This window comes from Scyliorhinus canicula, chromosome 4 (genome assembly GCF_902713615.1).
Source record: "Scyliorhinus canicula chromosome 4, sScyCan1.1, whole genome shotgun sequence".
Taxonomy (NCBI): domain Eukaryota; kingdom Metazoa; phylum Chordata; class Chondrichthyes; order Carcharhiniformes; family Scyliorhinidae; genus Scyliorhinus; species Scyliorhinus canicula.
In genome coordinates this window covers 102,127,993-102,272,171 of record NC_052149.1, presented here as the reverse complement: position 1 = coordinate 102,272,171, position 144,179 = coordinate 102,127,993, and positions in this window count along the sequence as shown.

The window sequence follows — 144,179 nt, the reverse complement described above, 5'->3', positions numbered from 1 at the left end:
TGACCTTCTGATGAGAATAATGGAAATGCACCATTGGGGCCAACCTTGAAAGATAAAGGCCCATTGTGACTTCATAGTTCGATGGATGCTTCTTCATTCAAACAGCAAATCATTTTTATTATTACATTGAAATAGCTCAACTAAAAAATGACATTGTTCAAATAAATGTTTTAAAATGTATATGCATGTGAATGTATCTGTCTATTATGACTGACTGAGGAATGCAGAACAGAACAAACAAGACAAATGCTCATAAGTTCAGTCTCTGAGGCTTGCGTCTGATCCTTGTCGACCGTCGGAGAGGTGGTGAAGGGAATGACAGTGTCTTGACAGGCGAGTGGGAGGCATGACTGGTAGCCTCGTGGTTCGAGATGTCTGGAGGTGGCAATTTGACATGTGAAAATGGAGGGGAAAGTGGTTGTGGGCAAGCAACTTTTCGCACTGCCCTTCGATTCTTTCGCACAATGGAGCCATCAGCCACACGCATGACATAGGATCTGGGCGTGGTCTGTCGTACAACGACAGCCAGAGCAGACCACCCACCATCCGGTATCTTGATCCTGACTGTGTCTGCCGGGGATAGCACATCCAGATCAGTGGCATGTGTGTCATAGCCCTGCTTCTGGCTGTCGTAAAGATGCTGCATCTTCTGCAGCACCGGGAGGTGATCAAGGTTGGGCAGGTGTAAGGCTGGAACCATTGTCTGCAGGTCCATGTTCATCAGCAGTTGAGCTGGTGACATGCCAGTGGACAAGGGAGTGGCCCGGTACGCAAGTAGTGCAAGGTGTATGTCGGAAGCGGAGCGAAAAGTAATCGATGATTAAGATACAGTCACGACCATTCGCGTGGAATAGGTCAATGCCAACCTTGGACCACGGCGGGGTCTCTAGGTCATGTGGTTGGAGCGTTTCCTTGCTCTGCGCTGGTTGGAACCTCTGACAGGTTTTGCAGTTCAGGACCATGTCCGTGATGTCCTGGTTGATGCCGGGCCAGTAGACAGCTTGCCGGGCCCTACGTCTGCACTTTTCTACGCCCAGGTGTCCCTCATGAATCTGCCGCAGCACCATGCTCTGGAGATGTAGTGGGATGACTATCCTGTCCACCTTGAGCAGGATGCCGTCGATCAGCGCAGGTCATCCTTGACGTTGTAGAATTGAGGGCATTTCCCTTTCTGCCAGCCATTGCTGAGGTTGTGGATGACTCGCTGCAACAGGGGGTCTTTGGCCGTCTCTTCTTGGATGAGATCGATCTTCTCATCTGTTGCCAGGAGAGTGCTTGCACACAGTTGTACCTGCAATTCAATGTGCTGGATGATCTCCAGTGGTTCACTGGGTGAGTTGACGGAGCGGGACAATGCATCGGCGATGATGAGCTCCTTGCCAGGTGTGTACACCAAATTGAAATCATACCTCCAGTGTTTGAGAGGAATTATCTTCAAACGAGGCATCATGTCATTCAGGTCCTTTTGGATGATGTGGACCAGAGGCCTATGACCTGTCTCAACAGTAAATGTTGGCAAGCCGTAGACATAATCATGAAATTTGAGGATGCCGGTGAGAAGACCTAAACACTCCTTCTCAATCTGCGCATATCTGGTCTCAGTGGGTGTCATTGTCCGTGACGCGTATGCTACTGGTACCCAGGATGACATGTCATCTCTTTGAAGCAACACTGCCCCAATGCCATCCTTTTTTTTTTGGAAATGTTTTTTATTGAGTTTTCATATTTTATATCCAACAAATTATTAGAAAAAAAACGCGCAAAAATTAACATGTATATTTACAGGTAAGCATCTTCACCCCAATGCCATCCTGACTCACATCTGTAGATATCTGGTCTCTCGTTCTGGGTCAAACAATGCAAGGATGGGTGCAGTGGTGAGCTTGGCTTTCAGCTCCAGCCACTCTGTCCGGTGCTCCGCCTTCCACTCAAAGGAGGTTGATTTTTCACCAGGTTGCGTAGGGCCATGGTGGGTGTGGCCAAATTCGGGATGAACTTGCCAAGGAAATTGACCATTCCCAGGAAGCGCAGTACTGCCTTCCTGTCCTTGGGTACTTTCATTGCCTCGATGGCTTTAATTTTGTCTGTGTCCGGGCGCACACCGTGTTGCGAAATCTGATCGCCCAGGAACTTCAGCGTGGATGTCCCAAAACAACACTTGGACATGTTCAGCTTGAGGCCATGTCCATGTATGCGTCAGAATACTTCCTTGAGTCGCGACACATGTTCCTCTGGGGTTGTGGATCAGATTATGATATCGTCAATGTAGACATGAACCCTTCTATTCCCTCCATCATCTGTTCCATGATGCGATGGAAAATCTCTGATGCTGAGATGATGCCAAATGGCATTCGGTTGTAGCAGAATCTGCCAAAAGGCGTGTTGAAGGTGCAGAGCCTTCTGCTGGATTCTTCAAGTTGGATTTGCCAAAATCCTTGGGATGCGTCCAATTTTGTGAAGAAGCGCACGTGTACTATCTCACTCGTGATTTCTTTCCTCTTCGGGATGGGGTAATGTTCCCGCATAATGTTTTTGTTTTAGATCCTTGGGGTCAATGCAGATGCATAGGTCCCCCGAAGGCTTCATTACGCACACCATCGAGCTGACCCAGTCGGATTGTTCAATGACCTTGGAGATGATGCCTTTTTGTTGTAGACTCGTGAGCTCTGCCTTCAGGTGCTCTCTCAGTGCGGCAGGGACACATCGTGGTGCGTGGACCACTGGCTTGGCATCAGGCTGCAGTAGAATCTTGTACTCGTACGGTAGCGTGCCCATCCCACTAAATACATCTGGGTACTGGGTTAGGATGTCGTCGATGCTGGCCTGAAGATCCGAATGGGACAGCGTCGTGGTGTTGACCCTTTGAATGAGGTTCAGTTGCTTGCAGGTGTGTGTGCCTCACAGGGACGCCCTGTCAGGTTTAACAATCTCGAAGCGTAAGCTTCTTGTGTGTGCCGGCTAGACACCTGCAGATGGCAGGACCCCAGTGCCTTGATTGTGTTTCCATTGTCGTCCAGGAATTTGCAGGCAGCTAGAAGGATTGTGGGGGGCTTCTTGATTCTCTTGAAGTCCACCTGCGAAATCAGGTTGGCGGAGGCACCTGTGTTCAGTTTGAACTGGATGGGGCAGTGGTTGACCTTCATCACTGCATGCCATTCGTCCTCAGAATCCACGGGCCAGGATTGACTGGACTTGCGATGTGTCCGGTGTGGCGTATTTGCACATCGTAATAATGCCCACTCGGTAAGTGTTGTCCAAGTATTCATCATCTGGATCAATCGCCTGGATCAGAGTCATGCATTCGATGTTGCTTCTGATGCGCCACTGTCGGAATTGGGAGCACTGGTTCCTGACTGGTGGTACAGATCTGCACAGGGCTGCATAGTGGTTTGGTTTCCCACAGTTTAAACAGCGTTTGCCTCTTGCAGGGCATTTTTTAAAAAAATGGGCAGTGCCGCAGTTTGCAAGTGTCATGACTTCGGCGTCATGACGCTCAGTGCGTTGTTGCGCATGCGCGGTGCGGTTCTCGGACGTCTGGACCTGCGCAGTGCGATTTTCGGCCGCTTCGTTTTCCCAATGGCATTTCCCATGCATCAGGCCCCGGGAAGAGTGCGCAAAATGGCTGCTTTCGTCAATGTGGTGACGCTGCATCCGGGAGATGGCCTGAACACTCTCCACCTCATGGGAGGCTTGTTTTTCACTTTCTGCCGTTTTGTACTATGAATAGCGATTTTTAGAGTGCTCATGCACAGTACACCTTTCAGTCGCGACTGACAGGGTCATGTGCTTGATTTTCAACAATTGCTTTCGTAGAGGATCAGAGTAGACTCCAAAAATGATTTGGTCTCTGATCATGGAGTCATGGAGTCAGTGATATCACCAAAGTTACAGGATTGCGCTAGATGTCTAAGGTTAGTTAGATAGGTGTTGAAGGTTTCGTCTTTACCTTGCATCCTCTGCTTGAAGATGTTGCGCTCAAAGATTTTGTTGGTGCCCACCTCGCAGTGGCTGTCGAATTTGTCCAGGATGGTTTGGTACTTCGTTTTGTCCTGTCCTTTGGAAAAGTGAAAGGAGTTGAAGATCTCTATCGCATGGTCACCCGCAGTGGTGAGTAGAAGAGCTATCTTCCGAGTATCGGTCGCGCCATTGAGGTCGGGTGCTTCCATGTGTAGTTGAAATTTCTGCTTGAATGACCGCCAGTTAGCACTTAGATTGCCGGTGGTCCTGAGCTGATGAGAAGCCTGAATCGTGTCCATTGTGCCTGTATTCAGTAGCTGGTTGTCACGGATCTTGCTGAGTTGAACTAAATAGATTGAACAGTCAATCCTGGTATCATGTTGTGTTATGCTGCTTCAGATAACACAGGCTGCCACTTGATGCAGTCTTAACTAAAGGATGCTCCAGACTCTGAAATGAATTAATTTCATTGAACTATTAACACAGTTCTCAAATGAGTTTGACTCTCTGCCAATCTAACTGCAGTAACTTAGTCTAACTGTATCAGCTTGCTCTGAGCCATGTGCTGGGGTGTGATGCTGCTGATCAACACTGTCTAACTCTCTAGATGCCTGTCTGTGGAAAGAGGCAGGGTGTGAGTGCCTCATCCCTTTTATCGTGTTTATGTCATGCCCCCTTTCGGTGATGCCACCTCTGAGTGTCCTGACTGCCCATTGGTTGTGTCCTATTCTGAGTGTTCATTGGCTGCATGTCTGCATATCATGACAATGAGCACAAAGGCAAACTGGAATTTCTGGGCCATGTTTTCCAAGATAGGATAGCTTTTATTTCCATGCATCCTTCCCAGTTCAGAAAAATGCAATAAACCTAGTCCCTTCATCCCCTTGCACTCATGCAAACCAGAAGTAAATACACTCTATACCCGATTGAAATAGTCTGATAAATACTCTACATTCTAATTTGTTTCTGAATGAAATAATCCAACATGACATTCCTAAAAAAAAACACCTTTAATGATTGAAATTCTGGTTCCAAACTTTGGGGAAATTGGGATGCTTCTTAATGGATTCCATTGCTACATTTTCAAAAAAAAACACATTTCAGTCAATTATCCAGGACATTTTTTTGACAATTTCACAGTCAATAGAAGCAGCTGTTCTCAGGGACGGTCTCAGTTGGTTGGGTCAAAAGCAATTGACCCATGTGTATTATGTTTCTTTAGGATGCAATGTTTACAAAGTGTTCATGACAACTGAAGGGAACGTATGCACTTTGGGACTGCCCATCAACTGAAAAACTCATTAAATCTATAATCTCATGTAACCTTTAACAATGTTCCCAGGACACACTGTAAATTCATCTGGAGTCATCAAATAGATAACATTTGCAGGACACTAAAGGAATTACAACCCAAAATATATTTTAAAATGTTTCATTTACCTCGACAAGTGCAGCTTAAACAACAACCAAGCAGTCCAACAGCATCCAAGGAAAAATAGTCTGTTTGACAGGCACCCCCATCCTCCCACCTTAAACATTTACTGCCTCTACCAATGGCACACTGTGGTTGAATGTACGAGATGCATTGCAGAAAGTTACCAATCTCTTCTTCGACAATAACTCCTAAAGGAAAGACAAGGGGCGGGATTCTCCCGTACCCGGCTGGGCAGGGGGTCCCGGCGGGACGGAGTGGCATGACCACTCTGGCGTCGGGCCGCCCCAAAGGTGCAGAATCCTCCACACTTTCAGGGGCTCGGCCTGCCCCGGAGTGGTTGGCGCCCCGCCGGCCGGCGGGATAGGGGCTTGGCGCCCGGCGCCGAAGGTCCTCCGGTGCGCCAGCGCGTGCTAGCGTTGTCCCCACGCATGTGCACAGGGATTCACTTCCGCATCGGCCATCACGGAGGACCACAACGGCCGATGTGGAAGGAATAGAGTGCCCCATGGCACAGGCCATCCCACGGATTGGTGGGCCCTGACCATGGGCCAGGCCACCGTGGGGGCACCTCCCGGGGCAAGATCGCCTCGCGATCCCCCAGGAACCCCGGAACCCACCCGCGCCGCCAGGTCCTGCCGGTAAGGGACTTACTCTGATTTACGCTGGCGGGACCGGCTACAGGCGGGCGGGACTTCGGCCCATCGCGGGCCGGAGAATTCGGGCGGCCCCGGTGCCCATTGAGTTGCGCAGGACCCCGCCATTCTCCAAGGCGGGTGGCACGACTCACGCCGGGCCGGTTTTTGGGGGGCGGGAGAATTGGGAGGACGGCGGGGGCGGGATTCACGCCGATTACCCGGCGATTCTCTGGTGGGGGGTCGGAGAATCCCTCCCATGGGCAGCAGGCACATGAGAATACCAATTACTCCAAGTTCACCCAAATCACACAGCATCCTGATTTGGAAATATATCAGTGTCCCTTCATTGTCACTAGGCCAATATGCTGGAACATCCTCCCTAACTGCTGTGATTCACAAAAGATTGATCGCCGCCACCTTCTCAAGGGTAATTAGGTATGAGGAATGTATACCTGCCTTGCTAATGATGCCCACATCTCACAAATGAATAAGAAAACATATAAGCTGGAAATTGTTCAGCCAAATTATCTAGTATACCATACAACATTTTTAAATTGTTCAAAATTCCATGTTAATGATTTCAGTCAATATCATTGGGAATTGGGAATGTTTTGACATACTGAAATTGCATGTGGGCACACACATGCAATCCTCCATACTGTAATTTACCAAAGTTACATAACTTGTCAAACTTGCAGCATGGTGGCACAGGGGTTAGCACTGCTGCCTCACAGCGTCAGGGTCCCGGGTTCAATTCTGACCTCGAGTGACAAGTTTGTACATTCTCTGTGTGGGTTTCCTCCGGGTGCTCTGGTTTCCTATCACAGTCCAAAGATGTGCAGGTTAGGAGGTTTAATGTATTGTTGCTTTTGAAGCATACGGCTTGTTACCCAGATGTGGTAGTACAATTATGGACACGTGGTTTTTAAAACAAGACAATGTTTATTCCATGAACTCAACTTAACCTTTTAAAATAAACATTGGATCTCTTAACACCCCTGACTTCAAAGATAACCCCGAAAATAATACAACACAAGATAATCCCTCAAAATGTTCCTTCAAACCTCCAAAAGACTGAACACCTTTAAACAGAAACACCTCAGGTTAAAAACATTACTATTATGAGTTTAAATCACCCAAATGATTCAGAGATAATCTTTCCTGGCAGAGATCACCGCAGATCCCTGCAAAACACAGACACACCCAAGCTCTTTTCCTCAAAATGAAACTAAACACTGCAAAATGGCTGAGCTAAAATCCCAGCTCCACCCACACTCTGACATCAGTTCAGTTAAAAGAGCTGCTCCATTTTTTAAAGGTACATTACTTAAACATCCATTTCTTAAAGGTACTCTCACATGACACTGTATCCATCATCATATCAAGCCGTGCATTCCAAATCCTAGCCAATCTTGTACAAAAAGGGTTTTCTTGATATTGTCACTGTTCTTTTATCAATCATCGTATGCCTGCTTATCAATGTTCTTTCAGCCAGTAGAAACATTTATCTTTATTTATAAACAAACCAAATCTGAGGTATCGCCTTAAAAAACTTGGAGGTTTGTTTGAGGTTTTTAAAATATTAAAAAGGTGCATGCTAATTTATTTATTTATTTGAATTAGATAGATTAGGGAGTACAATGAAAGAGGACTAAAAGTTAAATATGCACAGCAATCAGAGTTACTTATTTTAATAGAAAGTTGCTGGCTCATGCTGTGCACATGCATTCACTGTAAATTTTGGAAAGGAAGATGGTCACAGTTTCCCTGAATTTGATTGATAGCACTTATTGTGTAAGTGCTTATTGAGGAATGTACCTCTTCGTCGCTCTCTTGGATGTTATTGGTTCACCTTTTGTTTCCCAGGTTTTATTTCCTAAATTAGCTTATCTGTCTTTCCCACTTTCAGGTGATCGACTGGTTAGTTGGTAGTGGGAGCTTGTGGACTGAGTTGATGGGAGTCATTGTATGGGGAAGTTACACTGTGACTGTATGAAGGAAAGACTATTTTTCCTTTACCTTCATTTCCATAAGTTTCTTAAGTGGCCTTATTACATATTTTTGGCCACGTATTATGCTGTTAATCCTTTGACCATCATTTCCTTAAATGTTTGCCTGTAAAAGGTGGATTTATCATCTGGCAACAGATTCTTTAGAATCAGGAAGTGCAAATTCCATTAATGTCAGAGATGTTACTTTTCCTTTCTTCTACAACATTTAATAACAATAATATAATCTTTATTATTGCCACAAGTAGGCTTACATTAACACTGCAATGAAGTTATTGTGAAACTTGTAGCTAGCTTGAAAATTATCATAAATTGTTCAGAAACCGTAACAGAAGTTTATGATTGTTGCTTGAGAAGGGTGAAACTTTAATACAATACTGCGAAATACAGAATAATTTCAATCTCTTTTTATAAATGAGCGATATTATGTGGTTAACTAAAAATAAGAATACATTTTGGACCTTGTGATGAAACTCTGCATGGGCAGGTCTTTGCTAAGCTGGAACCCTAGTTTTTTTTTAAAATTTAGAGTACCCAATTAGTTTTTCCAATTAAGGGGCAATTTTAGCATGGCCAATCCACCTACCCTGCACATCTTTTGGGTTGTGGGGGTGAAACCCACGCAAACACGGGGAGAATGTGCAAACTCCACACAGACAGTGACCCAGGGCCGGGATTCGAACCCGGGTCCTCAGCGCTGTAGGCAGCAATGCTAACCACTGTGCCACCGTGCTGCCCTGCTGGAAACTTAGTTAACCAGTGGTACACCGTGGAGCTTCACAAAATCTTGTGTCAGAGATTTCTGCGGAGAAATTGAAATCAGCCTCATCAAACATTCATTTGCTTTCTTTCCCCTCCACGTGTACCCTTCCTCCTCAGCTGCCAAAAGTCTAATTCACATGTTTAAACCTAGAGATTGAACTTCGCAATGTTGTCCTGTTGGTCTCTCTACTTTGATTAGTCAGAGTTTAAGTCATCAGATTGTTATGACTCATGTCAACATCCAAATTTAAGGCTTGCATATCCGTTATCCCTAGTCTCAGCAGGTTTCATGAACTTCCAGTTCGCTGGAGTTCACTGGTTAAGATTCTCAACCTCCCGTTCCAATCACTCTATTGTCATGCTCCTCCTTACTCAGTGTGTAATGCTATAGAACATCTCTGATGAAAGTTCACAGGCTCGAAGTCCTGACTCTTTTGCACTCCAGAGGTGCTGCTAGATCTGTTGAGCAATTCCTGCATTTTTTTGCTTTTCAGATTTCCAGCATCCACAGTATTTTGATTTTGTATCACACTAAAAAGGCCCAAATTGATTAAAAGCACAAAATTAGTTCAACTCGTATCTCAAGTCCCAAGCCTTTAGAGAGCATTGGTGACCATGGATTTTCAGTAGATCGATCCATGATTATGATTGGTAAACTACCGCAATTGTTGCTGTTGCCTTCTGCAGTGTGGCTGGTCAAGAAACAATCTCACTTGTACTGTCTGCCATCAGACATATTGGAAAGATTTGCTGGGCCACATTATGAACAAGGAATAATGCATCTACTGTGGTCTGGAGTAGAACTTGAAACCAGAGCTTCTGGCCCAGATATATGGGTGCCACCATAAGCCCTCTGATATCTCAAAAATCACACTCTTAAAATCAATTGTAACTTCATACACAAAGGTCAATGGTCAACACATATAATAGCACAACACAGAAACATTCAATATGGCGGGCTGAGCAAGAGGTTCTGCCACATTAGATCATGTCACTCTAGGGTTCATGCTAGAATGAGAATCATAATGAACCTGGACATGAATCATTCTGAACCCGGACCTGAATCATTCTGAACCCGGACCTGAATCATTCTGAATGTGAATCATTCTGAACCCAGACCTGAATCATTCTGAATGTGAATCATTCTGAACCCAGACCTGAATCATTCTGAATGTGAATCATTCTGAACCCAGACCTGAATCATTCTGAACCCAGACCTGAATCATTCTGAACCCAGACCTGAATCATTCTGAATGTGAATCATTCTGAACCCGGACCTGAATCATTCAGAACCCAGACCTGAATCATTCTGAACCCGGACCTGAATCATTCTGAACCCAGACCTGAATCATTCTGAACCCAGACCTGAATCATTCTGAACCCGGACCTGAATCATTCTGAACCCGGACCTGAATCATTCTGAACCCAGATCTGAATCATTCTGAACCCGGACCTGAATCAATCTGAATGTGAATCATTCTGAACCCAGACCTGAATCATTCTGAATGTGAATCATTCTGAACCCAGACCTGAATCATTCTGAACCTGGACCTGAATCATTCTGAATGTGAATCATCTGAACCCAGACCTGAATCATTCTGAACCTGGACCTGAATCATTCTGAACCCAGACCTGAATCATTCTGAACCCGGACCTGAATCATTCTGAACCCAGACCTGAATCATTCTGAATGTGAATCATTCTGAACCGGACCTGAATCATTCTGAACCCAGACCTGAATCATTCTGAACCCAGACCTGAATCATTCGGCCCAGACCTGAATCATTCTGAATGTAAATCATTCTGAATCCGGACCTGTATCATTCTGAATGTGAATCATTCTGAATGTGAATCATTCTGAATCCGGACCTGAATCATTCTGAACCCGGACATGAATCATTCTGAACCCAGACCTGAATCATTCTGAATGTGAATCATTCTGAACCCAGACCTGAATCATTCTGAATGTGAATCATTCTGAACCCAGACCTGAATCATTCTGAACCTGGACCTGAATCATTCTGAATGTGAATGATTCTGAACCCAGACCTGAATCATTCCGAATGTGAATCATTCTGGACCCAGACCTGAATCATTCAGAACCCAGACCTGAATCATTCTGAATGTGAATCATTCTGAACCCAGACCTGAATCATTCTGAACCCAGACCTGAATCATTCTGAACCCGGACCTGAATCATTCTGAACCCGGACCTGAATCATTCTGAACCCAGATCTGAATCATTCTGAACCCGGACCTGAATCAATCTGAATGTGAATCATTCTGAACCTGGACCTGAATCATTCTGAACCCGGACCTGAATCATTCTGAATGTGAATCATTCTGAACCCAGACCTGAATCATTCTGAACCTGGACCTGAATCATTCTGAATGTGAATCATCTGAACCCAGACCTGAATCATTCTGAACCTGGACCTGAATCATTCTGAACCCAGACCTGAATCATTCTGAACCCGGACCTGAATCATTCTGAACCCAGACCTGAATCATTCGGCCCAGACCTGAATCATTCTGAATGTAAATCATTCTGAATCCGGACCTGTATCATTCTGAATGTGAATCATTCTGAATGTGAATCATTCTGAATCCGGACCTGAATCATTCTGAACCCGGACATGAATCATTCTGAACCCAGACCTGAATCATTCTGAATGTGAATCATTCTGAACCCAGACCTGAATCATTCTGAACCCAGACCTGAATCATTCTGAATGTGAATCATTCTGAACCCGGACCTGAATCATTCTGAATGTGAATCATTCTGAACCCAGACCTGAATCATTCTGAATGTGAATCATTCTGAACCCGGACCTGAATCATTCTGAATGTGAATCATTCTGAACCCAGACCTGAATCATTCTGAACCCAGACCTGAATCATTCTGAATGTGAATCATTCTGAACCCGGACCTGAATCATTCTGAATGTGAATCATTCTGAACCCAGACCTGAATCATTCTGAACCCAGACCTGAATCATTCTGAATGTGAATCATTCTGAATCCGGACCTGAATCATTCTGAACCCAGACCTGAATCATTCTGAATGTGAATCATTCTGAATCCGGACCTGAATCATTCTGAACCCGGACCTGAATCATTCTGAATGTGAATCATTCTGAATGTGAATCATTCTGAATATGAATCATTCTGAATCCGGAACTGAATCAATCTGAACGTGAATCATTCCGAATGTGAATCATTCTGAATGTGAATCATTCTGAATCCGGACCTGATTCATTTTGAATTTGAATCATTCTGAATGTGAATCATTCTGAATGTTAATCATTCTGAATGTGAATCATTCTGAACCCGGACCTGAATCATTCTGAATTATCTCCTTTTGTCCTTCGTGCTTTTCACTTTCGAACTTGCAATTATAATAATTAGCTGGCTTAGGTTTGCTCTGCTTTTTGTGGACAAGGCATACTATTGGGCAATTTTCCACATTGACAGATAGATGCCTGTGTTACAAGCAGAACTGAAACAGCTTGGCTGGAGGCATAGAAAGTTCTGAAGCACAAGTCTTCAGTATTATTGCCGGTATGTTGTCTGGGCCTCATAGCCTTTGCCATTTTTCTTCAAATCACATAAAGTGAATCGAATTGGCTGAAGATTGGCACCTATGATGTTGGGGCCGTCAAGTGGAGGCTGAGATGAATCATACACTCAGGACTACTCAGAACTTTTGGCTGAAGGTGGTTGCAAATGCTTCAGCATGTCTTTTTCACTGAAGTGCTGCATCATTCTCCTCTTAGTTGTTTAACAATTCACCATCATTCATGACTGGATGGGATAAGACTGCAGTGCTTAGTTCTGCTCCGTTGGTTGTGGGATCATGTTACTGCATCACATCCTGCTCATACTGCTTGGCATTCAAGTAATATTGTGTTGTGGTTTCATCAGGTTGACACCTGATTTTTAGCTATGCCATGTGTAACTCCTCACATAGTCTTCCTGCACTCGTCATTGAACTTTTCCATGGAGCTAAGGTCACATTCTTGGAATGGTGCCTCAGCACCCTCACTGCTGAGTGAGGTAGTTCTTTAGAATCCTCTGTCAACACTAGTTCCAAGATGACAGGCATTTGAGCTTCCATCATTCAGCCAGAGTTGTTAGCAGAGGCTCCATCATGGTGCTCATGGAACTGAATGCTTAGTCTATACTAGATAGATTAATCTCCAAGCTCTGTATAAAATCTTGACGTATGGCACAGTGGTACAGTGGTTAGCACTGCTGCCTCACAGCACCTGGGACCCGGATTTGATTCCGGCCTTGGGTGACTGTGCATGTTCTCCCGGCGTCTGTGTGGGCTGCCTCCGGGTGCTTTGGTTTATCCCTCAGTCCAAGATGTACAGTTTATGTGGATTGGCCATGCTAAATTTCTCCTTAAGTGTCCAAGGATATGCAGGTTAGGTGAATTGGCCATGATTAATATGCAGTGCTACAGGGATAGGGTGGGGGAGTGCTCCTCTGCATTTTACAGCTGCTGCTGACCTGGATTCAATATGCCTTTGCCCTTTCTCCCTGCTCCTCTCACCTTCCCAAGGATCTGTCTACAGAAGCTAATTGCATTGTCAATTGACATTACTTTGGCTAAAAACTAATGAGCTTCCTTGGGACAGGTACCTGTAGCATTAATCGCGCACCGCAACACGAGAGAATGTATCTTGAATGATCCCTATAAAAAGGCAATTTGACAGTTCCTTGACAAAATGGTAAGTTTTCTCCACCCAGTACTTTCATGTGTTACTCATTCTGATTTTCGTTTTCATCTGTATACTTATTGCTGAATTCAAGACAAAGGGGAGGACACAAGAACTTGAATTGAAATCAAACAATGTCAAAGTGTTTTTGTTCTGATGGTATTGGAAATATCAAATTAGAAAGCACCAGTAATTTTATCAGTTTCTAATAGTGAGGTACAATTGTCACCATCATTAATGCACTTTAGCTGGACAGCATGTTCTCAGCTTTGTGCATTACTTTCTTTAGAAATACCCATAAGAATATGATTCAGACATCAGCAACATTGTTTTTAGTGTCAAACATTTAATTAAAGGTTGTTCAGTATTTTACAAGGGTACAGTGAATGTTCTTTTAATATAATTTATCCAGAGTGTTCTGTCAAACAACATTGATGATTGCTCTCTCTTCCCACATCCTTTTATCAGTCAAGCCTTTATTTTTATTGTCACTTGTGCATTTAGGATCTGTCCACCCAAGACAGGATACTGTGCATTCTATTAGAAGTACCAAAATGACGTTGGACTGAGCAATCACTGGAGTGAATCAGAAAACAATTTCCCTGTATTTAACACGATCATAATGTATTCTTTATAACTGCTGCATGGTTACTTGCCACATATCCTCCCACAAGCATGTTCAAAGCATGATGCATCCATGTCCAGATTCTTTCCTTCCCATCCAGTTTTATGGCATTAAATCTCCATCAAATGTATCCAATATTATTAATCCAATATTTATCTCCTTTTGCCCTTTGTTCTTTTCACTTTCAAACTTGCAATTATAATGAAATTACAGGATGCATCAATGGGCTTTGCCATCTGGACATATCTGGTAGTGTTGTCTCGGGTGGCACACAATATTCATGCTATCAGCTCATTTTAGCCACAAAGGCTGTGGCCAGTGGTGATATGCCTGTAAGCAATATCATAGATGGATGCTATGTGGCCTCCAACCAGTAGGTGGCGGTGCAGACACACCATGCAGTCTCAAGACCGTGGTCATGTGACCAGGGCTCCCATATAAGTGGGGACACATCTGGCCATTAGCAGATGGTTGTAAGACATACAGATGAACAGTCATGCTAGGTGTAGTTCCAGAAGATTACAAAGAAACTCCATGATACCTTGCTCTTAACAGATCGCTAGCTTACCACCTGTGATTCAATAAAGATCCTGGTTTGGACAAGTCAAGGTGTTTGGTGGATTCCTTTGCAAGACATAGAAGACCAAACACAACATGGTACCATGAGTGATGAAGATTTGAAGATACCGATGGCAGTGACAACGTTAGGCATTCGACTGACAGACCAATCTGGTGAATTGCAGTCTGAGGCAACTCAAAGTGCTAGAAGATGCTGAAGCTCGAGATGGATGGACTGAGAGATCCCCACCAGCTTCAGATATCCAATAATGTAGTTGAAAACTGGTGGCTATTCAAGCAGCAGTTCAAACTCTATGACCCAGAGGAAGACCTGATGACGATCTCAATATCTAGCTCAACAGATCACTCATACATTCTTGAATTTGACCAAGATAATACAGGCATTGACAGAGCATCATAATCTTGAGTGCCAAAGAGCAAGTGAGCGATGCTCCAGCGAGCCAAGAAAGGGTGACACCTATTTCCCCAGTTTCAACCTCGACCCAGGCAGAAACCGAGGCACTCCAACATTTCGGACTCCAACATTTTGGTGAGGCTGCAGAATTGGGCGTGGTCACAGAACCCAATGATGACGCAACGGTCCCTCCGGGTCCACCTGAAACTTCGCAGACCTCTGAGCACAGGGTAAAAACCAGCACCATACTAGAGGCTGCTAAGCCAAAACACAAAAGTAAGAAATACAAGAAACTATGTCATGAAAGAGGAGAGGACTGGGAGAGCTAGCTCATCCGACAGACAAACCAGAAATGGAAACAAAGAGAAGCAGCAAACGGTGTCATGCCAGGAAGCGCAAAACAAAGAGGCTGGTGATGCAAAGGTGACAATTATGGACACAGACCTTCTAAAGGCACAGAGGAAACAGGAAAAGAAACAAGAGGCCGGCAGGAAAACCAGTCTTCGAAGAGGATGGCAACAGTCTGAATGATCACAGAGGTGATCCGTGAGGGAGGCACAATGATCTGTGCGAAAGAGACAGACGCTGGCCAGACATATCATGTTTATGGACACCCTAATAAAACTCATTCACATTGTTAGACAAATGTCATGACTGTATAAAGTTAAAAGATCAATGTTGGTTTTAAAGGTAGATGTGGTGATATGCCTGGAAGCAATACCATAGATGGCAGGTGTGTGACCTCCAACCAGTAGGTGACGATGCAGACACACCGTGCGGTCTTGATAGTGGCCATGTGACCAGGTACTCCAATATAAGTGGGGACACATTCCAGCCATCAGCAGATGGTAGTAGGAGATGGTAGTAAGACATACAGGTGTACAGTCATGCTAGGTGTAGTTCCAAAGAAGTACAAAGAAACTCCATGATACCTTGCTCTGTAACAGATCACTATCTTACCATGTGTGATTCAATAAAGATCCTGATTTGGATAAGTCAAGGTGTTTGGTGGATTCCTTTGCAAGATATAGAAGACCAAACACAACATAATTTATGTTACTCATTTGCTGCATGTATAATGCAAGAGGTTGTATGTCTGATGGAGCAGACATGTCCTCGCAAAACGTTAGTGCACTCTGGCCGCAGAATGAGGAAAATGTAGCTGAGCACATAAATTAATTTTGATAATGTATTCTGCCATTTGCATACTTTGTGTGTCCACTCCTGCTGCCGGTGACCACAACCAGCTGTCCCAATAACTAGGGATGTAGGGAGGGCCTTAAGCTAAACAAAGGGAGGTGAGGAATAAAGTTTGGGTAGATGTAGTAAATCAAAGGATAGAGACAAGACAGGGAAACACAATAGTAATATGGGAAATGAGGGTAAATGAGGGTCAGAGACTGGTATGAAGGAACAGAGAGATATAACCTAAGAATACACCAACACTCAAGACCAGATGTGACAACGATAACAATATGAAAAAAATAAAGGCTCTGGGGTGATTTTGAGCTTTCGTTTCCATCCATGAGGGACTGAGTGTGGACTCAAAATCTGAGTTGTAAAATGTGCTGCTTTTGAACGTGATTGACATTGGGAAAGAATGTGCAAACTCCACGCGGACAGTGACCCGGGGCCTGGATTGAACCCCGGTTCTCGGCGCTGTGAGGCAGCAGTGCAAACCACTGCGCCACGGTGCTGCCCACCGGCGGCATTTACAACAGGTCTACAAAAGCGTGAACCTTCAACTCCAAGCGAGATATCGGAAGCGAGTACTCAGGCATCCAAGATTCCCCAGGCTGCACCAGAGGGGACATGGGGAACACAGATAAATTAAACTTGGGGCCAGGGCTGAGAGTCGGACACTCATTCTCGGGCGAGGGTCACTAACAGGCCTTACCTTCCATTCACTTCGGAGAGCCCTTTGCTTTAAGGGGATTTGGACTCTTGCTTACAAGCGTCCCTTCCTGTGTCTTCCATGCTGGGCTTGTGGCCAAATCATCTCCAAGGGAGTACCCATCCTTACTGGGAGCTGGAAAGTGGGTGGCAGGGAGTGAGTACTTAGGGTCAATACTGGCTGTAACTATGAGGTAACAGGGTGGGGTCCCATGAGAAACCAGGCTGCAAGGACAGAGTGAGCACCTCAGAAATAGCTTACATCAAAGATAATGTAGACCTATCACTTGGGGAAGCGTAGAACCCCATACTCAGGCACAACCCAAGTACTAGAAGGTTGAGTTCTATTGAATACCAATTGCACTTGTCTAGGATCTTTATCCCTCAGGAATAAGTGTGCAGAGCTGTAAAATGGTAAAAATGAGGGTGCCCTCTAGATATGTGCTTGACATGCTCATTGCAGACTTTACTCCAATCAGCTATGCCTCCACTGTCTCAAGAGGCTTTCAATTGATTGGAATATAATTCCCCCCATCATTGGCAACTCAGTAGTGCCAATGACACATGCAAAACTAAAGAGAATTTCCCTGATTTCAGTCCCATGCATTGAATCCGAATTCTCAATCAAGACTTTGCATCACACAGGATACATTGATGTGACCTGCAAAGCAAGGCTTCATGGTGAAGTCCTAGCATCACTCACTCCATTATATGTTATGATGAGGGGCTTCTTTGGAGTTGCCCAGTGAGGATGCAGATGCAGGTCGTATGACGAGACACATGCTCCGGACATAGCCTCAAACGTGGAGAATCCAGCCCTTAATCTCAGGAACAGAGAATCCCGCCTGTGTGACGGCCCTAGAGAATACCAGGTCGGGCCTGCTAATGGTATGCCAATGGTGCTTCTTGCATGTACGTTCTGGGATGCATTGACAAGGTGATGGAGAATTGCAATTTGGCGTAAAATCAGCGCCTGCTGTGATTTCAGCATCGGAAATGGTTCTCCGTCCAATCGGGCTTCCCGATTCTGGCGTCAGCCATCGGAGAATCCCGCCCAGTGATTCCTCTTGTAGATGAGGGGCGGCACGATAGCACAGTGGTTAGCACAGTTGCTTCACAGCTCAAGAGTCCCAGGTTCAATTCCCGGGTTGAGTCACTGCCTGTGCTGAGTCTGCACGTTCTCCCAATGTCTTCGTGGGTTTCCTCCGACTGTTCCGGTTTCCTCCCACAACCCAAAGATGTGCAGGTTAGGTGGATTGGCCATGCTAAATTGGCCTTAGTGTCCAAAAAGGTTGGGTGGGGTTACTGGGTTGCAGAGATAGGGTGGAGGTGTGGGCTTAGGTAGGGTGTTCTTTCCAGGGGCCGGTGCAGACTCGATGGGCCGAATGGCCTCCTTCTGCACTGTAAATTCTATGAGTCCAGGACTCGGGGGCACTGTTTTACAATTAAGGGTCACCCTTTTAGGCAGAAATTAGGAGAAATGTTTTCTCTCAATGGATTGTGCAACTTTGGAACTCTGCCTCAGAAGGCAATGGACGAGGGTCTTTGAATATTTTTAAGGTGGAGGTAATTATTGGGATAGATGAGAATATGAAAATTGAAACACAAAAAGACCAGTGCTGATCTCATTGAATGCTGGAGAAGGTTCGAGGGGCCAAATGGCCCACTACTGCTCCTGTTTCGTGTGTTTGTATGTAATTGGGTATCAGGGCACATCTAGCTGCAACTATGAGGATAGCTGCAACTTCCTGTGCATCATATCAGAACATCATTTAATGCCTGAAAGGTGGATGCTGTATGGCTGCATTTCTCAGCCTTAAGATAGAAGTTATGCAGCTAAGTTAGGATTTTCAGATGTCAGATTGACTTAGAATTTCTGTTGATTGAGGACTTCGTAAATATAGCACCGAGCCTCACAGATTTGGAAGTTCTGTGCTGAGTCATTGGTGATGCTAAAATGCAGGTAGTGATCTTGGACAAGATTGGTAGATGGGAGGAAAGCTCATTACATATTGATTTATGAAGCAACTCTGAGCATACGGGCATGTGCATTTGAAAATGGTTGCCAAGTGAGAACAAGTTCCAGCTTGGTTCCAATCAATTTGAGAGGCATTACCTAAAATAAAAGATATTCACCAATAAACCAAAGAGGGAAATCAGGAGAAACATCTTTGCTCAGCAAGTGGTTAGAATGTGGAATGCTCTTATCAAAAGGAGTATTTGAGAAGAATATCAGAGATGCAGTAAAGGGAAAGCTAGATACAAGAGGCAGAAAGAATAAGGTACGCTGATAGGGTTGGAGGAAAAAGATGGGAGGAGGCTCGCATACAGCATAAATGCTGGCCCCAGCCAATTGAGAAAAGTGGTCTGTTTCTGTGCTGTAAATACTGTATAAATTATAAGTAAATCTATTTAAAAGTATTTAATATCAAGTGACTGCTCATTAATCTTTGGAGCTGGTTTTTAATTCCAATTCCAGAATGGATGGTAGAACACCAATGATTTAGGCAAAAAAGATCTCATAGCTTTCTTTTTAAAAATAAACCAAAGTAAGATGCTAGAGCTGTGTCTGTTAATTGGAAATAAAGACAGAATAGAAAAATAGAAGAATGAGAATAAGGGGAAAGAGAAAACAAGATAAGTAAATAAAAGTTACCATGTTTTAATACAAGTTAGTATTTTAGATGATTGGGGTTTGTAACATAATTATAAAATTATACATGATCATTTGAATTGCTTCGTTGCTATAACATTAAAGTTTATGTCAGCATCATGGCGTGTGAACTGCCAAGTTCAAAACTGACAGTTCACAACATATGTAAAGCTTAAGGATTATACCACTTGTGGTCTCTCTTACTGCACGTAGTAAACTTTCACATCTGTGCATCATTCTATGACTAAAGTACACATTAAACAGGAACAATTCAATGACCTCTAAACAAAATTATTTTTAAAACACTTAAATAATACACAAATGAACTTCAGACAGAGCATCACGCAACCAGAATGCTTTGCTTTCCAATAAAGAATCTGGGTCAGGGAAAGGGCTTCAGTCAAGACATTCCACTCTCCACAACTTTTCAGTCATTTTTCCTTCCAGAGGTTACTGGCAAACCATTCAAAAAGTATATACATTTTTATAATTACAGTAACACTTCTTTTTTTAAGGGAACCTGCCAGTTTGCATAGCAAAGGCGGAATGTTTCAGCCCTTCCCATTGGTAGTCTGGTCCCACCAAAACAGACCTCCCTGCAGTGCAGAAGGAGGCCATTTGGCCCTTCAAGTCTACACTGACCCTCCGAAGGAGCACCCCATCTAGGCCCACGTCCCCGCCCTATCCTATAAACCCACCTAACCTTTTGGGGACTATGGGGTAATTTAGCATGGCCAATCCACCTAATCCGCACATCTTTGGACTGTGGGAGGAAACCAGAGCACCTGGAGGAAACCCACGGAGACATGGGGAGAACGTAGTCACCCAAGGCCGGAATTGAACCCGAGTCCCTGGCACCTGTGGCAACAGTGCTAACCACTGTGCCATTGTGTCGCCCCATGATGGATGTAACTTCAATGTACTTTCCAAAGTTGTATATTTTAGTAGAGGAGAAATGCAGCAATCCATGTCCAAGAAAATTACTGATACCAGGAAAAACCAGAAACCATTAATTTTTAAGGATAAAAAACTTGTACCATATATCAGTAAAAAAGAATTATGCAATCAATGTAGGTCAGGAATGTATCAAAGATTGTATATGGCCTGTTTGAAGAAGAAGGAAGGATTATTTGCAGAGGCATTACATTATCATAAACTATTCCTGAACTGATGTTATTTACCAGATAATCCCATTTGGCACAATCAGCATTTAAACAAGTTCACGGTCAATATAAAAACTGGACAGAGCCTTTTCATTTACTACTAATCCAAGTAAAACAGCAGGAGCATGAAGCTCATCTCCTGCTTTGAAAAAACAAGCAACATTACATCCTTTCCCACAGAATACATTTTTCCATTTAGTCCTCCTGATGCACAAAGTATAATCTTACATAACCACTACACTCATCTAAATCCAAGTTATTTAAATTGACATAGTTTCTGCAAATTGAGAAAGCTAGCTTTTTAATCTTCGAGGTTCTGCTACAATGGATTAGTTAACCAGTAAGGCAACCCAGGTTGACAATCCTATCAGTTAAGGCTGATATTTTGAGGGTAGCCCTGGATACCAGCCTACTTTGTTACCTCTGTGCTACCAAACACAAACAACAAAATAAATGGCTACAACACTGACAAGAACTGTAAAATAAACTTCCTGCAAACCCGACTACTCCCCTCCTCAAGAGGATCACACTATATATTTTTAATCTTGAAGTTTACTATGCTAACCTGATGTTTCACAATATTAACACATTAATTAAAACGTCTTTTAGGCAAGTGTGACAAAGTGTGCATCAATAGCTCGCCACTGAGTATTCTACTTATATGAGGATGTGTAGATAAAATTAGTAGAGCAAGATGTCATATGTAATCTTTCAATGAAATCCCAAAACATCGGGCGGGATTTTCTGGCTGTTCACATACAGGGCCGGCTCAAGGCACCGGCAACTCGGGCGACTGCCCGGGGCGCCATGTGCTCGGGGGCGCCAGAGACTCGGGTCCCGCGCATGCGCAGTTGGGCCGGTGCCAACCAGCGCATGCGCGGTGGCCGCCCGCCTCCAGGGCGGCCCCCCGGCTCGGTCCGCCCCCCCGCTCAGTCCCCCCCGCCCCGCCCTCGGGTCCGCCCCCCCCGCCCTTGGGTCCGCCCCCCCGCCCCGCCCTCGGGTCCGCCCCCCCGCCCCGCCCTCGGGTCCGCCCCCCCGCGTCCGCCCCCCCGCGTGTCCGCCCCCCTCTCGGGTCTGCCCCCCCGCCCTCGGGTCCGCCCCCCCGCCCCGCCCTCGGGTCCGCCTCCCCTTCGGGTCCGCCCCCCGCGTCCGCCCCCCCCTTCGGGTCCGCCCCCTCCTCGGCCTCGCCCCCCCCGCCCCCCCTCGGCCTCGCCCCCCCCGCCCCTCCTCGGCCTTGCCCCCCCCGCCCCTCCTCGGCCCCCCCCCTCGGCCCCCTTGGCCCGCCCCCCCCGCCCCCGCCTCGCCCCGCCCCTCCGCCCCACCCCCCCCCCCCCGCCCCGGCCCCCCCCCCCCCAAGGGCGCCGAAGCTCAGCTTGCCCGGGGCGCCAGCAACCCTAGAGCCGGCGCTGTTCACATAAGAACCCGGCAAGGGTGCACCCTGCGGTGGTGAGGTGTGCATTCAGCGGGAAACCCCATTGACAATGGCAGGACCAAAAGATCCCGACGTTGGCCAATGGAGAGCCGCCTTCCCTCGCTGTGAAACACGCCATGGTGGGGGGAGGAAACCTCTGTTTTTTTCTCCCTCCAGGTGCTTCTAGACCTGCTCAACCTTTCCATCATTCTCTGTTTTCGTTTTACAACTTTTAAATATTGTTCTCATAGATTATTGTCTCCGCCAAACATATTCAACTAAAAATAAAAACACAAGACAATAGGAAAAAAAAGCAGGTCCCTCAATACATGGAAAGATTTTAGTTTGTTGATAAATCCTTTTCCTCAGAATTGCTTAGTATTGTCAGTATTTTTGGGTTTAAATCCAGATTTTCAACTATCACTGGTTTATATTTTCCCTATCTGCTGCTGCTTTGTAATAATTCCCATTGCTCTGCATAAAATAATTTTCAGTCATCTACTCATTTAAAAATAATACCCTACTGAGGCTAAACAGAATGAAAACATGTCTTAAAATTGACACTGAAAGTATTTGGATTAAGCCATGATTAGTGTGTGTGGTAGTTTTCTGTCTGTTGGTACACGAATTACAAAACATTAGTATGCAGATGGAGCAAGTGATTAGGAAGGCAAGTGGAGTGTTGTTTATTGCATAGGGAATGGAATATAAAAATAGAGATGTTTTGCTCCAGCTGTACAGGGAGGTTGTGAGGTCACATCTGAAATCCTGGGGGGGGGGGGGGGGTGATTTTCCAGCCATTCTCGCAGCAGGACTTTCTGATCCTGCTGACCGCAAACCTCTGCCACTGGTTTCACGGCGGCAGGGGTGGGCGGAGGGTGGCGTTGATTCAATGGGAAATCTCATTGACAGCGGTGGGACTAGAAGATCCCACTGCCGAGAAACACACCGTGGAGTCCACACTGTGTACAGTTTTGTTCTCCATTTTTAAGAAAGGATATAAACAAGTTAGAAGTAGTCAGAGAGGTTCTCTCGACTGATACCTGGGATATGGTGAGGGGTTATCTTATGATGAAAGATAGACAGGCTGGACCTGTATCCATCGGAGTTTAGAAGTATGAGAGCTAATCTTAAGGAAACATGAAAGATTGTTATGAGATCAAAGATGTAGCAGGCAATTTAGGGGTTAAACAGACTGAGGGAACAACTGCTAGCACAGAATCAGAAGAACACTGGCCTGAGTTACATTGTCCATTCAGACTTAAACTTGGTCGTGGGAATACACAAGATGTCCCTGTTCAGCAATGGTGAGTCATCAAGATTCATTATCCTTCAGGACACTCCTGTCTGACTGGCTATTAGCCCATTACAGAGTCTGTTGACCTCTTTGTCCATCAATGGGAGGTTAGTTGCATTTTAATAGCATGGCTCTGTTCTTTTGTACAAACGGGAATGAGAAATCAAATAGCCCAGATGACGCTGATAGGTTCAAGTCTGGGTACCCCAGGAGAGAAACTTTATTTAAAAGTCTGGGTGGAGCTCAGAGAGCAAGAAAAATAATCCTGTTTTGAACAGGTGGAGAGAAGGATTTGAAAAGCCACCGAGAGTAGCCATGGATAAAACAATCCCAGACACAGGCTTCCGAAAAGGATTCTAAAAGGAACTTGGTTATCAGCAGAAAATTGCTTCATAAATACAAGTATCATCATTGCCTGCCTATGTAAGTGGAATGAGAGCTGCTTGGTCAGTTGAGGTGATGTTTAATGGAGACTCATATGTTAAGGTTGAGAAACTACCTGAATCTGTTATTGTTAGTGTTGAAGTTTAAAAGTTCAAATATTGTTTTTCTTTTGTTTTAATAAAGTTTGTTTATAAAATAACCACGCCCGATTTTGTATGATATCACTCCTGGAATTAATCAATCTTTCTGCGCCACCTTTAAAAAGTTTAAAAAATATATATTTTTATTAAAGTATTTGCAAATTTTTTATAACAATAACGAAAACAAAAACATTAACACCCACCCAGCCCAATCTTCACACACCACAACCATCTAACACCTATCCACCCCCTACCGTCCTTTTTGGAATACTGCTTCTGCTGACATTTTATTGTTCCCTGAGAAAATCGACGAACGGCTGCCACCTCCGGGAGAACCCCAACATAGACCCTCTGAGAAACCCAGCCGTGTCACTAACCCAGGTCTCGACACTCGGGGGTTTCGAGTTTCCCCCACATTAAAAGGATCTGTCTCTGGGCTACCCAGGACGTCGGCCTCTTTCACTCTCTGAACCCCCGGATCCTCTGACACTCCAAAGATCGCTATTTCTGGACTCGGCACCACCCGGGTTCCTAGCACCGTGGACATTGCCTTCGCAAACCCCTGCCAGAACCCTCTAAGCTTTGGGCATGCCCAGACACCTTAAAAAAGTTATGATACTGGTCCAGTCTCTTACCCACTGTTGAGAGCTCACCAGGCATCTGTAACAAGATACTGGGGGGATTTGACAGGGTGGATGTTGAAACAATGTTTCCCCTTGTGGGAGAAACTATAACTAGGGGCCACAGTTTAAAAATAAGCGGTAGGATGCTCCGTCCTGCCGTGCCACATTTCTGCCTCACTCCGCTGGTGGGATACTCCGTTAAACTGGTCGCTCAATGGGGTTTCCCATTGTGGGGCAGCCCCAGGCTGCCAGCAAAACGGAGCATCCTGCTGGCGGAGAATACCGCCCAAGGACTTTCCCAGAAAAATATTGTTCTCTGAGGGTCATGAGTATTTCAAACCCACCTTCCCAGAGAGTGGTAGAGACACGGTGATTGAATGTTTTTAAGACAGGTGGATTGAGTCTTCACTAACAAGGGAGTCAAAAAGTATCAGGGAGTAGGGGAAATGTGGAGATGAGGCCACAATCAGATCAGCCATGGTTTTATTGAATGGCGGAGCAGGCTCGAGGGGCCGAATGGCCTACTTTTGTTCCCAATTCATATGTTTGGAGTTACAAATTATTTTGTTATTTTTTTGATTAGAGCCCTCATTATATATGTTACAAATATTATTGATAGGTGGAACAGGCTCGAGGAGTCCTGCTCCTCAGTCGCATGTTCCTAAATATTATCCCTTGTTAGAAACTAAAGGCATTACATACAGAATAACACACCCGAACATGCCCGAACTGTACAGCACTGGGACAGCCCTTCGGCCCTCCAAGCCTGTACTGGTCATGATACTAACCTTGCAAAAACCCTCAGTACGTCCTTGTGCCGGATCCCTCTATACACATCCTATCCATGTGTTTGTCAAGATGCCTTTTGAACGCCGTTAATATATCTGATTCCACGACCTGGCAATACGTTCCAGGCACTCATCACCCTCTGTGTAAAAAATCTGCCTCACACATCTCCTCTAAACTTTGCCCCACGGACCTTAAGCCTATGCCCCCTGGTGACTGACCCCTCCACCCTGGCAAAGAGTGCCTGCCCATCCACTCTATCCATGCCTCTCATAATCTTGTAGACCTCTATCAGGTCACCCCTCAACCTCCGACAGGATAGTAGAACAAAAAGTACAGCACAGGAACAGGCCCTTCGGCCCTCCAAGCCTTTGCTGACCATGCTGTCTGTCTAACTCAAAACCTTCTACACTTCTGGGGTCCGCACCCCTCAATTCCCATCCTATTCATGTATTTGTCAAGACACTCCTTAAACGTCACTATCGTACCTGCTTCCACCACCTCCTCCGGCAATGAGTTCCAGGTATCCACTACCCTTGTGTAAAAAAACTTCCCTCACACATCTCCTCTAAACTTTGCCCCTCGCACCTTAAACCTATGTTCCCTAGTAATTGACTCTTCTACCCTGGGAAAAAGCTTTCTAATGAAAACAGTCCAAGTCTATTCATCCTTTCCACGTAGCCAACACCCTCCAGACTAGGCAACATCCTGGTAAACCTCCTCTGCACCCTCTTCAAAGCCTCCACATCCTTCTGGTAGCGTGGTGACCAGAATTGTGCGCAATATTCCAAGTGCGGCCTTACCAAGGTTCTATACAACTGTAGAATGACTTGCCAGTTTTAATACTAGATGCACCATCCAATGAAGGTAAGCATTCTGTATGCTTTCTTGACCATCTTGACCACTTGTGTTGCCAACTTCAAAAATCTGGGGACCTGCACATCCAGATCTCTCTGACTTTCTGTAATCCTAAGAGTTTTGCCATTTACGGTATATTTCCCCTCTATGTTAGACCGACCAAAATGTATTACCTCACATTTGTTTGGATTGAACACCATTTGCCATTTCTCTGCCCAACTCTCCAACCTATCTATGTCCTGCTGTATTTTCTGACAAATCTCAATGCTATCTGCCACTCCACCAACCTTGGTGTCATCTGCGAACTTACTAATCAGACCAGCTACATTTCCTCCAAACCCTTTAATGTGCACTCCAAACAACAGAGGCCCAAGCATAGATCCCAGTGGAACACCACGAGTCACAACCTCCTACTCAGAAAAACACCCTTCTATTGCTACCTTTTGCCTACTGTGACCGAGCCAGTTCTGTATCCAGCTGACCACCTCACCTCTGATCCCAATTGACTTCACATTTTGTACCAGTCTACTGGTGTTGGTTCATGGCCTAGAAGGGGAAGTCATTCATGCAGATAATGTAGGGGAGCTTTGTTTCACTTTGACACATATCAGTTACCCCTGACATGTATGTAAACTATTCTGTTTATTTTATTTTATCTATCCACATGGTTAAAACCACAATCCATATAGTTATCAATCATTGAAAGGCTGTGTCTGTAAAAGTGTACCAACACAGTGAACCTATTTGAATAAAGTGTATCACAGCGTCGAATTGTGTCATAACTGCCTGAATGTACTGTAAAATATACTTGTGATTATGATAGAAATTAGTATCTGTCTCAAAAATGTCCTCTATGTTTGTTTGATCTTTTGTCAATTCTCTGATTATCAAATAGAGGGGGAAAGCGCTTTCCACATCTACTCAGAAGTATTCCCAGCTCCCGTCTGGTGAGAAATAGAGTGAAGCTTATTCTATACTGTCCTCACAATGTGCTTCAAATTAATCCTCAGAAGAGAACTTCCTGTAGCATTTGTAGGATATCGTCAGCCATTCTTATGGCCTTTCTGGGCGAAAGTGTCAACTTAATGTTAATTTGTACATGGCACAGGAAGTTCTGTACATTTGTATCCTTAACCACTGAAACTTTCATCCCACCAAATGGGGCTCCATCTGAACCGAGGTCCCAGAGATGAAAAATCCAAGCTGGAAAATTGGGATCCAAGGCCCATTTTTAGGATGGGAATTGAGGTATACTATTAGCCTAACACCTGGTTCTGTTGAGGCAGGCAGTGCACTAACTTTGTGCTGTCTCCTTATCTAGATCATTCAGTAGGCAACCCAGTGTGAACAGGGAGCCCAGCACTGTGTGGTTGGCACGATGCAGATTGAGGCAGGCTCTCTAAAAGGCTCCTGCTGCTCAGAGAAGAGAGCAGCATGTGTTTTACTGAAGCTGCTGCAGGCTGTTAAAGACTTGTGATGTGCCATCAACTGTACGAGAGACGAGTTGCTTTACAAAAGTTAGGCTTTAATAAACTAGAACTTAGCCCTGCGGTCGTCTACAATAAAATGGACGACCGCCGGGCGTTTGACTATTTATACCTCGGCAAGGAGGCGCGGTTAACTCAGCCTCTCGACCAATCGGTCGAGAGGCACATGACTGACCAGGGCCAATTGTAAGCCGGTGTTCTGCCCCAATGGCAGACAGGTATGCAAATCATATCACCACATTCACCCCTTGCGGAGAAAGAAGACGGGGGGGGGTATGAACGAGAGCCGGGGTAGGGGGGGGGGGGGGGGGGGGGGGGGGGGGCGGGGGAGAGAACTGGTGATATGAGTAGCAGCCGGGAGGACAAAAATTTTCTCTCCTTTCTTTTATCGAATTTGGGGGGTTTCCCACTGGCCCAGACAATAAGCGATATTGCACAAAAGTCCATGGAGCTGTCGAAATTTAGAACGATTCGATCAGTCTTTTTGTGGCCCGTGACGTTCTGGCAGACCGGGAGGGCCTGGAGAGGCGTGCAGGTCAGACGCCGGGGCCCGGTGGTGGGGGGGGGGAAGATTCGCGCGGCGGTCAGGAAGGGACCGGGAGGGCCCGGAGAGGCGTGCAGGTCGGGCGCCGGGGCCCAGGGGCGGGGGGGGAGATTCGCGCGGCAGTTAGGAGGGCTCCGGGGAGCTGGAGCGGCCCCGGAGGAGAGAGAGAGGCGCACAGGCCGGTCGCAGGGGCCCGGGGGCGGGGGGGGGGAGAGTGTTGCGTGGCGTCCAGAAGAACCGCAGCCACCGTTTTGGCCTGGCAGACCATGGAGAAGTGGCCCGTCTGCCCGCAGCTCTTACAGAGGGCGGAGCCGGCTGGGCTGCGCGGGCGAGGGTGTTTCGCGAATCCGCAAAAGTAGCAGCGGGGCCCCGTGGACTTGTCGGGGCGTCCCGCGGCACAGGCCTGAGGGAGGTCGGGAGCGGCGGATGGCGGTGGGGATGCGTGCCAGGAGGCCTGGCTGGGGACATAGGTGCGGGCGTTTTGATCGGCGACCTCCAGGGAGGAGGAGAGAGTCCGTGCCTCAGTTAAGCTGAGGTCGTCTCTCTCCAGCATCCGCTGGCGGATAGCAGGGGACTGCATCCCAGCCACGTAAGCGTCTCTGATCAGTAGTTCCATGTGCTCCGTAGCTGGGACTGCGAGGCAGGAGCAATTCCTCCCTAGGATAGCGAGGGCCTGGTAAAATTTGTTTAGTGACTCTCCGGGGAGCTGCCGTCTGGTGGCCAGCAGATGTCGGGCGAATACCCTGTTGACTGGTTTAATGAATTGTCCCTTTAGCTTTAGTATTGCTGCATCATAATCCGTTTCTTCTTTGATTATTGCGTAGGCGTCGATACCCACGCTGGAGTGGAGGACGTGCAGCTTCTGTGCCACGGTGGGGGGGGGGGGGGGGGTTGTAGATTCCAGGTATCCTTCGAGGCATGTCAGCCAATGTTGAAAAAGTTCTGCAGAGTTCGGAGTTTGCGGGCTGATGCGGAGGCATTCGGGCTTGAACCGGAACTCCATCTTCAAAATTGTAGTTTATTAAATTGATGAGCCATCAATTGTACGAGAGACGAGTTGCTTTACAAAAGTTAGGCTTTAATAAACTAGAACTTAGCCCTGCGGTCGTCTACAATAAAATGGACGACCGCCGGGCGTTTGACTATTTATACCTCGGCAAGGAGGCGCGGTTAACTCAGCCTCTCGACCAATCGGTCGAGAGGCACATGACCGACCAGGGCCAATGGTAAGCTGGTGTTCTGCCCCAATGGCAGACAGATATGCAAATCATATCACCACAACTTGGCTGGAAGTACAGCAAATAATGCAACAGGCAAAAGGAGAGTTCACATTCCAGGATGGAAATTGTAACCAATTCCATGGCAGCACCAGCCGATCCTGCTGCAATGTCCCTGCTTTCATTGCAGCACAGGCAAAAGCCACCCAACATCTCGGTGCGGAACCTGAAGCTGAAATTCATGCTTGGAGCCATATAGGCCCAGACTGCTGCTTTCAGGTAAAAGTGCCCAGAGACACATGTGGGCTCTTACAGCAATGCAGCAACCTGTTCTCCAGCAGACTACTAGGATTGTTGAGGTGCCACTGCAGGGGAGTGGCCCATGGAGTAAAATCCACTCTCTTTACCCTGCTACTGCCACTTGCTGTTGCCCCTCAGCCAGCCATCCTGGATTGCTGCCGCGAATGCCAAGATGGTGGAGCCTGAAGCCTCAAAGTCAGCAGCCTTCTCCCCTCCACGGTGCAGCCACTGATCTAGCCTTACATAGAGGCACTAGGGCAGGGAAAGGGAAAGGCACCCACTTAAGTTTGGTTGTGTGTGTGTTATTGGAAGTGCTGTTGGATAATGTTATGGGATTTTTTGTTGATTTTTTTTCCAGGGTTTGGCTAAGAGGATGCTGTGATGTACGTAGCAGATGGAATGAATGGTGTGGAATTGTGAAGCAGTGTGATGCTGGAATGACTCTCAGGGGAGCAGGATTTGGAATATCTACTGATGGAAAAATGTTCCCTCTAAGCCAATAACCAGAAAGTTCCTGTTCAGGTTAAGCAGAGGTTGGCCTCTTTAAATTGCCGTGCGAGCGCGGTTGTGCAGAATATTTTAAAAGGGCCCTTGCAGTTAAATTGTACACACAAAATTGGCTGCACACAACGACAAAAAATTGGAAGGAGCCTTGCTCCTCTGGAACAACAAAGTTTTTTATTTAAATTATTTATGTTGGGTCAGCATTTATTAATTGCCCTTCAACTGAATGACTTGCAAGGCCTTTTCAGAATCAACCACATTTCTGTGGATCTGTAGGCCAGACCAGGTAAGGATGGCAGATTTCTTTCGCTAAAGGGCATTAGTGAATCAGATGGTTTTTTATGGCAATCATTTCATGGTTATCATTAGACCTTCAATTTCAGATTTTTATTGGATTCAAATTTCACCATCAGCTGTGGCGGGATTCGAACCCAGGTTGCTGAAGCAATACCTTGGGTTTCTGGATTACCAGTCCAATGACAGCACCAATAGGCCACTGCCTCACTGCCTCTTCCTGTTCTCTCTGCATCTGGTAGCAAAGAATGCAAATATAAAATAGCAGAGAACCCGACAGTCAAGCCTGCCCCACCATTCAATATAGTTTTGACTGATTTTCAACTCAGACCCCACTTTCTCACCCACTCCCCACATCCCTTGATTTTGAAACTGCTCATCTCAACCTTAAATGTTTTCAGTAATGCAGCACCCACAAACCAATAGGGTAGAGAATTCCAAAGATTTGCATCCCTTGGACCGAAAGGATTTCCCCTCACCCAGTCCGAAATGATCAGCCCCATATTTTGAAACTGTGCCTCCATGTTCGAGATTCCTTAAGTCAGGAGAAACAACCTTCTTAGCTGCTACTCTGTCAAGCCTCTTCAGAATTGGGCAGCATGGTAGCATAGTGGTCAGCACAATTGCTTCACAGCTCCAGGGTCCCAGGTTCGATTCCGGCTTGGGTCACTGTCTGTGCGGAGTCTGCACATTCTCCCCATGTGTGCATGGGTTTCCTCCGGGTGCTCCGGTTTCCTCCCACAATCCAAAGATGTGCAGGTTATGTGGATTGGCCATGCAAAATTGCCCTTAGTGTTGGGTGGGGTTACTGGGTTATGGGGATAGGGTGGAGGTGTGGGCTTGAGGAGGGTGCTCTTTCAAAGAGCTGGTGCAGACTAGATGGGCCGAATGGCCTCCTTCTGCACTGTAAATTCTATGTAAACTGTGTACATTTTATTCTTCTAAATTCCAGAAAATAATCGGCCCTATTTAATCAGCATCATATCACAGTACAACCCTCCTATCCCAGGAAGCAATCTGGTAAACCTTCACTGTACTGCCTCCAAATCAAACATATCTGTTGAATCTGCGGTAAGCAGAACGCATAGACGTAGAAATTAAAGAACAAGGTTTATTAAGATACAAATTCAAACTCCTCCACTCCCCTAAGGTTCTCCTTCCTCGATCTGCACCCAGGCCGGGGTTTTTATGTGAGTTGGGGCTCTCCTTGTTAAAGGGAAGCCCACCCCTTTAAAGGAGCAGTTCATATTCAGGGAAGTCATGGAAAACCATATGGTCCTGATCACGGAACCTCCATTGGGGTTATAATACTCCTGCCCCACAAGTCTGCGGCAAGTCCACATCCAAGGGTAAGTGCACCGGGCATTTTGACCGTTTTGCCTGTGGATTCATGAACAGACTGTGCAGCGTCAGGAGGCATATATCGGACTGATGAGCTGTGTTTGCCTGATGAGCATCGGGACGGTGGTGCTGTTGTGGGTGCGGCCACGAGAGGCAGCAGGGGTGCCTCTGGCGGTGGTGAAATGTCCAAATGTCAGAGATAGGTGGTTCCACATCCGGCATGTCGGTACCCTCAAAAACGTCCCCTGGATCCTCAACAGCCAGCAGAGCCGGGAGCGGCGGCAGCAACATGACGGCAGGAAGAGCAGCAAAGACGGCGGTGCTGGGACATCTGAATCAATGGCCGGTACGGCTGGAGTACACGACACGGCACCTTCGGAGGTGATTCACATGGCGATTAGACTCGTGGCCCTGTGTCTGTATTTGGTAGGAAATGGGTCTCATTTTTGCCAACGTGACACCTAGGATCCAAGTGGCACCAGTGCCGAAATTCCGGATGCATTTCCAAGGGCGCGCTCGTGCAATGGCTTGTGGCGGCCAGCGACCTCCTCAGTTTGGTCCTGAGCATGGCAGACTTTCCTGCTAATATCCGGAAAGACAAGACAGAACTGGGTGTGGAGGCGGCGACCCATCAACATCTCGGCTGACGCGATACCTTTCATGGCATGCGGATCGTCTGGTAGAGAATAAGAAGCTGGCAGGCAGCCCGTCTCGTGGCCGTTGAGGTGGCTCAGCGTTGTTGTTTTGGCGAGCGTGCGTGGTCGTGACTGGTCGAGTTGAATGGCCGCGAGCCGTGGAAAAGAACCATCGTCGCAGTCGTCGTCGCCCGAGTAGTAGCTGGCAGGACCTTGCGTGCCAGTCCCGGAAGGTGGTGCCCAGGATCCGTACGTGGAGTCGGGATCCCAAGATGGCGGCGCCCAGGACCCGCACGTGTTGTCGGTGCCCCAAGATGGCGGCGCCCAGGACCCGCACGTGTTGTCGGTGCCCCAAGATGGCGGCGCCCAGGACCCGCACGTGGAGTCGGCGCCCCAAGATGGCGGCGCCCAGGACCCGCACGTGGAGTCGGCGCCCCAAGATGGCGGCACCCGCGGGGCCCTCGTGGTGGTGGGGGGCGGAGTTAGCGGTGCCAGCGGGCCGACCGGAGCGGCTGAGAGCGGGGGCAGAGCGGCGCGCAGGCCAGGCACAGGGGCCCGGGGGCGGCGAGGAGAGAGTTGCGCGGTGCGCTGGGGGGGCCGGAAGGGCCCGGAGGAGAGGGGGAGGCACGCAGGCCGGGCGCAGGGGCCCGGGGGGGGGGGGGAGAGATCAGCGCGGCGTACTGCAGAACCCTCGGATGTGCAGAAGATCCAAGTCCTTTATTCACGGGTGAGCCCTGACATTTTTCCTCTCATCCGGGATGCGCCCATTTACTCTGAAGCGATGGAGCTCCTGAAGGGACATTACGTTCGGCCAGTCAACCAACTATACGCCAGGCTCCTCCTGTCCACGAGAAAACAACACCCCGGTGAGTCCCTGGATGATTTATGGCATGCCCTGCACATCCTGGGGAGGAACTGTGACTTCCAGGCAGTTTCAGCAGTCCAGCACACAGAACTTTTAATCCGAGACGCCTTCGTTACAGGCATGAGGTCTGCATACGTCCACCAGCGCTTAATGGAAGGGAGTATGATTCATCTTGCGGGAACTAGGCAGCTTGCGAACTCGTTAGAAGTGGCCTCCCGTAACATCCAGTCGTACGTCCCAACCCACGTGGACCCAAATGCTATTTTTGCGGGCAGAACAAACACCCCCGGCAGCGCTGCCCAGCGCGGAGCGTGACCTGCAAAGTGATGTGTTGGGCAGTCTGGGTCTATGTGGACTGCGCTTGATGCAGTGTGGCAAGAGACAGACTTCCAACACTTGATGAGATGCAACACAATTTTATTTAACATCTAACTATTTTACATGTTCAACTGTGGGTTGACACTATGCTGACTTGACTGGAGACCTGAGGCTAGCCTGACCAGACTAACTGACTGCCACATGGTGTTTGCACTGGCTATGCTCACGAGCTCTGACTGTCTCAGAGGCTGGGACCCGAGAGAGCGGGAAAACTGGTGCCCTCTGGCTTTATAGTGGCCGTGTCCTGTCTGGTGATTGGCTGCTGTGTTCTGTGTGCTTACTGGTCATCCTGTGTGTCAATCACTGCCTGTCTGCACTCCATTATATACATGGATGTATATTATGACATCTCTACCCCTTTTTTTTGTAGTTTGTGTTCAGATAATAAATATCAAGGTGCATGTGCGTGAGGATGTGTATATGCGCGTGGCTATATATAGAATGTGCTAAAATGGATTTATATACATAGGAAGGTGTCGCTAATGCAGATACAGGGCAGATGAAATGGTAAAAAAAAACGATACACACAGAGGTCAAAACGATGAGGTAACAAAATTGTGCAAACGTTCAGTCTATGTGTTTAGTCTCTGTGGCGGATGATGAATTCTGGTTGACCACCTCAAGGGTGGATCGGGGCCGCCTGCACTTGGATACAACATAAGAACATAAGAACTAGGAGCAGGAGTAGGACATCTGGCCCCTCGAGCCTGCTCCGCCATTCAATGAGATCATGGCTGATCTTTTGTGGACTCAGCTCCACTTTCTGGCCTGAACACCATAACCCTTAATCCCTTTATTCTTCAAAAAACTATCTATCTTTACCTTAAAAACATTTAATGAAGGAGCCTCAACTGCTTCACTGGGCAAGGAATTCCATAGATTCACAACACTTTGGGTGAAGAAGTTCCTCCTAATCTCTGTCCTAAATCTACTTCCCCTTATTTTGAGGCTATGCCCCCTAGTTCTGTTTTCACCCGCCAGTGGAAACAACCTGCCCGCATCTATCCTATCAATTCCCTTCATAATTTTAAATGTTTCGATAAGATCCCCCCTCATCCTTCTAAATTCCAACGAGTACAGTCCCAGTCTACTTAACCTCTCCTCGTAATCCAACCTCTTCAGCTCTGGGATTAACCTAGTGAATCTCCTCTGCACACCCTCCAGTGCCAGTACGTCCTTTCTCAAGTAAGGAGACCAAAACTGAACACAATACTCCAGGTGTGGCCTAACTAACACCTTATACAATTGCAGCATAACCTCCCTAGTCTTAAACTCAATCACTCTAGCAATGAAGGGACTGCCACCAATGCGGTGGTCGCAGAGGTCGGCAGGATGGCTGGTAGATTGGTGGCCTCATGGCAGGGCGCGTCCGGAGGAAGCAGTGTGAGAGGTTGGACGTCACGGTTGGGTGGCGGGTGTGGAACTCTGCGCAGCGCCCTCCTGTTGCAATGTAGGAAGAAGCCATCAGCCATGCGGACGAGGAACAATCTCGGGCCACTTGCTTGACCACCACAGCTGTGGCGGACCAGCCGCCATCAGGCAGCTGCACACAAACACGATCAGGTGGAACCAGCTCGGGGAGATCCGTGGCATAAGCATCGTATGCTGATTTATGTTGGGCACGAGACTGCTGCATCTTTTTATGACCGGGAAGTTGTCAAGGTCTGGAATGTGGATGCTGGAACCGTGGTTCGCAGAGTGCGATTCATGAGCATCTGCGCTGGAGACAACCCAGTGGACAGCGGGGTTGCTCTGTATGCCAATAGCGCCAGGTTGAAGTCGGAACCTGAGTCTGCAGCCTTACATAGTAATCTCTTGACGATATGGACTCCTTTTTCGGCCTTCCCATTGGACTGCGGGTAGTGGGGGCTGGAGGTGATGTGACAAAAATTGTATAGCCGGGCAAAATCAGACCACTTCTGGCTGTAAAAACAGGGGCCGTTGTCACTCATCACCGTGAGCGGTGTCCCATGTCTGGCAAATGTTTCTTTGCATGCCTTAATCACCGCCGCCGACGTGAGGTCGGACAGTCTCACCACTTCGGGGTAATTGGAAAAGTAGTCGACCAGAAGGACATAGTCACGCCCCTTGGCATGGAAATGGTCGACACCGACTTTGGACCATGGGGAGGTCACTATCTCATGTTGCTGCAGTTTCTTTAGGTTGAGCTGGCTGACATTTCTGACATGTAGGGCAGTGAGGACTGTGTTAGCAACGTCCTGGCTGATGCCCGGCCAGCAGACTGCCTCCCAAGCTCTGCGTCGACATTACTCGACCCCCAGGTGACCCTCGTGGAGTTGGCCGAGCACCGTAGCCCGCATGCTCTGCGGAATCACGATTCTGTCAAGCTTCACAAGGATGCCGTCCACCACTGTCAGGTCGTCCTTGACGTTGTAAAATTGGGGACACTGTCCCTTCTGCCAGCCATTCATGAGGTGCTGTATCACCCGCTGGAGCAGAGGATCCTTGGCCGTTTCCTCATGAATTTGGATGACCCTTTCATCAGAGGCCGGAACGTTGGAGGCACAGAATTGTACCTGCGCGTCGATTTGGCAGACAAAGTCAGTTTGCTCACACGGTGTGGTGATAGACCTGGAAAAGGCATCTGCAACAATGAATTCTTTGCCTGGGGTGTAGACAAGTTCAAAATCGTAGCGGTGTAGCTTGAGAAGGATTTGTTGTAACCATGGTGTCATGTCATTTAAGTCCTTCTGAATTATGTGGACTAATGGCCTGTGGTCCATCTCAACCGTGAATTTTGGGAGGCCATACACATAGTCGTGAAACTTGTCGATTCCCGTTAGGAGGCCCAGGCATTCCTTCTCAATCTGAGCGTACCGTTGCTCAGTGGGCGTCATGGCTCTGGAGGCATACGCAACTGGGGCCCAGGAGGAGGAGTCATCCCGTTGGAGGAGCACCACCCCAATACCGTCCTGGCTCACGTCAGTGGATATTTTGGTCTCCTTGGTAGGGTCGAAGAACGCCAGAACCGGGGCTGTGGTGAGTTTTTCCCTCAGCTCACGCCATTCTTTCTCATAAGCGGCAGCCACTGGAATTCTGTGACTTTCTGACGAGATGGCGGAGGGCTGTGGTGTGGGACGCCATGTTGGGAACGAACTTCCCGAAGAAGTTGACCATCCCTAGAAAGCGAAGGACCGCCTTCTTGTCCTCTGGGATCTTCATGGCATTGATCGCCGAAACCTTGTCAGCATCTGGCTGCATGCCTTGCTGCGAGATGTGGTCGCCAAGGAATTTGCTTTCTGATTGACCGAACGAGCACTTGGCCCTGTTGAGTCGGAGGCCATGCTCATAGATTCTGTGGAATACCTCCTTGAGGCGATCAATGTGTTCTTGAGGGGTTGTGGACCAGATTATGACATCGTCAACATACACGCGCACCCCATCGATACCCTCCATCATCTGTTCCATTATGCGGTGAAATACCTCTGAGGCAGAGATGATGCCAAAAGGCATTCAGGAGTAGCAGTAGTGACCAAACGGGGTATTGAATGTGAACAGCTTGCGACTGGATGGGTCCAGCTGTATTTGCCGGAACCCCTTGGAGGCGTCCAGCTTCATAAAGAATTTGGAATGAGCCATCTCGCTGGTCAACTCTTCTCGTTTTGCTATCGGGTAATTGTCCCTCATGATGTTGCGGTTTAGATCCTTGGGGTCGATACAGATTCGAAGCTCCTCTGACGGCTTCTTGATGCAAACCATGGAGCTGACCCAGTCGGTGGGTTCCGTGACCTTTGATGTGATGCCCTGGTCCTGGGGGTCTTGCAACTGCTGCTTGAGGCGATCCTTGAGGGGTGCCGGCACCCGACGCGGTGCGTGAACCACAGGGGTGGCGTTTGGTATCAGCAGGATTTTGTATCGATATGGGAGTGTGCCCATACCGGCGAACACGCTATGGTAATGCGCGATGATGTCATCAATTTGAGCCTGGAAGTTTTCATCAGGTGAGGCCGTTGCCTGTGAGGATGACATGGTATGGACTTGCTGAACCAGGTTCAGGAGTTTGAAGGCCCGAGCACCGAGCAGGGAAGCTCTGTCAGATCCTACAATCTCAAATCGCAGCGTGGCTTTAAATGATTTATTGGAAACTCCGAGTTGGCATGAGCCACTGGCAGCTATGGCATTGCCATTGTAGTCAAGGAGCTGGCAGGCCAGTGGAAGAATACCTGGTTTGACGCGGATGGTGTCAATATTGGATTTCGAGTTGAGGTTCGCCTATGCGCCGGTGCCCAGTTTGAACCGGATGCGAACCTTGTTAACTGTGAGGACAGCACACCACTCGTCGTCAGGATCCACGCTCAGGATTGGGAGGTCCTTCACTATCTTGGAGAAAGGCAGCGCATGCTTTGTAACGATGCCCACCCGGAATGGGGATTTGAGGCACTCGGCATCAGGATCTGTTGGGCTGTCGGGGTCAGAGTCTGGCATGGCCTGCTGTATTGAACGGATGCTTCTGCGTCGTGGCTGGGATCGCTGGATGCTGGGCAGTGGAGCAGATCTGCAAAGGGCTGCGTAGTGGCCAAGCTTGCCACACAGGAGACACCGTTGTGATTTTGCCGGACATTGTCGCTTTAAATGGGCGGAGCCACAATTCGGACACGTCATGACGGCAACGTCAGTGCGTTCTGTGCGCCAACACGAATGTGCAGTACGGTCGAATGACAGACGCACCTGCGCAGGCTGGTCTTCAGCCTCGCCGTCCCCTCAGTTGTGGCGCGGATGCGCTGGAGCCCGGGAAAAGCGCACAAAATGGCCACTCTCATCAAGACTCAGGCCCTGCATTTGTGTGATGGCCTGCACCCATTCTGCCTCGTGGGGGGTTAGCTTTGCCGTTTCTGCTGCCCTGATTTGGGAGTACCGATTGTTAGCATGTTCGTGGAGAACGCACGTTTCGATGGCGATGGTGAGGGTGAGCTGCTTGACTTTCAGGAGCTGCTGGCGAAGGGAATCGGAGTGGACCCCGAAAATGATCTGATCCCGGATCATGGAATCAGTTGTCGAGTCATAGTGACATGACTGTGCTGTCACTATGGCTCTGGCTGTTAATCGCCTGCCGCTACCTCCACCACCACTGACCAGTCCAGGACCTCCCAGCATCTGCCGCAGCTCGCCTCGATCACCCTGGACCAGTCCCAGCCCCGCAACCTCGCGACCGCAAACAACAACGGTGAAATTGATGGGCATGAGACATCCTACCTTTTTGACCCGGGAGCCCAGAGAGCTTCATCCACCCCACGACGGAAAGGCACTGTCCCCTCGCGGTACACCCCGCTACCCAGAAAATCTCCCTGGCCTTCGGATCCCATTCCGTGGAAATCCGGGGGTTCTGCATCGCGACCCTCACCGTCCAAGGAGTAGAGTTTAGCAATTTCCGGCTCTACGTCCTCCCCTACCTCTGCGCTCCCTATTACTCGGCCTGGACTTCCAGTGCCACCTCCAAAGCGTAACCTTAAAATTCGGCAGACCCCTACCTCCCCCCCACCCCCCCCCCCCCCCCCCCCCCCCCCCCCCCCCCCCCCCCCCCCCCCCCCCCCCCCCCCCCCCCCCCCCACCGTATGCGGCCTCACGACCCTTAAGGTCGATCCACCTTCCTTGTTTGCGAAACTCATCCCGGATTGCAAACCCGTCGCCACCAGGAGCAGACGGTACAGTGCCCAGGACAGGACCTTCATCAGGTCGGAGATCCAACGGCTTCTGCAGGAAGGGGTCATTGAGGCCAGCAATAGCCCCTGAAGAGCTCAAGTGGTAGTAGTAAAGACTGGGAGGATGCACAGGATGGTCATTGACTACAGTCAGACCATCAATCGGTACATGCAGCTCGACGTGTACCCTCTCCCACGCATATCTGACATGGTCAATCAGATTGCGCAGTATCACAGTGGACCTGACGTCTGCCTACTACCAGCTCCCCATCCACCCGGAGGACCGCCAATACACTGCGTTCAAAGCAGATGGCCACCTCTACCACTTCCTCAGGGTTCCGTTCGGCGACACTAATGGGGTCTCAGTCTTCCAACATGAGATGGACCGAATGGTTGACTGGTACGGACTGCGGGCTACCTTCCCGAACCTAGATAACGTCACCATCTGCGGCCACGATCAGCAGAACCACGACGCTAACCTCCTAAAATTCCTCCATGCCGCCAAACTCCTTAATCTCACGTACAATGAGGAGAAATGCGTGTTCCGCACCAACCGCTTAGCCATCCTTGGCTAAGTCGTGGGAAACGAAATTCTAGGGCCCAACCCCGACCACATGCGCCCCCTCATGGAACTCCTGCTCCCCCATTGCCCCAAGATCCTGAAACAATGCCTGGGGTTTTTCTCCTACTATGCCCAGTGGGTCCCTAACTATGCGGACAAGGCCCGCCCACTCATACAGTCCACAATTTTTTCCCTGACGGCTGAGGCCTGCCAGACCTTCAACCGCATCAAGGCAGACATCGCCAAGGCCATGATGCGTGCGGGCGACGAGTCCCTCCCGTTCCAGATCGAGAGCGATGCATCGTACATCGCTCTGGCCGTCACCCTCAACCAGGCAGGCAGGCCCATGGCCTTCTTTTCCCGCACCCTCCATGCCTCCGAAATTCGGCACTCCTCTGTCGAACAGGAGGCCTAAGCCATTTTGGAAGCTGTACGGCATCGGAGGCATTACCTGGCCGGCAGGAGATTCACTCTCCTCACTGACCAACGGTCGATTGCCTTCATGTTCAGTAATACACAGCGGGGCAAGATCAAAAACGATAAGATCTTGAGGTGGAGGATCGAGCTCTCCACCTATAATTACGAGATTTTGTATCGCCCGGGAAGCTCAACGAGCCCCCTGGTGCCCTATCCCATGGTACATGTGCCAGCACACAAGTGGACCGACTCCCGGCTCTCCACTATGACCTCTGTCACCCGGGGGTCACCCGGTTCTTCCATTTCATCAAGGCCCTCAACCTGCCCTACTCCATTGAGGAGGTCAGGACTGTCACCAGAGAATGCCAGGTCTGCGCAGAGTGCAAGCCGCACTTCTACCGGCCAGATCGAGCGCACCTGGCGAAGGCCTCCCGCCACTTTGAGCATCTCAGCATGGACTTCAAAGGGACCCTCCCCTCCACCGATGGCAACACGTACTTTCTGGACGTGGTCGATGAGTACTCCTGGTTCCCTTTCGGCATCCCATGCCCCGATATGACTTCTGCCACAGTCATTAAAGCCCTCCATAGCATCTTCACACTGTTCGGTTTCCCCACCTACGTCCAGAGCGATCGAGGATCCTCTTTTATGAGTGATAAGCTGCATCAGTTCCGGCTGAGCAAGGGCATCGCCTCAAGCAGGACGACCAGCTACAACCCCCGGGGAAATGGACAGGTGGAGGGGGAGAACAGAACGGTCTGGAAGGCCATCCTGCTGGCCCTGCAGTCTAAACATCTCCCGGTCTCCCGCTGGCAGGAGATCCTCCACGATGCGCTCCACTCCATCCGATCGCTCCTCTGCACCGCGACAAAACGAGACCCCTCATGAATGTCTCTTTGCCTTCCCCCGGAAGTCCACCTCCGGAGTCTCGCTCCCAACATGGCTGACAGTTCCTGGACCCGTCCTCCTTCGCAAGCATGTGCGGACCCATAAGTCGGACCCTTTGGTCGAAAGAGTCCACCTCCTACATGCGAACCCGCAGTACGCCTACGCGACACACCCCGACGGGCGCCAGGACACTGTCTCCCTTCGGGACCTGGCACCCACTGGATCCTTCAACCCGACTCCCCCCCCTGGTTACCTCATTCACCCCTGCGCCACTCACCCCCCCTCCTCCTCCCAGCAAACCTCACCGCAGCCCCCCAGGAGGATCCGTCCTCCCACTGGCTCCACTCAGGGGTGATGAAGACGAGGACAACACCCAGAGGAACTTCTTCAACCAAAGGGTTGTGAATCTATGGAATTCCTTGCCCAGTGAAGCAGTTGAGGCTCCTTCATTAAATGTTTTTAAGATAGAAATAGATAGTTTTTTGAAGAATAAAGGGATTAAGGTTTATGGTGTTCGGGCCGGAAAGTGGAGCTGAGTCCACAAAAGATCAGCCATGATCTCATTGAATGGCGGAGCAGGCCCGAGGGGCCGGATGGCCTACTCCTGCTCCTAGTTCTTCTGTTCTTCTGTTCTTATGTTAACACGCTCCCGGAGTCATAGGTGACCAAGTTGGTGCCCGCATCACCACCAGGACTGAGGCGATCACAGAGGAGGATCAAGGCCCCCGACAGACTGAACTTATAATTTTTTTCCACCACCCCCGCCGGACTCTCTTTTTAACAGGTGGTGAATGTGGTAGTCACCACTAGCAGTATTATATGTATTACGGTAAGACACGTATACTAGAGGTACATGGGTAAATCCCTGCCTGCTGGCTCCGCCTAGTTGGCGGCGTATAAATGTTTGTGCTTGCCGGTGCTGCAGCCATTCTGGTAGCAGCTACAGGAGGCACAACATCTTTGCTCAATAAAGCTTTGATTATTCCACTACTCTCGACTTTGTGGTAATTGATAGTGCATCATGGAGGCGGGCCAGGAGGTCACTCACTGACTTGGCTTGGGCCTGAGTGGCCATGTGGAACCGGAAGTGGGGTACAATGAGCAGCGGTCTCAGGTTGAAAAGCTCCAACACGAAGGCTACAAGGGTGGCAGACAACCGGGTATCTGGGAGGTCTGGGTGAGTCAGACTTTTTATCATACTGTAGGTAGGCTCTCTGCAAGTTATTTGCAATACCACAGTTTGTCTGATTGCCAGTAATCGCATTAATCTTAAAAGAAATATTGCATGCGTTCGATGTATTGTCCCCAATCGTCTGTATTTGTATTGAATGGCTCTAGCTTCTCTCTATTCCACATTTCAGAGGTCAGTAGAGGAGCCTCCTGAGACCTAGATGGGATGGACCAGGCGCGTAACAACTGGTGTCGGCGGCAGCTCACTGAATCCTCGCAGGGTGCAAAGACGATAGGTAGAAATTAACGAACAAGGTTTATTGCGATACAAATCCAAACTCCTCCACTCCCTAAAGAGTTTCCTTCCTCGACCTGCACCCAGGCCACGGTTTTTGTGTGAGTTGGGGCTCTCCTTGATAAGGGGAAGCCCCTCCCCCTTAAAGTGACAGTTCTTATTCCGGAAAGGTCATGGGAAACCATATGGTCCTGATCCTGGGACCTCCATTATCCTTCCTTAAATATGGAGACCAAAACAGTGCACAGTACTCCAGGTGTGGTCTCACTAAAACCCTATACTACTGTGGCAGGACTTTCTTCTGAGACAGCACTCTACTTGCAAGAAAGGCCAGCATGTAATTTGTCTTCCTAATTACTTGCTGTGTCTGTGTGCTAACGTTCTGTTTTCCTTGTATAGGTACACCCAAGTCACTCTGAACAGCGACATTTACAGCTTTCGTGCCTTTTAAAAATGATTCCCATTTTTTATTCTGACTGCCAAATTGAATGACCTCATGCTTCCCTCATGATTACAAGGCCGTGGAGGATGCAACAAATCATCAGAAGTTGTACCAGTGATTACTGGATGTCTGCCCCAAGAATTCCAGACAACAAAATAATGTCTTCAGCACTGCAATGGTTTGCCCCACAATGTTCCAGTGGCTGCATGAAACAGATTATAGGTGCACTTTCCATGCTAGGCCAGGGATGAGTCTTGAGACAGGTGTATCGTTGATATCTTTTATCACCTAACATCCAGTGTCTGGTTCTTCATGGTGGGTCAAAGGTGGAAGGTACGGTTGGCTGGAGCAGGATGAATGCACTGCAGGTGCTGTTAGGATCGTGGGTATTTACCAAGAGGATCTTATTCGCAAGGTTACATGTCAACTAGAAGTTAAGGCGTCTTAGTGCTTACGATTGCGGGCCACTCTACACTAAGGCCCACAGAGCCACAGTTAATGCATCCTGTACCTGTAGGAAGCTGGGCAGCCTGACAAAAGCACATGCTTTATCCTCCTTCTTCCCCTCTGCTTCCATGCAGGGCCTCTGTCACTCACTGAGGCAGCGATGGAGAGAAAACGGGGAGGTGTTGCTAGTGTTGTTGGCTCCCACATTGAAGGATTCATTGACTTAGAAGTAATGGTGATGGTGATATTGAGGGTCACTGGCAGTGCCATCCATGCCAATTCAGGTTGCAGGAGATGGTACACTTTAGATGTGACTTCCTCGGTGAAACACTTCAGAGATTGCTTTTGTTTGTGGTGACAGTACGAGGAGAAAAAACCCATGGTGAGAATGGGAACCTCCTCCCTCTGTTTCCTGTGCACTAATATCAACTCATGCTGCAGCCCAAGGAGGACTGAAACTGTAGCCCCATCACTGAGCAGATTTTCTCCTGACAAGCCAAGTAATTCAGATAACCCCCATGTCAAGATCCAGCATCACTCCATTCCAAATCCAAAAGGTTAGCAATACTCCTCCAATAAATCTGAACACAGTACTTACACTAGCTCTCCATTAATGAAAGAAGTTAAAAGCATCTCACCTGGAAGTTGGATGTTAAAAAACACTGGGCGCGATTCTCCGCACCCGCGAAAAATCGCGAAATTGTCGTAAAAAACGGGCGCGTTTTACGACGGTCGTGAAGGGTCCATTTCCCGACGTATTCACTTCCGGGAAATGGGCTAGTAACGCGGCTGCGTCAATTACGTGCGTGATGACGACGGAACGTGGCGACGACACGATCACGCCCACGTGACGCCGCCCGACGCCGTAAAAAGGCGCGGGCGAGCACAGAATCTGTCGGCCATGATGTCGGAGCCCAGGAGAGCTGCACCTCGTTTTGTGGGGGCCGATGTCGAGACGCTGCTCGATGCTGTCACGGGGGGGTGGAGGGGGATTGGGGCAGAGTTATTTGAGGATGGTTCACAAAGTTGTCACAGACCCAGCGCTCTGGCCTCGTGGAGAGATGCAATCGTCTTATGACAACTTGACCCCCAGACTGTGCCAGTATCTGAACGGACTGCTGATACCTGCCGTATTGTAATGATCTACCTATGTACCCTCCCCCAACAGGCCAAGTCCGCTCACAACAACCGTGAGCGGCACAAGACTGGAGGGGGTTCGCCCAACCTGCACCCCCTCATCACCTTTGAGCAGAGGGCACTGGACCTTGTTGGGGGGTCTGCCACCCGGGATGTCACGCTATGCGAGGTTGGCGGATCTGCAGCAAGTGAGACAACCCTCCTTGACAAACACCCACCCCTCCCCCATCCTCTGTCCCTTCACACACCCTGCCCACTTGGACACCTCCCCCATCCCCTGTCCCTTCACACACCCTGCCCACTGGGATACCTCCCCCATCCTTTGTCCCTTCACACGCTGCCCACTGGGACCGTCCAGCGGCCTGCCGAGCAAATCTAAATAACCCGTCTCACTCTCTTCCCTAGGACGTGATGCGGAATGACCAGGGCCGTCTGGCTGCAGACGGACACAGGCATCTGCCGCCACCTCACCCGGGGCCGCACGACAGAGGGTGCCCGATCAGCGGGGAGTCCCATCCTCCCCAACCCAATCTGCGGATCAGGACGCCCAGAGGGTGGCGAGAACACAACCCACGGAAATGGCCAGGGATAACCCTCCGGACTCTGAGCGGCCCCACACCATTGAGGAGGGGCTAAATTGCGAAAACATCGGGCTTGCGGCACTGCTATCTCCCACAACATCCATCATCCCAGAGACACTCACCCCGGCGGGCCTATTTAGTGATGAGTCTCCTGGGTCACAGTCTGGTTTGCACATCACAGCTGAGCAGGTACAGCAGGTGGAGGTCGGAGCAACCGAGGGCCCGGACTCGCGGAGTCCAGACCAGGCCCAGGATGCAGCTGGCTCCCAGACGTTTTCGGAGTTCCTGGAGTTTCTCAACCCACCCGCACAGCCGATGCCTCAAGAAACCCAGGGAAACAACGACGGGATGAGGGCTTCCTTCCAGACTCTGCAGATGCTGTTAGAGGAGTCGAACCACATCCACGAGCAGGGAGTGGTGCCGCTCATGGCAGCAACCCAGGCCGACACCGCACGGGTGGCATCCGCGGTGGAGGCAATGGGTCAGGTGATGCAAGGCATTGGGGTTCATATGCACGCGTCATCCTCGGCCCTGGACAGGGTTGCCCTCTCACAGGCAGCAATGTGCCAGAGGCAAAACAATATTGCCGGCGCCCTGCAGGCCTTGGCCCAGTCTCACCATGTCATTGGCCAGTCGCAGCAGTCAGTCGCCGAGAGCATCAACCGCCTGACACATACTGGCGTCTTGCACACACAGGTTGAGATCGCACAGTCCCTGGCGGGAATGTCTAACTCCCTGGACTCCGTGTCTGCAAACCTTCGGATCCTGGTGGATACCGTTGCAGGCCTCCAGGACTGGCAGTGCCAGGTGTCGGTGGTGCGACGGGGCACCTCCCCGCTCGCACCTCTGTCCCAAAGTGAGGCCCGGGGGCCACCGGGCTCCCCGAGGGAGGAGGAGGTTTCGGGGCCCGTCCCATTAAGTCCATCACGGGATGTCCCGGAATTCTCGGCCTCCCCCCATCCCATCCCTGGTGCATCGGGTGGGCAGCAGGCAGAACAGGGTGGCACAATGTCACCCTAGACGCCCGCAGAGCAGCCTGGCCCATCAAGGCCGGGTCGCCCCAGGAAACGCTTGGCCAAGGAGAAACGAGTCGAGGGGGGCGATTTGCAGCAATCCTCCTCCACTCCTGCTGTATCATCTGGGGAGTCACGTAGACGTAGTGTTAGGGCCCGTAAGGCAACTAAGATAGACACTGAGTAAGTTGGCACGGGTGAAGGGCACAGTTTAGTTGTAGGGGCTAGGGCACCTGTAAATAATTGTTAACATTAAACGCACTGTTCCACCTTACTTTTAATACCGTGTGATTGTTCCACAGCCACAGGATTTGTGATGGTGACCGAGTGTCGCTGGGGTTGACGAGTGGTGAAACTTCGGTGCCGGGTGTGCAGTCCCTGCCCCCCCCCCCCCCCCCCAACCCCTCCCACAGCTAGCCCACGCGGGCACGTGATGGAGTGTCAGTGACGATCTCAGCGGCCACCAAGGTGGATGGTTCAGCTATTGCCATGGGTCAGACTCTCTCTAACGATTCTGAGCTCACAGCTCATTGCAGAGCGGGCTGTCATCATTCCACATGGCACTGATCACACCCGCTGACACAGCCATCAATGTTGTGCCATACCGTCTGGACCCAGTGGTAAGGGTGATGTCGAAGTGGAGCAGTGTACACTGAGAGGGGGTTGGGGGGTTTGTGGTGGTGGAAGTTGTGTGTTGACCCTCTGCATGACTAGCGATGCAGGTGGTGGTTTGGTGTTCAGCGGGGACGTCACATGCGATGCGTGAACCGTGCTGCCACCAAGGCGTCGCGTGCCCGCCGTCCTCGCCGGGTCTGTTGTGCCGCCTCCTGGACATCACTAGCACCTGGGTCGTGTCTGCGTTCTGCGCCCGCCACTCCACCAGCCTCCTCCTCCTCCCTCTCCTCCTCCTCCTCCTCCTCCTCCTCCACCCCCTCCTCCTCCTCCTCCTCCTCTGTGCTGGCACCACTGCCACTTGCTTCTCCCTCCGCCTCCTGCAGCAGGTCACCTCCCCTCTGCATCGCGATGTTGTGCAGCGCACAGCAGACCACTACAATGCGAGCGACCCTGTCGGCCTGGTACTGCAGGGCCCCTCCGGAGCGGTCCAGGCACCTGAATCTCATCTTCAGGAGGCCAAGGCAGCGCTCCACCACACCCCTGGTTGCTGCATGGGCCTCGTTGTATTGTGTTTCTGCATTGGTCTGAGGCCTCCGTATAGGCGTCATCAGCCAAGACCTCAGCGGATAACCCCTGTCGCCTCGCAACCAGCCCCTCAGCCGGGGGGGACGTCCCTCAAACATCGCAGGGATGAACGACTGCGCTAGTATGTAGGAGTCATGCACACTCCCTGGGAACCTTGCAGAGACATTCATGATCCTCATGTGGGGGTCGCATACCACCTGGATATTCATGGAGTATGTCCCCTTTCTGTTTGTGAACACGTCCCTGTCTCCTGCAGGCGGGCGCATGGGGACGTGAACACAATCGATTGCCCCCTGCACCCTCGGTATCCCGGCCACACTGGCAAATCCACGAGCTTGTGAGTCTTGACTTGCTTGGTCCTCGGGAAAGGTGATGTAGCGGTCCGCGATGGCATAGATGGCGTCGGTCACATCCCAGATGCACCTGTGCACCGATGACTGGGAGATCCCGGAGACGTCCCCGCTCGGAGACTGGAACAAGCCGGTAGCATAGAAGTTAAGAGCGACCGTCACCTTGATGGCAACCGGGATCGCGTGTCCTCCCCCCGTTCCACGTGGGGCGAGGTGCGACAGGAGTTGGCAGATATGTATCACTGTCTGCCTACTCAGCCGGAGTCTCCTCCTGCAGACAGTGGCGTGCAGAGGGGGGGGCCGACGGTGCATTGGCCCCGGGCATCCATTGGATGGGGGCATCCAATCAGAGAAGGAAAAAAAAAAAAAATTTTCTTTTTTTTTTTTTAAATTTTTTTTTTAAATTTAGATTACCCAATTATTTTTTTCAATTAAGGGGCAATTTAGCGTGGCCAATCCACCTACTCTGCACATTTTTTGGGTTGTGGGGGCGAAACCAACGCAGACACGGGGAGAATGTGCAAACTCCACACGGACATTGACCCAGAGCCGGGATCGAACCTGGGACCTCAGTTCCGTGAGGCGGTTGTGCTAACCACTAGGCCACCGTGCTGCCCCAGAGAAGGAAATAAGATAGTAATTTTTAAATTTCAGCGGTGATAAATCAATTTTTGGAGGCTCACCACACTGCAGAGGCAGTTGTTAGCCCTTTATTCCTTTAACATGGTGTACCCTTTCTGTCTAGAGAAAATGGTGCTTCTCCCCATCCCCCACGCGCATGCGCATGATGTACGTGGTCCAACCATCAAAAGCAACAAGCAGACGTGGCTGTTCATTCCTGCGTTTCCTCGAGTCATAACTCGTCTTTTCTTCAGCTTTTTGTGCATCTAGATTAGTTCTTTTACCTACTCAGGTCAGTGAATAGCTCTAGAACAGGTGCAACTACGGTTTTTAGGCGATATTTAATGAAATATTTACGTGGGATGTAGTAAGAGTGAAGCCTGGATGATCAGAGGACTGCTATGGCATTTAATCTCAGAATAGGAGACATTTATTCCTTAACATGCTAATATTCGAATACAGATACCACTAATTTGCAAGTCTATGATATAAATTGCACAAAATTATCAGTGGAGAATCAGTGTGAAATAATTTGATACGAAGGAACAAAGAAATGAAATATGGTTTATCCGTCTGCAACTGACCGATTGTTTACCATTTTCTTCCCATTTTCTCATGCGTCTTACGGTTTTTGAGATAGAAAATGAAATGTTACGAGTATTTCGTGTACAACCGAGTGGAGCACAGAACAGGAAAAAAAAGAGGGCCAGAGTCGAAGAAGAGTCCCATCAAAGAGGGGCATTAGATGCATGGATAAAAAGAAGTAAAGAAGAAGTAGGAGGAGCTGGAGAAGTAAAAGATGATGTGGGTGCAGAGAAGGAATTTTCTGATACGGATTCAGCTCGGTCAGAACATAATACTCTCTCTCCTCAGTCTCGTTGTCAGGATGATGATCCATGTGAAGAAAATAAAGAAGATATTTGCATATTTTTGCAAAGAAGCGATTTTGGCTGTTTGAAGAAACCGATTCCAGATCATTTGAAGATGACAATATTACAACATGGCCCTGAAAGATATCAGAATAAAAGTGGTCCATTTGCTGAGAAGGATGGGAGATCATTTTCCAAACAGTGGTTTGATAAAGTTTCCACAAACTGAGAAATTGTGGAGAGAAAATGGTTGTTATACTCTCCATATTGGAAAGCATGCTACTGTTTTGTTTGCTTTTTGTTTTCAAAGGAGCATTTGTCGTCTGTGTCAAACTTTGGAAAGGAAGACGGTTTCTCCACTTGGAGAAAATTAAATCCAACAATACCTGTCCATGAGAAAAGCCCTTCTCATAGACCTCACATGAGGGAATACCTGAACCTTGTAGTTCGACTCCATCATTCAACTACGATAGATGCTGAACTTCAACAGCAAATGTCTGCTGAAAAGAAAAGATGGAAAGCTATAACTGAACGGATTGTCGAGGTTATATCCTTTCTGGCAAAACAGAATCTGGCCTATCGTGGACATCGAGGAGAAGGAATATCTGGGTTATCAGAGCCAGGGGAGACAGTCAGTGAAAATACAGGAAACTTTCTAGCAACAATCAGACTTTTGGCCAAATATGATGACATCTTAGCAAAACACTTGCAGAGAGGGAAAGAGAAACCAAAAAGTGTCACCTACTTGTCCAACAGAATTCAAAACGAAATAATCAATCTTCTTGGTGAAATTGTCAAGAAAAATATAATTTCCGAAATTAAGGACGCAAAATATTTTAGCATAATGCTGGATTCAACTCCAGATATTGCCCATGAAGATCAGGTTTCTGAAATTCTGCGTTACGTTCATATTGATGAAAACAGAAAAGTAGAAATAAAGGAGACATTTCTGGGATTTTTTCAAGTCAACAAGAAAGATGCAGTCAGCCTGGTAAATAAAATTCAGGAAAAATTGGAAGAAGACAAAATTTCCATGAATGACTGTCGTAGTCAAGCATATGATAACGCAGCAGTTATGGCTGGAGTGAGAGGAGGTGTTCAACAAAAAATTCTTGAAGTTAACCCAAAAGCTGTGTTTGTGAACTGCGAGAACCACAGCCTCAATTTGTCCTGTGTCCATGCAAGTGAGGTGCAACCTGTTGTTGTTACATTTTTTGGCATTCTAGAAAAACTCTACTTTTTTTTCTTCATCTACTTCTTGTTGGGAAGTGTTAAAATCATTTGTCACTCGGACTGTGAAAAGACAGTGTGACACAAGATGGAGTTCCAGCCATGATGCTGTGCAAGTAATCCACGAAGAGTGTGACAACGTTATTGCAAGCCTTCAACACCTGCTGGAAGGAGAATTTTCAAGGGGAACTAAATCTGATGCAGGATCGCTACTGAACTCTATTCAACAGTTCCCGTTTATAGCTTTATTAAATTTTTGGTACTCAGTTTTATCATCAGTGGATAAAGTCTCAAAACGTTTGCAGGATCCGAAAATGGGGTTCCATGAAGCTTCTTGTGATCTGAGCGGCCTTATTCATATCTTGAATTTGAAGAATGACGAAATTATCCACAATGCAATAGATTTAGCCAATGAATATTGTCAAAATTGGGGAATACCAATTGCACGAACAAGGAGAAGAATAATGCCTGGAGAGTCAGCAAGAGATAGTGGACTGATGGCACAAGAAGAAATGAATAGAGTAATGGTAGAGATTGTGAACAGATTAAAAACTGAAATTGAAGACCGCAGTGTCCGTCTTCAAAGACTCAGTGACCGATTTTCTTTTCTTCTGAACTTGAATTCAGGAGTGATTGAAGATGAACAAGAAAGAGAGAAATTAAAAAAGGAATGTTCAGACTTTGCAAATTATTATGACAATGATGTGGTTGCAATTCAGTTATATGACAAAATTATTGATTTTGTGATGCTCCTTTGAGCTGGAGGGAATAGAGTTCCCCCTGATCCTAAAGATGCTCTGGAGTCTTTACTGCAGTATGGGAGGGATGTCTTTCCGACGCTGTGTGTTTCATACAGATTACTGCTTACAATCGCATTTTCAGTCGCAAGCTGTGAAAGGTCATTTTCAAAACTGAAATTAATAAAAACATATCTCAGGTCTTCTATGTCACAGGAGCGACTGACCAACCTGGCTTTAATAAGCATTGAAAAAGAATTTCTCACAGCTGATGTAAAAAGTGAAGTAGTTCAGGTATTTTGTGACAGGAGGTATCATTTGGGGAAAAGAACTTAATAAATTTGATTGATTTATATTAAAATCGAATAAAGTGTTTATTTCATGTTTCATCTGTGTTTATATCTTCAAAATGTTTTCCTTTCTCATAATATTTCTCAGTATATTAGGCCTTATACTTAAGTCTTTGGGGCATACAATCAAGATTTGCCCCGGGCATCACCAGACCTCTGCACGCCACTGCCTGCAGATGATTGTTAGGAACGAGACCCGGACACGGTACACCCTCGGCTTTGGTCGTCGCCTCTGGCGCCGTGGCTGCACCCTCACTCTCTCCTCTTCCTCTTCCTCCTCCTCCTCCTCCCCATGCTGCTCGACGACTGGCAACTCCTCGGCCCTTCCCTCTGCTGCTGCAGCTGGCCCTGCATCCACTGCGGGTTGTGGGTGTGGATGCTGCTGCATCGCCAAATGCAGTACAGCGGCCCCAACCACTGCGCAGAACATAGGCGTTCTGTTCGCAGACATTGTGCTGACCTACAGAAGGGTGGTGGGGGCAGAGAAACGGGACATGTTAGACAGAGGTTAGTCGACACCTCGGCAGCCGCCAGCCATGGGATACCAGTGTGTCCCGGTGGCCTGGACGCGCTGCTGACACGCGGGCAGCCTAACCCCTGGTCATTTTCTGCATCCAACGGCCAGTAAACTATGTCCTCCTCACGGGTGCGTCAGTGGCCTGTGGCCGTAAGCCACAGGGCAACCAGCGGCCGTGTCCTTGTGACCGGCACGCCATGGCATGGTGGCAGACATTTTGTTACGGCGTTGGACGGCTCACTCGCTCACTCTCTACCTAATCCCCCCCACTCCCACTCACCCCCCCGTCTCCCCCACTCCCCCCCTCGTCTCCCGTCTCCCCCACTCCCCCCGTCTCCCCCACTCCCCCCGTCTCCCCCACTCCCCCCCGTCTCCCCCCCCATCTCCCCCAGTCTCCCCCACTCCCCCCGTCTCCCCCACTCCCCCCCGTCTCCCCCCCCATCTCCCCCACTCCCCCCTCCGTCTCCCCCACTGCCCCCTCCATCTCCCCCACTCCCCCCCGTCTCCCCCACTCCCCCCCCTGTCTCCCCCACTCCCCCCCTCCGTCTCCCCCACTGCCCCCTCCGTCTCCCCCACTGCCCCCTCCGTCTCCCTCACTCCCCCCGCTCTGGACCCCCCCTCCCGTTCTCAGGGATGCCTTCCCCGTTGTGGCCAGACTCGAGCGGTGCGCTGAGCGGTGCGCTGAGCGGTGCGCTGAGCGGTGCGCTGAGCGGTGCGCTAACCTCCTCCAAGCTGTCGTCAGCCAGCACGACTGGTTGACGAACTTAAAAAGCAGGTGTGTTTCACGCCGTGCAAACAGGGCGTGATGATGTCGGGACTTCGGCCCATCTGGGCCGGTGAATAGCGGGGGGGGGGGGCTATTAGTAGCGATTCTGGTCGTGTCGGGGGCGTGAAGGAGGCGTTTGTCGGGAATGGCGACTCCGAGATTTTGCGGGGTTCGGAGAATAGCGGGAGGGCGTCGGACCAGCGTCGCCGTAAAAATTTGCGACGCCCGCTATTCTCCGACCCGGAGAATTCTCACAACATTCTCGTGAGTGCGGAGAATCTCGCCCACTAAGTGGGTGAAGGAGGTGAGGAGCCCCTTGTTCCTCTGCACTCATGTTCAGCTGGGAATGTTTAAGAGAGAGCGTGTTATCTGGGCCTGCATGGTTCAAAATGGCAGGTAATATGCCAAATCAGCATTAGAGGCTGATTGATATCATGGCCTGCCCACTTGCAGTGGTCCTGGCACATACACAGCATGTCCACGCTGGTTCTGTGCAAGTCTGAATCATTCCAGTCACCACTCTCAAAGTTTGCGGTTTCTCTGGTGTCAGCGCCAGCAGCAATGCAGAGCCCTATTCCATGGCCATTAGAACCATAGCTTTGCTACAATGCAGAAGGAGGCCATTCGGCCCATCAAGCCTGCACTGATCCTCTGAAAGAGCACCCTACCTGGACCCACTCCCCAATCCTATCCACATAACCCTACCCAACCTGGACATAGAGATAGGGTGGAGGCATGGGCTTAAGTAGTGTGCTGTTTCCAAGGGCCGATGCAGACTCGATGGGCTGAGTGGCTTCCTATACTGTAAAGTCTATGATTCTATAATCTTTGGACACTAAGGGACAAATTAGCATGGCCAATCCACCTAACCTGCACATCTTTGGACTGCTGGAGGAAACCGGAGCACCCAGAGGAAACCTATGCTGTCCCTGGGAGAATGTGCAAACTCCACACACAGTCACCCAAGGTCGGAAATCCCTGGCAATGTGAGACAGCGGCGCAAACCATTGTGACACCGTGCCGCCCCACTGTTCTAATCTATTCCATTACCCAATTGTTTTAGTCTCTCGTCTTTATGATTCTTCCGAATTATAGTTAAGGCTTGAATAAAAATCAAATTCATTTTCAAATAGAGAATTTAAAAAAATTAAATAAAATGGTTTATTTATTATTTTAAATATCAACAAAAAGAGCTACCATTAGTAATATTAGTAGAATTTATGATCAAACTTCTGGACTTTTGTGAAAATGCACGGACATATTTTCACCAGATTGTTCCAGCTGACAATCAGTAAGTGAATAATGTAATTGTAATACATTACAAATGTACAAAAAGCATATGTTCAAACCTTCAAATTCCCTTCATTTATGAATTGTAAAAGTTAAAGATCCCTTAAGACAATTTTAACATTTTAACATTTAAAATAAATCATTTAATTTACTTTTATGTTTTTTATACTTGCGCCATTCCAAATGTGGCAATAAATCAGTCTCACGACACAACAATTGTCAGATGATACCTTCCTGTGTGCCAGAGGGACCTTTCTCTATAATTTTTGCTGGTATAAAAATCTGCAAAACAATGTTTTTCAATGCCATCATACTGTACTTAGCAAAATAACCTTTAAACAATAATCTGAAAATGATAATCGCTTATTGTCACAAGTAGGCTTCAAATGAAGTTACTGTGAAAAGCCCCTAGTCGCCACATTCCGGCGCCTGTTCGGGGAGGCTAGTACGGTATCTGCAACTCTCTCCATGCGACATCTTGTTATAGTTCTTTCTTGTGATGTGGAGACAGTTGGTCATACATGAACAATCTATAGAAAGGATATTTTCAGGACATTGTTATAATTTGCTGATTGGACTACAGCCAATGTGAGACCAGAGAAGGCTGCAGTGTATCAAGGCTTACGGTACGTGTAGCAGGAAATAGCAGACTTCAAAACAACATGAAAGCAATTAAGGATCACTTTTAAAATCTTGATTACCCAAACAAAATTCAAGTTTTAGTCACGTTTAAGCAATCACAACAAGCTATAATTTCCCCTAGGTTTGAAGATAAGGTCCTAGATTTGGTGCATGTTGTGCTGTGTGTTTTGTCAGATTCAATTAGACAAGAATAACTTGCATTTATCTGGTGCTTCTCGTGCAAAATTACATTTGACAAGACTGCACAAGATAGAAAGAGGGCACAGAGCAGGAAAGGAGGAATTTGGGAGGGATGAGATCAAAAGAATGGTCGAAGACATTGGTACTGAGGGCAGCACGGTGACGCAGTAGTTAGCACGGCTGCCTCACTGCGCCGAGGTCCCAGGTTCGATCCCGGCTCTGGGTCACTGCCCGTGTGGAGTTTGCATATTCTCCCCCTGTTTGCGTTGGTTTCGACCCCACAACTCAAAGATGTGCAGAGTAGGTGGATTGGCCATGCTAAATTGCCCCTTAATTGGAAAACATTAATTGGGCACCCTAAATTTATATAAAAAAAGAAGACATTGGTACTGATAAAACCTTTGAAGGCTGGGAAAGAGATCAGAACGCCTATTGGTTTAGGGGGGGTGGGGAAAAACTTTAGACAGCTCATGCTTAGTGACTGGAAGATGGTGCAGGAAAATCAGAACATACACAGTTGGAACTGTGATTTATGTCACAAAATGATCAGTTCGGGATGGTGGTTTTAGAAACACTTAGCTGAGACCTTAGCTTGGATGAAAGGAACCAGCAGCGATTGGGAAAATGTTAGAGATTACGAGTTTGTGAATTTTGTGCATGCAAAGATTTGCACAGCAGAGTTCTGAAGTTTATGTTGTGAAAGTTGGTAATCATTGAGGAGAAAATTTGGCAAGATCAATCATTTAACTGATGTATTAACTTTTCCAGTGTCCTGTGAGATCCAGCCCTATGGTGCACAATCCAGCATGAAGACTCCGGTAAATCACACTACACAACTCCAATATGATTACATGACTCTTTATTATTGAGCTCACAATTACATCACATCCACAACCCACTGTGACTACATATGCTGTGGTTCACTCAAAACTCATTTCAATTCTACCTTTGATCTCTACATTTATGCAGAGTACACAAAGTTACAATCCACAAAAAGACACACATTGAAGTAACAACATGGGATCAAGTTGATGCATTTAATCCATCTTTACCTCTCCTAATCATCCTGTTGCCGTAGTTATATGGTCCATTTCAGCATTTTAATCACTTTATTTACGTAAACACACTGATCAGAACGACATCGGCCCAGACCCCCATGTCATGAAAGAATAACATTCATACATTCCTTAGGGCAGCACGGTGGCCAAGTGGGTTAGCCTTGCTGCCTCACGGCGCCGAGGTCCCAGGTTCAATCCCGGCCCTGGGTCACTGTCCGGGTGGAGTTTGCACATTCTTCCTGTGTTTGCGTGGGTTTTGCCCCCACAACCCAAAGATGTGCAGGGTAGGTGGATTGGCTATGCTAAATTGCCCCTTAATTGGAAAAAATGAATTGGGTACGCTAAATTTATAAGAAAAAAATTCATACATTCCTTCAACTCCTTCATCTTGCTTCAGACTTGTTTCACAAAGTGTTCCTGTTCAGGCGGGGGGGGGGGGGGGGGGGGGGGAGGAGGAGGGTTTGGGGGCTATTTTAACTCATGTACTGATCCCACAAACAAGGCCCGCAGGTAGTGTGAACCCATATTCCCACATGTCGCACTGTGCAACTGGAAGATCACGAGCAATGAGCGAGAGAGAAATATGCATCTAAGTGGCGACAATTCCTCTGATGGTCTTGGAGCCCACAAATAGGCTGCCTTAAGAAAGTAAATGAGTTGTATGTGTTGGCATCTTAAAGAAGAGGGGGGACAATAAAAATTGCACAAAAGATGAACACACCAGTAGAAGATAAGGAGTAGTGGAGAATGTTAGCAAGGATGGAGACAAAACAGAGTTGGGTAGCTGGGAACTGGATCAGAAGGGAGGTCAAGAGAGCAGGATTAGAGATAGGTCACCAACAAGGTCACTGCTGGATAAAAAGTTAGTAGATCACAGCACAATGATTCTTTTGAAGTTATATTTTCATTTTTAAAACATTTTGAACTCCCACTGGGTGGGGGTGAAGAAAGCATGAGAACAGCTTCAAACAGATTCAATAATCACTACTGAAACTACAATAGTAACAACTTGCTGGTAGAGTTGTGTATAACTTTGTGCATCAGGCTAAACAAAGACAGATCCCCTCGGATACAACATGATCTGCCTCACATCCCTTTTCTTCTTCTTCCAATTTACACAATAAGAGAAAACTCACCACCGGGATTCACTTTTTGGAGTTATAACTGTGGCAATTGGAAAATCTGGGAGTGATGCAAAAGATTCAAGCACATTGATCTTGGTCCAGTTTTTCCACCCAGTCCCCCCACAGGACCTGATCTGTTCCAGAATCAACAATAATATAGCGCAACGGAATTTTTTCAAAAGATATGAACCTGTTAACTTTCTATTTTCCTATGTTAGAGTCGTATGAAGGCTCACACAGTATATAAAAAAAGACAATGGGGCGGGGTTCTCCATCCTGCCAGCCCTGTTTTCCGGAGCGGTGCGCCCCCGCTGGCAGTGGGATCCTCCATTCCGGCAGCTGGCCAATGGGGTTTCCCATGGTGGCCATCCTACACCGACGGGAAACCCGTGGGCGTGAGTCCTCTGCCGGCGAAGCAGAGGATTACGCCAATGGAGAATCCCGCTTTGTGGGTGTGATCTAATGGAAAGGTTTCTGCAGCCAGGATTTACCGGCTGTTCACGCCGGCGGGATATTCTGGTCCCAGCGACGGCGTACGGGTTTTTCAGCGATAAGAGGTGCAGTCAACAGGAAATCTCATTGACAACAGCGGGACCAGAATATCCTGCGTGCGGGCCGCCTCCTCCACTGAATAACACACAGTGGGTTGCGTGGTAAATCCTGCCCCAAGTGTCATTTAAGGCAGGTTTTGGCAGGGAATTTCTCTCCAGCTATGTATTTGAGTTTCCCACCGCTATCTAACTACACTAAGTCAACTTTGTGAGCCCTGGGGAGTTCCTCTCAGGGCTAACCCACATTTAGAATTATTTTCATCACTGGGGAACTGAACCCGCTGGCCAGACCGGCTCCTCAGAGATCGGCCCACCATTTTGAAAGGGTTTCCGATATCTAAGTAAGCTTGTGGCTCCCCACCCACAGGCAATGTCTCCCCTGCACTCCTCACCCATGGGCAATGTCACCCCCACAAATAAGGGCTTTCAGTGGGGTGTCCTCACTTGGGGGGTGTTGGGTAATGCCCATATTGTCTGACCTTCCCATGCCCCCTTTTAGCCCCCCCACCCCCAATTCAGGACCTCCACCATTTCAGAGGCTATTTCACACCCGTCCTTGACCCCCCCACCACCCTTCATTGCCTCCTCATCCCTCCTTTCATGAGCATGGCTCCTCTCAGGCCCCAGCCCATGGCACACTGGCACCCCACTCCTATTAGCTTTCAGTACCACTGAGGGCAGTTGTGCCAAGGTGCCAACTTGCAGTGCCAAGGTGCCTGGGTGCCGGGGGAAGAGTCAGGGTGCCACCCTGCCCAGTCCCTGACCACCCAGTGGTCTGCAATGGCCTGGGATACTCCCCAGGTGCTGTGTTCCCTGGTCCAAGTTTCTCTCAACCAGTACTAATTGGCGCCTATGTGACCTCTCACTGGGGAGCCGGTTAGATCATAGGCAGTAGATAGATTGGGCTTCAACCTCGCTAATGAGATCGAGACAGCCCTTAATTGACCTCAATTAGCTTTGCACCACATCTAGTTGGGATCCGGATTCCGCCAACGGGAGTGGGCCGGTTAGATCACAGGCGCGGTTCCTGATTTAGCCACAATCTTACTGGCCCACATGGATCCTCGCCGGGTGCAACACAGCTATTAAATCACACCAAATAGATGGTATTAGTTTGTATCCAATGGGAACATCATATAACACAATATTCTCCAACCCCCTCCGATGATGCAATCAGGTGGGCGAAAGCCTGATAAGCATACATTATAAAATATTTAAATGTTTTTAGGGGGATGAACGCTGTTACTTCTGCTGTCAATTTATTGTCTCACCCAGCTGGGATGAGGTCACATTGGTGCGAATTACTGCTGGCATTCAAATATAAAAAACAATCCTGATGACCACATTGGAACACACAGGTAAGTATAGCCCCTGATGGTAAGGGATATGCTGGCACCGGGACAATGCCAATATGGCGGTGCCAAGATGGTACTGCTGGGGCGGAGCCCCTGGGGTGACTCATGTGGCGGGGGAGCATGACCTGATGCCTTTGAGGATGTGGGATGCCTGAGGGGGTGGGGGATGGTGGTGTGCCATGGTGCTTGTGAGGGTGGGGTAGTTTATTTCTAATGCAGATCAGGGTGTCCGTTAATGATGGCACCCCAATCTCAGTGGAGCCGGCATTTCCGCCTCTAATCAGGCCCGCCCCGCCTGTGCGAAGGTATAAGCCACGTCCCAGATTCTCTGTGCCCAGAGCACAAGAACATCTGGAGTGAAAACTCAGCCGTGCATCTGGAGAGATATATGTTGGTTTTCAGTCTGAACCTGACACTCTTGAAAATTCCGGAGAATATTTTCATCACCAATAAAAAAATACAATGTAAAGATTAATTTATATTTTCAGATGGCCTTGATCTTATGCTAGTGCAATACTCTTCCTTAACCCTGATTACATTCCTTCTGACTCTGTCATTCTGTTCAAAATGATTTATAGCCTCCCCTCCTCCCATTGAACACCTGATACAAAATTATTTCCCAGTACATTATCGGAAAAATAATAATAAGCACTCAATATAGTGAGTACTCATTTTTAGTTAATAACAAAAAACAAATGATCTACATCTTGTTTCTGTAAAAATCATGGGAAAGTTCAATATTTCAAGGAAGTCCACTTGGAAATGTTTATATACAGAGAGTTGTTGCGACACATAATGCTTTGCCATTGGGGAATGTTTGATGCAGAGATGATCCCATCTGTTATTGGGCAATTGAAATAAATATTTGAAGCAGACGAAGATGCAAAGCATGCAGTGGAGCTAATTTGCTCTGGCAAAGAGTTGGAAGAGGGCCGAATGAGCTTTTCTCACAATATCTAGCATACTTGTCAACACTCATTCACCACCACTGTCTTCCCCATGAGGTTACTGTTCTGTAGTCTTACTGATTCTTTGTAAGAATTGACCAATGACAAGAACTTGGAGCTTCTCGATGTTGAAAACATAGAATATAGGGATAGGAGTAGGCCATTCAGTCCATCGAGCTTACTCTGCCATTCAACATGATCATGGCTGATCCTGTATCGCAACACTATAATCACAGCACTCTCCCCATACCCCTTGACACCTTTAGAGTCTAAAAATCTATCCACTTCCTTCTTAAATATAGTAAGAAGTCTTACAACACCAGGTTAAAGTCCAACAGGTTTGTTTCAAACACGAGCTTTCGGAGCACGGCTCCTTCTTCAGGTGAATGGAAAGGCTTGTTCCAGAAATGTTTATATAGACACAGTCAGAGATGCCCCGGAATGCGAGCACCTGCAGGCAATCAAATCATCAAAGATGCAGAGAGAGAGGTAACTCCAGGTTAAAGAGGTGTGAATTGTCCCAAGCCAGTTCAGTCGGTAGGCCTCTGCAAGTCCAGGCTTGTTGGTGGGGGCCGAATGTAATGCGACATGAATCCCAGATCCCGGTTGAGTCCGCATTCATGCGTGCGGAACTTAGCTATAAGTTTTTGCTCAGCAATTTTGCGTTGTCGCGTCTCCTGAAGGCCTCCTTGTAGAATGCTGACCCGGAGATCAGAGGCTGAATGTCCTTGACTGCTGAAGTGTTCCCCAACTGGAAGGGAACAGTCCTGCCTGTTGATAGTCGCACGATGCCCGTTTATTCGTTGTCGCAGTGTCTGCATGGTCTCGCCAATATACCACGCTTCGGGACATCCTTTCCTGCAGCGTATGAGGTAGACTACATTGGTCAAGTCGCACGAGTATGCGCCGCGTACCTGGTGGGTGGTGTTTCCACGTGTAATGGTGGTGTCCATGTCGATGATCTGGCATGTCTTGCAGAGATTACCCTGGCAGGGTTTTGTGGTGTTGTGGTTGCTGTTCTGAAGGCTGGGTAATTTGCTGCAAACAATGGTTTGTTTGAGGTTGCGCGGTTGTTTGAAGGCCAGTAGTGGGGGTGTGGGGATGACCTTGGCAAGATGTCCATCCTCGCTGATGATGTGTTGGAGGCTGCGAAGAAGATGTCGTAGTTTCTCCGCCCCAGGAAAGTACTGGACGACGAAGGGTACTCTGTCAGTGGTGTCCCGTGTTTGTCTTCTGAGGAGGTCGGTGCGGTTTTTTGCTGTGGCGCGGTGGAACTGTCGATCAATGAGTCGAGCGCCATATCCCGTTCGTACGAGGGCATCTTTCAGCATCTGTAGGTGTCTGTTGCGCTCCTCCTTGTCTGAGCAGATCCTGTGTATACGGAGGGCTTGTCCATAGGGGATGGCTTCTTTAATGTGTTTCGGGTGAAAGCTGGAGAAGTGGAGCATCGTGAGATTATCTGTGGGCTTGCGGTAAAGCGAGGTGCTGAGGTGACCGTCCTTGATGGAGACGAGTGTGTCCAAGAATGGAACTGAATTTGGAGAATAGTCCATGGTGAGTTTGATGGTGGGATGGAACTTATTGATGTCATCGTGTAGTCGTTTCAGTGATGTCTCGCCGTGGGTCCAAAGGAAAAAAATGTCATCGATGTATCTGGTGTATACAGTAGTCCCCCGTTATACCGCGCTCCGCAATACCGCGGTTCGCGATATACCGCGGGGGGGCTGATGGACCCCAACTGTCAGTTGTGTCAATTTCCCTCCAATCCAACTTTTAAGTTTTAATGTTTCTGATTAGAGGGAGAGAGCAGCCGGCAGTGTCAATTTCAGCGGCCAGCTGATTGTTTCAGTGGGAGAACAGTTTCCCTCTCCGGATCAAAGTGAGCCGTCCGCTGAAATTGACACTGCCGGCTGCTCTCCCCTCCAATCAGAAACATTAAAACTTAAAAGTTGGATTGGAGGGAGAGAGCAGCGGGCAGTGTCAATTTCAGCGGCCGGCTCACGTTGATCCAGAGAGGGAAGCTGCTCTCACTGAAACAATCAGCTGGCCGCTGAAATTGACACTGCGGGGGGGGGGCGTGGGGGTGTTGGGGGGGGGGAGAAGGGAGGGGGCGGGTGTTGGGGGGGGGGGAGAAGGGGGGGGGGAGAAGGGAGGGGGCGGGTGTTTGGGGGGGGGGGAGGGGAGAAGGGAGGGGGCGGGTGTTGGGGGGGAGAAGGGAGGGGGCGGGTGTGGGGGGGGGGAGAAGGGAGGGGGTGGGTGTTGGGGGGGGGGAGAAGGGAGGGGGCGGGTGTTGGGGGGGGGAGAAGGGAGGGGGCGGGTGTTGGGGGGGGGAGAAGGGAGGGGGCGGGTGTTTGGGGGGGGGAGAAGGGAGGGGGCGGGTGTTGGGGGGGGAGAAGGGAGGGGGCGGGTGTTGGGGGGAGAAGAGAAGAGGGGGGGCGGGTGTTGGGGGGGAGAAGAGGGGGGGAGAAGAGGGGGAGGGGAGAAGGGGAGGGGGGAGAAGGGGAGGGGGGGAGAAGGGGAGGGGGGGAGGGGGGGAGAAGGGGAGGGGGGGGAGAAGTGGGGGGAGAAGGGGAGGGGGGGAGAAGGGGGGGGAGGGGGAGAAGGGGGGAGGGGGGAAGGGGGGAGGGGGGAGAAGGGGGGGAGGGGGGAAGGAGGGGGGGAAGGAGGGGGGGGGGAAGGGGGGGAGATGAGGGGGAGGGGGGAGAGGAGGGGGGTGTTGGGGGGCGGGTGTTGGGGGGGAGAAGAGGGGGGGCGGGTGTTGGGGGGGGAGAAGAGGGGGGCGGGTGTTGGGGGGGAGAAGAGGGGGGCGGGTGTTGGGGGGGAGAAGAGGGGGAGGGGAGAAGAGGGGGGGAGGAGGGGGGGGGAGAAGGGGAGGGGGGGGAGAAGGGGAGGGGGGGGAGATGGGGAGGGGGGGGAGAAGGGGAGGGGGGGGAGAAGGGGAGGGGGGGAGAAGGGGAGGGGGGGAGAAGGGGAGGGGGGGGAGAAGGGGAGGGGGGGGGAGAAGGGGAGGGGGGGGAGGGGGGGAGAAGGGGGGGGAGAAGGGGGGGAGAAGGGGGGAAGGGGGGGAAGGGGGGGGAGAAGAGGGGAGGGGGGAGAAGAGAGGGGGGGAGAGGAGGGGGGGGGAGAGGGGGGGGAGAGGAGGGGGGGAGAGGAGGGGGGTGTTGGGGGGCGGGTGTTGGGGGGGGAGAAGAGTGGGGGGCGGGTGTTGGGGGGGAGAAGAGGGGGGGCGGGTGTTGGGGGGGAGAAGAGGGGGGCGGGTGTTGGGGGGAAGAAGAGGGGGGGCGGGTGTTGGGGGGGGAGAAGAGGGGGGCGGGTGTTGGGGGGGAGAAGAGGGGGGCGGGTGTTGGGGGGGAGAAGAGGGGGGGCGGGTGTTGGAGGGGGGTGTTGGAGGGGGGTCGGGGGGGTCGGGTGTTGGGGGGGGTGTTGGGGGGGCGGGTGTTGGGGGGAGAGGAGGGGGGGGCGGGTGTTGGGGGGGAGAGGAGGGGGGGCGGGTGTTGGGGGGGAGAGGAGGGGGGGGCGGGTGTTGGGGGGGAGAGGAGGGGGGGCGGGTGTTGGGGGGGAGAGGAGGGGGGGGGGGTGTTGGGGGGGAGAGGAGGGGGGGCGGGTGTTGGGGGGGAGAGGAGGGGGGGGGGGGTGTTGGGGGGGAGAGGAGGGGGGGCGGGTGTTGGGGGGGAGAGGAGGGGGGGCGGGTGTTGGGGGGGAGAGGAGGGGCTGCGGGTGTTGGGGGGGAGAGGAGGGGCGGCGGGTGTTGGGGGGGAAGAGGAGGGGAGGCGGGTGTTGGGGGGGGAGAGGAGGGGAGGCGGGTGTTGGGGGGAGGGGGGTGTTGGGGGGGAGAGGAGGGGAGGCGGGTGTTGGGGGGGAGAGGAGGGCGGCGGGTGTTGGGGGGGAGAGGAGGGGGGGCGGGTGTTGGGGGGGGGGAGAGGAGGGGGGGCGGGTGTTGGGGGGGAGAGGAGGGGGGGCGGGTGTTGGGGGGGGAGAGGAGGGGGGGCGGGTGTGGGGGGACCCCCCTGCGGGTGTGGGGGGGGGGACCCCCCCTGCGGGTGTGGGGGGGGGCCCCCCCTGCGGGTGTGGGGGAGACCCCCCTGCGGGTGTGGGGAGACCCCCCTGCGGGGGCGAGCCGGAGGGTGTTGGGGGGGTAGAGGGGGCGAGCCGGAGGGTGTGGGGGGAGAGGGGTCTAGTTGGAGGATGTGGGGGGAGAGGGGGCAAGCCGGAGGAAAAAAAAAGAAATTGACACTGCCGGCTGCTCTCTCCCTCCAATCAGAAACATTAAAACTTAAAAGTTGGATTGGAGGGAGAGAGCAGCCGGCAGTGTCAATTTCAGCGGCCGGCTGATTATTTCACTGAGGAGGGGGGGCGGGTGTTGGGGGGGAGAGGAGGGGGGGCGGGTGTTGGGGGGGAGAGGAGGGGGGGCGGGTGTTGGGGGGGAGAGGAGGAGGGGGGAGAGGAGGAGGGGGGAGAGGAGGGGGGGGGGAGAGGAGGGGGGGGGGAGAGGAGGGGGGGGGGAGAGGAGGGGGGGGGGAGAGGGGGGGGGGGGAGAGGGGGGGGGGAGAGGAGGGGGGGGGGGAGAGGAGGGGGGGGGGAGAGGAGGGGGGGGGGGAGAGGAGGGGGGGGGGGGAGAGGAGGGGGGGGGGGGAGAGGAGGGGGGGGGGGAGAGGAGGGGGGGGGGGGGAGAGGAGGGGGGGGGGGTGGGGGTGGGGGGGGGAGGGGGTGGGGGTGGGGGGGGGGAGGGGGTGGGGGAGAGGAGGGGGGTGGGGGAGAGGAGGGGGGTGGGGGAGGGGAGGGGGTGGGGGAGAGGAGGGGGTGGGGGAGAGGAGGGGGTGGGGGAGAGGAGGGGGGGAGTGGAGGGGGGCGGGTGTTGGGGGGGAGAAGAGGGGGGGCGGGTGTTGGGGGGGGAGAGGAGGGGGGGCGGGTGTTGGGGGGGAGAGGAGGGGGGGCGGGTGTTGGGGGGGAGAGGAGGGGGGGCGGGTGTTGGGGGGGAGAGGGGTTGGGGCGGGTGTTGGGGGGGAGAGGAGGGGAGGCGGGTGTTGGGGGGGAGGGGAGGCGGGTGTTGGGGGGGAGAGGAGGGGGGGCGGGTGTTGGGGGGGGAGAGGAGGGGGGGCGGGTGTTGGGGGGGGAGAGGAGGGGGGGCGGGTGTTGGGGGGGGAGAGGAGGGGGGGCGGGTGTGGGGGGACCCCCCTGCGGGTGTGGGGGGGACCCCCCCCTGCGGGTGTGGGGGGGGACCCCCCCTGCGGGTGTGGGGGGGACCCCCCCTGCGGGTGTGGGGGGGACCCCCCCTGCGGGTGTGGTGGAGACCCCCCTGCGGGTGTGGGGAGACCCCCCTGCGGGGGCGAGCCGGAGGGTGTTGGGGGGTAGAGGGGGCGAGCCGGAGGGTGTGGGGGGAGAGGGGTCTAGTTGGAGGATGTGGGGGGAGAGGGGGCAAGCCGGAGGAAAAAAAAAGAAATTGACACTGCCGGCTGCTCTCTCCCTCCAATCAGAAACATTAAAACTTAAAAGTTGGATTGGAGGGAGAGAGCAGCCGGCAGTGTCAATTTCAGCGGCCGGCTGATTATTTCACTGAGAGCAGCTTCTCTCCGGATCAAAGTGAGCCGGCCGCTGAAATTTTAATTGGATCCACGATGGGGGTTTTAAATTTATTTAAAAATCTATGCTAGCGCTTCCCATTGTGAGTCTACGGGGGTCTGACCTCTCCCCCCCCCCCCCCCCCCCCCCCCCCCCCCCCCCCCCTAGACACTCAATGGGAAGCGCTAGCATAGATTTTTAAATAAATTTAAAACCCCCATCATGGATATCCGCGGCTCGGTTACAACGCGGGTGGGGGTCTTGGACCCCAACACCCGCGTTATAAAGGGGGACTACTGTAGCATCGGTTGATGCTATACCGTAGAAGTATACCGACAACTCGACAACCAGGAACACTACAGGCAGTTACCCGCAGATCCAACCAAGGAACACATCCGCCAACTCAGCAGACTGATCAAGACCTTAGATCCAGACCTTCAGAACACCCTACGTGCTCTCATCCCACGTAATCCCCGCATTGGAGATCTCTACTGCCTCCCGAAAATACACAAGGCCAACACACCAGGCCGTCCTATCGTTTCAGGCAATGGGACCCTGTGTGAGAACCTCTCTGGCCACATCGAGGGCATCTTGAAACCCATCGTACAAGGTACACCCAGCTTCTGTCGCGACACGACGGACTTCCTACAGAAACTCAGCACCCATGGACCAGTTGAACCAGGAACATTCCTCGTCACAATGGATGTCTCGGCACTCTACACCAGCATCCCCCATGACGACGGCATTGCTGCAACAGCCTCAGTCCTCAACACCGACAACTGCCAATCTCCAGACGCAATTCTGCAACTCATCCGTTTCATTCTAGACCACAACGTCTTCACCTTCGACAACAAATTCTTCATCCAGACGCACGGAACAGCCATGGGGACCAAATTTGCACCTCAATATGCCAACATCTTCATGCACAAGTTTGAACAGGACTTCCTCACCACACAGGACTTTCAACCGATGCTATACACCAGATACATTGATGACATTTTTTTCCTTTGGACCCACGGCGAGACATCACTGAAACGACTACACGATGACATCAATAAGTTCCATCCCACCATCAAACTCACCATGGACTATTCTCCAAATTCAGTTCCATTCTTGGACACACTCGTCTCCATCAAGGACGGTCACCTCAGCACCTCGCTTTACCGCAAGCCCACAGATAATCTCACGATGCTCCACTTCTCCAGCTTTCACCCGAAACACATTAAAGAAGCCATCCCCTATGGACAAGCCCTCCGTATACACAGGATCTGCTCAGACAAGGAGGAGCGCAACAGACACCTACAGATGCTGAAAGATGCCCTCGTACGAACGGGATATGGCGCTCGACTCATTGATCGACAGTTCCACCGCGCCACAGCAAAAAACCGCACCGACCTCCTCAGAAGACAAACACGGGACACCACTGACAGAGTACCCTTCGTCGTCCAGTACTTTCCTGGGGCGGAGAAACTACGACATCTTCTTCGCAGCCTCCAACACATCATCAGCGAGGATGGACATCTTGCCAAGGTCATCCCCACACCCCCACTACTGGCCTTCAAACAACCGCGCAACCTCAAACAAACCATTGTTTGCAGCAAATTACCCAGCCTTCAGAACAGCAACCACAACACCACAAAACCCTGCCAGGGTAATCTCTGCAAGACATGCCAGATCATCGACATGGACACCACCATTACACGTGGAAACACCACCCACCAGGTACGCGGCGCATACTCGTGCGACTCGACCAATGTAGTCTACCTCATACGCTGCAGGAAAGGATGTCCCGAAGCGTGGTACATTGGCGAGACCATGCAGACACTGCGACAACGAATAAACGGGCATCGTGCGACTATCAACAGGCAGGACTGTTCCCTTCCAGTTGGGGAACACTTCAGCAGTCAAGGACATTCAGCCTCTGATCTCCGGGTCAGCATTCTACAAGGAGGCCTTCAGGAGACGCGACAACGCAAAATTGCTGAGCAAAAACTTATAGCTAAGTTCCGCACTCATGAATGCGGACTCAACCGGGATCTGGGATTCCTGTCGCATTACATTCGGCCCCCACCAACAAGCCTGGACTTGCAGAGGCCTACCGACTGAACTGGCTTGGGACAATTCACACCTCTTTAACCTGGAGTTACCTCTCTCTCTGCATCTTTGATGATTTGATTGCCTGCAGGTGCTCGCATTCCGGGGCATCTCTGACTGTGTCTATATAAACATTTCTGGAACAAGCCTTTCCATTCACCTGAAGAAGGAGCCGTGCTCCGAAAGCTCGTGTTTGAAACAAACCTGTTGGACTTTAACCTGGTGTTGTAAGACTTCTTACTGTGCTCACCCCAGTCCAACGCCGGCATCTCCACATCATTCTTAAATATAATCAGCGACTAGGCCTCCACAGCCTTCTGTGGTAGACGTTCCATAGGTTCACCCTCTGAGTGAAGAAATGTTTCCTCATCTCAGTCCTAAATGGCCTACTCCATATCCCAAAACTGTGACTCCTTGTTCTACAATCCCCAGCCAGAGAAAAAAACATCCCTGTATACAGTCTGTCCAGCCCTGTGTACGTTTCAATTAGATCTCCTCTCGTTCCTCTAAATTCCAGTGAATACAGGCCCCTGTCAACCCATTTCTCCTCATACGACAAACCTGCCGTGACAGGAATCAGTCTGGTGAATCTTTGCTACACTCCATTTATGACAAGTATATCCTTTCTAAGATAAGAAGACCAAAGCTGACCTCAATATTCTAAGTCTGGTCTCACCAATGCTCTGAACAGTTGCAGTAAAACATCCTTTCCCCTACACTTGAGTCCTCTTGCAATAAAGGCCAACATACCATTTGCCTCCATAACTGCTTGCTGTACAAACATGCTCGCTTTCAGTGACTGCTACCTGATGCCATCTGTTAACAAAGACAAAATGTACGAAAGCCAGCAAAACTGGAGCTTTATGAACATCAGAAGAGGAAAGAGTTTTGTTCAACTTTATAGCCAGTTGGATTAGATATTGTTGAGCATCCAATTACCTCATTAATGGCTTACCAAGAAGTTTTCTAAGGGAGTTTCGCCTGAGCTTTGATAGTGTTGCCAATCTCAAAAAGCGTTCTATGTTTTTGCAATTGTTTGACTTTCACTAGATTTGGCTATTTTCTCTGAAAATGGATACGGTGCCGAGTGTGACCTATAACAGTCATCTCATCTTTTCAGAACAGTAAAATGTCAGTATCACATGAATAAAACATTTTGAATTCTTCAGATGATGGGAAAATGAGCAGGAAAATAAGACGGTCAAATTTGATAAGAAATTGTTTTTTAAAAACTGTTGGTTAAAAGATCTGAAAACAAGGTTATGATTTTCAGTTACAAAAAGTATTACATATAATGTATATTTGTATCACCTAATTTCAATGTCTAAACTAGGAATCTAAGTGGAAGTGGATTATATTTACAAACTGTGTAATTAGTACATGTATACGGGAAAATGGATGGATTGTAAATTACTGGTGTTCTATTTATGGGAATATACACATTGCTCATAAAATGGAGACATTTCCCAAAAGGAAATCAGCACCATAAAACAGAATTGGTCATTCTGAAATGATTAGTTTTATTGAGCCACTTGATCAGTGGCAGCCACTCCTAGTATGCCAGTGCAATCTAGTCTGATGTGAAAGTAAATAACTGTGTGGCTGGAAGCTTGATGTTGTCAATAATAGTAAACTGAGCTTTACTGGAAATTAGGAACAAAAATAATAATTGTAGTTTTCCAATGTACCAACACGCCAGTCATAATCACTTTAACAACAACTAAATAAGTGGTATTTTATTAAAGTACAGCTTATCTGAAACATATGGTTACTAAGTGCTTTAAAAGTTTTATAGGGGCAATTACCCATTCTTAACAGTGCTGATGCATTCCACCGTTCCTTTAGTGATTAATTCTTTTTGAAGTAAGCGCACATGGTTTCCAAGAGTTTTACATAAACCTTAAATAGCTTTGGATCTTGACACATAAATTACTTTAATCTTGTATTTATTTTTCAAATAGAAGGCAAATCCAAGTAGGTAAATACACTGTAGATATCCATCTATGTAAATTGGTAGCGATAAAGTACAAAAAAAGAGAAATTAATGAAAAGTAAATTGAAAACAAATGCTAGAAAGAGCCTGAACCCAATGTATGATAAATATTTGGAATGGCATACAAAAAAGGCAATCGAAGCAACAAAATAATAAAATTGTTCAAAGTACAGTTGGATACTTGACTAGAAGAGTTAGGGTACCAGACAGATGAACTTTGTTGTCTTTTGCCCTTTGACATTACATATGTTCCATACAAATCCCTCTCTTTGCTTCCTGTTTACCAGTGTTATGTGACTAACCTGTCATTGCAGTACTTTGGCCTTGTCTGATATATAAATAATTTTACTTTGCTTCTCCATCCCAGATTCTCTCTTTGCCTTTTCCTAGAGATCCTGATTCTGGAGGTGCTGGGGCAGCATGGTAGCATAGTGGTTAGCACAATTGCTTCACAGCTCCAGGGTCCAGGGTTCGATTCCTGGCTTGACACTGTGCGGAGTCTGACGTTCTCCCCGTGTGTGCGTGGGTTTCCTCCGGGTGCTCCGGTTTCCTCCCACAGTCCAAAGATGTGCAGGTTAGGTGGATTGGCCATGCTAAATTGCCCTTAGTGTCCAAAATTGCCCTTAGTGTTGGGTGGGGTTACTGGGTTATGGGGATAGGTTGGGGTTGTGGGCTTGGGTAGGGTGCTCTTTCCAAGAGCTGGTGCAGACTCGATGGGCCAAATGGCCTCCTTGTGCACTGTAAATTCTATTAGCACTGTTGCTTCACACTCCATGGACCCGGGTTCGATTCCCAGCTTGGGTCACTGTCTGTGCGGGTCTGCATATTCTCCATGTATCTGCGTGGGTTTCCTCCAGGTGCTCCGGTTTCTTCCACAAGTCCCGAAAGACATGCTTGGTGGGTGAATTGGACATTCTGAATTCTCCCTCAGTGTACCCGAACAGGCACCTTAGTGTGGTGACTAGGGGATTTTCACAGTAACTCCAATGCTGTGTTAATGTAAGCCTACTTGTGACATTAATAAAGATTATTATTAATACAGTTGGATCTGCATCATCAACGTTTCTGTATCTCACCCTTAGTGGACATGCTCCCAGACTTACATATCAACACTGAGTGTGAACAGGCCATTCAATTGTGAAATATATAGTATGTGATGAAAAACCTGACCGTATCCACACATATCCAATCCCTAGTGCAAGCCCCTAAATATATAACCGTCATTGATTAGTTTTTTTTACCTTTTAAAACTTGGGGACTGTGGCTAATTAAGCAATGCTACCAATGACCTAACTGATAAGAACTAGCCCAGAAGAAACCAGGGATTGAACCTGAGACTTCTGCAGTGAAACATTAGGCAACACACTTAAACACTAAGCTATCACAGACACAGACATTCTGATATAACAATTACATTAGGATTAAAAGAATTCAAAGCTATATTCCCTTTAATTTCAATTCAAAGTGTTACTCTGAAAGTTTTACAAATGACATAAACATATGTGACGGTATTTGTTGCAAGCATTGGTGCAAAGGCATGCTTGTCATTAAAACAACACATTGTTCTATTGTGAAAAGCATTGTATATATTTTTGCTATGGTGAGAGGCAAATTCTAATCACACTATTCTGCTACCACAACTTGGTGGCATAGTGGCGCAGCGGTTAGTACTGCTGCCTCACAGCGCTGAGGACTCGGGTTCGATCCCGGCCCTGGGTCACTGTCTGGTTGTAGTTTACACATTCTCCCCGTGTCTGCGTGGGTCTCAGCCCCACAACCCAAAGAAGTGCAGGGTAGGTGGATTGGACACACTAAATTGCCCCTTAATTGGGAAAAAAAATGAATTTGTACTTTAAATTTATAAAAAGAAAAAAAAAATCCTGCTTCTGTCAGCAGAAGATGTTGAGGAGCAAAGGGTGCTAGATGATTTGTAATTTCACTTGCTTTGCTTCCTTTGCTGAAGTAATTTTATTACTAAGTTTTAAAATTCATAGCAGAGTGAAATTTGACCTCCACTCAAAAAGGGTGTGAATTTAGTCCCACTGTGCTTCCTTACACCTGTCACAAATATCTGGGACTAGATTCTCAGCTGGCGGGATTCTCTGTTGAGCCGGCAGCGCACCCACGCCTGGGCATTTCCCGACGTGTGGGGCTACCCGCATTAGGAAACCCATTGGCCAGCTGGTGGGTCGGACAATCCCGCTGCTCGCAGGGACGAACTGCACCAGAAAACTGGTGTGGCGAGACGGAGGATCCCACCCCTGACTTTTTTCTTTTGTATCTTTTGGAAGTATAACTTTCAGTTTGCAAATTGAATGTTTCAAAGCAGGATAAATGGAAGAAACCTGGGTTTGTGAAACTGGTAAACACCTCCCGGGTAATTACAATTCAAAGGACGGTCCATGTTTACTTAAAAGGGGTTAGTTAGAGGTGTGAAAACGATAAACACCAGGGGTGGGAGTCTCCCAACCCGGCGGGGTGGGCGTCCCGGAGCTGAGGAGTGGCGTGAAGGTGTGAAATCTTCGGCACTTTCAGGGGCTAGGCCGGCGCCGGAGTGGTTTGCGCCGCGCCGGCCGGTGGGGAAGGGGCTTGGCGCCACGCCAACTGGCGCTGAAGGGCCTCCGCCGGCCGGCATGAGTTGGCGCATGCGCAGCAGCGCCAGCCTGTGCTGGCGTCATCCCAGCGCATGCACAGGGGATCATCTCTGCATCGGCCATGGCGGAGGACCACAGCTGCCGACGTGGAGGAATAGAGTGTCCGCACGGCACAGGCCCGCCCACGGATCGGTGAGCCCTAATCGCGGGCCAGGCCAGCGTGGGCAGGTGCCAGGTCCCCCCACGTCCCCCCCGAGGACCCCGGAGGCCACCTGCGCAGCCAGGTCCCGCCGGTAAGTACCTACTCTAATTTATGCCGGCAGGACCGGCCGAAAACGGGCGGCCACTCGGCCCATCGCGGGCCGGAGAATCGCCGGGGGGTTCGCTGCTAGTGGCCTCCAACCGGCATGGCCAATTCCCACCCCCACCAAATCCCCGGCGCCTGAGCATTCAGCAGCCGGCGGCGGTGCGATTCATGCCGCCCCTGGTGATTCTCCGACCCGGCCGGGGGGGGGGGGGGGGGTCGGAGAATCCCGCCCCAGACTTATTAGATTCATAATAGATCAAGTCTGATAAGATTGCAGTTACCTCCATTTAAGGTGTAAATTATTTGGTGGTTTCCCAGAACAAAAGGAGAAGTTTGAGAATTAGATTTAATTAGTACAGCTACAGTAATCTATGTATAACACTCAATGAATTCTCCCTTAACTGTTCCAATTCAAAAACAAAATCCCATAAACCAAAAACCCCAGCACTGGTTTTTCCTGAGATTCTGACCCCGTCTCACCAGCAGGTTCAAACCCTTCCGGAGAGCAAATTATGGGCTGGATTATCCACAGCCCCACGCCAAAATTGCATTTGGCGTGGGGCAGTGAATCCATTTTCACGCCGGTATCTGGCCCGGCGCCGGTCCGGCGATTCTCCAGGACCCGAGAATTAGCGATTTTGCGAATTACTTGGCGCGGCTGGGGGTGGGGGGGCCATTGCAGAGGCCTGCTGAGCATCCTCCGTTCTCAGACGGCCGAGTTCCCAACAACTGTTGCCATTCGGGAATCCCATATGGCAGCTGCGGACTCAGTCCGCGGCTGCCCTGGTGGGGGGCAGAGGAATCGGGCACGGGGGGGGGGGAGGCCATAAGGGTGGCTGGGGCATAGATTGGGCAGGTCTGATGTAAGGGAGTGTGGCCGATCGGGGGGGGGCGTACATTTTGGAGCTTCTTCCTCGGTCTGAGTCCGCCATGGTGCTCAGCACGGCCGCTGGAGGCCGCCGCCACCTGCATGTGCGGAATCAAAACTGGAAATGCGGGGGCCCTTATTCGCAGTTGAAGTTCCGTGAATTACTCCGGGTCCCTGCCAGCCCCCTGAAGATGAGTGAATTGGTTTATTATTTTTTTGGAAACTCCGGAGTGCAACACCAGCGTTTTTTCGCCAGCTTGAAGACATAGCCCAATTTTGGGAGAATCCAGCCCTATATCTTTTAAGTTACCAAAGCAGGTAGCTATAATCAATGTTTCTTTTTACTGGAGCAAGTATTTAAAATGAAAATAGAGAGAGAGACATGTCAAAACACTTATTTTCTCTGTCTATAGTTCACAGCAGTCAAAACAGAAAATGAATCACGGCCACAGCTCAGCTCCACCCACACAATGACATCACTGAAGCCATGTGATAAGACAAAAATCTTTCTGAAAGGGACACTCCCATGGCACTATGGAAAAAGGAAATGCTGGGAAATACCCTTTTGTTTGGGATTTTCTCTCTCTGATTTAACACAGCAGAAGTTAGTAGGATTTGAAATGTGAAAAAAAGGTGAAGAGTTAGAGGGTTGCCTAGCCGAATGCTAGTAGTAGGATCCCAGGAAATCTCATACTTTGGAGAATAGCTGGAACACGAAGGAAAATCAAACTGAATTCCACAGAGCTGTGGCATATCTTAGTTTGGTCTCAGAAGTAGTGAATGAACATTCAAGATCCTGTAATGTATTGGGGAACTATTGAGTGGAAGCAAAAATAGAACAGAGTTTAAAGTTTAAGTCTTTGAAAATCTCGTGTTAAGTTGGTGGTGCTTGTTTTATTCAATGTTTGTACAATAAACCTGTGTATATATCTTGTGGTGTAGTTTTTCCAGTTCATAATTGGGAATTTGACTTCCTTTTGAAACAGTCATTGGTAACCTTGGAGATCTTACCACCTCCCAATCTGGGGGTGGGAAGCCAGAATGATATTTAGGTTCAGGCCTGATTTAAGTGCTGCCAGTGAACTGCAGGCACAAAACAGATGATGTTCAGTCATCTGGGACGGTGGGAAATCACTCAGTTCTCATGTTGAGTCAGCCGCAAGTTGGGCTCAGGATTGGGAAAGGTGACCTAGGGTAAGCGTAGGTGCTGGTGGTGGGACCTTGTATGGAGTGTTCATTTCGTAAACCTATAAATCATTAACTGTACAGTGCCGTGGACAGATACGGTCTGAAAAATCAAGACCTATCTAAATCTCGGTTTAACCATAGCCAGCAGAGTCATATAGTACAACAGTTCACACAGTCTATGTAGCACATATCTTAGTCAGCATAAAAGGTTAATATTTCACAGTATTATTTTAGAGAATCTCTACAGTGCCAAAGGAGACCATTCGGCCCATCAAGTCTGCACCGGTCTTTGGAAAGAGCATCCTACTTATGTCCACGCCTTCACCTGTGCTCATAATCCAACCTAACCTTTTGGACACTAAGGGCAATTTAGCATGGCCAATCCACCTAACCTGTACATCTTTGGACTGTGGGAAGAAACGAGCACTCGGAGGAAACCCACGCAGACAGGCGAGAAAGTGCAAACTCCGCACAGTCACCCGAGGCTGGAATTGAACCTGGGTCCCTGGAGCTGAGAGGCAGCAGTGCTAACCACTGTACCACCGTGCTGCCAATATGCTCGTGAGGTAGGATTAAATTTTAATATCGACAAAACTAATTTACTCTTGCACCAGGAACATGCAGATTTTGAACTGCAAGAAGCTCTGAGTAAACCTGATATGAACTGGAAAATACAGACTGATTTCTAAATCAACATTAAACTACATTAAAGAAATGGCAGGTGCTAAGAAGTAATCAACATAAAAATTTGGCTCTGGGCCTTGTATAAAATCGAAAGGTGAAATGCATTGGGAGGAATTCTTCGTAACCCGACGGTACAATCGGGATCGGTGATCAGGCGGAGAATGTCTTCCCACGCTGGATCTGGGACAGGCGCTGGTTTGATTTTTTAAAAAATAATTTTTATTCAAATATTCAACAAGTTTTAACCAACAAAAACAGAAGAAAAGGAGAAATAACAGTAACCCCCCCCAATACAGAAACAATAAATTAACAAAAATGATTAACATGAGGAACAAATACATATACCCAATAAAGGAAAAAAAAAACAAACCCGTCCATTGCTGCTGAAACTGGCCATCCTCTAATGCTCTGCCAGAAAGTCTAGAAACGGTTGCCACCGCTGGAAGAACACTTGCATCGACCCCCTTAGGGCAAACCTGACCCTCTCCAGTTTGATAGACCCAGCCATATCATTGATCCAGGATTCCACGCCCGGGGGCCAGAATACCGGCCACTTTCGCCTCCTGCACTCCCGGCTCCACTGCCACCCCAAATATTGCAAGCCCCCAGCCCGGCTCAACCCTGGAGCCAATCACCCTTGACAGCATCTCCGTGACGCCCCTCCAAAAGCCCTCCAACCCTGGGCATGCCCCAAACATGTGGGTGTGGTTTGCTGGGCTCCCAGAATACCTGACACATCTGTCCTCTCTTTCAAAGAACCGGCTCAGCCTTGCCCCAGTCATGTGCGCCCTATGCAGCACCTTTAATTGAATTAAACTAAGTCTCGCGCAGGAGGAGGAGGAATTCACCCTCCCCAGGGCACCGCCCACGTCCCCTCGTCGATATCCTCTCCCAGCTCCTCCTCCCACTTACCTTTCAGCTCTTCCAATGAGGCCTCCTCACCCTCCTGCATCACTTGGTAGATTGCCGAAATCCTCCCCTCACCAACCCACGTCCCCGTGAGCACCCTGTCCTGAACCCCCCTTGGCGGCAACAGTGGAAACTCCGCCACCTGCCGCCTGACAAATGCCCTTACCTGCGTGTATCTGAAGGTGTTCCCTGGGGGAAGGCCCAACCTTCCCTCCAACTCCTCTACGGTCGCAAACTTCCCATCGGGAAAAAGGTCCCCCATCCGCCTGATACCTGCTCTGTGCCAGCTCAGAAACCCTCCATCCATTCTCCCTGGTACAAACCGATGGTTCCCCCGTATCGGGGACCAGACTGAAGTCTTCACCTCCCCCCTGTGCCGCCTCCACTGCCCCCAAATCTTGAGGGTAGCCGCCACTACCGGACTCGTAGTATATCTTGTTGGGGGGAACGGCAACGGCGCCGTCACCAGCGCCTCCAGGCTCCTGCCCACACAGGACGCCACCTCCAGCCTCTTCCATGCCGGCCCCTCCCTCTCCATCACCCATCTACGTATCATTGCCACGTTGGCGGCCCAGTAGTACCCACGTAGGTTGGGCAACGTCAACCCCCCTACATCCCTACCCCGCTCCAAGAACACCCTCCTCACCCTCGGGGTCTTCTGCGCCCACACAAACCCCATAACACTCCTATTGACCCGCCTGAAGAAAGCCTTAGGAATCATGATAGGGAGGCACTGGAAGAGCAACAAAAACCTTGGGAGCACCATCATTTTGGCAGGCTGGACCCTGCCCGCTAGGGAGAGTGGCAACACATCCCACCTCCTAAACTCCTCTTCCACCTGCTCCATCACCTTCGTAAAGTTGAGCCTGTGCAGGGCCCCAGAGCTCCTGGCTATCTGGACCCCCAGGTACCTAAAACTCCTCTCCGCCCTTTTCAGCAGGAGCTCCCCAATCCCTCTCTAATGGCCCCCAGATGTACTACAAACAGCTCATTCTTCCCCACGTTGAGCTTATATCTGGAGAAGTCCCCGAACTCCCTAAGAATCCTCATCACCTCCGGCATCTCCCCCACCGGGTCCGCCACGTACAACAATAGATCATCCGCGTATAACGACAGCCGATGCTCCTCCTCCCCCCTCCCGCACTATCCCCCTCCAGTCCCTCGACTCCCTCAGCGCCATGGCCAGGGGTTCGATCGCCTGCGCAAACAGCAGGGGAGACAGGGGCCACCCCTTCCTCGTCCCCCGGTACAGTCGAAAATTCTCCAACCTCCTCCCATTCATAGCCACACTCTCCACCGGGGCTTCACACAGCAGCCTCACCCACCTAATAAATCCCTCTCCAAACCCAAACCTTTTCAACACCTCCCAAAGGTATCCCCACTCCACCCTATCAAACGCCTTCTCCGCATCCATCACGCCACTATCTCCGCCTTCCAATCCGCTGCCGGCATCATTAAGACATTCAGACGCCTCCGTACGTTAACATTCAACTGCCTCCCCTTCACAAAACCCGTTTGATCCTCGTGTATGACCTGCGGCACGACGTCCTCCACCCTCCTGGCCAATATCTTTGCTAGCAGTTTCGCATCCACATTCAGGAGCAAAATCTGTCTATATGAAGGGGATCCTTATCCCGCTTCAGGATCAGTGAGATCAGCGCACTAGACATCGTCGGGGGCAAAGACCCCCCCGTCCCCCACTTGCCTCATTCAAGGTCCTCACTAGCAGCAGGCCCAGCAGGTCCGAAAACTTCTTACAGAATGGTGCCTTCCCTGTCTGCATGCTCCCCATCGCGTTAACCAGCTCCTCCAGTCCAACTGGTGCCCCCAACCCCCCCACCTGCTCCTCCTCCACTCTCGGAAACCTTAGCTTGCCCAGAAAGCGATCCATCCCTTCCTCCTCCACTGGGTGCACTGACCGGTATAGTTCCTCATAAAAGGCCCTGAACACTCCGTTAATGCCCCTCGCACTCCGCACCAGACTTCCTCCTCCAACCCTTATTCCCCCTCTCTCCCTAGCCACCTCCCGCTTCCGGAGCTGGTGCGCCAGCATCCGACTCGCCTTTTCCCCGTATTCGTATACAGCCCCCTGTGTCCTCCTCCACTGCGCCTCCGCCTTCTTGGTGGTCAATATATCAAACTCCGCTTGGAGGCTACGACGCTTCCTCAACAGCCCTTCCTCTGGGACCTCCGCGTACCTCCTGTCCACCCTCACCATTTCTTCCACCAGCCTCTCCCTCTCTCTCTTCTCCCCCCTCTCCCTTTGTGCCCTAATGGAGATCAGCTCCCCCCTAACCACCGCCTTCAGCGCCTCCCAGACCACCCCCACCTGCACCTCCCCGTTATAGTTAATTTCTAGGTACCCCTCTATATGCCTCCGGACCCGCCCGCACTCCTCCTCGTTCGACAGCAGCCCCACTTCTAACTGCCACATCGGACGTTGGTCCCTCCCCTCCCCCAACTCAAGGTCTACCCAATGCGGGGCGTGGTCTGAAATGGCTATTGCCGAGTATTCCGCACCTTCTACCCTCGGAATCAACGCCCTGCTCAAAACAAAAAAGTCAATCCGGGAGTAAGCCTTGTGGATAAGGGAGAAGAACGAGAATTCCCTAATCCCTGGCCTCATAAATCTCCAAGGATCCACCCCACCCATCTGGTCCATGAACCCCCTCAGCACTACGGCCGCTGCCGGCCTCCTACCCGTCCTGGACCTAGAGCGGTCGAGTGCTAGGTCCAGCACTGTGTTAAAATCCCGTCCCATTATTAAACCCCCCGTCTCGAGGTTTGGAATCCGGCCCAACATACACCACATGAAGCCCGCATTGTCCCAGTTCGGGGCGTACACATTGACCAGCACCACCCGCTTCCCCTGGAGTTTACCATCACATATCTGCCACAGCTATCCGCCACCACACTCGACGCCACAAACGATACTCTCTTCCCCACCAAAATCGCCACGCCCCGGTTCTTCGCATCTAAACCCGAATGGAACACTTGCCCAACCCACCCCTTTCTCAACCTCACCTGATCCACCACCCTAAGGTGCGTCTCCTGGAGCATGGCCACATCCGCCCTCAGCCCCTTCAGATGCACGACCACCCGGGCCCGTTTGACCAGTCCATTCAGTCCCCTTACATTCCAGGTAACCAGCCGATCAGCCGATCAGCCATAACTCTTCCTAGGCCAGCCACGTGCCCGCGTTCGCCGCTCGGCCCGTTCCCCACAGTGGCAAATCCTCATCCCTGCCCCTCCTAAAAGCCTCAGTTCCCAAAGGGCCCTTCCTGCAGCAACCCGGTACCCCCCCCACAACTCCCCCCCCCTCCCCCCTAGCTAGGGCCCCTCCTAGCTGCGTTGCTCCCCTCATTGTGCTCCCATGAGTCAGCTGACTCCTGCTGACCCCGGCCGCTCCCGCCACCCCAACAACCCCCCCCCCCCCCCACCCCCGTGTAACACTGCTCCTCCCCTCCCTGCCCACCAACAGGCACAGTCCCCTCCCGTTCTGGCCCCAGCGCGGCCTCAGCATGACGGCTCTGGCACTTCCTTCCACAATGAGGGCCATGCACCAATCCCATGTCCCATCTTCCTGTTCATGGGGGTCCTGGGCTCCTCCCCAGCGCTCTGCTCTCTTTCATCACCCCCCTGTCCTCGACCGTGACCCGCTAACAGTGCCGACACATCTGCCCATCGAGGTGTGTGTCTCTGAGGTGGTGGAGGGTGGGGATGACAGCTGTGCCGTGACTATTATGGTGACATCCTTGGCGCTCTCCTCCGAGCAATTGTCTTGGGAATTGTCTTACTCGTGACAATAAGCGATTTTCATTTCATGGTGACAACTTGGTGCCCTCCTCCAAGGGGTTGTCTTGAGAGTCTGGGGGGCAACCACAGATAGGCTTGTGCCATTATCTGCAAGTCCTGCGGGAGATTGGACATGTGGTCAGTCGGACGGATGAGTCAGTCTGTATGGCAGTCTGTATGGCATTAACAACTCACGTTTGACAGGTCATCGAGGTGGGGGCCAGTAGATCCTCACCTCTGCGCCATGTGGCAACCTCCACAGTGTTGACCGCTCTGTCCTCAGCCACCCCCACAACCTACAAGGCCCGATCCTCATAGGGGTGAGGATTCTGATATCCAGCACCCCGCCATAGTCTGGGCCCTCTCCTATCGGTTAGCAGCCAACTTCTCCCACAGGCACACAGAGGTGGCATCGTTAGCCGCACGCTTGGTTACCCACAGTGGGGGGAGCTTGGAGGCTGTGGGAAGGGTCTTGGGGAGATGGACCGTATGAGGTGGAGAGTTATGGGAGCTAGAAAGAGAATGTGGAGGGGGGATCGGGTGGTCGTGTGCCAACTCACCCGAGTGGCCCGATGGAGGTCATTGATCTTATGTCGCTGGGTGCCGGTCCTCCTGGTGATGCTCCCCGAGCTGACTCCCACTGCCACTTCCTCCCAGGTGGCTGCCCTATGGCTGATCCTCCATGACCCTTGGGAGAACAGGGCATCCCGTCTTGCCTGTACCACTTCCAGTAGTCTGCCCAGGTTGGCATCACCAAAACGCAGGGCTGGTTGTCTTGGCGGCATGGCTGTGAGTTGATTGGGGCTGACTGTGCAGGATTGGTTGAAGTGCAGCTCTCCCTTGTGTGGGGGGGGGGGGGGGGGGCTGGTGAGCATGGTCCCAGTGAATCAGCCGGCGGCACCATGATTTGCCGTGAGAAGCCTGTGGGGCTTTGGGAAATGGACTAATTAATTTTTTATAACGGTGACGGCCTCACCAGTCCGAGAGTCAGGAAGCTCGCAGCAGTTCCCTCTCACTATCACACTTAGAAACGTTTTGGTTAAGTCGCATCCTTTGCCTTTTGTCTCTCTCTTCATATCACCTTTATTTCTCTGTGTATGGGATTTTTTATGGAATTAAATATTCGGACTACTCTTCCTGGTTTAGACTCTGCATGACCCAGTATGGAGTTTTCAACCTGAATGTAAAGCTGATGCATACCCTGTTCACATATATCACAGATACCCTGCAGAGCAGTGTTTTTCAAACTTTTTTCTGAGCGACCCACGCTTACAGAATAACGACTATCGCGAACCACCCCTCATTCACAAAAGATTCTCCATCAGTACTTTTAAAAACGTCATGCTCATTGTTGGCCCTTCTGTATTATTGAATGTAAAAATTGTAAATTGTGTGCTGTTTCTCTTTAAAGTACTGCTCCACCCTGACAACTTGCCAAAGGGTGTAACTCAGGATTATTTGATTATTTTATTTCTTCACAATCATTGTTAGCATTTGGAAAATTGCATGCTAGCGCTGGAAAGATTAACAGGCTCAATATTTCACAGTTTTAACAATGTCATTGTGGTATTCTTTGTGATTCAGATCCTAGGATGTTTGGCATGATGTTCACAAAGACCTAAAGTATTTTTTGGATTAAACAAAGCCAAAGATTTATTTACAATACTTAATTGAATTTGACCTCTTACTTCTATAGAATAAACATTGACAATAAATATATAATCTACATTTGTCTACCACTAATCTCTACACTAATACAATAACTATGATCTGTTCTCACTCACACTAGCTTTCCTATAGTCTTCTAGCCTTCTCTTCACACTCTCCCAGAAGGCTTAGAGTTGATGCTTTATATACTTCTGCATCTCACTCCCTCTAGTGGTTGATTCGGACATAACATTAACCCCTACAGTTCTGTATATTTCTCATAATGTCACAGTCATGTTCACGCGTTCAAAACCTAACACAACTTTGAATAGGAAATTAAACTCAAAACTTCAACTTCAGAAACAGGAGCCCTAACTGTTGAACTAAAAACATAGTCAGCCAGAATGTCTCTGGATGTCTGTCAGTACCGTTTCCCAGGTAATTATGTAACAGACTGAAACATGCTAAACAAAAACAATGCTGGGCACAGCTCAGCTGACCAATATGCAAAACGTGCAGACACAATCCATTCCATACACCTGCAACCTTTTACCGGCTCCTGTATACATGAGTGTATATTAGTCACCAGTTAATAGCATTTTTGGCGAACAATTCAAGCCCCGATAAAGGTAGATGCAAAAATCCTTGCTGTTGAGGAACCGATTTAGCTGATGGTGTCCATGTCGCCACTCGGCAGAAACGGATGCTTGGGAACCAGTACCTGGGTAGAGGGGGTGGATAGCAAAGGGGAAGGTAATGGAAAAAGAAGTGTCCTTGAAGGACAAGAGCCCCGGTGTGGAGAGACAATTTGGAACTGGAAGAAGTGGATATAGGACCTTGTAGGGCTGGAGGAGACTGTCTGTCCAGGTTAACTGAGAGAATAATAAACGATGCACGTGATTTGTTAGTGACACACTGAACTCAAAGAAATAATACCACACTGAACTCAAGAAATAATACAGATCCTGACGCTGAACACAGTAGCAGGATATGCCTCCCAGAGGGAATTTTACAGGTCCCTGACTGCAAACCACCCAACTACACTCTGGCCCATAGAAGCAAGGAAGCACCGACTTCTACATCAGCCTCGTGAGGTCATACACTGTACTGCAGTGAGAATTTACCTTGAGAGAAAATGGTAAATATCGTCAGGCGATATTTGGGGATCATTTTGGTGACCTTTTGTCGACCCATTCTACACTATCCTGCGACCCATCCGCGGGTTACAACCCCCCACTTTGAATATCACTGCTGTAGAGAATGCTACGCTGAAGGTTCTCATACTAAAAGTCTGTGGGTTTCTGTATGTTGTGACTGTTGTTCCTTCATTACTGACAGTCAAATTTGGGCCAATTTGTTTTTTTAGTCATAGAATTTACAGTGCAGAAGGAGGCCACTCGGCCCATCGAGTCTGCACCGGCTCTTGGAAAGAGCACCCCACCCGAGGTCAACACCTCCACCCTATCCCCATAACCCAGTAACCCCACCCAACACTAAGGGCAATTTTTGGACACTAAGGGCAATTTATCATGGCCAATCCACCTAACCTGCACATCTTTGGACTGTGGGAGGAAACCAGAGCACCCGGAGGAAACCCGCGCACACACGGGGAGAACGTGCAGACTCCGCACAGACAGTGACCCAAGCCGGGAATCGAACCTGGGACCCTGGAGCTGTGAAGCAATTGCGCTATCCACAATGCTACCGTGCTGGCAGGTTTTATTGGTGCAAAGGGATTATAGTTTTTATTTTTGAAATTGTCTATATCTCTACTTTGAAATCAATGCTGAAATTTAACGATCAGATGTGCTGGCAGTGATGGGGCAGGATGGGAGAGGGCCCCAGAGTATGTGGGAAATCTGGAGGTTTGTGAAGCATATCTGTTAGTGGCTTTTTAACATAACCGCTGCTTTAACATATGATTTCCAGGTTTCCTGACTAACTAGCATTTGCCAACATGATGATAGCCCACATGGCACAACTTCAATCACTCTATTTAGAGAGGCACTCCAAACAAGCAGATTGAAGCAGCTGGAGGTGCGAAGGAGAGCAAAAGATGCTTTGTTATGGAAGATAGATGATCAAGGGTTGTGCTCCACTTCAGTAACAATTCCTGGATGTGATAGTGAGAGCTGAGGGGATCTGGAGAGATATATTGTTCCCTAACAACAAGGGGAAGAAGTCAGATTGGGATATCAAGGCGGCATGCTTGGTAGTGGAACAAGAGATTAGTAGCAGGAGTGCAATCCCAGATTCCTGGGCACAATGCAGGAAATAACTTAAGCAGGGCAGGGAAGGTGAGAGTAATAACATATTGATCTACATCCTGATGCATGTATCAGCCCTGTCCCCTAACTCTGTCACTGCGAACCTACTCTGGAACATCATTCCACAGATCAACTTAACTGCCAGGAATACGCATCTCTCGCTTTGTCTATACCCTTCCTTATATCCTTATCAGTACATCCATCACAAACACTAATTCTGACTCACATTAGGTCTTCTTGCTGCCATGCCATTTTACCAGCATGGGAAAGCTGCCAGAAGGCCTACCTGCTTTGAGCCCAATTGAGCCACTTAAGTTAAAGGCATCTTCCTCTCTCAGCTGAATTTTTCAACCTTCATTCATGGGAAATGAGCATCACTCGCTGGCTGGAGATGTTCGCTGATGACTGCACAATGTTCAGCACCATTCGTGACTCCTCAGACACTGGAACAGTCCATGTGCAAATGCAACAATACCTGCACAATATCCAGGCTTGAGCTGACAAATTGTGTAACGATCACACCACAAAAGTGCCAAGCAATGACCATCTCCAATAAGAGAGGATCTAACCATGGCCCCTTGCCATTCAATGACATGGCCATCCCTGAATCCTCCACCATCAAAATCCTGGGGGTCACCATTGACCCAAAACTGAACTGGACTAGCCATATTTATACTGTGGGTACAACAGTAGGTCAGTGATGGAACCATCAATTCACCAGACACGTGCTTTCTGATATGAACAGTGGTTTAAATCTACTTACTACAGAGCCAGCCTGTTACCCGTTGATGAACTCTCGATGAACTGCAGGCTGACTCTGGACAAGGGTATTTATACAGCAGCCCAGGGAGGAGGAGTCATGGGTGGAGCCAAGGGTGGAGCCCTGTACAAACTCCTGAGCATTCCCAGAGCTGCTCCCCCTAGTGGTAGGATAACGCTACTGCACTTACAAAGGTATTGGTAAATACAATGTGAATTACCAAGTTACATTCACCACAGTCAGAGACTAAGAATCCTACGGTGAGTAACTCACCTCCTGACTCCAAGACCTGTCCGCCATCTAAAAGGCACAAGTCGGTATGTGGTGGAATACTCTCCACTTCCCTGGATGAGTGCAGCTCCAACAGCACTCAAGCTTGATTGGCAACCCTTCCACAAACATTCACTCCCTCCGCCACTGTATTGCAGTAGTAGCAGCCGTGTGTACCATTTATAAGATGCACTGCAGGAACTCACCAAGGTTCCTTAGCCAGCACCTTCCAAACCCACAATCACTACCATTTTGAATGACAAGGGCAGCAGATATCTAGGAACCCCACCACCCGGAGGTTCCCCTCCAAGTCACTCACCACCCCAACTTGGAAATATATCGCCATTCCTTCACTGTCTCTGGAACTCCCTCCCTAACAGCACAGCGGGTGTAGCTACACCACATGGACTGCAGTGGTTCAAGAAGTCAGCTCATCACCACCTTCTCAAGGGCATTTGGGGATGGACAACAAATGCTGTCATGGCCAGTGAAGCCCATATCCCACAAAAATGAATTAAAAAAAATACAAAAACCAAGACTCGTGTTGGGATCTTTTTTAAATTAAATTTTCCAATAAAGGGGTAATTTAGTATGGCTGATCCCCCTAACCTGCACATCTTTGGGTTTTGTGGGCTGAGACCCACACAGACACGGGGAGAATGTGCAAACTCCACACAGACAGTGACCCGGGGCCGGGATCGAACCTGGGTCCTCAGTGCCATGAGGCAGCCACTGTGTCACCGTGTCACCCTCTGTTGGGCCCTTTTTAATGCCCCATGAACTGACATTGACACCATGGATGCCATCTTCTGCTGCAATCTCTGCCCAGTCTGTAGAATCCAATGGAAGAAACGCAGGAACGCATGGTAGGATAGGAATGAGCAAAGATTTATTCTGGTTCAAACAAAATCACAAAGTTACAACTCCTCTCCCTGAAGGGCCTCCCTCCCAGACCTGCACCCAGGTCAGTGTTTTCCAAATGAGAGGTTCCGCCTTATTAAGGGAAAACCCCACCTCCAATTACCAGGGGAGTTCATACTCTGAGGTGAAAGGCGGGAATCGTATACAGCACAGTCCCCTCCCAAGGGGGTGGTAACACCTCTCACCCGCCAAGTCCAGAGAAACGCCCATGTCCTCTGCCCAAGGTCCTCTTATTCACTTGGGGAGTGGACAGCGGTCTGGCATCGACGAGACGGGCCCGGGAGGTGTGTGATGCACCGGGCATCGTTGTTTTCGAGCCGAGCGTGGAGGCGGGACTGGTGCGGCTGGTAAAGGTGCCAGCATCGGAAGCAGCTGAACGACTACGTCGGGTGGGCCTGAGTCCATGTTGGACTTGATATTAGAGTTTCCTGAGGAGACATTGGGCATCTCAGCCTCCTGGTCTTGTCAGGCGGAGGCGACGGCGACGGTGACGGTGACCAGTGTGCCGCTCCAGCTGGTACTCTGGGGAGCGATCTAGTCGAAGACGGAGGCCGTGGGTGGTTCCGGAATGGCGCACCCTAAGCCTGTTCTGGAGGCTCCTGCATACGGCAGTGAATGTGGGCCAGGTGGCGGCAGTTTTCATGTCCCTGTGTCTGGGCCAAATAGGAACCTGGACCAGTTGCCCGCACCACGCCTGGGATCCATGTGGCGTTGGTGCTGAAATTACAAACGTACTGGAGTTGGCACATTCTCCCCAAGTCTGCATAGGTCTCGCCCCCACAAACCAAAGATGTGCAGGCTAGGTGGATTGGCCACGCTAAATTGCCTCTTATTTGGAACAAAAAAAATTGGGTATTCTAAATTTAAAAACAAAGAAATTACAAATGTGCACAGCATCTCCTGGCTTGAAGTTATGTAGCTGTGTGTGCTGACCAGTGTCTGTCAAGGAGTGGTCCTGTCGCTGGTGGAGCCAATCAGCTATGTCTGGAATGACAAGGCTGAGGCCAGTCCTGAGCCGACGTCCCATAAGTAACTCTGCCAGTGCCACTCCTGTGGTGGCACGAGGGGTCATCCAGTAACTGAAAAGAAAATGGGCCAACTGCATCTCTGAAGATCTGGTGGTCAGTTTTTTCATGTCCCTTTTGAACTTTTGGACTGCCTGTTCAATGAACCCGCTTGAGGCCGGATGATGCGGGGCAGTTCTCACGTGTCGAATTCCGTTTGAGGCCACGAACGACTTGATCTTCCTGCTGGTGAACGTGGCACCGTTATCGGACACCAACACTTTGGGTATTCCATGGGTACTGAACGTGTGTCGCAGTCTGTCCACGGTCGCGACCCTGGGGGCTGCAACACAATGCAACTGCTGGAATGTGTCCTCCTGATCTTCGACATAATGTGTTTGGCCTCCAGGGGGTGGTAATGCCTGCGGCTTTGGCGGGGAACTGCATCTTTACGGGCTTGTCTGGTGTCCCGGCCCTGGATAAGATGCCCAGCTCACAGCTGCCATTTGGTGCTCCAGTTCAGGGGAGTTGTCTTGGTTGCGCACGGGTGCATCCTAGTGACAGCCTTGAGTCCCATGGTTGGTCCTGCTTCGCGGACGCTTGTGTCCTATGGATCTGGGTACGGCCGATCAGTGGTCGCTTCGGCAACTGAGGTTGAGGACCGCCAATCCCTGCAGCTCTTGGACTCTGCACTCTCCAGGAAATGGCGATGTCTACTGCCCATTGGAGGGTGAAGTAAAATCTCTGTGGTATGATTAATGCCATCATAAAATTAGCATGTTAATGGTTATTTGCCTGTAGTGGACACAGTCTGGCTGCTCTTGAAAAGCCAAGAGTGAAAAGTCACATTCGCCCACCATTTTCACACAACAGCTGTACCATTCGCACTGAAGGATCAAAACTAGTACAATATTTTTAAAGCTTGACCCATTCAATTGTCACGTGAGAGTACCCTTTAAGAAATGGGTGTTTAAGAAATGTACCTTTAAGAAATGGAGCTGCACATGTTACTGGAGTGATGTCAGAGTGTGGGTGGAGCTGAGCTCAACTTCTGCTTTTTTTAGTTTCAGTTTGAGAAGAGCTTGGGTCTGTCTGTGAGCTGCACTGCTGTTGATCTCTGCCACGAAGGACTATCTCTTAATCATTTGGTGAATTCAGAAGAATTATAAATGTTTTCAGTCTTGAATGTAAACCCTAATGTTCTCCTGTTTGAAGGTTTGTTGAGTCTTTTGGATGGTAAAAGGACAGCATACAGGTTATTTAGTGTTATATTCTTTGGGGGGGAGTGTATTTGATTTACTGGTTGCTAAGATATTCACTGTTTGTTTTAAAAGGGTTAACTTGAGTTCATAGAATAAACATTGTTTTGTTTTAAAAAGCAACTGGTCTATTTTCTGCTGTACCACACCTGTGGAGTGAGCCATGTGCTTCCCGTACCACAATCTATTAAAAGTTGTGGGTCAGGTGAACTCCATGATACAATTTGGAATTCTCTAAACCCTGGCCCATAACAACTGGGGGCTCGTCCGGGATAAAAGTCTATCTATTGGATTGGCTTAGTGAACTTAAAGACAGTGAGGGGTGAGCATATTGTGGTTGCTTTTCAGGTGTGGTTTAGTTTAGTTTAAGTGGGAGTGTGTTGTGTGTTGTGGACAATGGCTCTTTCAGAGGCTCAGAAGTTTTTGGGGTGGAGACGGTCACATGCAGTACCTTACGGACAGAGACTAAAAGCTGACTGTTAGATTTGGCGAAAACATTGCAGTTAACATTACCTGACAAAATGCGAAAAGAGGAGGTAATTATGGCAGTGGCTAAGCATTTAAAGTTGCCTGAGATACAGTTTGACTCATTGAAAATGGCAAAAATTCTGTTGCAAATTAAACAAATGGAACATGAGAAAGAATTAAAGCAGCTTGAATACGAAAGAGAGAGAGCGGAAAGAGAAAGAGAGAAAGAGGAAAAAGAAAAGGAGAGAGAAGAAAGGAGAAAAGAAAGAATAGCCCCAGCAGAACAAAAAGAAAGAGAAAGGGAGGTACAGATCAGGGAAAAAGATAAAGAGAGAGAGTTTGAACTTCAGAAAATGGCCATGAAACATGACAGTGAGTTAAAATTGGCAGACGTAAAGGGGAGCGTACAGTTGGTGGATAGTGATGAGGATAGTGAGAAAGAGCGCCAAAGTCGAAGACTTGGTGGGAATCTATTTAAATATGTCCAAGCATTGCCAAGGTTTGACAAGAAGGAAGTGGAAGCCTTTTTCATTTCATTTGAGAAGGTACTAAACAAATGAAATCGCCACAGGACATGTGGGTATTACTGATTCAAACAAAGCTGATAGGTAGAGCTAGTGAAGTGTTTGCATCACTACCGGAGGAGGTATCTGAGATGTATGAGGAGGTGAAAAAATCCATCTTAGGTGCATATGAACTAGTGCCTGAAACCTACAGACAAAGGTTTAGAAATTTAAGGAATGAATTTGGTCAAACATACATGGAGTTTGAAAGGCTCAAACAGAGTAATTTTGATAGGTGGACAAGGGATTTGAAAATAGATCAAAAGTATGAAGCTCTCAGAGAAATTATACTTTTGGAGGAGTTTAAAAATTCAATTCCTGATATAGTGAGAACTCATGTGGCAGAGCAGACGGTTAAAACTGCGAGGTTAGCAGCAGATATTGCAGATGATTATGAATCAGTTCATAAATCAAAGCTTGGTTTCCGACATCAGTTTCAGCCTACGTGGGATAGAAACTGATGACATGAGAATTACTCAAGTGGTAAAGGTAAAGGTGATCTGATGGGAGATAATAAAGAGAGTGTACCTCAGATTAAAAAAGAAATCCAGGAGGGAGGAAGAGAAATGAAAAGTTTCAAATATTTTCACTGTAATAAACTAGGCATGTAAAGTCACAGTGTTGGTGGTTGAAGAAAAGCACTGGGAAGGCTGAGGTGGTAAAACAGGATAAGACATGGGGTTTGTTAGAGTGGTAAAGGAAAGCCCAAGGGAAGCGAAGTAGGTGCAAAAGATTGTACAGACTGTTCAAGAGGTGATTGATAAGAAGGTGCCAGATGTCTTTAAAGAATTTACTTGTGTGGGTAAAGTTTACTCATGTGTATCAGGAGAAGCAGGTAAAAAAGTCACAATTTTAAGAGATACGGGAGCTAGTCAATCTTTAATGGTAAGAGATGAGGAGTTATGTAGCTTGGGAAGAATGTTACCAGAAAAGGTGGTAATATGTGGAATTCAGGGTGAGAGGAGTAGCGTTCCATTCTATAAGGTAAGCTTGGAAAGTCCAGTGAAGAGTGGTGAAGTGGTAGCAGGAGTAATAGAGAAACTATCTTGTCCAGGAATACAGTTTATCTTAGGTAATGATATAGGTGGATCGCAGGTGGGAGTGATGCCTACTGTGGTGAATAGGCAACAGGTTTAGATAAAGGATCTGGATCGGTGCAGGCTGGGAGGGCCGAAGGGCCTGTTCCTGTGCTGTAATTTTCTTTGTTCTTTGTTTGTGGTTGATAAGCCAGTGGAAAATCAGACAACTGAAGTGTTGAAGGACAAATATCCTGGTATTTTTCCGGATTGTGTAGTAACAAGGTCGCAAAGTCACAGGCTAAGACAAGAGGAGAAATCAAAGAGTGAAGGTGAAGTTGAAGTGCAATTATCAGAAACAATTTTTGATCAGATGGTTGAAAAAGAACAAGAACAGGTGGAGGATGAGGCGGATATTTTTAGTTCAGGAGAATTGGTGGAGTTATCAAAAGATATCAAAATAAAACAGAGGACCGCTTCCTAAAATAAAAAGTGGGAATCAATATATTTCAACTATAATGGATGTGTCTACTAGGTTTCCAGAGGCCATTCCAGTCCGTAATATTACAGCTAAAAAGATTATGGAGGAGTTACTCTAAATTCTTTACTAGATATGGACTACCCACAGAAATACAATCGGATCAAGGATCAAATTTTACCTCCAGGTTATTCAAAGAAGTAATGGATAGCTTAGGAATAAAACAATTTAAATCAACTGCGTACCACCCAGAATCACAGGGAGCATTAGAAAGGTGGCATCAGACATTAAAGACAATGTTGAGGGCTTAATGTCACGATTATCCAGAGGATTGGGATAAAGGAATTCCATTCGTACTGTTTCCAATTAGGGATGCTCCTAATGAGTCAACCAAATTTAGTCCTTTTGAACTAATTTTTAGTCATGAGGCAAGAGGACCACTTAAATTGATTAAGGAAAAATTGGTGAGTGAGAAATCGGAAATTACGTTATTGGATTACGTGTCAAATTTTAGGGAACGATTAAATAGAGCAGGTGAATTGGCTAGACAACATTTGAAAGTTGCACAAAATGTAATGAAACGGGTAGCAGACAAGAAATCAAAAGTTCGTAGTTTTGCTTGGAGATAAAGTTTTAGTATTGTTACCAGTCGTAGGTGAACCTTTAAAAGCTAGGTTTTGTGGACCTTATCAGATTGAAAGGAAATTAAGTGAGGGGAATTATGTGGTAAAAACACCAGATAGAAGGAAGAATCACCAAGTGTGTCATGTGAATATGCTTAAAAGGTACTTTGAAAGGGAAGGAGAGAAGAAGGAGGAGGTTTTAATGATTCTAACTCAAAGTGATGAACCAAATCCAGATGACTGTGAATTTGATATACCTCAAATTAAATTGGAAAATGAGGATGTTCTTAAAAATTGGGATAAATTGTTGAGTTACCTTCCAGAGGAAAAACAAACTAAGAGTTATTGATATCACATGGGCAGGTTTGTGGAGATAAATTGGGAAGTACTAAAATGGTTATACATGATGTAGATGTGGGAAATGCTGTTCCGATCAAACACCATCCATACAGACATAACCCTTTAAAATTGGCACAGGTTAACAAAGAGATTGAGACTATGCTTAAAAATGGCATAATTGAAGTGGGTTGCAGCCAATGGAGTTTACCCATAGTGGGTGTGTAAGAAATGTACCTTTAAGAAATGGAGCTGCTCATGTTACTGGAGTGATGTCAGAGTGTGGGTGGAGCTGAGCTCTACTTCTGCTCTTTTTTAGTTTCAGTTTGAGAAGAGCTTGGGTGTGTCTGTGAACTGCACTGCTGTTGATCTCTGCCATGAAGGACTATCTCTTAATCATTTGGTGAATTCAGAAGAATTATAAATGTTTTCAGTCTTGAACGTACACCCTAATGTGCTCCTGTTTGAAGGTTTGTTGAGTCTTTTGGATGGTAAAAGGATAGCATACAGGTTATTTAGTGTTATATTCTTTGGGGGGTGTATTTGATTTACTGGTTGCTAAGATGTTCACTGTTTGTTTTAAAAAGTTTAACTTGAGTTCATAGAATAAACATTGTTTTGATTTAAAAAACCACTGGTCCATTTTCTGCTGTACCACACCTGTAGAGTGAGTTGTGTGCTCCCCATACCACAGTCTATTCAAAGTTGTGGGTCAGGTGAACTCCATGAAACAGTTTGGGATTCTCTAAACCCTGGCCTATAACATAATTCAGTACAGACTTGCTGAATATGTCTTAAACATCAAAAATTTGATGTAGTTCAAAGAATGTGTTAATTGATTATTTCATTAAAATTTCATTTTGTGATATTTAGAACATAGAACAGTACAGCACAGAACAGGCCCTTCGGCCCTCGATGTTGTGCCGAGCAATGATCACCCTACTTAAACCCACGTAACCCGTATACCCGTAACCCAACAATCCCCCCATTAACCTTACACTACGGGCAATTTAGCATGGCCAATCCACCTAACCCGCACATCTTTGGACTGTGGGAGGAAACCGGAGCACCCGGAGGAAACCCACGCACACACGGGGAGGACGTGCAGACTCCACACAGACAGTGACCCAGCCGGGAATCGAACCTGGGACCCTGGAGCTGTGAAGCATTGATGCTAACCACCATGCTACCGTGAGGCCCATAGAAAGAGATTTTTTTTGTTCCCTCATATATCACATTAGAGTATTTTGTCATGGATAAATAACATCTTTTGGACATTTTTCTTTTTGGGTATCACTTGGGTGTTTATTTTCTCTTACATGGAAAGGGTACATCGCAGGATGTAAATAGTTAGGCAATGCTTGGCTGCAGTACTGCTGTCTCTCCAATCTGTTTGTTATAGAGAACAAGACTAGTTTGCTGGGTAAATATTTAAATCCTTAAATCTGCTGATTGACTTCAGTAAAAGTAAGATGCTGATGCGATCTGCATCCAAGAAGAGAACGAGGAAAAGATTCAGCCCTCCAAGGAAGGCAAACTATTGAAGATTCTTGAAGATCTATCAGTACTGTGAAAAATAAAGGACTCACATATATTGTGTGGTTTTTTTTCTTCCCACTTTCTCCTCTTTGCACTCTTCTTGGGTATCATTTTAAACTTTCCAGATGACATACAACTCAGAAAAGTAATAAACAGTAGGAAAGGAGAGCAGCAGATTTCAAAGGAAAGACTAGTTAAATGTGCTGATACCCAGAGGATCGGGCAGAAGATACAAAAGTCTGAGAACACGCACTAACAGATTCAAAAACAGCTTCTTCCCCGCTGTTGCCAGACTCCTGCAGCGGGATTCACCAAAATCGGCACAATGGCCCGACGCCGGCGTCAAAAATGGCGCAAAACTCTCCGCCGTTGGGCCGACCGGAAGTAGCAGAATTCTCCTCCCCGGAGGGGTTGGCGCCACGCCAGCCGGCGCGAAGGGACTGCGCGAATCTGTACATGCGCCAAAGGGCCGGCATGATCCTGTGCATGCGCGGAACCACCGGCGTATTCTGGCACATGCGCAGGGGTGAGTCTTCATCACGCCTGGCATAGCAGAGCCCTACAGGGGCCAGTGTGGAAGAAAGAGGTGACTCCATGGCACAGGCCTGCCTGCAGATCGGTGGGCCTTGATCGCGCGCCAGGCCACCGTGCGGGCCCTCCCAGGGTCGGATCCCCCCCACCCCCGAGGACCGCCCCAGCTGACTTACCTGCCAGATCCCGCCGTGTGGGACCATGTCTAATCCACGCCAGCGGGACTGGCCAAAAACCGACGGCTGCTTGGCGCATCGGGGCCCAGAAAAATTGCCGGGGGGGTCTGCTGCCAACGTACCCGACCAGCCTGGCGTGAACCCCGCACCCGCCTGAAAACTGGCGCCGGAGAATACGGCAGCCGGTGGCGGGTGGCGGGGTGGGATTCATGCCACCCCCCGGGGATTCTCCGACTCGGCGGGAGGTCGGAGAATCCCGCCCCAATGACCTTCTTATGGATTGAACTGATCTCTCCATGCATCTTTTCTACTTTTGTTAGCACTTTATTCTACTGTTGTTAACACTTTATTTAAAATCAAAATCTTTAAAAATCTGTATGCAGCCGTGGACTGGTTCATTATCTCAGGAGATGTGAATGGATGGAAGACTGTGCAATCAGCAGCAATCAACCCCAATCTGACTCTATGATAGCGGCAAAATCGTTGATGAAGCAGCTGAAGATGGTTGAATCAAGGATGGTGTCCTGAGGAATTTCTACAGTGATGTCTTGGGACAGAGATGATTGGCGTCTGAGAAACACATGCATCTTCTTTTGTACTAGCTCGGACTCCAGCCAGTGGGGCGTTTTCTCCACGATTCCCATTGACTTGAATTTAGCTAGGGTTCTTTCTGGCCACATTTTCTGAAATGCTGCTATGATATCAAGAGCAGTCACTTTCAATTCAACTCTGGAATAAACTTTTGTCCACGTTTATTCTAAGGCTGTAATGAGGTCTGGAGCTGAGTACCCTGGCTGAACACAAATTGAGTATCGATGAGCAGGTTATTGGTGAGTATGTGCTGCTTGTTAGCACTGTCAACAACACCTTCCATTACTTTGCTGACAAATAAAAATATGCTGATTGGCAGGTAATTGGCCAGGTTGGACACATACCTGCTCAATTTTCATTTTATCAGCCAAGGGCCTGAAGTCATGCACAGACCCAGACATTTATCTCCCCCAAAAGGTAATCGACGGATTTTTATGACAATCATAAAAATTCACCATCATCATTACTGATAGTAGCTCTAGCTTTTAAATACAGATTTATCTAGTATAGATTCTCAAGCTACTGTGATGGGATTTGTGCTCGTGCCTCAGGATCATTACCCCAGGCCTTTAGAATACTAATCACAATGCTACCATTACCAAATGTGTATTTATATACTTTCACATTGGACTTATAAATCTGTCAGTGTAAAAAGTAATGAAAATAAATTTATAGTTAGAAATAATTCAGAGTTATTAAACGTGCCAAACCGCAGTTGGCTGTTTTACTTTATTACTCCTACTCAGAGTGCCTGATGTCACGAACCTCCTTCCCTGGGATGTCATACCCGGGTGGCATGACCCAGCTACATGGGGATGGTCCTCCACTTATTACCCTCCTCCACTGGGAATGATTTAAATTGAAGACTTTGGATGGTCCTGACTCCCTTACTAAACTAGGTACCCAGGAAAGGCTGAAAGGATTAAAACCAATTCTAACTCCTGGTACTGATAACCCTTCTGGTCACCCCCCCCCCCCTCCCCCCCCCCCTCCCCCCCCCTCCCCCAGGCCTACTCTCCTCCTCCCCCACTGAAACTCTCAACTATGTTACTGCCCCTCCTAAACCCCCCTACCTGACCCCCTCAATCCCCCCCCCGACCAACCCTGACCCCGACTACCATCTGAATATCCATCTCCACCTACCACCCAATACCTGTCTTGACTACCCTCATCGCCAACTAAACGCCTGAATCCCTCTCAACCTTTCCTCGCTCTGCACACCCCTCCCACACAAAGGAAATGAGCAAAAGACCCCGAGTATTGTAGAAAATCCTTCATTTTCTAAAATAGCAAACATAATTAAGCAAGCTTAATGGTGAAACTATATTTTACTGACTATTATTTGTCAAGTTCTTAATAAGATTGGAATTATAAAAAAACAACTTGCATGTATGCATCATTCATATAACCAATCTTTCAAAATCTTGCAACCACCCAGACAGAACTCATGCCCCAGGGAAGAGGTGGTGAATGTTGGGAAGTAAGAGAAAATCACTCCTCGGTAGAAAATCAAATGGGGAAATCTTGGATTTGTGCAACGACAATATATAGTGCTATATAGTTTACTGGTTGATTAGCTGAGAGTATAATTGGTGATAAGTGGAAATGCTTTGAGCTGAGCCCTCAATTCTATTTCCCCTTTCACCATTATCTCTTTCGTGCTCAGTCATATGCCCCCCTAGCAATGAGGGGGGGATCTTGCTGCAGATTAATGTGGAGATAAACAGCCAAAATAGATTTTCATTCATCCTATTTAGATTGGCGTTCATAGTGTTTAAGTTATTGGTGAAGGCTTGTATGTGTTGGTTTTATTGCCATGTTTGATAGACCATGCAAGCCACAACTCTTTCCATGGATGGGTATATCATTGTAAATGCCCGTGACATCATGCCATCTTTGCCTGAGGCAGGCTGAAAGAACAAAGAAAAGAAAAGCACAGGAAGCGGCCCTTTCGGCCCTCCAAGCCTGCACCCACCATGTTGCCCGTCTAACCTAAAACATTCTACACTTTCGGGGTCCATATCCCTGTATTCCCATCCTATTCATGTATTTGTCAAGGCGCCCCTTAAACGCCACTATCATATCTGCTTCCACCATCTCCTCCGGTAGTGGATGTCAGTCACCCACAACTCTCTGTGTAAAAAACCTCCCTTGCACATCTCCTCGAAACTTTGCCCCTCACCTTAAACCATGTCCCCTAATAATTGACTCTTCCACCCTGGGAAAAAGCTTTTGACTATCTACTCTGTCCATGCCTCTCATAATTTTGTAAACTTCTATCCGGTTGCCCCTCAACTGCCGTCGTTCCAGTGAGAACAAACCAAGTTTATCCAACCTCCCTTCATAGCTAATGCCCTCCACACCAGGAAACATCCTGGTAAACCTCTTTGGTACTCTCTCCAAATCCTCCATATCCTTCTGGTAGTGTGGCGACCAGAATTGAACACTATATTTCACTATGGCCTAACTAAGGTTCTATACAGCTGCAGCATGACTGGCCAATTTTCATACTCAATGCCCCGGCCAATGAAGGCAAGAATGCCATATGCCATCTTGACTACCTTATCCACCTGTGTTGCCACTTTCAGTGACCTGTGGACCTGTACACCCAGGTCCCTCTGCCTGTCAATACTCTTAAGGGGACTGTCATTTACTGTATACTTCCCACCTGGATTAAACCGTCCAAAATGCATGACAACACATTTGTCTGGGTTAAACTGTTTCTGCCATCTCTCTGCCCAAGTCTCCAAACGATATAAATCCTGCTGTATCCTCTGACAGTCCTCATTTCAATCCCCAATTTCACCAACCTTTGTCTCGATCACAAACTTACTCATCAGAAGTTACATTTTCCTCCAAATCAGGGCAGCAGGGTAGCATGGTGGTTAGCATAAATGCTTCACAGCTCCAGGGTCCCAGGTTCGATTCCCGGCTGGGTCACTGTCTGTGTGGAGTCTGCACGTCCTCCCCCTGTGTGCGTGGGTTTCCTCCGAGTGCTCCGGTTTCCTCCCACAGTCCAAAGATGTGCGGGTTAGGTGGATTGGCCATGCTAAATTGCCCGTAGTGTCCTAATAAAAGTAAGGTTAAGGGGGGGGTTGTTGGGTTACGGGTATAGGGTGGATACGTGGGTTTGAGTAGGGTGATCATGGCTCGGCACAACATTGAGGGCCGAAGGGCCTGTTCTGTGCTGTACTGTTCTATGTTCTATTCTATTCTATGTACTGCAAACTGCAAAGGCCCCGGCACTGATCCCTGCGGAACACCACTAGTCACAGCCCTCCATTCAGAAAAGCACCCTTCAACTGCTACCCTCAGTCTTCTATGACCGAGTCAGTTCTGTATCCATTTTGCCAGGTCACCTCTGATCCCATGTAACTTCACCTTCTGTACCAGTCTGTTGATCACATTAAAGCTGAAACACATTCCAGTTCCTTGCACATTCTTTGCTGCTGTTCCAGAAATATCATCTACATTGATGGTCCCCAAAGTACAACATCTGCATCCAGCTGAGCTGAACTTGGAGCAACCTGTGACCTCCAATTTAGACTCTTCACAGCTGCACTTGGCTCCGTAATGTACTCTTGCTTATCATTGACAAGAGACTTACCAGGTAAAAACAAAAATATCTGCCTTACTGGTCCCACCAAAGTGGATGTATCTGAGCTGACGTGTCATCTGCATGATGGTACACCCTCAGCGGGGGTGACCTTCTCTGAGGAGTTGTTTGGTGTCCTCCAGGACGACCTTCAGGGAGATGCCTGAAGGTCCTGTGGGAGAGTAACGATACAAATGAAAATGATCATGAATATTTAATTTCACCTTTATGACTCTCTTTGTATCTCTAGAAGTCCCTCAAAGTGAGGTGGACTCATGCCATGGAGTCAGTGACAAGGACTTGTGCGCAGAGTCATTGAACGTGCAGAGGCTGTTGCACTATCTATCACACCAGTGATGGGCAACCTAGGCTAATGAGTGGGCCTCATTGGTCCGCAAGATTGAAATCAGGCTTGTTCATTAACCACGGCCTCATTAAGATTCAATTCATGCCTAATATTTCATAGCAAGTTATAAAAAATGCTTTCATCCATATATTAATGGAACTATTAACTTCAAATGGTGAAAGCAAAATAAATATTTACGCTTTGAGCGCAGAGGGAGCACATGGCTCTCATAATCAATGCTGTGAGCGATCAGGAGGCACCTCACTTCACTTGCTCTTGTTTTACATGTGTATCACTTCAGTAAGAAATAAAACTACCCGGATGGAAATCAGTGGAATGTGCCAACCCTGCATGTGGACAATGGTCAACAAAATGTCTCGTGGGCTGCACTCAGATCCCAGATGGCCACATGAGGCCCCCAGGCCGCAGGTTACTCACCACTGTACCACATGATTCTGATTGAATAGGCTACTCCCCCACTCTGAACACCTGCCATGGGCATATTAGAAGGGTTTACAGTTCGAGAACCCACTTGGCCATGCCATGAATGCAATTTCAGTTATCATCAAGTCCTGGGGTGGGAATTGAACCTGGTGAGGTTCAGGGTGAGAGGTAGAGACACTATTCACTGTTCCACAAGACGTTTTCTTCATGATTATGTACAATTAATATTGCATTTGTGATTGTCTGGTATTTAACTCTATCACTTGGTAGCTGAAAGACTTCCATCTGCCCTTTTTCATTGGCTAGACACAAGAGGCCACAGATGACCAGCATCACCTCCCTTGTTGGTTGAGATATGGTTGCAAGAACATCTCCATCTATTTCTCCATCATGACCTGTGCTTTTACTCTCCTTCAAGGAAGGAATTCCACAATATCTTTGTCAATCTCCACCTATCGCTGGCCCTCTATCTGGCACCACTGCTCAACGCGCATTCCCTCCCCCCCCCCCCCCCCCCCCGCCACTGATGCCCCTCCCCTCACCTCACACAACAGTATAAATCTCATCCTATTCCAGTTCTCTCTAACTTTGGCAGAGCCACCCAGACTCAAAACGTTAGCTCCGTTCTCTCTCCACAGATGCCGACAGACCTGCTGAGATTGTGCGGAATTTTCTGTTTTTGTTTCAGACTCCTATATCTGCAGTAATTTGCTTTCATCTAAGGAAAGAATGGACCTTGAATTGAAAGTGGTGGCAGATGCTGAACCGATTGATGGAGATCATTTGTTGGGGGTGACCTTGAGAGAGACATGACAGTGCATAAAGATGATGATGAATGAATAGACATATGGGGACTGAGAAAGAGAGGAGTGTGTGTGTTTGTGTGCGTGGAGGTGGGGGGGGGGGGGGGATGGGGATGGGTTTGTCTGCAAGGTAGGTTGCTGTGAGAAGTGATGTACTGGAATAAATAGCAGAGTGAGGAGATTGAGGTGATGTGCCTTTGCCCAATATCCTTTATTCCCTTTGGACAACACAAATCTATCAAACTCAGATTTAAAATTAATATTTGGCCATTTTGGGAAGAAAGTTCCAGACATCTACCAGCCATTGTGTATAGAAGTATTACCTAACTTCAATTTTCACTCTGGTTTTTAGGTTTAAGCTATGTCCTGAGCCCGAGATCCCCCCCACTAGCAAACATGGTTTTGCTCTATCAAGCCAATCATTTCCCCTTAATATCTTGAAAGCATCAACCAAATCACCCCTGAACCTTCTAAATTCCAGGTTTGCATAAACTCGCCTCGTAATTTAACTTGCATTTCTGATAACATTCCAGTAAATCTATGCTGTATTCCCTCTCAGGCCAATCTATTCTTGCTCAAGTTCACTGCCAGAAGTGAACACAGTATTCCAGATGTGGCTAAACAAGGTCTTTGTACAGCTGAAACGTGACTTCATTGGATTCTGATCCACTTGATATAAAAGGTCAGCATTCCATTAGCCTTTTTTGATCATCTTGCTGATTTCTTCATGACAGGATAATAACCTTTGCAAATAAAACTTAAAAACCTTTTGGACCTCCGCTCTTTCCAGCTTTTCATCACTTTGGAAATATTCTGATCTGACCCTTTTTAAGTTCTGAAGAGTCTGACCTCATACTTGTCTATGTTGAAATTCATTTGTCACAGTTTTGCCCATCAACTTAATCTATTAAAATGCTTTCATCTACACTGCTCACAATGCTGCCTATGTTTGTGTTTGTGCTTTGTATTTATGTCTTTTCATCCCTTCTTCCAAGTTGTTAATAATTGCGGGGAATGGTTGAAGCTTAAACACAGATCCCATTGGATCCTGCCCATTATTCCCACACTCTGGGTGGAATTCTTCGGCTGCACCCGCCTGGCGACTGGAAATTCCTGCCTGAGATCAATGGACCTTTACGTGGTCTGGTTCCTGCCCGTGGTGATCCTGCGGAGGCGGGGTGGAAGAATCCAGCCCTCAATCTCAGACCTCTTGGCTAATCTAGGAAAGCAGAACTGAGCAAATTGATGGAACTGCAGGATGACATGTCTCTGGGCCCTGATAGACTTCGGAAGTGATTTGACCACCACATCATGCCCCGCATGGTACTGGGTGCCTCCTTAATAGTGGGAGAGACCAAAATCGGGATCCATGCTGGGCACGAATTGGTTCACTATCTAACTGGCCCTTGTACATTGAGTCAGTCAGTTTAGTTTTTGGCTATGAACAGAACAGGAGTTTCTGGAAACATTTGTCAAGTTATTCAGTGGATTGACACAGACAAGATCCTACAGGCTGTTTCCTGAAAGATCCCTCTCTCTTCAAGATATCTCTATACCGCAAGTATTCCCGTGTTTGATAATTTTGCTGTGCCCATGCCAACTTAACTGGTTTCTACATTTTTGGCCTTACGGGCCCTAGAACTACATCTAGATGGATCCCCAGGAGGTATATTAGGAGTAGAGGTAGTCTGCTATGAATCCGGCCCTGTAACACGGGTCCCCTTTGGTGGCTGTCCTCTAGAATGACGTGGTGCCACCCTATTCTGCCTGCTGCCCATCGGATGTGCCAGGACAGGGGGAGGAGTTGGGAGTCTGAGGCACTGTGGTGTTCCTGCACCTCCCCTGCAGGGAGTCTCAGCATGGGCCCTTTCACCTCATCCTCCCTTGGGATACCCGGTGGCCCCTGAGCGATTCCTTTGGATAGGGGTGCAACTGGAGTGAACCCGTGAGGCCCCCAGTCACCTGGAACTGCCAGTCCTGGAGGCCCACTCCCGTCATGACCAGGGTCTCAATGCTTGTGGCCATGGACTTAGTGACTGTGGTACCTCCCGCTGGGACTGGGCTCAGGTCAGCCAGTGCCCAGGCAATGCCCTCAGCCATAACCCGTTGTGACTCAGCCAAGCCCTGGAGCGCCGCTTCAATATCCAGGTGGACTTGGTACATAGCTGCCTCTGACAGGGCAGCCCTGTCATGTGCCTTGGCCACCACCCGCATAGAGTGCCCCAGGCCTTGGACATCCTACCCCATGGCCGATACCTTCACCACAAGGCTTCGACTACGGAAGCCACCCATGCAGTGTTGACCTGGGTGGAAAGCATGGTTGGCACAGCCTCCTGCCCCTGGTTCCTAGGTTACATGAGGCTTCATGATTTGGGCCTTTTTGGGGTTTGCTTTCAATTCTAGGCATTCTTTTTTTAAATTCAGTTTTACGGGATGTGGGCTTCGCTGGCTAGATCTGCATTTGTTGTCCATCACTAATTCCTATTGAGAAGGTGGTGGTGAACTGTCTTCTTGAACTGCTGCAGTCCATGTGGTGCAGGTACACCCACAGTGCTGTTAGGAAGGGAGTTTCAAGATTGTGACCCAGCTACAGTGAAGGAATATTGATATATTTCCAGGTCAGGATGATGGGAAACCTCCAGGTGGTGGTATTCCCAGGTATCTGCTGTCCTTGTCCTAAATTACAATGCCGGTGGGTTTGGAAGGTGCTGCCCAAGGGGTCTTGGTGAGTTACCAAGTGCAGTTTGTAGATGGTACTTACTCCTGCTACTGTGCGCCAGTGGTGGAGGGAGCAAATATTTGTGGAAGGGGTGCCAATCAAGTGGGCTGCTTTGTCCTGGATGGTGTCGAGCTTCTTGAGGCGGGATCAGAAAATGTACCCCCAAGATTTTATCACTTCTGGACAGCTGTAAAACGGCGAGTCACTCCTCAAGGACGGTGGCCCACTACGATGGCAAGGAGTTAAGTCACAATGATGGAGCCTCCAATTCAAACGCAGAAGTTATTAAGTAAAGGCTGTGATTCCATCATGGAGGCAATGATTTATCCCTAATGTACAATTCTATGGAAAATGTATATAGTACTGCCAAATACATTTAGCATGTCAAAAATCAACTTTTCATACAACTTTAATGCTGCAGCTTGCTAGTATTTCTAGTTGCTCATTATATAAGCAGCAAAATATCTGGCTGGAGCTGCATGAATAATTTAATTCTGAAATCTTGGGAGGGGCAGCAATGTTCCCTGAACGATTTATAACCACAAAGGATCTGTTTACTCTAAACTAGGAATTCCAGCACAGTCACAATATTTCCACAGCAAATGCCAGCACAAGGAATTATCATCACACTCCACTGAGACCACTGAACGAGAGTCCACTCATTATTCCGATGATGTTGGGTTCTGACTCATGTACTTATACAGAAGTGATTCTTCATCCTATTTTATGCTTCCCAATCAATAATTCCGATCCTGACTTCCGGTGAGCGGGATATGCTGAGCCCACTCATGAAAGGGGCTCTCTTCCTCGAAACTTGAAATTAGGCACTTTTAACCCAAAATAGCCCACTAAACGAGGGATAAAATACCCACCCTCCTCCAACACCACCACAACGAGCGATACATGCCAGCAACAACAACCTGAGGAGCCAAAGAGACGACAGAGGCAGTAAAAGCCTTGAGAGAAAGACTGAGGTGATGGCGAACACGCGGGGTGACAAGGTTCCGGCCACACCCGAGTGGGATGGATTACCAGAACATATGACAGACTATTTCCCGATGAACAACTGGAGGGAATTCCTAACACAGGAACTCCAAGACTCAAGGACGCCATCAAACTTGAAACGGTGATGAAAGTGGTGGTAGCGGAGGCGCTGGTCACACTGCAGGCAGCACTGGAAAAGACGGCGTCTAGAGATGCAGAAGGCAATGATCACAGAGCTGGAGAAGGCCACGACTGACCAGAGCAATCAGATCATCTCACTGAAGACGGAGATGGGAAGGTTGGTGGCGATGCAAGGGACACGAAGGAGGAAGATCGAGGACCTAGAAAATCGATTGCGCCGCCAGAATCTCCCCACTATACGCCCACCGGAGGTCATTGAGGGCAGGAACCCTACGGAGTACGTGGCCCAGATGCTGGAAAAACTGGTTGAAGGGGGAAACTTCCCCGAACTCCCAGAAGTGGATAGAGCCCACAGGTAACTCCAGCCAAAGCCCAAGGCAGGGGAGCAGCCACGGGCCATCGATGCGAAACTCCAACCGTATCAAGACCGGGAAAAGATCCTGAACTGGGAAAGGCACACTTGGTCCTGTAAGTGGGAGGGACACTCGATCCGAGTGTACCATTGAAGCAGACCTGGCCAAGTGTCGGGCAGAATGTAACAAAGACCTTTTATAAGAACAATGTGCGGTTCGGAATGCTGTACCCTGCCAAGCTCTGGGTGACTTTCCAGTGCAGGGAGTACTATTTCACCACACCAGCAGAAGCAGATCAGTTCGTGCACAAACATGGGCTGGGAATGCAACAAAACCAGCAGTGAACTATGTGACAATATGTGTATTGTACGAATAATGAAGGGTTAACAATTTACTGTAACTACATCCAACCACTAGATGGCGATCGAGCGCATACATGTGGATCATGTGACACTCTTGATTCGGGGAGCAGGTTGTTATGCGAGATAGTGAATAGTCGTGTTATCAGGAACTCTGTAGTTAGAATCATAGTTTTAGTTAATCTGTTATTTTTTTATATCTGAGCAAGCAAGTTGAATCTATTTAGTTGTAGTGTAAATAAATTAGCTTTGTTCAAAACATAGCTTGATGTTCTTTGTGGGACATTACACTTCAAAGCCATACTCATTCAGAAATCAAAGAACGTCACAAACCAGACTTTTAATCGTATTGTTCAACAACAAATGTAGAGACTTGCATGGGACTGAACCACCTCGTCCTCAAATCTGACGTTAAGACCCAGAAAGGAGGGGATCACAGTAGGATGCAGGAGAGGGTGAGGAGGGGAGAAGAGTATTGCATAGGTCAGAGGGAAGTACAGATTGACCCCTGGGGGGTGGCACCACACTAGCAGGTGAGCTAACACAAGGAAGTACGAGCGAGGGGAGGGCCACGACACATCCCCTGGCAACAGGGGGAGAAAATACTCTAGATGAGGGGGCAATGGAGGGTGGGGGGGCAAACAGAAGGGGAAAGGTTTGGAGGGGGAAACTGATAGGGACAAGAGGGGAGGGAAGGGGACGGGGGAGACAGACCCAGGCAGACGTCGAAGTACAAGGTGGGGGGAAGGGTACTAGGTACAAGTTTGGCCACGATGGATCACACATGAAGGCAAGGAAAATGAAGGCACCGCAAACAGCCACTTTGGAGAGCCCTCAAACAGAGGAAACCCAAGAGTGCAGGGGCTCACCCACATGGCGTATACAATAATGGCGGACATCTTAGGTGGTCGCTGGGCAAAGACAAACTTCAGAGCACAGGATCACAGTCATATGAGGAATACAGTGATCATGGCCACCTTGGATGGCCCCCTATCAAAGGGACACCCCAGAGTGCAGGGATGCATCCACAGGATATGTATAGTTGATCCCGCAGGAGGTGGGAGGGGGGGCCTGAGGGAGAAGGATCGGACTATAGGTAAGAAAAAGCTGGGTGGGACAGATGTACCATTCGTGCTACAGGACGAGGGCTGGGGGAGGGGGGGAGGGGGTGGCCACACTGCTCAATAAGACTGCAGCATTCACAGTGACGAGGATGGTGAGGAACCAAAGGGATGGTACATCAAGGTTAGTGGTGTCCTGGAAGGGGCACCAGTAGTCCTTATAAATGTGTACATTCATAACTGGGACGTCGTGGAAATCATGATGAAAACCATGACAGAAATCTCCAACATCGACACCCACCGACTCATCCTGGGGGAATTTAACTGCGTACAGAACCCACCGACAAACAGCTCAAACACTAATCGGGGAAAAAGTAAAACCTTGCGAAGGAGCTGGACGTTTTCAAAGAACAGATGGGCAGTTCACACACCCAGGGAAGAAAGAGTTCTCCTTCTCAGGTACACAGGGTATATACTAGGATTGACATCTTCATAGTGGGGAAAGCAGTGCTTTCAGGTTTAGTAGGAGCAAGTCATCTTCGATCATTCTCCACACTACGTGGCACATTGCTCCCCATGGAGGCTGGGCATAGCCCTCTTGGCCGATAAGACATTCTGCGAACGGATATCACATGCCATAGGTGGGTATATTACTAACAACCAGAATGGGGAGGTCTCACCCTCCATGTTCTGGGAGGCATTGAAGACGGTGATAAGAGGGAAATTGTGTCGAAGGTGCATAATGATAGGAAGGAGAGCGAAACACTGAACAGGGCAAACTCCACCTCCACGTGCTCAAGACTAGGCTAAAGGTGGTACATAGAGACCACTTAACCAGAACCCTAATGAGTGAGTTCTTCCAGGAGATGGAGGACAAATTTGAATGGTGCCAGGGAGGCCCGGCCATCTACACGCCCATGTTCTGGGCCTGCCCCAGACTTGAAGGGTTCTGGACAGCCTTCTTTGAGGCAATGTCCAAGGTGGAGGGGGTGAGGGTGGAGCCATCCCAAAACTGGCAGTTTTCCGGGTCTCAGAACAGCCGGATCTCTTTATGGGGAGGAGGGCCGATGCCCTTGCCTCTGCCTCCCTAATCGCCAGCTGAAGAATCCTGCTCGGCTGGTGATCAGCAGCACCACCCAAAGCTGCAGACTGGCTGGCAGATCTGTTGGAATATCTACAATAGGTGAAGGTGTACCTGTGCAAGAGACCCGAGGTGTTCAAGTGAAGGAAAGCATCCAGCAGAGGGCAGCAGAGCGGAGTTACTGATTGGCTGTTCCGGGGAGATTTGCATACGTGCAGTGCAGTATGCGTAATTTGAAGGTGTACCTGTGCAAGAGACCCGAGGTGTTCAAGTGAAAGCAAGCATTCAGCAGAGGGCAGCAGAGCGGAGCTACTGATTGGCTGTTCTGGGGAGATTTGCATACGTGCAGTGCGGTCAGCGTAATTTGAAGGTGGTTTATGAAGGGGCTGTTGTCAAGTGACAGTTATTAGTAAGTAAAATCTTTATTCCTTTCACTTATTAATTATTTGATATTATATTTGTAGTCAGTTAAGGTAAAGGGAAAAAATGGCAGGAGATCCCAGACCCGTGTTATGCTCCTCGTGCTCAATGTGGGAGTTCAGGGACACGGCCGATGCCCCTGACTCCTTCATGTGCGGGAAGTGTGTCCAGCTGCAGCTCCTGTTAGACCGCATGATGGCTCTGGAGCTGCGGATGGACTCACTTTGGAGCATCCGCGATGCTGAGGAGGTCGTGGATAGCACGTTCAGTAAATTGGTCACACGGCAGATTAGGATTGGTGAGGGAGACAGGGAATGGGTGACCAAAAGGCAGAGAAAGCGCAGGAAGGCAGTGCAGGTGTCCCCTGCGGTCATCTCCCTCCAAAACAGGTATACCGTTTTGGATACTGGTGGGGGAGATGACTCACCAGGGGAAGGCAGCAGTAGCCAGGCTCATGGCACCGTGGCTGGCTCTGCTGCACAGAAGGGCGGGAAAAAGACTGGCAGGGCTATAGTCATAGGGGATTCAATTGTAAGGGGAGTAGACAGGCATTTCTGTGGTCAAAAACGAGACTCCTGAATGGTATGTTGCCTCTCGGGTGCATGGGTCAGGGATGTCTCAGATCGGCTGCAGGATATACTGAAGGGGGAGGGTGAACAGCCAGTTGTCGTGGTGCATATAGGCACCAACGATATAGGTAAAAAATGGGATGAGGTCCTACAATCAGAATTTAGGGAGTTAGGAGATAACTTAAAAAGTAGGACCTCAAAGGTAGTAATCTCAGGACTGCTACCAGTGCCATGAAACAGTCAGAGTAGAAATTTAAGAATAGTCAGGATGAATACGTGGCTTGAGAGATGGTGCAGGAGGGAGGGGTTCAGATTTTTGCGACATTGGAAGCGGTTCTGGGGGTGGTGGGACCATTACAAATCGGATGGTCTACGTTTGGGCAGGACTGGAACCAATGTCCTCGGGGTGCTTTTGCTAACACTGTTGGGGATGTTTTAAACTAATGTGGCAGGGGGATGGGAACCAGATTAGGAAGTTAGAAGTCAGTAAAGAAGCAGCAACTAAAGCCAGTAAGGTACTGGATAATAAACTCAATGTGACTAAGGGGAAGAGTAGACAGGGAAGAGATGATGATCGCAAAGGGACAGGTGGTCTGAGGTGCATTTGTTTTAATGCGAGAAGTGTAGCAGGTAAGGCAGATGAGGCTTGGATTAGTACCTGGGAATATGATGTTATTGGTATTACTGAGACTTGGTTGAGGGATGGGCAAGACTGGCAACTAAATATCCCAGGGTATAGGTGCTTCAGGAGGGATAGAGATGGAGGTAAAAGGGGTGGAGGAGTTGCATTACTGGTCACAGATGATATCACAGCTGTGATTAAGGAGGGCACGATGGAGGATTCGAGCACTGAGGCAATATGGATAGAGCCAAGAAATAGGAAGGGTGCAGTAACATTGTTGGGACTTTACTATGGGCCTCCCAAAAGCGAGAGTGAAGTAGAGGTACAATTATGTAGACAGATTATAGAACACTGTAGGACCAATAGGGTGGTTGTGATGGGAGATTTTAACTTCCCCAACATTGAATGGGACTCATGTAGTGTTGGAGGCGTAGATGGAGCAGAATTTGTAAGGAGCATCCAGGAGAGTTTTTTAGAGCAGTATGTAAATAGTCCAACTAGGCAAGGGGCCATACTGGACCTGGTATTGGGGAATGATCCCGGCCAGATGGTTGACGTTTCAGTCGGCGATTACTTTGGGAATAGCAATCACAATTCCATAAGTTTTAGAATACTCATGGACAAAGACGAGAGTGGTCCTAAAGGAAGAGTGCTAAATTGGGGAAAGGCCAACTATAACAAAATTCGACAGGAGCTCGGGAATGTGGATTGGGAGCAGCTGTTTAATGGCAAATCCACATTTGAAATGTGGGAGTCTTTTAAGGAAAGGTTGATTAGAGTGCAGGACAGACATGTTCCTGTGAAAATGAGAGATAGAAATGGCAAGATTAGGGAACCATGGATGACAGGTGGAATTGTGAGACTAGCTAAGATGAAAAAGGAAGCATACATAAGATCGAGGCGACTCAAAACTGATGAAGCTTTGGAGGAATATCGGGAAAGTAGGACAAATCTCAAACGCGCAATAAAGAGGGCTAAAAGGGGTCATGAAATCTCTTTGGCTAACAGGGTTAAGGAAAATCCCAAAGCCTTTTATTCGTATATAAGGAGCAAGAGGGTAACTCGAGAAAGGATTGGCCCACTCAAAGACAAAAGAGGGAATTTATGCGTGGAGTCAGAGGAAATGAGTGAGCTTCTTAATGAGTACTTTCCATCGGTATTCACAAAGGAGAGGGACATGATGGATGTTGAGGCTAGGGATGGATCTTTAAATACTCTAGGTCATGTCGGCATAAGGAAGGGGGAGGTTTTGGGTATTCTAAAAGGCATTAAGGTGGACAAGTCCCCAGGTCCGGATGGGATCTATCCCAGGTTACTGAGGGAAGCGAGGGATGAAATAGCTGGGGCCTTAACAGATATCTTTGCAGCATCCTTGAGCACGGGTGAGGTCCCGGAGGACTGGTGAATTGCTAATGTTGTCCCTTTGTTTAAGAAGGGTAGCAGGGATAATGCAGGGAATTATAGACCTGTAAGCTTGACGTCAGTGGTAGGCAAACTGTTGGAGAAAATACTGAGGGATAGGATCTATTCACATCTGGAAGAAAATAGACTTGTCAGTGATAGGTAGCATGGTTTTGTGCATGGAAGATCATGTCTTACAAACCTAATAGAATTCTTTGAGGAAGTGACAAAGTTAGTTGATGAGGGGAGGGCTGTAGATGTTATATACATGGACTTCAGTAAAGCATTTGATACATTTTCCCATGGCAGGTTGATAGAAAAAGTGAAGTCGTATTGGGTTCAGGGTGCACTAGCTAGATGGATAAAGAACTGGCTGGGCAACAGGAGACATGGAGTTGTGGTGGAAGGGAGTGTCTCAAAATGGAGAAATGTGACTAGTGGTGTTCCACAGGGATCCGTGCTCGGACCACTGTTGTTTGTGATATACATAAATGATCTGGACAAAGGTATAAGTGGTCTGATGAGCAAGTTTGCAGATGATACTAAGATTGGTGGAGTTGCAGATAGCGAGGCGGACTGCCAGAGAATACAGCAAAATATAGATAGATTGGAGAGTTGGGCAGAGAAATGGCAGATGGAGTTCAATCCAGGCAAATGCGAGGTGATGCATTTTGGAAGATCTAACTCCTTACAAATTCTGCTCCATCTACGCCTCCAACACTACATGAGTCCCATTCAATGTTGGGGAAGTTAAAATCTCCCATCACAACCACCCTATTGCTCCTACATTGTTCTATAATCTGTGTACATATTTGTACCTCTACCTCACGCTTGCTTTTGGGAGGCCTATAGTAAAGTCCCAACAATGTTACTGCAATATGGTCAATGGAAGAGTCCTGGGGAAAATTGATGTACAGAGAGATCTGGGAGTTCAGGTCCATTGTAGGTGGCAATGCAGGTCGATAGAGTGGTCAAGAAGGCATACAGCATGCTTGCCTTCATCGGACGGGGTATTGAGTACAAGAGTCGTCAGGTCATGTTACAGTTGTATCGGACTTTGGTTAGGCCACACTTGGAATACTGCGTGCAGTTCTGGTCGCCACATTACCAGAAGGATGTGGATGCTTTAGAGAGGGTGCAGAGGAGGTTCACCAGGATGTTGCCTGGTATGGAGGGTACTAGCTATGAAGAAAGGTTAAGTAGATTAGGATTGTTTTCATTGGAAAGACGGAGGTTGAGGGGAGACCTGCTTGAGGTCTACAAAATTATGAGAGGTATGAACAGGGTGGATAGCAACAAGCTTTTTCCAAGAGTGGGGGTGTCAATTACAAGGGGTCACGATTTCAAGGTGAGAGGGGGAAAGTTTAAGGGAGATGTGCGTGGAAAGTTTTTTACGCAGAGGGTGGTGGGTGCCTGGAATGCTTTGCCAGCGGAGGTGGTAGAGGCGGGTATGATAGCATAATTTAAGATGCATCTGGACAGATATATGAACGGGTGGGGAACAAAGAGAAGTAGACCTTGGAAAATAGGCAACAGGTTTAGATAAAGGATCTGGATCGGCGCAGGCTGGGAGGGCCAACGGGCCTGTTCCTGTGCTGTAATTTTCTTTGTTCTTTGTTTGTTCTTTGTTCAATTGGAGAAAATCAAATGCACCACCCAAGGAATGGAAGAGGGCTTCCACAGGACATGGAGGCCATTCACCAAAACTGTTCCAGGATCTTTTGTAGTCAACAGAGCAAGGGGGTAGGGGGATCCATAGATGGGCCACAAAGTACAAAGAAAAGGGAAGAAGGAAAGGGGGGGGAGAGGTGGGGAGTCGGAAGGGGGTAGAAACCACCAAGGCAGACATCCAAAGGTTGAATCCACAGCTGCATACGAAAATCCCAAAAGCAGGGTCAAAAGATTCCAGGGCAGAACAAAGGTATATACACACCAACCACACCCTGTATGGGGGTGGATTGGGGGGGGGGGTGGTGATTGTGGCGCGGGCTCCCCCTCCCCCCCCCCCTGTCCCAACCACCCTTGCCCCCACCCCCCCATCCCCCCATTCCCCCCATCCAGATGGAAACTTGTAAATATGATCGGTAGATTAGGGTTGGATACTGTTATAAGAACATAAGAACATAAGAACTAGGAGCAGGAGTAGGCCATCTGGCCCCTCGAGCCTGCTCCGCCATTCAATGAGATCATGGCTGATCTTTTGTGGACTCAGCTCCACTTTCCGGCCCGAACACCATAACCCTTAATCCCTTTATTCTTCAAAAAACTATCTATCTTTACCTTAAAAACATGTAATGAAGGAGCCTCAACTGCTTCACTGGGCAAGGAATTCCATAGATTCACAACCCTTTGGGTGAAGAAGTTCCTCCTAAACTCAGTTCTAAATCTACTTCCCCTTATTTTGAGGCTATGCCCCCTAGTTCTGCTGTCACCCGCCAGTGGAAACAACCTGCCCGCATCTATCCTATCTATTCCCTTCATAATTTTAAATGTTTCTATAAGATCCCCCCTCATCCTTCTAAATTCCAACGAGTACAGTCCCAGTCTACTCAACCTCTCCTCATAATCCAACCCCTTCAGCTCTGGGATTAACCTAGTGAATCTCCTCTGCACACCCTCCAGCGCCAGTACGTCCTTTCTCAAGTAAGGAGACCAAAACTGAACACAATACTCCAGGTGTGGCCGCACTAACACCTTATACAATTGCAACATAACCTCCCTAGTCTTAAACTCCATCCCTCTAGCAATGAAGGACAAAATTCCATTTGCCTTCTTAATCACCTGTTGCACTTGTAAACCAACCTTCTGTGACTCATGCACTAGCACACCCAAGTCTCTCTGAACAGCGGCATGCTTTAATATTTTATCGTTTAAATAATAATCCCGTTTGCTGTTATTCCTACCAAAATGGATAACCTCACATTTGTCAACATTGTATTCCATCTGCCAGACCCGAGCCCATTCACTTAACCTATCCAAATCCCTCTGCAGACTTCCAGTATCCTCTGCACTTTTCGCTTTACCACTCATCTTAGTGTCATCTGCAAACTTGGACACATTGCCCTTGGTCCCCAACTCCAAATCATCAATGTAAATTGTGAACAATTGTGGGCCCAACACGGATCCCTGAGGGACACCACTAGCTACTGATTGCCAACCAGAGAAACACCCATTTATCCCAACTCTTTGCTTTCTATTAATTAACCAATCCTCTATCCATGCTACTACTTTGCCCTTAATGCCATGCATCTTTATCTTATGCAGCAACCTTTTGTGTGGCACCTTGTCAAAGGCTTTCTGGAAATCCAGATATACCACATCCATCGGCTCCCCGTTATCTACTGCACTGGTAATGTCCTCAAAAAATTCCACTAAATTAGTTAGGCACGACCTGCCTTTTACGAACCCATGCTGCGTCTGCCCAATGGGACAATTTCTATCCAGATGCCTCGCAATTTCTTCCTTGATGATAGATTCCAGCATCTTCCCTATTACCGAAGTTAAACTCACTGGCCTATAATTTCCTGCTTTCTGCCTACCTCCTTTTTTAAACAGTGGCGTCACGTTTGCTAATTTCCAATCCACCGGGACCACCCCAGAGTCTAGTGAATTTCGGTAAATTATCACTAGTGCATCTGCAATTTCCCTAGCCATCTCTTTTAGCACTCTGGGATGCATTCCATCAGGGCCAGGAGACTTGTCTACCTTTAGCCCCATTAGCTTGCCCATCACTCCCTCCTTAGTGATAACAATCCTCTCAAGGTCCTCACCTGTCATAGCCTCATTTCTATCAGTCACTGGCATGTTATTTGTGTCTTCCACTGTGAAGACCGACCCAAAAAACCTGTTCAGTTCCTCAGCCATTTCCTCATTTCCCATTATTAAAACTCCCTTCTCATCCTCTAAAGGACCAATATTTACCTTAGCCACTCTTTTTTTTTTTTTTTTTTTGTCTTGTATCTGGTAGCGTTTGATCATTCTCTTAACAGTGTGCTCCATACAAACCAATATAAAATATCAAAAAGCCAATAAAAACATTAAATAAAAAGTAAAGGGAGCACGTGATTCACTTAAAATTTGTTTCACTTAAAGCCATAATTTTCTGGAATGTATCTGCAACTTCGAGAGAGGGAGGAACTATTGCACAGGTTTATTACAGCTTCACTGCATCTGTACCTAATTTATTAAGCCCAAGATTCAAAAGGCTTTATTATTCACTTTCTTAATCTGCACTGCCATCTTTTTAAAATCCATTTAGAGTACCTAATTCATTTTTTCCAATTAAGGGGCAATTTAGCGTGGCTATTCCACTTACCCTGCACATCTTTGGGTTGTGGGGGCGAAACACATGCAAACACGAGGAGAATGTGCAAACTCCACATGGACAGTGATCGAACCTGGGACCTCGGCGCTTTGAGGCAGCAGTGCTAACCACTGTGCCACCATGCTGCCCTAGCACTGCCATCTTTAATGATTTGTGCCTCTGCCCAACATCCCCATTAGAATTGGACCCTTTACTTCATATAGTCTCCCCCCCCCCCCGGTTAATTTTTGCGACCAAAATGATTCACTTTGCACATTATACTTCAGCTATTATATGTCTGCCCATTCACCCAGCCTTGCATTGAAGTTGATCAGTATCCTCCTATTTCACAACACTTCCATGATTTGTATCATCCACAAATTTTGAAATGTACCCTGTGCTGTGTACTGCCAAGTCTGGATCTTTAATGTTGAACCTTTAAAAGGAAGAATGTGCAGGACCATGGGGAAAATTGAACTATTTGGCTTGGTTTGGAAGAGCCAGCATGGGCATGCCGGCCCAAATGACCTTCCACTGTGCTGTAAGATTCTATGAATAAATGAAGTCAAACTAACCGTTACATCATGAAGTGTGAGTTTTGTAAAATTACTTATCAACAAATATTTCCAGGAATTGAGTCCTGTTGTGCAATGCAATGTTTGTTCATTGCCTTATTGAGCACTTCAATAACTGCTCAGCGTGCATTTCTGTCTTGCCTGATTTCTGCAATTATGTTCTTTCATTTTAAATGGAAATACATTACCTGTAATTACATTCAGTTCTCCGATGCACCCTTCATCCTCGTTCTCTGAAACCAATTGCCAAATGATGTTCTTTGTTCAAGAGACATGTTTTTCTATCTTCCTGATTTGTGTCTCATAGCAACAAAGCATCTATTTACTTCCCTTCGAAGGACCCCAGTCATAGAGATAGACCCTCAGGAACATCCTAGTAACTACAAAGAGATCAATTTGCTATATATTGAAGTTGAAGCTCATGTTTTGCCTGTGAATCCGAAAATAACATAAATGCAAATCACAACATGTTCCTGCGTGAAATAAACAGATTGTAAAAGCCACTCAAATTATTTATATGTACTCTTCTTTTCAGACTCAGAAGTAACCCGATAGAGGCCTTTAAAATTATGAATGGGACAGACAAAACCCACCCATTTGGAGAGACTTCTAATTCAATGTTCCAACATGTTGGACAATCCAAGATTATGGCCATATAGACAAAGTAGTAATAGGTAAATTCCAATAGGGAAAGAAGGACAAATTTCTTCACTCAGAGTGTAACTGCCTAACATTGAAAGTGACTCAGCCTTTGATAATTTCAAAAGGGATCTAGATGTGTACATTAGAGAAAAGGGGATAGAAAGATACACCGAAAGGCTGAGAGGAGATAGAATGGAAGCAGATTTGTATGAACAGCAGCACAGCAGAATAATCTGTTTTTGTGCTGTAAACTCTATGTCAAAAGAAAATGTCCTCATAGCTTGGCCACATAGCTGGAGAACCCAATGCGTTCATCAATATCAGAGAAAGTTACAATTTGAGGAGAAGCGGGTGCCTGGAAGACAGGGGAGATTGTGGATGGATTATGCAAAGCTGTTCTACTACAATATTAGAGATCTGACACACATATTTTTGTCACTGTTGGTTTTCACACAGACCTAAAACTTGGATGGTGCTGAATAAATGTGACCATTATGTAGTCACAGGACTGCATAATATTGATGCATCTATCTAACCAAAACAGTCAAGAAACCAGCAGTAATCGGTGCTGCTCATTGACTGTGTACCTGCCTGAGGGTGTAAGAAATCAAGGGCTGGATTCCTCGTTCAGGAGATTGTGTTTTGCCCCCAGAGCTGAATTGCAACTGGCTTATGGTCCCCCTGGGAGCACAAGCCAGTAAGCAATTCAGTATTCCACGCCATGCAAATTTATACATGGCGTGGAATATGGGGGATTCCCACTATATGGCTGCCATCTTGAGCGGGCAGCCAGATAATGAGGTCCTGCAGCTGGTCACCCACCCTACAAACTGGAAATTGGCCCCAAACCCACCCCCTGCCACACCGCAAATCAGCCCTGAACCGGCCCACAGCACAGCAGCAAACCCCCACCCTCCCACCCCTGGTTTGCCTGGGTGCCCCCTACCCCCGACCTGCACCCCGGGACCCTTGTAAACGTAACACCCCCGCAAAGGGACCCACTGCTTAGTCCAGTGAAATCATGAAATGCACATAGTGCTTGGAATGCACATACCTCCTTGCTGTGGTCAATGTTTACAAACATTGGGGTTTCACCATTTCGGCCATTGGACCATGAATGGAGATGGATGAATCAAAGCTTCAGATGGTTTATGGAAGCTGTCAATCAACAATCACCACTAGAAAGCTACGAATGGCTTGCAGCTAATGGATCTGTGGGAATCAGGCACAGGCCATAGCTGTTCTCCTTTATGGAACGAACACATGGAGCTTCAAGGTAAGTGTAATTTCTCTCACTGATTCTGTCTGGACTGCTCTCGAGCTGCCAGAAAAGGGTCTCTTGTCTGTGTGGGCAGGGGCTCCCCCTCTTATAGGGGTCCTGGAGGGGGTCTCCCTATTATAGGGGTCCTGGGGGGGTCCTCAGAGGGAATCGGATGGTCTTTACCAGTGTGGCCCTGGCATGGTAGATCTCATGGTGGCCAAGGGGGCAACCATTTCCCCTTGGCCTCCCACAAGGTCCAGCATGCCAGGGCCACACTGGTAGAGATCACAAGTGACCCGCACCCATGTGATTCCTGGCCATAGGGACTGGAGAATTACAGAAGGCCAGAGCAGAGGGCACCGGGTCTGCTGAATTGCTGCAAATGGGTGATTAAGACCAATTTGCATGTATTTACATCCCCCCACAGACGCGCATCATGGACATCGTTCACACCGTCAGCGGGGGTTTGGAGCATCATGTGGGTGCCGACCCTGATTTTCCTCCGATTCTGTGTCCTATCGGGGATGCGATCCAGATATCCCTGGATGGAGAATCCTGCCCCAAGTGTCCAAGATGTCATTTAAAAGCAGTCTGTACTTTTTCTTTCAATATATTTAATGGCATTTTCCAACTTTAACAGTAAAACAGTATAACATATAAAGCACATGATATCTACAGAGTAGCAGCTCAAGCGTGTCTATTATTTACAAGTAAGTTTGTGTCTATGTACACTGGTTTTTACAGCCTGTCTCTGCCCCTCTCCCCCCCCCCCCCCCCCCCCCCCCCCCCGCCTTCCTAGTCGCTGTTGGCCTCTAACAGGGCTTGGAGCAGGCTGATGAATGGTCCCCACGCTTTGTGGAAGCCCTCATGCAACCCTCAGATGGTGTACTTCATCTTCTCCAGGTGGAGAAATTCTGCCAGGTCTGCCAGCCAGTCTGCAGCTGTGGGTGATGCTGCCGATCACCAGCCATGTGGGATTCTCTGGCGGGCGATTAGGGAAGCGAAAGCCAGGACGTTGGCCCTCTTCCTCATATGAAGATTTGACTGGTCCGAGACACCAAAGACAGCCATCTCGGGCACGGCTCCAACCTCACCCCCACAACCCGCGACATCCCCTCGAAGAAGGCTGCCCAGAACCCGACAAGTCTGGGGCAGGCCCAGAACATGTGGCCGTGGTTGGCTGAGCCACCCTGGCACCGTTATCGTTGGTCCTCCACCTTGGGGAAGTTTCTGCTCATTTGGGTTCTAGTCAAGTGGGCTCTGTGCACCACTTTAACTGCATAAAGCCTTGCGCAGGAGGAGGTGGAGTTGGCCCTGCTCAGTGCTTCGCTCCAGAGTCCCCAGCCCACTTCCGGCCCAAATTCGTCCTCCAATTTCATCCAATGGTAGTCTTACTCTGTCTAGCAACCGTCCATATATGTTCCCACAGTTCCTCTCCTCCTTATTGTCCGTGTTGATTAGCTCCTCTAGGAGAGTGTCTCTTGGAACCCTGGAGCACTTTGCTACTAGCATCTCCCTGTCCTGTCTCCACTTTTTAAAGGTGGCGCAAGCTTGGCTGGTTGGAATTTGTGGTTGCCGCAGATGGGGGCCATGGGGGACATCTCAATTAAACCAAAATGTTGTCTCATTTAGTTCCATGTCTTCAATGTGGCTACCACCACTGGGCAGGATTGATAAGGGGAATGGGAGTGCTGCCGTGGCAAGTGCTCAGAGGGAAAGCCCCCCCCCCCCCCCGTGGCAAGTGCTCAGAGGGAAAGCCCCCCCCCCCAACCACACACACACACACAAATGCCATAATCATTTTGTCTAATTTGTGGAAATAGGCCTTGAGGATGAAGATCGGGATGGACGTCAACAGAAGAGAAACCTCAGCAGTTCATTCATTTTGATCATCTGTACTCTCCCTGTCAGGTAAAACGGGGAGTCCTTTTTAACTTCCAGACTGGTCAGAGTCTACTTGTGGATCTGTTTTCAGTCATCAGCTCTCTGGATCCACAGATAGCAAAATGTATCTTGGGCTAGTTTGAATGGTAATCCCTCCTGCTCTGTCCTTCCCCTGTTTGGGTTACCGGGAATGCCTCGTTCTTGCCCAGGTTGAGTTTATAGCCTGAGAATGTTCTGAACACTTCCAGGAGCTGCATGATTGCTTTCAGACCATTCTGTGGGTCCGAGACGCAGAGGAGCAGGTCAGCCACATAGAGCAACACTGTGCTCTCTGCACCCTCTTTGTATACCCTTCCAGTTTTTCATATCTTGCAGAGCGATCGCCAGCGGTTCAATTGCCAGGGCGAACAAGAGTGGTGAAAAACGGCATCCCTGCCTTGAGCCTCTGTGCAGCTGGAAGTATTCAGAGCTGGTGGTCTTATCCGAAGGAGGGGGTTGAATGGGAGTTTCACCCATGAGGTGAATCCTGTCTCCAGCCCAAACCACTCCATTACCTCAAAGAGATACTTCCATTCGACTCGGTTGAAGGCCTTTTCTGAATCCAGAGAGACGATCACATCTGCTATTTGATGAGACCATCAATTCACGCAACACGTGGTTAGAAGTGAACAGTGGTTTTAATCGTCTTACAACAGAGCCTGCCTGTGACGAGATGAACTCCAGATGAGCTGGCAGGCAGGCTCACAACATCAACCTTTATACTTCCGGTTAAGGGGAGGAGCCATGGGTAGAGCCATGGGCGGAGCCAAGGATGGAGCCCAGTACAAGTCCTCATCTCCCCCTATGGGTAGAACCGCGCAACTACACGTGATCTAATACGAGGTACAGGCTCAACACATGTTGTACAATACAGTGTGGATTATTAGTATTTATAATTCACCACATTCACCCCCTGTGAAAAAAATCAAGTCCGGCGGAGGTGATGGTTTACAAATTGAGTCTGTCCGGTCGTCGAGTTGTCCATTGTGATCGGCGGAGCACCGGGGTTGCAGCCCCTTCTGGTGGCTGGATGACCACGGTCGGTTGGGATATGATGACGGACTCTGGGGGTGGTTCTGTCCGAGCTTAGTACCCGTCTGGTTCAACTGGGGAATGGGGGCACTGGAAGCTTGTGGGTGCGGGCATACGGGACATGTGTAGCGAACTGGTAGGTGTGGGGGCGTGGTGAGTTGTGTGGGGTGTAGCGTGAGGGGTACCTCGGCGGTGGTAGTGGTGGGGTTAGATCCTGCAGGCGCTAGGTCCCAGAGGGATACGGTGTCCTGACGGCCGTCAGGGTACTCTATGAAGGCGTATTGGGGGTTTGAGTGTAGTAGAAGCACTTTTTCCACGAGTGGGTCAGTTTTGTGTGCCTTGACGTGCTTCCGGAGGAGTACTGGGCCCGGTGTCTTCAACCATGCTGGGAGCGAAGCCCCCGTGATAGTGCCCCTGGAAAAAACAAAGAGCCGCTCGTGAGGGGTCTGGTTGGTGGTGGTACATAAGTGGGACCTGATAGCGTGGAGCGCGTCTGGGAGGACTTCCTGCCAATGGGAGGTCGGGAGATTCCTCGACCGGAGGGTCAGTAGAACGGTCTTCCAGACCATCGCATTCTCCCTCTCCACCTGCCCGTTCCCCCTGGGGTTGTAGCTGGTAGTCCTGCTCGAGGCGATGCCCTTGTCGAGCAGGTACTGACGCAGCTCGTCGCTCATAAAGGACGAACCCCGGTCGCTGTGTACGTAGCTGGGGAAACCAAACAGGGTGAAGATACTATGTAGGGCCCTAATGACTGTGTGGGAGGTCATATCGGGGCACGGGATAGCAAAAGGGAAGTGGGAGAACTCGTCGATGACGTTCAGGAAGTACACATTCCAGTTAGTCGAGGGGAGTGGCCCTTTGAAATCGATAGCGAGGCGTTCAAAGGGCCGGGAAGCCTTTACCAGGTGGGCCCTGTCTGGTCTATAGAAGTGCGGTTTGCACTCCGCGCAGATCGGGCAATCCCTGGTGATTGCTTTTACCTCCTCAGTGGAGAAAGGTAGATTTCGGGCTTTAATGTAGTGGGCAAGCCGGGTGACCCCCGGGTGGCAGAGGTCATTGTGGATGGCTTTCAGGCGGTCGCTCTGCATTCTGGCACATGTGCCGCGGGACAGGGCATCTGGGGGCTCGTTGAGCTTCCCCGGTCGATACATAATGTCGTGTTTGTAGGTAGAGAGCTCGATCCTCCACCTCAGGATTTTATCATTTTTAATTTTGCCCCTTTGCGAGTTGTCAAACATGAAGGCAACCGATCTTTGGTCGGTGGTGAGGGTGAACCTTTTACCTGCGAGGTAGTGCCTCCAGTGACGTATAGCCTCCACAATGGCTTGTGCTTCCTTTTCGACCGAGGAGTGTCGAAGTTCCGAAGCGGAGAGGGTTCGGGAGAAAAATGTGACTGGTCTCCCTGCCTGATTTAATGTGGCTGCAAGAGCTACCTCTGAGGCATCGCTCTCAACCTGAAAGGGGACGGATTCATCCACCACCTGCATAGCTGCTTTGGCGATGTCCTCGTTGATGCAGTTGAAGGCCTGGCGAGCCTCAGCTGACAGAGGATTAAGTGTGGCATTAAATAATGGGCGGGCTTTGTCCGCACATTGAGGGACCCACTGGGCATAGTATGAAAAGAATCCCAGGCACCGTTTGAGGGCCCTGGGACTATGAGGGAGGGGGTCTGGGCCCAGACCTCCGTTTTCCACGACATAGCCGAGTATGGCTAGCCTGGTTGTGCGGAAAATGCATTTCTCCTTGTTGTAAGTGAGGTTGAGTTTCTGGGCCGTCTGGAGAAAACGATGGAGGTTGGCATTGTGGTCCTGCTGGTCATAGCCGCAGATGGTGACGTTATCCAAGTACGGAAACGTGGCCCGCAGTCCATACTGGTCCACCATTCGGTCCATTGCTCGTTGGAACACCGAGACCCCGTTCGTGATGCCAAAGGGGACCCGGAGGAAGTGGAAGAGGCGGCCATCGGCCTCGAACGCCGTGTAGTGGCGGTCCTCCGGGCGGATTGGGAGCTGGTGGTATGCAGACTTCAGATCCACCGTGGAGAAAATACGATACTGGGCGATTTGATTCACCATGTCTGCAATCCTGGGGAGGGTGTACGCGTTGGAGAGCGTTAACCGATTAATGGTCTGACTGTAATCTACGACCATGCGGAATTTTTCCCCGGTCTTGACGACCACCATCTGAGCTCTCCAGGGACTGTTACTGGCCTCTATGATCCCCTCACGTAGGAGCCTCCGGACCTCGGTTCTGATAAACACCCTGTCCTGCAGGCTGCACCGCCTGCTGCGAGTGGCTACAGGTTTGCAGTCCGGCGTGAGATTGGCAAAGAGTGGCAGGGGGGGGGGGAGATTCACAGCGTGGCTAGGCTGCAGATGGTGAGTGGGTGTAGGGGTCCACCGAAGCTGAGGGTGAGACTCTTGAGGTTGCACTGGAAATCGAGTCCCAGTAAGAGTGGGGCGCAGAGTTCGGGCAGGACGTATAATTGAAAATACTAGCGCCTTGGAGCGTCAGGGTTGCGACAGTGCGCCCTTGGAGGTGAACAGAGTGGGAGCCCGAAGTGAGGGAGATAGTTTGCCGTGCAGGAAAAACAGGGAGCGAACAGCGTCTTACCAGATCTGGGTGTACGAAGCTCTCGGTGCTCCCGGAGTCGAAGAGGCACGGTGTACTGTACCCGTTGACTTGAACGGTCATCATTGAGCTGCGGAGGTGTTTCAGACGCGACTGGTCCAACGTGACTGCGCCGAGTTTCGGGTAGACGGCGGCTCGGTCAGCTGTGCTGGGGTGGCCCCGTGGTGAATGCCCGCTGAGGTCGCAGTCTTCGATCAGAGTTTCTGAGTTTGGAGAGGATGGAGCCCAAGATGGCCGCCCCCGTGGATCGCACGTGGCGGGTGGCGAGGAAGATGGCATCCAAGATGGAGGCCCCCATGAGTCGCACGTGGTTGGCTGCGTGGTGGGGGTCCGCCAAGATGGCGGCCCCCATGGGTCGCACGTGGTGGGTGGGGGCGGAGTCGAGGTATAGGCCGCAGCGTTACGAGGCCTGAGGGCCTGCGAATTCAGGGAACGAGTGCTCTGAGCTGCGGGAGGGTTAGAGGCTGGGGCTTTCTTCGTCAGACATACTCCAGCATAGTGTCCTTTACGACCGCAGCTGCTGCAGGTCGCGTTGCGGGCCGGGCAGTGCTGCCGCGGGTTTTGGGGCTGGCCACAAAAGTGGTAGGCTGGAACAGCATAGTGGCTGGCTGGCCGCGCGGTGCAGGCCTAGGGCAGTCGCTGGTCGGGGGCCCATGACGGGGTCGCGAAGTCCGTGGAGAACAAGGTGAGGCTGCAAAACGAGACCTCCATAGTAGTAGCGAGTTCAACAGTATATTCTAAATTTTGGGCCCCCTTCTCAAGCAGTCGCTGGCGCAGGTAATTGGACCTGAGGCCTGCAACAAAGACATCGTGGACAGCAAGTTCTCTATGTTCTGCAGCATTTACAACTTGATAATTACAGTCCCGGGATAAGGCTTGTAAGTCTCTTAGAAATTCTTCTAGCGATTCTGTGGGGCGCTGGCGGCGAGTAGTAAAACCGTGGCGCGTGTAGACCTCATTGACGGGCCTCACGTACATTCTGTCGAGTAGGGTCAGGACCTCTGTATATGAGCCGGTACAATTAAGCTGAGTATATATACGATGGCTCACCCTTGCGTGCAGTAGGCTGAGTTTCTGCTCCTCCGTAGTTTCCGTGGTGCTTGCTTCAGCCAGGTAGGCCTTAAAACATCGGAGCCAATGTGAAAAGATTTATTTCGCCTCTGCATCCTGTAGGTCGAGTTCCAGACGATCAGGTTTGAGGGCTGATGCCATAGTCGTTCCTTACTGTTTCTTAAGACGATTAAATTGATGAGACCATCAATTCACGCGACACGTGGTTAGAAGTGAACAGTGGTTTTAATCGTCTTACAACAGAGCCTGCCTGTGACGAGATGAACTCCAGATGAACTGGCAGGCAGGCTCACAACATCAACCTTTATACTTCCGGTTAAAGGGAGGAGCCATGGGTGGAGCCATGGGCGGAGCCAAGGGTGGAGCCCAGTACAAGCTCCTCATCTCCCCCTATGGGTAGAGCCGCGCAACTACACGTGATCTAATACGAGGTACAGGCTCAACACATGTTGTACAATACAGTGTGGATTATTAGTATTTATAATTCACCACCCTATTCTCTCCTCAGAAGGGGTTATTATTACATTCAGCACCCGCCTGATGTTCTCAGTTAGCTGCCTACCCTTGACAAAGGCCGTCAGGGCCTCTGCGATCACCTCTGCTACGTAGTTCTCCAGTCTTTTGGCCAGGACGTTTGTGAGTATCTTCGTGTCTACATTCAGCAGTGAAACCACATTCCATCGGGTCCTTGTCTTTTTTGTGTCTCAGCGATATCATGGCCTGTGTTAGCGAAGGAGGCAGGGATCCCCTCGTTAGTGAGTCTGCGAACATGTCCCGTCGGTGTGGGGCCAGGGCCATCATTGGATCCCGGCGCCTGCACCCCCGCATGGAGCTGATACCATGGTCTTTCCCAGTCCTATTCGTGCTTCCAGCTTCCCCCTGCCTATCGTCCCCCGTGACTGACATCTCCAGTCCATCAAGGAACCATTTCATCTCCGCATCTCCGTTGGGGGATTGAGGGTGCACAGCCCTCGGTAAAAGGTCTCAAACGTTCGGTTGACCTCTTTTTGCTTGATTACCAGTCTGCCTCTGTTATCCTTCACCTGCGCTAACTCCCTGGTGGCTGCCTGCTTTCTCAGCTGGTGAGCAGTTGGCGGCCAGCCTTTTCCCCATGCTCGCAAAAGGTTCCCTGTGTCTGGTGGAGTTGGTGCACTGTTTTCCTGGTGGATAAAGACCATTTGTAGCTTTTCCCTCTCTGCCAGAAGCTTTACGGTCAGGGCCTTGAAGTATTTTCTGTTGACTTCCAGATCAGGTGTTGCCTGGCCATCCTCTCTCCTCTATCTCATCATGCCTTGTAGGCTATAATCTCTCCCCTAATCACAGTGTGTCCAAGAACGTGGAAGAAGAGACTTACCCGTTCTGGTTATTAGTAATGTACCCACCTACCACGTCCACTCTTCCCCACTCACCCCACTCCCCCCGCTCCCCCCTCACCCCCAACCACGTCCACCCTTCCCCACTCCCCCTGCTCCCCCCTCCCCCAACCACATCCACCATTCCCCACTCCCTCGCTCTCCCCTCACCCCCAACCACGTCCACCCTTCCCCACACCCCCTGCTCCCCGCTCCCCCTCCCCCAACCACATCCACCATTCCCCACTCCCCCGCTCCCCCCTCACCCCCAACCACGTCCACCCTTCCCCCCTCCCCCCGCTCCCCCCTCCCCCCTCCCCCAACCACATCCACCATTCCCCACTCCCCCCGCTCTCCCCTCACCCCCAGCCACGTCCACCCTTCCCCACACCCCCCGCTCCCCGCTCCCTCCTCCCCCCAACCACATCCACCATTCCCCACTCCCCCTCCACCCTCCCCCCAACCACATCCACCATTCCCCACTCCTCCCCGCTCCATCCTCCTCCACACCACCCTCCCCCAACCACGTCCACCCTTCCCCACTCCCCCGCTCCCCCCACAACCCTCCCCCCCCAACCACGTCCACCCTTCCCCACTCCACCCGCTCCCCCATCCCCCCTCCCCCAACCACATCCACCCTTCCCCACTCCACCCGTCCCCCTCCCCCACCCCCATCCCCCCCAACCACATCCACCCTTCCCCACTCCCCCGCCCCCCCAACCACATCCACCCTTCCCCACTCCACCCGTCCCCCTCCCCCACCCCATCCCCCCCAACCACATCCACCCTTCCCCACTCCCCCCGCCCCCCCCCAACCACTTCCACCCTTCCCCCCCCCCATGCACCCCCAACCCCCTTTCCACCCCCAAGCCCCCCCAGCCCACTCCCCCCCATGGGGGATCGCGGAAAACGCTTCATACAACCCTCCCCCACCGCGCCCCCCCCCCACCCGCTAACAGCGGCAGTGGATGCTACTTCCTGGTTCCTGGGATGGGCCCGCCTACGCACCTCCCTCATCCACTTCATGCTGGCTGACAAATTTATTTAGCAGAGGTGAACGCAACGGCGTGACCTGGGGTCAGCCGTTGGGACTTCGGCCCATCTGGGCCGGAGAATAGCGGCTTTCTGGGAGAATTGGCTCTACTGCCTCTTCGGCGGATTCTCCGGCATGCATGGCGCCGACCCGGTGAAGCCGTTCTCGCCAGTTGGGAGAATGGCGGAACGGCGTTGGACCGGCGTCGTGCGAAAAACTGGCATGAACAGCGATTCTCCCAGACGACGTGGCATGGGAGAATCACCCCCCCCCCCCCCCCCCCCCCCCCCCCATCTCTTATAACTCAAAAGGCAGATCAACTTCCATTAGGCCATCCTTCTTTGAGGCATTTGTTCATCCTCTGGAGCACAAATCCTTCACAGTTTCGGCTTTGATAATGTGTGGTTTTAGGTCAGACATGGGTAGTATCTTGGTAAAGAAAGAGGCTGGTGATTCCACTATTTGGACTATCTCTGTATCTGATATGTCAGCATCAGTGGTAGCTTTGAATAGGTTATCCACAACAACTAAGTCTTCAGCTGACTCTTTGTGTTGGTCATGCAAAGTTTTAGATGAGTGAACCCTTTCAACTAGCTGCAATTGTTCGCAAGCATCCACCCCAATTAGCCATGACTTATCTCCTTCCACTATCCCGAAGTCACTGGGTATCTCGATGTCACCATTTCTAACAACGAAACGGCAGGTTCCTCTTGTGACTAAAGTGTTACCATTGTAATCGGTCAGCCGACAAGTAGGTTTCTTTATCACTGGTGTCCTATAAGCTTGTTGTAAACTTTTTTTCTGTGATAATATTTGAGCGTGCTCCTGTATCTATTACAAATAGTATATCTTTGCCATTAATTTCTAATGATACAGTCCACTCCTTAATTATCTTGGAGCGCTCCTGTGCCGGTCTGTCCTTGCGATCCAGCATATTAATCCTAGTGACTGCCTCTATTCTGAAGCATATGCGGTGAGCAATCCTTTCTATCAGTCAAGATATTGGAGTCTTTCTCTTCACTCTTAACACTTTGGAACCTTCTTAAATCATTGTCGGACTTGTTAAATTTGGTTACTGGAAAAGCTGCAGAAAAACGACATTGTGGTGCAAGGTGGTTCCACTTAGAATCATATCATCATAGAATTTACAGTGCAGAACAATTGCAACAATTGGAAAATTGCTTGCCTTTTGCCGGACAATTCTTTTTACTGTGGGCGTGTCCACAGCGTGTGCACGTCATCACGCTCGTGATGTCACTCTCAAAATGGCCACCGGCCGTTATAAATAGTTTTCTTTGCTGCGACATAGCATTCATGGCATCAGCCACATTTCCCGATTTTGCGCTCTTTTCTTTTTCCACAAACTCTGTATATTCACTCGATGCCTGTTCGCTAGCTTTGTAAAAATTCATCGCGTCTTCTAGCGGTAAAATTGGACATTTTTCACGCAAATGTTTGTCATTTATCCCCGAAACAACTTGATCACGCAGCATTGAATCGGATGCTGAGGCAAAGTTACAGGACTGCGCTCTTAGTTTATAATCTGTTATAAAAGAATCTGCCAACTCCCCTCTTAACTGCAGACATTTTGAACATATAGAGCTCATAGGTCTCATTCACCTGCTTCTTACAGTGTGTTTCGAACTTTTGTAGCACCATGTTATATTTTGTTTTGTCCTCATCAGCAGTGAATACAAATGAATTATGCAGTTCTAATGTTTGCGGTCCTGCAAACTTTAGTAAGAGTGCTATCTTTCTTTGATCCAAGGCACTTTCCAGAGCGGATGCAAAAAGGAAAACTTCAAACTGCTATTTAAAGAATATCCAGCTTTGGTATAGTTTACCGTTTGTCCTCAAGTGGTCAGACTTCTTGAGTCCCTCTATCTTCAAATTCGTCTTCGATGTAGATTTTCAGAGTTTTGTAGCGTTTTGGTTGTTTCTTCAATGTTCCTATGCTAACTTTTACTAATCTAACTGTTGTTTACTTTCAGAAATAAACTGCTGGTCCCATCTGGTGTTCTTTGTGTTGCTTAATTCAGGATGGTTGGCGTAGTGTTCACAAAGACCACAAAATAGCTTGAACATAAACAAAGCTATAAATTTATTAACACTGCTAATTTGGATTTGACACACACTTCTAAATAATACACAGTTGATTGTTAACATATAAAGTACACTCATCTGCAACTAATCTTTATACTTTAGGGGCCTCACGGTAGCATGGTGGTTAGCATCAATGCTTCACAGCTCCAGGGTCCCAGGTTCGATTCCCGGCTGGGTCACTGTCTGTGTGGAGTCTGCACGTCCTCCCCGTGTGTGCGTGGGTTTCCTCCGGGTGCTCCGGTTTCCTCCCACAGTCCAAAGATGTGCGGGTTAGGTGGATTGGCCATGCTAAATTGCCCGCAGTGTAAGGTTAATGGGGGGATTGTTGGGTTACGGGTATACGGGTTACGTGGGTTTAAGTAGGGTGATCATTGCTCGGCACAACATCGAGGGCCTGTTCTGTGCTGTATTGTTCTATGTTCTATGTTCTATGTTCTATGGTATAAACTATGATCTGTTCTAACTCACACTAATAGTACTTCTGACTGACTCTAGCGAACACCTGGGCTACTCTCACCCCCAAGGCTTAGCATCAATGCCTTATATACTTCTATCTGTAGCTCCCTATAGTGGCTACTCTAGACATTTCATTGACCCTTGCAGTTCTTCCAATTATGATAATGCCATAGATGCACGTGTGTGTTAACCAAAAACAATAATCATCTGACTTTCTGGCAGCCATTTTCAGAGAGCTGGCTCGATTATTCCAAAGAATCTATTTGACAAAGAGTCATTCAGACTCGAAACATGAGTTCCATTTTCTCTCCACGGATACTGTCAGACCTGATGAGGTTGTCCAGCATCTTTTTTTTTTGTTTTTGATTCCAGCATTTGTTGTCATTCGCTTTCATCCATTATTCCATTTGTTTACTCATTTTCTTTTGACATTAGAGTCCACGGAGTATAGAGTTCCCAGCTTAAAAGTTATGATTGTGCCTTCACTGTGCATGGCACCACTCGTTGCATTGAAATAAAGAATCTTGATTACTCTTTGTATATTGTTTACATGATAATGCAAGAGAAACATGAACGCCTCAAAACACATTCCAACACGCACACCTCCATTTTCCAAGGGCCACAGCTGACATTGTCTGGACCTGCCAGTTTCTCTAGTTTCACGTTTTAAGTTTCTCACCACTCTTCTTGGATGACGCAGAATTATAATTGAATTTATTTTGGGCATTGATGTTGGGCCCTAAGAAGGCTCTAGTTCTGCCTTTCCTTTGGAGAAATATAAAGTCTACACCGAATAGAGTTCGTGCCTTAAGACGTTATGAATTTGACGTGGGCATGACATCTGCCAATGGCCTAAAGTAGAATCTGTTCTCAAAAAGGCACGTGAACTTTGTGACTGTGGGAAGTGCAGTCAGTTTGCTGAGGCTGTAAATCATTCCCCATGCCTGAAATTGGCTGTGGTTTGACTTTTTGAACATAAGCAGTGACTGGAAAATGTAACATCGATTAGTCAGTTGAAAACTATTTACTTGAGGGAGGATGAAAGAATGCAATTGGTTCATACATTTCTCAACATGGCCAAACCGAGTGTAACCTGTACTTAAGAGAAAGAGAACTTTAAAAAATTTTTAGAGTACACAATTCTTTTTTTTCCAATTAAGGGGCAATTTAGCATGGCCAATCCACTTACCCTGCATATCTTTTTGGGTTGTGGGGGTGAGATCTACGCAGGCAAGGGGAGAATGTGCAAACTCCATACGGACCACAGCTGGGATTGAACCCAAATCCTCAGCGCCGTGAGGCAGCAGTGCTAACCACTGGGTCACCGTGCCAAGAGCAAGAGAACTAAATGGTCCACATAGTTACTGTAAATTTGATTTATTCCCAGTGCAGAATTTGAACTCTAGGGGGTTGCTGTTGATGGCAGCAGGAATATATTAGCTGAGCTGTGTAAATTATGGACTCTCTTGGCAGTTATTTTAAAACGCACTTCTAATTTGAACCAAAATTTATATTGAGCAGCCTCACTGTTTTCTTAGAGGCGATCTGCCTAATCAAAGGGCCAGCAGACAACGAGAGCCAGGATTTTGCCCGGAAATATAAACGTAATGCATTGTGATTCTCCAATGGTTGCACAACTGGAAAAGTTTTACTTGTTTCCTCTTTCTCATGAAAACTAAAGGAGACACGAGTATACCGTGGGAAAACTATAGAACGTCTGGAAAGGTTTGGAGCATTTAAATAAAACATTTTGGATCAATTGAGAAAAAGAAAACATTATTAATCCGATAACTGTAAACAGCAAGAAGAGCTAAAAGTACCCAAAGTTAATATTTTCCAGAGATTCGAGTCACTTTCTAATTGGATCTGTTTGATCCAGAACATCAAAACCATGTTTATAAAGACGCTATGTCATGCTTCATTATGCTGACAATGTCAATATACAACAGGAATTGTCCAGATAATCACGTACAAATCTTTACACCAATAAAATGACAACCTTGTTTTCTGATTTCACTGGAGAAGTAACAAAACAGATCTATAATTTACTATTAAATGAACTTTGATATCCCACCAGATGGCCATTGAAAAGGCCGTTAATGAAATAAGGGATGAAATATATCAAGTAGGACGTGCAATCCAAATCTATGTTCGACAGAAGTTTATTTCCCAGCATGCCTTAAAAATGAATGTGTGCTCATCAGCATGAAAAATGTTACTGCTGGAAAATTAAAAGCCTCTTCTCTTTGTTGTACTAAATGCCAGCAGAAAATGCTCCCAGATCCTGAACACTAGTAACAATCTGACTTCATCATGCTTCTTTGCTGAACTATTCCCAGCCCAGTTGAGGCCTAATGGGCAGCACTGTAGCACAGTGGATAGCACTGTTGCGTAACAGCACCAGGGTCCCAGGCTCGATTCCCGGCTTGGGTCACTGCATGGGTGGACTCTGCACGTTCTCCCCCTGTCTGCATGTGTTTCCTCTGGTTGTTCCGGTTTTCTCCCATAAGTCCCAAAAGAAGTGCTGTTAGGTTATTTGGACATTCCGAATTCGCTCTCTGTGTACCCGAACAGGCGCTGGAATGTGGCAACTAGGGATTTTCACAGTAACTTCATTGCAGTGTTAATGTAAGCCTGCCTGTGACAATAAAGACTATTAATTAACACCAATGAGAATAGTTCTTTAATTTCATGCATTAATCAGACCTTGGTCCTAATCAATGTCTTTCATAACCAAAAGATATTTTTAAATTGTGAATTTCTGATCAGGTACTCCCAGTGCTGATCAGCATATTGTGGACCTGTATTGGCTGCGTTTAGAACAAAAGGTGCTGCTGACTTTTGACTTCCTCCCAAAGCTCCACAGTGGATGTTGTCAGGAGGTCCGAACATTTTTCAGTTTGGGTTTCATTGTACTAAGAGCTGGGCACCTATTGCAGCTCACCCACTGTGCAAAAGCAACTCCCATACAGAGCTGGCCAGGAGGTTGGGGCCTGGCTTGGGGCAAGAACAACATCAGGAGCAAGTTAAGAGTAATCAAGTTAGGCAGCACGGTAGCATGGTGGTTAGCATAAATGCTTCACAGCTCCAGGGTCCCAGGTTCGATTCCCGGCTGGGTCACTGTCTGTGTGGAGTCTGCACGTCCTCCCCGTGTGTGCGTGGGTTTCCTCCGGGTGCTCCGGTTTCCTCCCACAGTCCAAAGATGTGCGGGTTAGGTGGATTGGCCATGCTAAATTGCCCGTAGTGTCCTAAAAAGTAAGGGGGGGGGGGGTTGGGTTACGGGTATAGGATGGGTTTGAGTAGGATGATCATGGCTCGGCACAACATCGAGGGCCGAAGGGCCTGCTCTGTGCTGTTAAAAAAAAAGAATAGAGTGCTCCAAATGTGAAAACCTGGGGTGTTTTGGGGAAGGATTCTTGCTGCTCTGCTAAAGGGAAGGCCTGCAGAAAATGAGAGAGAAAGGATCGTATTGTTAGGAAGTGCAGAAGCAGGGCAAAACTGAGGAGAGCAGAGAGTGTGGAGAGAAAACCAGAGGAATGAACACACGAAAATGTCTGCTGAGTGAGGATAGTGCCAAGAATGTTGGTGGTTACAACGAGGGATTACCTACTTGCAGACAATGATGAGAAATGTGGAAAAGTTCCACGGTTGATTGGTGACGTGAAGCTGGAAATCATGATGGATTCTGGAAATGATAGCAAAATGATTGATAGAATATTACGGGAAGAATTTAGGAAGAGAAATAAGGGCACATCACAGAAATATGTGAAGAAGTTTTTTCCCTTACATCTGAGACACCACTTAAAACTGGAATGTTTCAAAGCTGCAGCGCAAGTTGTTCAATGAAAGGTAGATGAAGGGCGCGATTCTCCGGAAACATTTCTAAGTGTGCTAGTGAGTGGGAATTGTCACATGTTTCCCATTGCTCGGCCCAGCGAGGCCGGCAACCCTATTCAATATTAATTAGTCCACTTAACGAGGTTTCACGGGCTTCTCGCCCTGAATGCCGACTCACCATCTAATTCACCGGGACCGTGCTCACTAGCCCCCTGCTAACAAGGTAAAGCAGCACTTAGGCTGCACTTGTTCAGCCAACCCCAGCCAGCTCGCAACAATGGCGCTGAGGAGACTGACACGAAGATTCGGAGATGCTGATCTCGGGAGGGTCCTGGATGCGTTGGAGGCCAGGAGGGATGTCCTGTTCCCCCGAGGGACCCAGAGGGTGAGCCATAAGGCAGCCAGTGCTGCCTGGGACAAGGTGGCGGCAGCTGTCATCTCGGGCAGTGTGACCAGGAGGACGGACCTCCAGTATCGGAAGAAGGTCAACGACCTATACCGGGTAGCACAAGTGAGTAGACATCAATGTCCCACTATTTTCTGTAAAATTCATATCAAATTTTGCTGCAGTGGCCAATCCATTAAGGAGGTTGAGGAAGAATGAAAGATTTATGTTTGACCAAGGATGCACTCAGAACGCTAAAGAAAAGCTTGATGAGTGCTCAAACTCTTGAATACAACAACTTGGAGCTTCAGCAATATCATCTTGAAGCTTTTGGTTGGAACTGACAGTGATAATGGCAATAATTGGATTGTACTACGTATTTTATCTGTAAAGTTTTGGTTTGCTCTAAATTAGACATGTGTAATGCCGTGATAATGTGAATGAGTACAAGATAAGTCATTTATTTTTTTAAATCGATTTAAGTACCCAATTCTTCTTTTTCCAATTAAGTGGCACTTTAGTGTGGTCAATCCACCTACCCCGCACATCTTTGAGTTGTGGAGATGAGACCCATGCAGACACGGGGAGAATGTGCAAACTCCACATGGACAGTGAACCGGGGCCGGGATCGACTCCGGATCCTCGGTGCCGTGAGGGAGCAGTGCTAACCACTGTGCAACCATGCTGCCCTCAAGATGAGTAATTTGGACTCATTTTTATTTGCTTTCAATTTCCACCATAAAGAAAATGCTTTAATTATGTACCTTCTTCCCAAAATTTCATAATGGCCGAGATGATACAGGATTATTTAGGCCTGATGTCAGGCCCAAAATAAGTGACAGACTCAGAAATGTATGTCAGAAGTTGAAGGCCTGAAACCCATTTGAAATTGGGCCTCAGGCCTCATCAGCATATATCTGGCAACCTACAAATGTGCCTGATCTGGATGATGGCAGTGATGGGGGTGACAGTGTGTGTGGGCCAACACAACAGCCTATAGTGAATTGTGCTTTAGAGTTAGGACAGGCCTGATAAGGTGTATTAAAAAGTTAAAACAGTCTGTGGGCAGCCTCGAGCAGTACCTTTAATGACCTCTAGTTGCTTTGCTAAAATCTCCAAAATCCTGAATGGAACTAAATGTAACAAGGCCCGATTTCTCCCTCAAGATGCTTAAGTTCACTAATGATACAAAGAATTGATAGAGCAATAGAACTGTGTTGTTCTCTGCTTTGCTTTACCTGGATGCGTTGTGTTGAATAAAGAACAACAAGCTTTGTATGGTACGCAAGTGGGTAATGGAGGGGGAGGGGGCAGCATGGAAACGGATGGAGATGGCGTCCTGCGGAGGCACAAGCCTAAAGGCACTGCTAACGGCTCCGTTGCCGCTCCCTCCAACGAGGTACACCACGTGCCCGGTGGTGGCGGCCACCCTCAAAATTTGGGGGCAGTGGAGGCGACAGGGGGGAAGTGGGGGGCTCGGTGGAGGCCCCGCTGCGGTGGAACCGCCGGTTTGTCCCAGGGAACATGGATGGCAGGTTCCTGGGGTGGCACAGGGCGGGCATTAGGAAGTTGGGAGACCTGTTTATTGACGGGAGGTTCGCGAGCCTTGGTGAACTGGAGGAGAAGTTTGAGCTCCCCCCCGGGGAATATGTTCAGGTACCTTCAGGTCAAGGCATTTGCTAGGCGACAAGTGGAGGGGTTCCCTTTGCTGCCCCCGTGGCGGGTAAGGGATAGGGTGCTTTCGGGGGTGTGGGTCGGGGATGGGAAGGTGTCTGACATCTACCAGGTAATGCAGGAGGTGGGGGAGGCGTCGGTAGAGGGGCTGAAGGCTAAGTGGGAGGTGGAGCTGGGGGAGCAGATTGAGGAGGGGACATGGCGGATGCCCTGGAGAGGGTGAACTCCTCTTCTTCATGTGCGAGGCTTAGTCTCATCCAGTTCAAGGTGCTGCACCGGGCCCACATGTCCGGATCTAGGATGAGTAGGTTCTTTGGGGGCGAAGACAGGTGTGTCAGGTGTTCGGGGAGTCCAGCGAACCATGCCCATATGTTCTGGGCATGCCCGGCACTGGAGGAGTTCTGGAAGGGGGTGGCGGGGACGGTGTTGAGGGTGGTGAGATCCAGAGTCAAGCCAGGTTGGGGACTCGTGATATTTGGGGTTGGGGTGGAGCCGGGAGTGCAGGAGGCGAAAGAAGCCGATGTCTTGGCCTTTGCGTCCCTAGTAGCTCGGCGGAGGATTTGCTGCAGTGGAAAGATGCAAGACCTCCGAGTGTGGAGACCTGGATTAATGACATGGCGGGATTCATTAAGTTGGAGAGGGTCAAGTTCGCCCTGAGGGGGTCGGTACAAGGGTTCTTTAAGAGGTGGCAGCCTTTCCTCGACTTTCTGGCTCAACGATAAAGTACGAGGTCAGCAGCAGCAGCAACCCGGGGGGAGGGGGGGGGGAAAGGGGGGGGGGGGGGTTTAGGGGGTAGTGTTTAAGTTAATTTGCTTATTGTTAATTTATTTTGTTGTTTATTGGGGTTGGGGGGTGGGGGTGTTTGTTATATGTGTTGTAACGGGTGCCGGGGGTGTTTATAATCATTATTGTTATTGTTATTATTGTTTTGTATATATATATTTTTCAAAAAATTCCAATAAAAATTATTTTTTAAAAAACAAGCTTTGTTAACGAACAAAACTATAATTTTTTTTACACTACTTACTATGATTTGTTCACAATCCTAATTTAGAAGGTTACTTTACTAAACTATGCTATCTCTAACTGCAGAACTCTCAAGTACACAACTGCTCTCTCTCTCTCTATCTCTCATGCCACACTATCTTCTGTCTGTCTGTTCTTCTTCTGTCTCTTCTTAATTATCATCTCTGACCCACAAAGCTTAGCCCCATCCCTTGTATACTTATGGGACTAACTCCCTCTAGAGGCAGAAGATTGCGCATGCGCAGAATAGTCATCTCCCAAATCTTTCAACGTGCGCATGTGCAAACTAGTCCCGCAAATGCGCAGAATGTTCAACATCCGAATCACGCGTATTTTTCGTTAACTGCGCATGTCTGAAATTTCCAACTTCTGAAGCACGCGTTTTTTTTAGGTGCACTTGCGCAGACTGGTCTTCTTTCCCAGTGAGCTTAATGTTTTGCTGCGCCACTGTTTGAACGGAGGCAAAAAAATTACTTTCCCGATTCAATATTTCTGCGCTTCTTTTTTTAGATTCTTTGCTCACACAGAATATATCACCAGGATCTTCTACCATTTCTTTTTGTTGATTTGCAGTCATTTACGCAGGTATTCATTTCTTTTAGGTCACAATAATTATCAAATGTTCCAATGACCACAACAATCTTACTTTTTTCAACTTCAATCTCAAAGTGGAATAAGTAATACAATTCTATAGCCTGCAGTCCAGCCCAATTTGGTAACAGAGCAATATTTCGCTTCTCACTGACCGCTTCGAGATTTAAGGCTGCGAGGTATTGTTCAAACTCTTGTTTGAAAATTGTCCAGTTCACATCTACTTTATCCGATATCCTGAATGACTTTGGAGTCTGCAGACCTTCCATGAAGCTTCGGCTGGGTATTTATTTTTGTGATGCTGCTGGTTGTTGCTACTGGAGTCTGGTTGAGATTTTTCTTTGCACCTTTTTTCTTCAAATAGAGATTCTTTCTTTCTCTGAACCTTACTAATCTACTCTAGGAGCATTCTGGTACCATGTGTTCTCTGCTTTCCTTTACCTGGATGGCTTGGATGCACCGTGTTGAACAAAGAACAAGCTTTGTTAGCAAACACAACTATAAATTTATTTACACTACTTACTATGATTCATTCACATTCCTAAAGTAGAAGGTTACTGTATTAAACTATGCAATCACTAACTGCAGAACTCTCAAGTAAACAACTGCTCTCGCTCTCTATCTCTCTCTCTTGTTCATGCCTCACTAACTTCTGTCTGTCTGTTCTTCTTCTGTCTCTTCTTCATGATCATCTCTGACCCACAAGGCTTAGCCCCATCCCTTATATACTTATGGGACTAGCTCCCTTTCGTGGCTGTCTGTATACATTTCATTAACCCTTGCATTGCCTTCATTTATGATAATACCACAAGAACTAAATGACTGAGCAGATCAATATTGTTGGGAAAGGAAAGCAGTGTCATGAGGCTGTACCCTTTAATTTTGAAAATATGTCGTTTCAACATTCAATTGACTAGAAATGTTGGAATTTGAAATGAGGCAGGACGAACTACAGAAAAATGCAAGGCCATATTCCAAAGTGGAGGAGAAAAAGAAGCAAACCACCCTCAGAGAAGTGTGAAGAAAGAGAGGTATTTCCTATAATTGAAAGACCCATCAATACCTGTCACTGTAAGCAAGAGACATTAACATGTAAAATGGCGGATATTGAAACAATGGCTGTCACAGACAGACCCGCCCAAAATCTCTTGGAAGGAACAATGGGTGAAGGGTAAACAGGCCGGGCTGCATCCAATGCAGAGAGAGATTGCAAAAACGATTTTAGCAGAGGAAACAGGCTGAAAGCTGGGTTCTCTCACTCTTTTTTGGAACAAGCGTATTACCCAGTTTGGAAGCCAACATTACTAGAAATCTACCAGCAAACCAAATAATTGTAATAATTGCATCAGCTTTGACATCTGACCACATCCACAAAACCAGCTAAACCAAATTAGCCACAACATTTAAAAACCTATGCCACCAGGCCAATCAAAGGGCACATCCCTTTTTTTCCTTTCAAATTGGACTTTTAATGTCCGTGATTTCTGACACCTGTTTGTGTCTCTGACAACACGTTTTAATATATATTTTCTTCGGATTTAGTGGTTAATAACATTTGCTCAGGGGCTGCAGGGTTGCGCATTGGTTTGCACTGCTGCCTCAAAGCGCCAGGGTCCCAGGTTTGATTCTGACCTCAGATGACTGTGTGGAGTTTGCACTTTCTCCCTGAAATGAAAATCGCTTATTCTCACAAGTAGGCTTCAAATGAAGTTACTGTGAAAAGCCCCTAGTCGCCACATTCCGGCACCTGTTCGGGGAGGCTGGGGGGTTCCCTCCAGGTGCTCTAGTTTCTTCCTACAGTCCAAAAATGTACAGATTAGGTGAATTGGTCATGCTAAATTGCCCAAAGTTTAGGGTGGCGTTATGGGGTTAGGAATGGGGGATTGGGCCTAGGTAGGGTGCTCGATCAGAGCAAGGCCGGAGCAGGCTCGATGGGCCTCCTTCTGCATGGTAGGGATTCTATGATTCCATGACTCACAGCGCCAATGACCCGGGTTTGATCCCGGCCCCGGATCACTGTCCATGTGGAGTGTGCACATTCTCCCCATGTCTGCAGGATCTTACCCCCACAACCCAGGGTTGGTAGATTGGCCATGATAAATTGCCTCACAATTGGAAAGTAAATGAACTGGGTACGTTAAATTTATTTTTAATAAAAAGATATGCTCGAGAAAACTTTGTTTGATTGGCTTCTTGTTGCCTGCAGCTTAAATAGTTAAATAGATTCTGATTTGAAAAAGGCATATCCTCATGAAAAAGAAACTTAAACCTTTGTTGTGACCAACCAAGGAGGTTGAATAGAAAGGTGCCAGTTCATCCTTTCTCACCTGGCTGTAACAATAATAATATGCAATAAAGTTACTGTGAAAATCTCCTAGTCGCCACATTCCGGCGCCTGTTTGGGTACACAGAGGGAGAATTCAGAATGTCCAATTCGCCTAACAGCATGTCTGTCAGGACTTGTGCGAGGAAACTGGAACACCCGAAGGAAACCCACGCAGACACAGGGAGAATGTGCAGACTCCACACTGACAGTGACCCAAGCCGGGAATCAAACCTGGGATCCTGGCTCTGTGAAGCAACTGTGCGACCGGTAGTACTAAAATGTTACAATTATAAATGTCAGTGAATAAGGTGGTTCAAAAAGAAAAGCTATAATTGTAAGCTGCCCAACATTGAAAGATTGAAGAATATAAAATAGCAATTGCTAAATGTTGAAATGTTAGACTGATCACAGAAGAAGAGGTCTGGGTATACTTTTCGAAACATTAGGGAAACTTCACAAATATTTTGGGCAGAATTCTCCCCCCCACGCCGGGTGGGAGAATCGCTGGGACGCCCAGCGAGTCCCGCCACGCTGCCCCGGCACCCGCACACAATTCAACCCCCCCCACCCCACAAACCGGCGCAGCAAGATTCACGGCTGGCCGCTCGGAGAATCGCCGCTCACCGTTTGTAACAGGGCCTGCCCAACACGACAGGTTCCCGCCGGCGCCGTCCACACCTGGTCGCTGCCAGCGGGAACAGTGCAGGAACGCGGGGGGGCGGCCTGTGGGGGGGGGAGGGGGGATTCAGCACCGGGGGGGGGGGGGGGGGGGCCTCAAAAGGGGTCTGGCCCGCGATCGCTGGGCCGGCCACTCTGAAGGAGGACCTCCTTTCCTCCGCCGCCCCGGAAGATCCATCCGACATTTCTTGCGTGGTGGCCGCAGGGAGGACGACAACCGGCATGTGCGGGCTGGCTCTGGCCAACCTGTGCATGCGTGGGTGACGTCATTCCGCCGCGTAATTTACGTGGCGCCGCTTTTACGTGCCGCCAAGGCCCGGGAATAGGGGGCGGGGAGTGGCCTCTGACGCCGGAGTGAAACACTCTGGTTTTCTTTCTGGCGTCGGGACCCTCCTGATGGGAGAATTTCGCCCTTTATGGTTGAATCTGGTACCGTGGTTAAAACAGCAGGAGAAGCGCAAGAAAGATAATTTCAGAAGAAACAAAAGCTTAAATTGCAGATGAAATATGCTTATAAAATAATGCAAGGAATTCTATTGCAGAAAGTGTAATCATGCAAACCCAAGGCAGAGGATATTGGAAGAGGTTATGAACTGGAAGCACAAAACAAAACTCAGAAGATAACCTATTTCCACTCGGAGTCATTTATTTGCAGAATAGACTGTTAACTTGTTCCATAAATATTCCTGAACTGGATCTTGATAGGTGAGATAATATAGTAGGTGATTGGAGATTCTTAAATTCATTGAGTAAACACCAAAATTGAATCCACAATCTCAACACCTTTTCAATCAATCGTCAATGGATTGAATTTAGAGTTTGAAAATAAGACATCAAGCATAACTGCATGTATACAGTTTGGACCTGAACATTATAAAATACATTTTATGACTATATTTGGTAATTAAAGTTCTCTGTGACAAAAATAAATCTTTTCAGTTGATCCTCTGAGATTTAAAATTAATTTTGAATCTAAACCAGTTGACACAAGTTTGGAATTATGAGAAAAAAAACAAGAAAACATCCACTGAAAGTTGAGTGAATTCCTAACTGTGATTAGAATATCCAGAAAGTTATTTGTAGTTTAAAGAAGCAGTTATAATCAATGCACTGCCTTCGAATACAACTGTTCTCAGCATCCTCCTTTTTAACCTTTTCATGTGAAAGAAAGACTTGTATTTGTTTGGACATTTCATGACATCAGGCTCTTCTCAACCATTCAAGTGCTCTTTCCTTAAAGTGTAGTCAGTGCCATACTCCCACAAACAACATTGAATTCATAACCAGATTATCTATTTTAGTGATGTTGATTGAGAACGAAGAAAAGTACAGAACAGGAACAGACCCTTCAGCCCTCCAAGCCTGCACCGACCATGCTGCCCGTCTAATTTAAAACTTTCTACATTTCTGGGGTCCGTATCCCTCTATTCCCATCCTATTTATGTATTTGTCAAGACGCCCCTTAAACTATGGAAGCCACCACCTCCCCCAGCAGCGAGTTCCAGGCACCCACTACCTTCTGTGTAAAAAAACTTCCCTCGCACATCACCTCTTTGCCCCTCGCACCTTAAACCTATGTCCCCTAGTAATTGACTCTTCTACCCTGGGAAAAATCTTCTGACTATCTACTCTGTCCATACCCCTCATAATTTTGCATACTTCTATCAAGTTGCCCCTCAACGTCCGTCATTCCAGTGAGAACAAACCGAGTTTGTCCAATCTCTCCTCATAGCTAATGCCCTCCATACCAGGCAACATCCTGGTAAATCTCTTCTGTATCCTCTCCAAAGGCTCTACATCCTTCTGGTAGTGTGGCAACCAGAAATTATTTGATTTGATTCGATTTATTGTCACATGTACCGAAATACAGTGAAAAGTGTTTTTCTGCGGCCGAGGGAATGTGCACACTACGTACATAGTAGACAAAAAGAATAATCAACAGAGAACATTGACAAACAGTGATTGGTTACAGTGCAGAACAAGGAACCAAATAAAGCAAATACGTGAGCAAGAGCAGCATAGGGCGTCGTGAATAGTGTTCTTACAGGGAACAGATCAGTCCGAGGGGCCGTCTTTGAGGAGTCCTGTAGCTGTGGAGAAGAAGCTGTTCCTATGTCTGAATGTGCGGGTCTTCAGACTTCTGTACCCTCTGCCTGATGGAAGGGTCTGGAAGAAGGCAGTGCCTGGGTGGGAGGGATCTCTGATAATGCTGTCTGCCTTCCTGAGGCAGCGAGAGGTGTATACAGAGTCAATGTCGGGGTGGCAAGCTTGTGTGATGCGTAGGGCTGAGTTCACCACACTCTGCAGTTTCTTGTGATCTTGGACCGAGCAGTTGCCATACCAGGCTGTGATGCAGCCAGATCGGATACTCTCTATCGCACATCTGTAGAAATTTGTGACAGTCGGTGCAGACATGCTGAATTTCTATGGCTTCCATAGGAAGTAGAGACTTTGTAGGGGTTTCTTGACTGTTGCATCAATGTGAGTGGACCAAGACAGACTGTTGGTGATCGTGACCCCCAGGAACTTAAAGCTATCGACCATCTTCACTTCAGAAACATTGATGCAGACCGCAGTGTGTGTCGTGCTACACTACCTGAAGTCATTGATCAGTTCCTTGGTCTTTCCAACATTTAGAGAGAGGTTGTTTTTGGTACACCATGCAACCAAGTGATTTATTTCCCTTCTGTAGTCTGATTTGTCATTGTTTGAGATACGGCCCACCACAGTCGTATCATCCGCAAACTTATAGATTGAGTTGGAGTTAAATCTTGCCACACAGTCATGTGTGTATAGGGAGTACAGTAGAGGACTGAGCACACATCCTTGCGGGCCCCGGTGTTGAGGACTATTGTGGAGGAGGTGCTGTTGCCTATCCTGACAGATTGCGGTCAGTTGGTGAGGAGGTCAAGGATCCAGCTGCACAGGGAGGGGTCGAGTTCAAGATTGCAGAGTTTGGTTATTAGTCTTGTCAGGATAATGGTGTTGAAGATGGAGCTGGAGTCTATGAACAGCAGTCTGACGTAGATGTCCTTGTTGTCGAGGTGTTCGAGCGTTGGTTAGAGGGCCAGTGAGATAGCATCTGCTTTGGACTGGTTGCGGCGATAGGCGAACTGCAATGGATCGAGACTGTCTGGGAGGCTGCCGTTGATCCGTCTCATGACTAGCCGCTCAAAGCATTTCATGATAACAGATGTCAGGGCCACCGGTCGGTAATCGTTGAGGCAGGCTACCTTGTTCTTCTTTGGTACTGGTATCATGATGGTCTTCTTGAAGGAGGTGGGGACCTCAGAGCGGAGGAGTGAGGTGTGGAAGATATCTGCAAATACACTCGCCTGCTGCTCTGCGCAGGCTCTGAGTGCTCGCCCAGGGACTCCGTCAGGGTCTGTCGCTTTCCGCGAATTCACTTTCAAGAAGGCAACTCTTACCTCTGAGGCTGTAATAGTGGGTATGGGTGTGTCCAGGGCTGTTGGGGCGGGTGGCACTAACGCATTGGCTGACTGCTCAAAGCTGGCCTAGAACTTGTTCATATCATCGGGTAGGGATGCCCCAGCCCCAGATATTCCTCCTGGCCTTGCTTTATAGCCAGTGATCTTGTGTAGGCCTTGCCATAGTCGTCGTGGGTTAGTGTCATTGGCCTGGGACTCTAGTTTGATGTGGTATTGTCTGTTTGCACCCCTGATGGCTTTTCGTACGTTGTACCTGGATTTCCTATACAAGTCAGGGTCGTCAGACTTGAACGCCTCCGTCCGGAACTTCAGCAGGGAGTGAACCCTTTGGTTGAGCCAAGGTTGGGGAATTGGGGAATGCCCGTATTGTATTCTTTGGTACACAGTCCTCTACACACTTACTGATGAAGTCTGAGACGGTGGTTACGTACTCGTCCAGGTTAGCTGCTGTGCCCTTGAATATGGACCAGTCCACAGTCTCCAAGCAGTCGTGGAGGATGTCCTCAAATTCCTAGGACCAGCACTGCATGGTTTTCTTGACTGGCTCAGCACGCTTAAGTTGCTGTTTATAAGCCGGAAGTAGGAATACCGACTTGTGGTTGGATTTGCCAAAGTGTTGTTGGGGAATGGAGCGATAGGCACCTTTGATGCTCATGTAGCAGTGATCCAGGGTGTTTGCACCCCTGGTGGGGCAGGTGATATGTTGATGGAGTTTGGGTAGAACCTTCCTGAGGTTGGCCTGGTTGAAGTCTCCAGCCACGATTGTCAGAGCTTTGGGGTGATTTGTTTCTTGGTTGTTGATGGGGGAATGTAGTTCGTCAAGTGCTTTCTTCACTTTCGCCTGGGGTGGGTTGTAGTCTGCTGTGATGAGTACAGAGGTGAATTCACGTGGGAGGTAGAAGGGGCGACATTTCATGGTTAGGTATTTATGGACACTATATTACAACTGTAGCCTAACTAAAGTTCTATGCAGCTGCAACATGACTTGCCAATTTGTATACTCAATACCCTGGCCGATGAAGGCATGCCATACGCCATCGTGACTACCTACTCCACCTATGTTGTCACTTTCAGTGACCTGTTGACCTGTACACCCAGATCCCTCTGCCTGTCAATACTCATAAGGGTTCTGCCATTTACAATTGATTTCCCACCTTCCAAATGGATTACCTCACATTTGCCCAGATTATACTCCATCTGCCATCTCTGAGGGATAAAAATTAGCAAGGATGCCAGGGAGAACTCTGTTCTTCTTTGATAAAGCGCCTTAGGATATTTTACATGTGCGTTGGGGAGTGGGCAGGCCCTCAGTTTAACATCTCATCTGAAAGTTGGCTCTTCTGACAGTGCAGCACTTGAATGTGGGAGTGTGCATTATGTACACAAGTCTCTGGAGTGGAACTTGAACCTGTAAACGTCTGCAAGAGCGCTGCCTACTGATCTATGTCTGATTAACTTTAAGAACTGTAGGGCAGCGCGGTGGTGTAATGGTTAGCACTGCTGCCTCATTATAGGAAGGATGCGATCACACCAGAGAAGGTACAGAACAGATTTACAAGGATGTTGTTGGTTTGTGGTTGTGGTTTTATAGTAATTGGCAGAAAGATTATAGTATTGTCACCCAGAGGATGGTGAAGTTCAGGAGCTCACTTCTTGAAAGGACAGTAAAGACTGAAACTCTCATCATATTTATGCACTTGGAAGTGCTACAACGTACAGGGTATGGACCAAACACTGAGAAGCGGAGTTTGGCTGGAGGGTTCTATGTCAGACATGATGGGCCAAGTTGCCTCCTTGGTGCTGTGAAATCTATGTTTCTTTTTCTATGTAACACTTGATCAAATACATGGATTTTAGGGACTACAACATGCAGATCGGTTGGCTCTTTCAGCTACTGTGACCAGGGATTCAGATATCAGTTTACAAATGTAGCTTGGTAGCCCACTATTGGCAATTTATTCCATTACTGAAGTGTACTGAGCAGTTGGGGCAGTTTGGATGACTGTCAAGGTGTCATCAACCCACATCTTCAAATTTCTTCAGAGCTGCCTGATTCCATTGAGTACCCCATGTAAAATGAAGCCACTAAGGGTCCTCAATGGGTGAGACTTCCTTCACCGAAACCCTAAGCTCAGAGACAGCTTCCAGAACGAACAGTCTGACTGAAGCTTCAGTCTGTGTTAATCTATCTTTTCGGGATT